Genomic DNA, 140,450 nt, shown 5'->3' on the forward strand with positions numbered 1-140,450 from the left:
CAAAATGTGAAAAGTCAAGGGGTCTGAATACTTTCTGAAGGCACTGTATATGTACAGTACATAGCTATCTCAATTACCTCGTACCCTGCACATCGACTTGGTACTGGCACTCCCAGTATATAGGGCTCCCGAGTAGCGCAGCGGTCTAAGGCACTGCATCTCAGTGCTAAAGATGTCACTACGGACCTTGGTTTGATTCCTGGCTGTATCACAAACGGCTGTGATTGGGAGTCCCATTGGGCGGCACAAAATTAGCCCAGTGTTGTCCGGGTTTGGCAGGGGTAAGCCGTCATTGTAAGTAAGAATTTGTTCTTAACTGACTTGCCTAGTTAAAAAAAAATGTATGCAAGTTTTGTGAAATTAAGGTTAAATAAAAATAAATATTGGCATGTTATTTTGTACTCCGTATATATAGCCTTGTTATTTTCTACTCCCTGTATACAACCATGTTATTTTCTACTCCCTGTATATTGCCATGTTATTTTTACTCGTTATTTTTATTCGTTATTCACTGTGTATTTATTCGTCATGTCACTATTTCATTTAAAAACAAATCTTTGTTATCTTATCTTTAACTCTGCGTTGTTGGAAAGGCCCCGCAAGTAATCATTTCACTGTTAGTCTACACCTGTTGTCTTCGAATCATGTGGCAAATACAATTTTATTTCACATTTCTCTGTCTCTCTGTCTCTCTTGCTCTCTCTCTCTTTTTCTCCTTCTCTCGGAATTCAAGGCTCCTCTGGACTGTACTGGTACCCACTGCGCAAAATTACTCATCTGTAAAAAAAATTGTGTGTATGTGTGTAGAGACTGGGTTGCTTTCAGAGTACAGCTTTTGTTTATGGTTGCATCATTTCTGGTAGTTATAGTCGGCTGAACCAATGAACCACCTTGCTGCAGTGGTCTAAACAGCAGCAGGGGAATAAATAAGGATGCGTTCCAGATACACAAATTTTGCACTGTAAGCATGCAGAAATCAGTGACGTGGTTGCTGAGACGCTTCCCCAGACATTGTAAAGATTTGATATTCTGTGCAAGTCTATTTGCCCAATGTGCGTTAACTGGAACGCACCCACAACCTTCCGCTTATCTCGGCTTCCTTCCCAGAACACAGACCTCTCAACCATCCCCGGGTGAGACGGTGCTTTGGCAATGTAAACATGTTTCCCATGACAATATATCGCCCTTGAATTGAGAGAAGAGAGAGAGAGCGCGATAAAGGCAGCATGTGGAAGATTCAATCCGCCTCTGTGTGGATGGTTAATGGCTGTCATTTATCGGTGAATCTTCAACACAACTGCTTTCTGATTACCAGAGGAGATAGAGAGGGCGAGAGTATGCCAAAATCAATATTTTATTCACTGCACGTCTGGGCAGCTGAATACACACAACAGATTGACTCCCTTTCTTTCTCCATCTCTCTCTTCCTCTTCACCTCTCTCTCTCTGACTGGGGGACATAAACCTATTGCGATTGACAGGTTGGTTGCATAATTTTTGTTCTCCAGCTGAGAGAGAGACAGAGGGGAGGGGGCGTGGCGTGGCGTAGCGTGGTGTGGTTGGCAGATGATTCCGTCTGGCTCCCTTGCACTCGACGTTTACTCCTCAAACCGATCACCGGGAACCCCTAACTTACCAGCCTTCAACCGTGTGTAATTAATGACCCGATTCTACTCAATGAGGTAGCTATGTTTTCATTTTCACAGCCTTTATGTAGGGTATTTGCCTATGTTGTGTATATTGTCATAAGCTCCGGTTAAATTATTTCCTTGATGACGAAGATTAATGTCTAGAAAAAGTTGAGGGAGTATGTCCCACTCCATGGTTAATTTGTATTCGAAATCAAACAAGCAAACAAAATCTTATCCTCCAACCGTAGAAAAACATCTGACTGGTCGACTCCCTTGTCAGATCGAATCAATGGGTATGGTCAGGGTTGGCTAGGTTACCTTCTAAATGTAATCATTTACAGTTACTAGTTACCTGTCCAAAATTGTAATCAGTAAGGTAATTTTTTGGATCAACCAAACTCAGTAACATCATATAAGTGCTTTATGCTACTTTTTTGATTACTTTCCCGTAAGAGGCATTAGAAGAAGACAAGACGTCTTTAAATAGCCCACCGAACTACCTCATCCCCATGTTATTTATTTTTGCTATTTTGCACCCAAGTATCTCTACCTGCACATCATCATCTGCACATCTATCAATCCAGTGTTACTGCTAAATTGTATTTTTTTTGCCTCTATGGCCTATTTATTGCCTACCTCCCTACTCTTCTACATTTGCACACACTGTACATAGATCTTTCTATTTTTCTTTTATTTTGTGTTATTAACTGTACGTTTGTTTATGTGTAACTCTGTTGTTGTTGTGTGTGTCGCACTGCTTTGCTTTATCTTGGCCAGGTCACAGTTGTAAATGAGAACTTGTTCTCAACTGGCCTACCTGGTTAAATAAAGGTGAAATTAAAATAAAGTGCATTTGGTGTGTCATCAAATTGGTCTCTGACCGCTATGATGACACACCATCATAGCAGTCTGGTGGAACAAACTTAAACTTGCTCCTTTCATCAATGCTGAATTGAATGTAATTGAAAAACAGAAAGGTGTCATGTATTTTTTCCACAAAATTCCTTTCTGAATGTAAAAGTAATTCAAGAAGTAACATCTAGTTTTTCAAACGTGTCTGTAATCGGATTACAATATTTTTTTGCTGGTAACATAACTGATTACAGTTAGTGTTTTTGAAATCCAATTACGTATAACTGATTGTGTAGGGGCGACCGGGATGCTGCAATACAGTAGCCCACTGCAGATGGCCAGCTTCTTGTGTGTGTGTTGATTTGAAATCCGGGTCACAGCACCAATGTAGCCAACTGGGTATTGAACCTGGGTTGTCACCCCTGTTTTACTCCACTGATCTAAGGCCAGGTAACGCACTTGAACAAGAATCTGTAGCACACTTAGGCTTTAGCAGAAGTAGTGTTTAGTCATTACCCCACCACTCTGGGGTGGGAGAGAGGAAGTTGCGAAAGAGACAGTCCTGAAAAAGTCTTATTTTACAAAAGAAAAACCTAGCTCCAATTAAGGCACTTGTGGTGATCAGAGAGGATCTGAGGAAATAATATGGCAAATATTACACTTAGCCAACCAAAGGGGGGAAGGAAAGAGAGAGTTGATGAGATGGGGAGAAAGAGAGAGGGATGGAGAGAGTGTCTTGTGGTGTTAACGTATCTCTCTCCTCTCTGGAATGGCATGGTTGAGTGTTCCCTATATGTAATTTAGGGTGAAGATAATTCTCTTGGAACCACTTGTTTTTTCTTATCAGGAAAGACAACCAGGCAAACACTGTATAGGTGTGTTTGGTTGACTTTATGGGTGTAGGCAAAAGACACGCACACACATACACATACACACCTTGTGGCCCAATATTGATTGCAGATACAGTGAGCTCAAGGAGCAGTAAGTGTGGGGGACAGGTCCAACCTTAGAACAACATTATCAGTTATATGTAATGACATGGACACACACACACACACACACACACACACACACACACACACACACACACACACACACACACACACACACACACACACACACACACACACACACACACACACACACACACACACACACACAGTAAGGAAGTGTTGTGTGTTGGTGCCTACAGTTCACTGTTTGTGTCCAATATTGGAGTGTGAGCGAGTTGGTCATGAGATGGGCATCAGGGAACCTAGTCTCCCAACAACCATCAGCGGATCCCATTTCAAACCCCACCTGACAGGATCTGAAATGATGGGCTTACCAATCCTCCCAGATATAGATTGGTTGGTGATGGGCTATAGGGTCTCTCTCTCGATCTGTCCTTCTCTCTTTCCTTCTCTCTCTCTCCACATTGAAAGGGGAAGTGGTGTCTGTCTAGTCAGAAGTGTCATAGGGTTGCAGGAAGTGAAGTGGGGCTTGTGATTCTGCATCACTGTACTATCAGATTGTTTTCTACTCAGATATTATCTAATCTACCAGCTGCAAAAACATAAACACTGTCTATTTAACACACACACACACACACACACACACACACACACACACACACACACGACCCTGTGCAAAGATTGTGTTTGTGTGTGTGTCGTCCCTCTGTTGCAGGACAGGGGAAGTTTTTAATTCCAGGTGCATGTAGCTCAGTCTACCAGAAGATGGCAGCGGTACCACAGACATGCATGTAAACACACACTAATAAAACAATGCTCAGGCAGGAAAATCAATGACCAACCAGATCAGGTGACTAACCTGATCAATGACCAGCCTTGACCACCCATACTCAACTGGCGGATGTTGCCTATATATAAAACAAATAATCTGTTGGGATTTTAACTTACTGCTGTTGAGGGTTGTAGTAGGAGAATGCACACGGTTACATTTTGAAATTTGGTAGGGCATAGTCAGTTTCCTCTTGTTATGTCATTCACTGACAGACCTTGCTTAGAGATATTTATAACCTCTCAGAAATGTCCAGTTGATCAACTACTGGCCATGTTAGCTAGATGGGTAAATTAGGATAACCAGCTATCTACATCTTGTAGTTAGCATTGCCAGATTACTCTACCCCCCAGGGGGCCCACATTGATTTTGTTGAGTCACTCAGGTATCATAACACACGGCCCTGGGCAAAATGTGTAGATTTGCAGAAAATTTGCTTTAAAACTGCAAAAGAACACAGACACTGGACAGAGGAACTCTGCCTAGAAGGCCAGCATCCCGGAGTCGCCTCTTCACTGTTGACATTGAGACTGGTGTTTTGCGGGTACTATTTAATGAAGCTCCTAGTTGAGGACTTGTGAGGTGTCCGTTTCTCAAACTAGACACTCTAATGTACTTGTCCTCTTGCTCAGTTGTGCTCCGGGGCCTCCCAATCCTCTTTCTATTCTGGTTAGAGCCAGTTTGCGCTGTTCTGTGAAGGGAGTAGTACACAGCATTGTATGAGATATTCAGTTTCTTGGCAATTTCTAGCATGGAATAGCCTTCATTTCTCAGAACAAGAATAGACTGACGAGTTCCAGAAGAAAGTTCTTTGTTTCTGGCCATTTTGAGCCTGTAATCGAACCCACAAATGCTGATGCTCCAGATACTCAACTAGTCTAAAGAAGGCCAGTTTTATTGCTTCTTTAATCAGAACAACAGTTTTGAGCTGTGCTAACATAATTGCAAAAGGGTTTTCTAATGATCAATTAGCCTTCTAAAATGATAAACTTGGATTAGCTAACCCAACGTGCCATTGGAACACAGGAGTGATGGTTGCTGATAATGGGCCTCTGTACGCCTATGTAGATATTCCATTAAAAGTCAGCCATTTCCAGCTACAATGTTAATGTTGTAAATGACTAATGTCTACACTGTATTTCTGATGAATTTGATGTTATTTTAATGGACAAAAAATGTGCTCTTCTTTCAAAAAGATCCAAGATGGCGTAGCAGTGCAGCCGTGTTTTGTTCGTCCTCTCGTGTACTTTTGTATTTTTTGTCTTTTTTTTTGTATGTATTTCAATTTTATTTTCAATCTCTTTTCCATTTTAATTCAATTATACCTTCCAGTAACCTGCCTCATCCAATGTGATACAGAACCGCTATTTTTATTTTTTATTTTTTAGACCTTACAGCCAAAACCACCTAGCCATCAGCAGCTAACCAGCTAATTAGCTACAAGCTATTTAGTCATTGTTAGCCACTGCTAGCAGCCTTTACCTTCTGCACAGATACCAGCCCTTTTTTTAGCTTGGATAATACTCTCCAGCCTACCAGTATCGGACTGTTTCTCCACTACAACACTGGATTCCTGCCGTAAACCCTGGACCATTACTCCTGATCTTCACAGCTGCCACCGAGTGACCCAGTACCGAAGCTATCCCTGAGGCCCACCTCCCGGACTACTCAGTTGTTCACCCGGACTCCACCCAAACACGGCTAAAATCCACTACTCCACCGGATCCTTGCCGTAAGCTCTGGACCTTGGCACCGGATCACCGCTGCTGCCGAGTGGCTATAGTGGCTAACCCCCCTGCCCCGAAGCTAGCACCAGTTAGCCGTGAGCCAGGCACATCTCCTGGCTAGCAAACTAAATTACTACAACTACAATACTTCTTTCGCCATCTGGCTTGGATCCTTTGTCGACACTGCGCCCCGCCGCACCACCATGACTGGTCAGCCGACGAATACTCCATCCGCTGTGCCTTCAACCGGCCTCCGTCGGACGTCGGCGCAGACACTTCTATTAGCCCCGGGCTGCTAACTTTAAGCGCCGTGTCTCCCGCGTGCTAGCGTAGTAGCGACTACGCCGCAGCTTCCCTGTTCCATCTATGGCTGTACCCTGGACCCTATGATCACTTGGGTACATAGCTGATGCCTGCTGGACTGTCCATTAATCATGGTACTCCATTCTGTTTATTTTTGTTTATCTGTCGGCCCCAGCCGCGATCTCAGGCTCTGTGTGGAGTTAACTGACCCTCTCTGCCCATTCATTGCCATTTTACCTGTTGTTGTTGTTTTAGCTGATCAGCTGTTGTTGTCTTACCCGTTGTTGTCTTAGCTAGCTCTCCCAATCAACACCTGTGATTGCTTTATGCCTCGCTTTATGTCTCTCTCAAATGTCAATATGCCTTGTATACTGTTGTTTAGGTTAGTTATCATTGTTTTAGTTTACAATGGAGCCCCTAGTTCCACTCATCATACCTCTGATACCTCCTTTCTCCCACCTCCCACACATGCGGTGACCTCACCCATTATAACCAGCATGTCCAGAGATGCAACCTCTCTTATCATCACTCAGTGCCTGGGCTTACCGCCGCTGTACCTGCACCCTACCATACCCTTGTCTGCACATTATGCCCTGAATCTATTCTACCACGCCCAGAAATCTGCTCCTTTTATTCTTTGTCCCCAACGCTCTAGACGACCAGTTTTGAAAGCCTTTAGCCATATCCTCATCCTACTCCTCTGTTCCTCGGGTGATGTGAGGGTAAACCCAGGCCCTGCATGTCCTCAGGCACCCTCATTTGTTGACTTCTGTGATCGAAAAAGCCTTGGTTTCATGCATGTTAACGTCAGAAGCCTCCTCCCTAAGTTTGTTTTACTCACTGCTTTAGCACACTCCGCCAACCCTGATGTCCTTGCCGTGTCTGAATCCTGGTTTAGGAAGGCCACCAAAAATTCTGAGATTTCCATACCCAACTACAACATTTCCCGTCAAGATAGAACTGCCAAAGGGGGAGGAGTTGCAATCTACTGCAGAGAGAGCCTGCAAAGTTCTGTCATACTTTCCAGGTCTGTACCCAAACAGTTCGAACTTCTAATTTTAAAAACTAATCTCTCCAGAAATAAGTCTCTCACTGTTGCCGCCTCTTACCGACCCCCCTCTGCTCCCAGCTGTGCCCTGGACACCATATGTGAATTGATCGCTCCCCATCTAGCTTCAGAGTTCGTTCTGTTAGGTGACCTAAACTGGGATATGCTTACCACCCCGGCAGTCCTACAATCTAAGCTAGATGCCCTCAATCTCACACAAATCATCAAGGAACCCACCAGGTACAACCCTAAATCCGTAAACATGGGCACTATCCTGACATTATCCTGACCAACTTGCCCTCCAAATACACCTCTGCTGTTTTCAATCAGGATCTCAGCGATCACTGCCTCATTGCCTGTATCCGCTATGGGTCCGCGGTCAAACGACCACCCCTCATCACTGTCAAACGCTCCCTAAAACACTTCTGCGAGCAGGCCTTTCTAATCGACCTGGCTCGGGTATCCTGGAACGATATTGACCTCATCCCGTCAGTCAAGGATGACTGGTCGTTCTTTAAAAGTAATTTCCTCACCATCTTAGATAAGCACGCCCCTTTCAAAAAATGCAGAACTAAGAACAGATATAGCCCTTGGTTCACTCCAGACCTGACTGCCCTTGACCAGCCTAAAAACATCCTGTGGCGGACTGCAATAGCATCGAATGTCCCCACGATATGCAACTGTTCAGGGAAGTCAGGAACCAATACACGCAATCAGTCAGGAAAGCAAAGGCTAGCTTTTTCAAGCAGAAATTTGCATCCTGTAGCTCTAACTCCAAAAAGTTTTGGGACACTGTAAAGTCCATGGAGAACAAGAGCATCTCCTCCCAGCTGCCCACTGCACTGAGGCTAGGTAACACGGTCACCACCGATAAATCCATGATCATCGAAAAATTCAATAAGCATTTCTCTACTGCTGGCCATGCCTTCCTCCTGGCTACTCCAACCCCGGCCAACAGCTCCCCGTCCCCCTGCAGCTACTCGCCCGAGCCTCCCCAGCTTCTCCTTCACCCAAATCCAGATAGCAGATGTTCTGAAAGAGCTGCAAAACCTGGACCCGTACAAATCAGCTGGGCTAGACAATCTGGACCCTCTCTTTCTTAAACTCTCCGCCGCCATTGTTGCAACCCCTATTACCAGCCTGTTCAACCTCTCTTTTGTATCGTCCGAGATCCCTAAAGATTGGAAAGCTGCTGCGGTCATCCCCCTTTTCAAAGGGGGTGACACTCTAGACCCAAACTGCTATAGACCTATATCTATCCTGCCCTGCCTCTCTAAAGTCTTTGAAAGCCAAGTTAATAAACAGATCACTGACCATTTCGAATCCCACCGTACCTTCTCCGCTGTGCAATCTGGTTTCCGAGCCGGTCACGGGTGTACCTCAGCCACGCTCAAGGTACTAAACGATATCATAACCGCCATCGATAAAAGACAGTACTGTGCAGCCGTCTTCATCGACCTGGCCAAGGCTTTCGACTCTGTCAATCACCGTATTCTTATCGGCAGACTCAATAGCCTTGGTTTCTCCAATGACTGCCTCGCCTGGTTCACCAACTACTTTTCAGACAGAGTTCAGTGTGTCAAATCGGAGGGCATGTTGTCCGGACCTCTGGCAGTCTCTGTGGGGGTACCACAGGGTTAAATTCTCGGGCCGACTCTTTTCTCTGTATACATCAATGATGTCGCTCTTGCTGCGGGCGATTCCCTGATCCACCTCTATGCAGACGACACCATTCTGTATACTTCTGGCCCTTCCTTGGACACTGTGCTAACTAACCTCCAAACGAGCTTCAATGCCATACAACAAATGCCATACAACACTCCTTCCGTGGCCTCCAACTGCTCTTAAACGCTAGTAAAACCAAATGCATGCTTTTCAACCGTTCGCTGCCCACACCCGCCCGCCCGACTAGCATCACCATCCTGGACGGTTCTGACCTACAATATGTGGACAACTATAAATACCTAGGTGTCTGGCTGGACTGTAAATTCTCTTTCCAGACTCATATTAAACATCTCCAATCCAAAATCAAATCTAGAATCGTCTTTCTATTTCGCAACAAAGCCTCCTTCACTCTCTCCGCCAAACTTACCCTAGTAAAACTGACTATCCTGCTGATCCTCGACTTCGGCGATGTCATCTACAAAATAGCTTCCAATACTCTACTCAGCAAACTGAATGCAGTCTATCACAGTGCCATCCGTTTTGTTACCAAATCACCTTATACCACCCACCGCTTCGACCTGTATGCTCTAGTCGGCTGGCCCTCGCAACATATTCGTCGCCAGACCCACTGGTTCCAGGTCATCTGTAAGTCTATGCTAGGTAAAGCTCCGCCTTATCTCAGTTCACTGGTCACGATAACAACACCCACCCGTAGCACACGTTCCAGCAGGTATATCTCACTGATCATCCCCAAAGCCAACACCTCATTTGGCCGCCTTTCCTTCCAGTTCTCTGCTGCCAGTGACTGGAACGAATTGCAAAAATCGCTGAAGCTAGAGACTTTTATTTCCCTCACCAACTTTAAACATCAGCTATCTGAGCAGCTAACCGATCGCTGCAGCTGTATATAGTCCATCTGTAAATAGCCCACCCAATCTACCTACCTCATCCCCATACTGTTTTCTTTTACTTTTCTGCTCTTTTGCACACCAGTATCTCTACTTGCCATCATCATCTGCTCATTTATCACTCCAGTGTTAATCTGCTAAATTGTAATTCTTCGCTATTATGACCTATTTATTGCCTACCTCCTCATGCCTTTTGCACACACTGTATATAGACTTTCTTTTTTTCTACTGTGTCATTGACTTGTTTATTATGTTATTGGCTTGGTTATTGTTTATTCCATGTGTAACTCTGTGTTGTTGTCTGTGTCACACTGCTTTGCTTTATCTTGGCCAGGTCGCAGTTGTAAATGAGAACTTGTTCTCAAGTAGCCTACCTGGTTAAGTAAAGGTAAAATAAAAACAAGGATATTTCTAAGTGACCCCAAACTTTTGAACGGTAGTGTGTATATATATTTTTTTTCTTTCTTTACAAATTGATACTTGGAGTCAAATATTGCTATAATATCGTCCCCAAAACATATTGCTATAGTAACTGTATTGACCCCCCCCCCCCCCCAATCACTCATCCGGACGTCTTTGGAAAGTCATCAATAAGTCACATGATCTTGTGAACTAAGGCTAGGATGGATTCCATTGTCAATACCAGAAAGGCACATACATGCACTTACACGTGGGTGGTGTGTAGACAGACGGTTCCCAGGGATAGGAGATCCCAGACATGAATCTCACCCCCAGCTCCCCATTGGCCGTCTGTCAGTGATTGACATGTCTTTGTCCAATAGTTCTACCCTAGGCCCCACCTCATCCTCCCTCCCTCTATTCCTTCTCTCACATTCACTCCAACTCGCAGCTAGAGTACAGTTAGATCTTCCAACACAGAGAGAGAGTGTCTGTGTGTTATCTGAAGTGAGAGAATAGGACGGGCTCGGAGAATAGTACGGGCTCGGAGATCATGGGGTTCCCATACCCTGAGTGGGTACAGGTCAGTGAAACACTGTCACTGTGTGTGTCTTACTCTGTCTCTTTCTATTAATCTTTCTCTCTCTCTGTCTGTCTTTTCTTAGCTCAGGAAAAGGTGTGTTTTGTTACTGTTGGCTTTCTTTTATAATTGAAGTTGGTGTGTGTGTGTGTGTGTGTGTGTGTGTGTGTGTGTGTGTGTGTGTGTGTGTGTGTGTGTGTGTGTGTGTGTGTGTGTGTGTGTGTGTGTGTGTGTCTTGCATGACTTTGTCTGAGCGTGTTTGTGAGAGAACTCTGCATGCTGCCACCTGGCTGGTGAGCGTTCCAGAGTGGTTGTTGGTGGGAGGTCATCGCCCTTGGCCTCCCCAATTCGAATGAGTGCTGGCTGTACATCTAGTGTTGTCCCTTCGACTCAAGCATGCAACACAATTTCATAAGAAACTATTCCAGTCAACTCCTATTCACCCACAGACTACTAGCCCTTGTTTCTTTGTCAGAAATATGAACTGATATATGAACTTTATTTAATTTTTTATCTTTAATTTGCCACCCTCCTTTCTCTCCTCCTAATCTTCCTCCTTTCTCAGTGGCTACTCCCTGCAGCACCGGTCTAACCGGACCCATTGTTAAATGTTTGTCACTGTGAATATCGCAGCTGCACACACCTCATACTTCTTTCTCTCTCTCTCTCACTCTCTCAATAGAGAAATAAATACTTTTTTAAAAATTAAGATTTGGGGGAATTTCTCTTCTGCTTTCTAAAACAATTCTGCGAGTTCATAAAGACACACAGACATATGTCCAGAGGTGTGTGTTTGTGTGTGTGTTTAGAAGGTATGGTATTAGTTGTAGGTGGCTTTCCTGCTGTCGTGTCCTTATTTACAGAAAACAACATTTATAGAGGTGTGTGTGTGTGTGTGTGTGTGTGTGTGTGTGTGTGTGTGTGTGTGTGTGTGTGTGTGTGTGTGTGTGTGTGTTTTTAATACCTAAATGAAAGTGTGTGTGTGTAGGGTAATATAGTACGGTACATGCAGGTAACGGAAGCATGAGTATTTGCATGACGTGGGCGTTATTTCCATACGGAGTGAATGAGTGAAAGCAGAGGGAGTGAATGGAAGTGTGTGTAGACTCTCTATTTCTCTAGGAACCATTTTAGGAAATGAATGCCATGATAAAGGGGAGACCTTGCCAGGAGGGCGCACCCACACTCACACACATGCTTGCACATGCAAGCATGCACACACACACACACACACACTGCAGCTCTGTTAGTAGGACACCAGGTTGCTGATCTTGCCATGCTCTTTTTCTGGGTCTGTTTGGAGCAATCTCTCTAACCTCTCACTTGTTTCACCACGTCTGAGCAGCTCACCTGCCTCAATGTTTCTGTCAACACACACTTACTCTCAGATGGTCATAAACGTGTTCAGGAGCGCATGTCTGACCTGTTTTAGATGATTTGAATCTGCTGTTTGGGTTTTATAGAACACACACAAATACACACACACACACACACACACACAAATACACACACATACATAATGCTGGATTAAACATCACACTGCTGTGTCATACCTCCACCTTTGTCCTCTTTCTCTCTGATAATCCTATTGTTTAGTGCTCTGTGACCAGAGAGGGAGAAAGTGATGTAGAGGAGAGATGAGATATAATTAACTTTATCTTTAAATAAATCTGGAATCCGTAGCTGTGAAACTGCTAAGGCCATTTGCAATATTACAACAAAGACATTACTTCAAACCAAGAAGATCGTTTTTTTCCCCATCAGACATCAGTGCATGCGCGATAGAACAACAGAGTATTTTTTTGGACAACGATGCTCCATTAGCTAAACAAAATAAAAACAAATGCACCTGGAGTGACTGTTTCACCTTATGCGGATCTCAAATCAAATTGTATTTGTCAGATGCTTCATAAACAACAGGTGTAGATGTAACCGGTGTGAAATGGCTAACGGGATGCGCGCTAATAGCGTTTCAATCGGTGACGTCACTCGCTCTGAGACCATGAAGTAGTTGTTCCCCTTGCTCTGCAAAGGCTGCGGCTTTTGTGGAGCGATCGGTAACGATGCTTCGAGGGTGGCTGTTGTCGATGTGTGCAGAGGGTCCCTGGTTCGAGCCCAGGTAGGGGCGAGGAGTAGGACGGAAGCTAAACTGTTACATAGACTAACAGTGAAATTCTTACTTATGGGTCCTTCCCATAAGAAAAAATAACAGGAGGAATAAATACACAATAAGTAACGTTAACCTGGCTATATACACTTAGTACCAGTACCAAGTCCATGTGCATGGGTACGAGGTTATTGAGCTCCTTGCGGTCTGATGCCAAACCGTTACCATACCAAGCGGTGTTGTAGCCAGTCAAGATGCTCTCAATGGTGCAGCTGTATACCTTTTTGAGGATCTGGGGGCCCATTTCAAATCTTTTCAGGCTCCTGAGGGGGAAGAGGCGTTGTCGTGTCTTCTTCATGTGGACTATGATAATTCCTTAGTGATGTGGACACTGAGGAACTTGGAGCTCTCGACCTGCTCCTCAACAGCCCTGACGATGTGGATGGGGCCATGCTCTGCCCTCCTTTTCCTGTAGTCCACGTTCAGATCCTTTGTCTTGCTGACGTTGAGGGAGAGGTTGTTGTCCTGGCACCACACTGCCAGGTCTCTGAACTCCTCCCTGTAGGCTGTCTCATCGTTGTCGGTGATCAGGCCTACCACCATCATGTCGTCAGCAAACTTAATGATGGTGTTAGAGTCGTGCACGGCCAAGCGGTCGTGGGTGAACAGGGAGTATAGGAGGGGACTAAGCATGCACCCCTGAGGGGCCCACGTGTAAAATATTGTCCCATGTACATTGTGTAATTTACTGATGGGCCCTAACTAGCCCCATGGGGATATCCCTGGTCATTACGATCGGGTCGTGTACAGCTGCACTCTGAATTGATGATTACTTGGGTGCTGCCAGTTGTGGACAGGATTGAAATAAACGCAATCCAGGGAAAACTGTTCTGTTGCCTTCATTCCGTGACATACCATTTTTTCCTAATCATCTCGCAAATATCCTATTTACACTTTAGTCAATTTTGACACTATAATATTATTTTCAATGCCACATAATGCAATTTTCAAAAGGAGAAGTTTATGTTTTGGTTCGGTTGGACTTTAAGGAGAGTGGAAGCAGCCTTGTTATATTTTAGCATTAAGCTGTGGCTTACAGAGAAGACAGCCTATGGCAACAGTGCGTGATTTCCATTGTGTTTCCTCCTCTCCTCGTTGTCTTTAGCCTGCTACTACAGGCCATTCCTGATGTGCTGCTATTCACCAGTTCCCATTCAAACAGTCTTACCAGCATTTATCTGCATATTTACATACACACAACCTACTGCCATGGGGGGGTAACAGTAACACTAATGTTGTAGTCAGATTCCATAAACTTGTCCTTGACGTCATGTTGTCTACCTGGTCTCTCTGTCTGTCCTTGTCTCTCCCTATCTCCCTCCCCCCTCCCCCTCTACCTGTTCACCAGGTGAGCCCTGGGCACCGAGCGTACTAGCCAATAACCATGCTGCGCCAATCTGAGCCTACCAATAGCACGTTGCACCTGGTTGCTACGGATATGAGTGAAATCATGGAGAATTTGGACACTCGTGAGCTATACCTAGGAGACGGGGAATATGACACTACAGACTTTAAACTCCCAGGTAGGGTGTGTGTGTGCACATGCGAGTGTGTGTGCAAATGTTTTATTCATTGATTGATGGATTAGTTTATAAGAAGACAGTTTTACCTATCTAACTATTTATAACCTATTCATGAGCAACAAAGTGTGTGTAGTGTGGGCAGGTAAATTTTGCTCAAGGTGTTGGCTGACAGTGAGGAATGTTATGTCTTAGAGAAGTGTGTGTGTGTAGTGTAGTTTCTGATGTGTGTGTGTAGTGTAGTTTCTGATGAGTGTGTGTAGTGTAGTTTCTGATGTGTGTGTGTTCCCCCAGAGGAGCGTCGGGGCTTTGCGTCTGTCTACAATACTGTGGGGTTTAAGGAGGCGGAGGCCAAGGTGTTTCTCTCCTCTCCCATCACTGCTAAGATACTAGAAGTGGAGAGATTCACCTCTGCACAGGACCGCTTCAATATCACCTCACAGCGCAGTGTCAACAAGGTACACAGACACATACCTCAGCAAAGCACCACAACACACACACACACACTCACTCAGCCACACCCTTTATATTTTTTCTGTCTGTGTAGAGTCTGCCTGCGGTATTTAAGATTGAAATGAGACATGGTGAGTTCAGCTGGGTGGTCAAGAGAAAGGAGAAACACTTCATGGACCTCCACAGGGAACTGCTCCGATACAAGACTTTCATGAGAATACCACTACCCTCCCGCAGGTACGCAGACACCTGTTTGTTTTACTATCCTTGTGGGGACCAAAACATTTATTCCCATTTAAAATAAAATTTTTACTAACCCCTAAACCTAACCCTTAACCCCTCACCCTAATCCTAACTCTAATTGGAACTCTAAACCTAACCCCTAAGCCTAAAATATACTTTTTCCTTCTGGGGACTGGCGAAATATCCCCACTTGTCCAAGTGTTCCTTCTTTTACTATCCTTGTGAGGACTTCTGGTCCCCACAAGGATAGTAAAACCAAAAATATACACACACACACACAGGTAGTATCAAAGATGTTGAAACTGAAAAGACACTAACAATTTCCTATTGACTCCCTCTCTCCTCTCCTCTTTCTCTCTCCATCCTCACTCTCTCCCCCCTCTCTCTCTCTTCCAGCCACACAGTGAGAAGGCATAGTGTTCGGAGGTCAGAGGTCAGAGCCATGCCCACTCTGCCACGGGGGAGCGGGGATGAGCTGGCCCGGGAGGAACAGGTGTCCAGCAGGAGGGTACGCCATTCGGCAAACACATTTGTCAATCACCTGTTAATCACCTGCTCTGCTCTTCCTAACACGGTATGTCTTTATTGGTAACAGAAAGCATTGGAGGACTACCTGAATAAGCTGCTGAAGATGTCTATGTACAGAAACTACCATGCTACGGTGAGACACATACACACACGTGCACACACTGCTGGAGATGTCCACGCTACGAGGATATGTCCAACTTTCAAATGTTCTTGTTTCTCTCAGATGGAGTTTATAGACGTCAGCCAGCTGTCCTTCATCCATGATCTGGGACCTAAAGGCTTGTGAGTAACTCTACACTACCTACTGTAACTAACGATTCATCACCACCATGATACTTCAGTCAGGAAGAGAAGTCTTCTACTTTTTCTCTTCATTTCCCCAGAGAAGGGATGGTGTACAAGCGGTCAGGCGGTCATCGTATTCCAGGACTTAACTGCTGTGGTCATAGCAAGATGTGCTACCGCTGGTCCAAACGGTCAGTACCCTGAATAATAGATGAAATAGCAAGATGTGCTACCGCTGGTCCAAACGGTCAGTACCCTGAATAATAGATGAAATAGCAAGATATGCTACCGCTGGTCCAAACGGTCAGTACCCTGAATAATAGATGAAATAGCAAGATATGCTACCGCTGGTCCAAACGGTCAGTACCCTGAATAATAGATGAAATAGCAAGATGTGCTACCGCTGGTCCAAACGGTCAGTACCTTGAATAATAGATGAAATAGCAAGATGTGCTACCGCTGGTCCAAACGGTCAGTACCCTGAATAATAGATGAAATAGCAAGATATGCTACCGCTGGTCCAAACGGTCAGTACCCTGAATAATAGATGAAATAGCAAGATGTGCTACCGCTGGTCCAAACGGTCAGTACCCTGAATAATAGATGAAATAGCAAGATGTGCTACCGCTGGTCCAAACGGTCAGTACCCTGAATAATAGATGAAATAGCAAGATGTGCTACCGCTGGTCCAAACGGTCAGTACCCTGAATAATAGATGAAATAGCAAGATGTGCTACCGCTGGTCCAAACGGTCAGTACCCTGAATAATAGATGAAATAGCAAGATGTGCTACCGCTGGTCCAAACGGTCAGTACCCTGAATAATAGATGAAATAGCAAGATATGCTACCGCTGGTCCAAACGGTCAGTACCCTGAATAATAGATGAAATAACAAGATGTGCTACCGCTGGTCCAAACGGTCAGTATCCTGAATAATAGATGAAATAGCAAGATGTGCTACCGCTGGTCCAAACGGTCAGTACCCTGAATAATAGATGAAATAGCAAGATGTGCTACCGCTGATCCAAACGGTCAGTACCCTGAATAATAGATGAAATAGCAAGATGTGCTACCGCTGGTCCAAACGGTCAGTACCCTGAATAATAGATGAAATAGCAAGATGTGCTACCGCTGGTCCAAACGGTCAGTACCCTGAATAATAGATGAAATAGCAAGATGTGCTACCGCTGGTCCAAACGGTCAGTACCCTGAATAATAGATGAAATAGCAAGATGTGCTACCGCTGGTCCAAACGGTCAGTACCCTGAATAATAGATGAAATATCAAGATGTGCTACCGCTGGTCCAAACGGTCAGTATCCTGAATAATAGATGAAATATCAAGATGTGCTACCGCTGATCCAAACGGTCAGTACCCTGAATAATAGATGAAATATCAAGATGTGCTACCGCTGATCCAAACGGTCAGTACCCTGAATAATAGATGAAATATCAAGATGTGCTACCGCTGATCCAAACGGTCAGTACCCTGAATAATAGATGAAATCTCAAAGTCTGAGAATGATTCTATCCTCTGGAGTCCAGATGTTGTCTCATATCTCCTCTTACTGCTCCAGCTGATACTGCTGAGCTGTGCTTTAATAATAAACTCCAGTGTCTGTCTGTCTGTAGCTGGTTGGTGGTGAAGGATTCGTTCCTCCTCTACATGAAGCCAGACTCGGGAGCCATTGCCTTTGTTCTCCTGGTGGATAAAGAGTTCTGCATCAAAATGGACTCCAAAGACACAGAGACCGGACACGGAGTACGGATTGATAGCCTTTCCAGGTGGGTGGGTTTGAGTAAGATGCTGGTTGTAAAATAAAGTAGGTTACTACCTCACCAAGGAGTATTGAAAAAACACAATCTCCAGAAATTATTCGGACAATCATTGAGTAAAAAGGAGTTTCAACAATCAGTGTTTTTTTTGTGTGTGTATATACTGCAGGGCCCTGGTGTTGAAATGCAGCAGCTACAGACATGCTAGGTGGTGGGGTCAGGCCATCGAGGGCTTCGTCCAGAAACATGGCTCTGCCTTCCTGACCGACCACCGCTTCGGTTCCTTCGCCCGACAGGAGCACAACATCCCAGCCAAATGGTATCCACGGCTACACCACAATCATTAAACCACGACACGTTTAATACAGTCAAGAGTTAAACAACACCCCGGTCTGAACATTAAGTGAGAACAATGCAGAATATATATTTAAAATGGGAAATGACTCTGGGAATGTACTTTTTCAAGACACATTTACTGTACACACCAATGTCCCAGTAGAGCATAAAGTCCAGCTAGTGTGGCAGGTGGGTTATCCCAGGTAATCCCAGGTACACTTTGGCCCAGGTACAGTTTGGCCCAGTTACAGCCCTTAAAGGTATCAGTCTCACTGGAGTAACCTGACACAAAGAGAGGGAAAGTGACACTGGGCTTCTCATCACCTGTCACCTGCTGGGGCAACACTATACTGTCTGTGTGAGACATGGAGGGGGTGTGTGCAACAGTGAAAGTGTGTGGGTGGGTGTATGCGTGCGTGCGTGGGAAAGTTTGTGTGTCTGTTTACGAGAGAGAGAGAGAGAGAGAGAGAGAGAGAGAGAGAGAGAGAGAGAGAGAGAGAGAGAGAGAGAGAGAGAGAGAGAGAGAGAGAGAGAGAGAGAGAGAGAGACACTGCACTGTGTTTTAAGTGACTATAATATAACTGTGTTTATAGGTATGTGAATGGGAAGACCTACATGGCCGATGTGGCAGACGCTCTGGAGGGGGCTGAAGAAGAGATCTTCATCACTGACTGGTGGTACGTGTGTGTGTGTGTCCAATGCATATGCAGAGCACATAGCGGTCACACCTCCAAGGCAGACTGTGGTCAAACAGATGGGTTACAATCAGAGACCTGGAATACTGTTACACCCACCCCACACAGCTGCCAGTGTGTGGACATCTCATATTTGTTTACCCTCAGAGCCTGGTTCCTCTCTAGGTTCCTTCCTAGATTCCTGCCTTTCTAGGGAGTTTTTCCTAGCCACTGTGCTTCTACATCTGCATTGCTTGCTGTTTGGGGTTTTAGGCTGGGTTTCTGTACAGCACTTTGTGACATCGGCTGATGTAAAAAGGGCTTTATAAAATACATTTGATTGTATGTGTGTGTTTTCAGGCTGAGCCCTGAGATCTTTATGAAAAGGCCGGTTGTCGAGGGAAATCGCTGGCGCCTTGACTGCATCCTGAGACGCAAAGCAGTGAGCAACCAAATGCTGTCTCATTGGTCCATTCGCACCCCTCAAACTGCCTTAGTGTGGATCTTATCATTGATTAAATGATTTGATTATGTGGTAATTAGTAACGGTGTCTCTGTCTTTCTGTCCCTATAGCAACAGGGAGTGCGTATCTTTGTGATGCTGTATAAGGAGGTGGAGCTAGCTTTGGGCATCAACAGTGAATACAGCAAGAGAACACTAATGCACCTCCACCCAAATGTCAAGGTGTGTGTGTGTGTGTGTGTGTGTGTGTGTGTGTGTGTGTGTGTGTGTGTGTGTGTGTGTGTGTGTGTGTGTGTGTGTGTGTGTGTGTGTGTGTGTGTGTGTGTGTGTGTAAAATGTGTTTACAGTGTGTTTTATAGAGCATAGGAGGTTGGTGGCACCTTAATTGGGGAGGACGGGCTTGTGGTAATGTCTGGAGCGTAATTGATGGAATGGTATCAGATGCATGAAACGCATGGGTTCCATGTGTTTTTGATGCCATTCCATTCACTCCATTCCAGCCATTATTATGAGCCGTCCTCCCCTCAGTAGCCTCCACTGGTATAGAGGTATCCTTTTATGTAGTAAAAGTGTGTGTGTGTGTGTGTGTGTGTGTGTGTGTGTGTGTGTGTGTGTGTGTGTGTGTGTGTGTGTGTGTGTGTGTGTGTGTGTGTGTGTGTGTGTGTTCTGTAGGTGATGCGTCATCCGGACCATGTCTCCTCCTCTGTATACCTGTGGGCGCATCACGAGAAGATCATCATCATCGACCAATCAGTGGCTTTCGTGGGTGGGATCGACCTGGCGTATGGTCGCTGGGATGACAGAGAGCACCGTCTGACGGACGTGGGGAGTGTGACCCGCTCTGTAGCCCTGGAGCAGGTCAGACACACAACCACACACGCAGTCTGAGTGTCACATGATCACTAGCCAACAGAGCATGTGAGGATCAGACATCCACACCAACTTTCCTCTCGCTCTGTCTTTCTGTCTCCTGCCTCCTGTCTCCACAGGCTGAGGGTTCCTCCTTCAAGATGGCCACCGCACCGACCAGTAGTTCTGCCCCTAGCAATGGGAAGGGTGCTGCTGCCCTGGTAGTGGACTCAGGGGACCAGCCCAAGTTGAAGGGGCTGGGGAGAATCAGGAGGACAGGGTTCAGTATGAAGAGACACCTGCAGAAACATGGACTGGCCCACGCCGACTCTGTTAGCAGTGTGGATAGCTCAGAAGAGAGTGAGTCCGTACATGCACATGTCATAAACACATGCAGAAGCTAAACATTGCCCAAATTGTTGTATTTTACTGAGTCATTTGCTGCTTTGTGTATCTAACCGTCGTGTCTAACTGTTTTGAATGTTTAACATCACTAACTCTTCTCTACTAACTACTCAACACAACGCTACATTGATGCTGGTGCTCTGCTTATCACTTGGTAAACAATACCAATGTTAGCATAGCAAACTACTCATTTCACGCTAGCATTATGTAGGTAGAAGAATCAGATCTGAAGCATCCGTTTGGAACTTCCACTCACCACCAAATATGGTGATGAGAGGAAGTCCAGCGGGCTGTGGGAGAAGATGGAGCTAGATGAAACTTGGTGGACATTCTGCTAACTTTCAGATCGATAAATCTCGATGCAGTTATCTGTTCCCAAAACTAGAATGTGTTACAAACAGATTGCACTAACATTTGTAGACTTCACCATTTGCCAAAGTAAAAACAAAAATACGTTGTTTAGAAGGAGTTAAAGGGCAAATTGAGTTATTGCACACACGGAATTCACAGAGAAGGAAAATATGCAACTACATGCTAAAACGCGCCAATAGGATCTCGCTAGCTCATGCTTGGCTCTGCCCACCTCCTTGCTTGTTCTGCCCACTGTGCTTCATTTGCTCCCATTGGAAACAACGCCGATGAGATATCTTTGGTTAGTTACCAGTATCTTTGGTACTACAATACTAGCTCGCTATCCCCATTTTGGTCTGGAGTCCCTCAGAATTAGAAATTCACACACTAGCACGTATTTAGAGACCATATACTTCAAGTGCAGAGAGAGGGACGGGACCATATTCTGCAGAGGTTAAATGGCAGTCTGTGTGTCCAGGTTGGACGAACAGCGTCAACAGTCAACACAATCTGATCCTTACTAGAGGGGTGGAGCTGAGACTGGCCCCTCCCATTGGGTTGGCACCGGCTGGTGAGTGAGTCTCTGATTGGAAGATGCGCTGTGGGGTCGGGGATTTGACTGTCCCGCTGCTAAACTCATCACGCAGTGTGCTTTTCAGTGTTCATCACGTGTGTCTCTCTGAAAGAGTGCAAATATCTCAGGGGCCTCATTTATAACCATTGTGTACATTTTATATGAAATATCTGAAAAGACTGAGCATGCACCAAAATATTGAGATTGATCAACTTGGCGCATGCCTGCCATAAATAGGCATGTTTCCCATTAAATCAGACCTGTTGTGAAACTGCGTCTGTGAACAAGCATTATAACTCCGCCTGAAAACCCCCATCATTCACCTATTATGGTGACAAAGGCACCCTTATTTGCTGTATACTTTGTAATTATTGTAATTAGGCCAAGAGTATCTAAAGGAAATAGCAATGGCGAACTTGATCAATGTCTTTGGAGATTTTGGCAGAATGTATATTTTTTTTTGCGGTGACATTTGCTGTATCTGACTGTGTCTGAAAGACAAACTATTGCACATCGTTGTGGACCTGTAAACAGATCGTTTGAATTCACTAATGTTTTACATTTTACCTTTTCCCAAACCTAAATATGCTGCACTGCCCGCGAATTCTGAAACATTGTCTACTCGGGAAAAAATGTAAACTACAATGGGCCTACTTACAGTGGTAGTTAACACATTTCAATGCTAAATATCAAGTGTCTGTTCACCTGTTAAACTCGGATGCAGAGAGCAATAACCTGAAAGTATAATAGCCTATCTATTAGGCACAATGAGAGATGCACATGTTAATTAAGTTATTGTATGGCTACTTCAGGAATATGAACTCATCATGCCAGAAAAGGTGAGGAATTTATTCTGCAATGACTATGGTATGGAAATATCTATGTATTATGTAGGCTGTTATGTTTATAATTTAAATATTATTTACTCCAAAAATGTTACATTAGGCTATAATATTCAGACGTAGTCTACAAACGTCATTGGAAAAGGTGAGGTGAAGCATCGGTCCGCATAGAGCAAAATACTTAAAAAGCATATCTGTTGATTTACTACTGTGAAGTGGGTCCAATTAAGAGAGATGGGAAGAATGGTGCCTATCCAACCTTGTTGTAGGCCTATAGGCTATTTCGGATGTAGCAAGTATAAAAACATCCCAGTCAGACAAGGTTTTATTCTGCAATGATTGTGGAAATTAAATAAACAATAGGAATAGATGATTATTTGAAATTATTTTAGAATGCAAAGATAAAATAAATATATTTCCGCTCTTCTAACTAATGGCAAATGATTGCATCTTATTATATTTAGCTACTTTTTTTTTGTTGTTGTTCTAAATAAGACTGTCATCGTATATTCCTGCACAAGGCTAGTCTACTGTTGCCTATTTGCAATGCAAACCAATAGAAACTGTGCGTACACATGGTCTGAAGTTTACGGGAGGATAAGCACATTCTAACATAAATTTCAGTTTTTATGAATGCCAACTTTTGCGTGAAAACTGGTGCACACATGTTTTGTGTGTATGGCAATGTTTATAAATGAGGCCCCAGGTCTTTCTGCAGCGTGTGGCGTGGCCTGGCCTGGTGTGGCATGAGAGTGTGTGCTCATGTCAAGACTTTGTTTAAGCAAGGTCAATAAGAATCCCCCATGATGCAGCCTAGGGCCTCTGCAGTGTGTTTTTATGGCAGAAGAATTTCAAGGAATGTGGAGGAGGCAAAGACCCACCCAGACATATTATCCCTCAAAATGGCAGCTTACTGCAGCTTGCACACACACACACACACACACACACACCTTCTGGTTGTGGTTATGCCTGGGAATGTTCAGATGTTTTCCTCAGATCACTATGTTTTTACTACTGTGAATGTTCATCTGGGCACAATAGTACTCAACTGTGTAGCTAGACTCAGACAAGACTGCTGCTGCTGGTAAATGAGCTGACTTATCTGTCTGAAACAGGGTGGACTGTGACTCCGTGTCATGGCTGTCTGGGTGTGGGGCGTGTTGTCTCTGTGTGTGTGTGTGTGTGTGTGTGTGTGTGTGTGTGTGTGTGTGTGTGTGTGTGTGTGTGTGTGTGTGTGTGTGTGTGTGTGTGTGTGTGTGTGTGTGTGTGTGTGTGTGTGTGTGTGTGTGTGTGTGTGTGTGTGTGTGTGTGTGTGTGTGTGTGTGTGTGTCTGTTTGGGGACTATTTTGACTCTCAACTGTCTTTCTGTCCACTGTTAGTTTTATCAGGATTTGTTTCCTCAATGCATAAAACAAATTTAAACCTTGAAACTAACTACTTATAGTAACCAACCTCTCTCTCTTGGAGTCTCTTCTGATTTCAACTGAAATGTGTCTTCCACATTTAACCCAATCCCTCTGAATTAGAGAGGTGCGGGGGGCTGCCTTACGTCTTCGTCGCCCCGGGAAAAGTGGGTTAACTGCCTTGCTCAGGGGCAGAACGACAGATTTTTACCTTGTCAGCTCGGGGATTCGATCTACCAACCTTTTGGTTACTGGCCCAACACTCAAACCACTAGGCTACCTGTTGAAGGCACTCAGTTGTACAACTGACAAGGTATCCCCCTTTCTCCTTCTGATTTCCACTGTCCCCTGCTGCTGGCTTTGGGAGGTGCAGGGAAACATTTTCCTGGTCAGATCAGGGTCAGGAAAACCTCCTGGCCCTATACACTTGATGTTTAACTTCTATGTGTCTGTGTCTGGCCTTTAGAGACGGTGCGTAGCATGCAAACAGGAATAGGAGGAGTAGGAGAGTTGGTTGGAGATACAAGGTTCTGGCACGGGAAAGACTACTGCAACTTCGTATACAAAGACTGGATCCAACTGGACAAGCCCTTTGACGGTAAGCACATCACCTAAACACACAGTTGAACCTGGTCATAAACACACCTACCTGTACATGACTGTATCCCGTCTCGCCAGACTTCATTGACAGACACACCCACCCCAGGATGCCGTGGCATGACATCGCCTCCGTGGTTCATGGGAAGGCTGCCAGGGATGTGGCCAGACACTTCATCCAGCGCTGGAACTTCTGCAAGGTCAGACACAGGTCACAGTGATGTCAATAAGGGTCAGAGGTAACATGTCTGACTCCTTCACAATTTCTGTACAAGAACAGCATTTTGGTATTTGATCATTTCTCTCTCTGTCCTGCATCCCCTCTTTCACTTCCTCTTTGTCTGTCTCTCTATCTGGCTCTAGATAATGAAGCCAAAGTATCGTTCTCTCTCCTACCCGTATCTCCTGCCCAAGTCTCACACTACCGCAGGAGAGATCAGATACCAGGTCCCCAACTGCATCCCTGCAAAAGTACAGGTAAACACACACTAACACACGCACCATCCTACACACACAAGTTTTATGGCTTGAATATCCAACTGCACATTTCCACTCTCTCCCTGTCTGTGTCCCCTGTCAGATCCTGCGCTCAGCATCCGACTGGTCAGCTGGTATAAAGTACCATGAAGAATCCATCCACAACGCCTACGTCCACGCTATCAAGAACAGCCAACACTACATCTACATAGAGGTACTGTTGTACATATACAGTACAATACATAACACTACATAGGCGTTATGTAGTGTAACATGCTTCTATGTCCTGCTGTTTCTCAGAACCAGTTCTTCATCAGCTGTACTGATAACAGACATGTCTTCAACAAGATAGGAGACGCCATCGCTGAACGCATCATCCAAGCATACAAGTAACCCCCCACCCTCTCCACACACACGTACACACACAAACACACATATACACACATGTACAGTACCAGTCAAAAGTTTGGACACAACTACTCATATTTTCTACATTGTAGAATAATAGTGAAGACATCAAAACTATGACATAACACATATGGAATCATGTAGTAACCAAAAAACTGTTAAACAAATCAAAATATATTTGAGATTCTTCAAAGTAGTCACCCTTCGCCTTGATGACAGTTTGCACACTCTTGGCATTCTCCAACCAGCTTCACCTGGCATGCTTTTTTTTTAAGGAGTTCCCACATATGCTGAGCACTTGTTGGCTGCTTTTCCTTCACTCTGCGGTCCAACATCACAAACCATCTCAATTGGGTTGAGGTCGGTTGATTGTGGAGACCAGGTCATCTGATGCAGCACTCCATCACTCTCCTTCTTTGTCAAATATCCCTTACACAGCCTGGATGTGTGTTGGGTCATTGTCCTGTTAAAAAAAACAAATGATAGTCCCACTAAGCGCAAGCCACATGGGATGGCCTACCGCTGCAGAATGCTGTGGTAGCCATGCTGGTTAAGTGTGCCTTGAATTCTAAGCAAAGCACCATCACACCACCTCCTCCTTGCTTCACGGTGGGAACCACACATGTGGAGATCATCCGTTCACCTACTCTGCGTCTCACAAAGATACGGCGTTTGGAACCAAAAATCTCAAATTTGGACTCATCAGACCAAAGGACAAACCGGTCTGATGTCCATTGCTCGTGTTTCTTAGCCCAAGCAAGTCTTTTCTTATTATTGGTGTCCTTTAGTAGTGGTTTCTGTGCAGCAAATCGACCATGAAGGACTGATTCACGCAGTCTCCTCTGAACAGTTGATTGTTGAGATGTGTTTGTTACTTGAACTCTGTGAAGCATTTATTTGGGCTGCAATTTCTGAGGCTGTTAACTCTAATGAACATATCCTCTGCAGCAGAAGTAACTCTGGGACTTCCATTCCTGTAGCAGTCCTCATGAGAGCCAGTTTTATCATAGAGCTTGATGGTTTTTGTGACTGCACTTGAAGAAACGTTCAAAGTTCTTGAAATTTTGCGTATTGACTGACCTTCATGTCTTAAAGTAATGATGGACTGTCGTTTCTCTTTGCTTGTTTCGAGCTGTTCTTGCCATAATATGGACTTGGTCTTTTACCAAATAGGGTTATATTCTGTATACCACCCCTACCTTGTCACAGCACAACTGATTGGCTCAAACGCATTAAGAAAGAAAGAAATTCCACAAATTAACTTTTAAGAAGGCACACCTGTTAATTGAAATGCATTCCAGGTGACTACCTCATGAAGCTGGTTGAGAGAATGCCAAGTGTGTGCAAAGCTGTCATCAGTGAAAAGGGTGGCTACTTTGAAGAATCTCAAATATAAAATATATTTTGATTTGTTTGTTTTTTTGGTTACTATGTGTGTTGTTTCATAGTTTTTATGTCTTCACTATTATGTAGAAAATAGTCAAAATAGAGAAAAACCCTTGAATGAGTTGGTGTGTCCAAACATTTGACTGGTACTGTACACACACACACACACACGATATGACACGTACAGTAGAAACACACTCACTGAGAATAACCAGCTCCACATGGCAACTGTTAGGTTTGGCAACAGCAGCTTTCATGAGGGTGTTCCCACTGTTTAAGGTCACATCTTTCTCCGGGGGGGAAATAAACTGTGTGTCCTTTTAGGGAGGGTAAGAAGTTCCGAGTGTACGTGGTGACCCCCTTGTTGCCCGGCTTTGAAGGAGACATCAACACCGGAGGAGGCAGTGCCATTCAGGCTGTCATGCACTACAACTACAGGTGTGTGAGCGGATTAGACATGTCTGTCTGTGTAATGTATCTCTGCTGTAATATAAGGGGATTCAGAAGGCTGTGGCCAGAGGAGGCTTGGGATGGCACTTGGGAGGCCAGTTAAAGGGTTTATATCTACCTCTGCTTACACAGAGTAGACACTGAGAAGACCTGCCTTCACTTTACAACCACAGCAGTAAAGTGTCTGTGTGTGTACTCCACCCATGGAGATGGACTTTATGGGTCAAATTAGCATCCTTGTGGAACCACTACATCACACACTGGCTAGGCTGTCTACACACCCCTCCCTGTTCCTGTGACTCATCAATCTAGAAGTGGCAGGTCCTGGAGTTAACATTCTCTCACTCTCTGTAGAACCATGAACAGAGGAGATTGTTCCATCATATCTCAGCTGAAGAGAGAAAGTAAGTCATGTGCGGGCGTGTGCGTGTGTGTGTGTGTACAAGGGTAACGGGAAGTTCATGCCAGTTGCCACATTACACAGTTAGGCTACCCTCTTCACCAAAGTGGCATCATACTGACCAATACAAACACCCAACCATAGTTTCACTACAGTCCCTGGTTCGAATCCAGGCTTTATCACACCCGGCCGTGATTGGGACTCCCATAGGGCGGCGCACAATTGGCCCAGCGTCGTCCGGGTTTGGCCGGGGTAGGCCGTCATTGTAAATAAGAATTTGTTCTTAACTGACTTGCCTAGTTAAATAAAGGTTAAATTTTAAAAATAATAATAATAGCACACCCACCTAGCAGAACACAGACCTACTCTTTGATTAACATTAGACTGTCTCCTTATGGTTCTGTTTTTATTTATGGTTCTGTGTGTGTTTCAGTGGACTGGTTCTGTGTGTGTGTGTGTTTCAGTGGACGAGCAGTGGATGAACTACATCTCATTCTGTGGTCTGAGGACCCACGCTGAACTGGAGGGACGCCTGGTCACAGAGCTCGTCTACGTCCACAGCAAGATGCTCATCGCAGATGACAACACCGTCATCATAGGTGGGTAGGTTTGGATTTGTGTGTATTGTTCTGTATTGTTAGTTATAACTGCACTGTTGGAGCTAGAAACATAAGCATTTCGCTACAGTTGCGATAATATCTGCAAAATACAGTTGAAGTCGGAAGTTTACATACACTTATGTTGGAGTCATTAAAACTCGTTTTTCAACCACTCCACAAATTTCTTGTTAACAAACTATAGTTTTGGCAAGTCGGTTAAGACATCTACTTTGTGCATGACACAAGTCATTTTTCCAACAATTGTTTACAGACAGATTATTTCACTTATAATTCACTGTATCACAATTCCAGTGGGTCAGAAGGTTGCATACACTAAGTCGACTGTGCCTTTAAACAGCTTGGAAAATTCCAGAAAATGATGTCATGGCTTTAGAAACTTCTGATGGGCTAATTGACATCATTTGAGTCAATTGGAGGTGTACCTGTGGATGTATTTCAAGGCCTACCTTCAAACTCAGTACCTCTTTGCTTGACATTATGGGGGATTTTTTTTTTTTTAAATCAGCCAAGACCTCAGGAAAGAAATTGTAGACCTCCACAAGTCTGGTTCATCCTTGGGAGCAATTTCCAAACGCCTGAAGGTACCAGGATCATCTGTACAAACAATAGTACGCAAGTGTAAACACCATTGGACCACGCAGCCGTCATTCCGCTCAGGAAGGAGACGTGTTCTGTCTCCTAGAGATGAACGTACTTTGGTGCGAAAAGTGCAAATCAATCCCAGAACAACAGCAAAGGACCTTGTGAAGATGCTGGAGGAAACAAGTACAAAAGTATCTATATCCACAGTAAAACGAGTCCTATATGTACATAACCTGAAAGGCCGCTCTGCAAGGAAGAAGCCACTGGTCCAAAACGCCATAAAAAAGCCAGACTACGGTTTGCAACTGCACATGGGGACAAAGATTGTACTTTTTGGAGAAATGTCCTCTGGTCTGATGAAACAAAAATAGAACTGTTTGGTCATAATGACCATCGTTATGTTTGGATGAAAAGGGGGGAGGCTTGCAAGCCGAAGAACACCATCCCAACCGTGAAGCACGGTGGTGGCAGCATCATGTTGTGTGGGTGCTTTGCTGCAGGAGGGACTGGTGCACTTCACAAAATAGATGGCATCATGAGGAAGTAAAAGTATGTGGATATATTAAAGTAACATCTCAAGACATCAGTCAGGAAGTTAGAGCTTGGTCGCAAATGGCTTAAGGACAACAAAGTCAAGGTATTGGAGTGGCCATCACAAAGCCCTGACCTCGATCCTATAGAATATTTGTGGGCAGAACCGTAAAAGCGTGTGCGAGCAAGGAGGCCTACAAACCTGACTCAGTTACACCAGCTCTGTCAGGAGGAATGGGCCAACATTCACTCAACTGATTGTGGGAAGCTTGTGGAAGGCTACCCGAAACGTTTGACCCAAGTTAAACAATTTAAGGCAATGCTAACAAATACTAATGAGTGTATATAAACTTCTGACCCACTGGGAATGTGATGAAATAAATTAAAGCTGAAATAAATCATTCTCTCTACTATTATTCTGACTTTTCACATTCTCAAAATAAAGTGGTGATCCTAACTGACCTAAGACAGGGAATGTTTACTAGGATTAAATGTCAGGAATTGTGAAAAACTGAGTTTAAATGTATTTGCCTAAGGTGTATGTAAACTTCTGACTTCAACTGTATGTGTATGTGACCAATAAAATTGTATTCGATTTCCGTGTGCAAGTTAGGATTAATGTACGTCTGTAACCTAAGCTTTACATTAGTAAATGTAAAGCCCCATTATTTTTATTTCTACTTTGCATTTTCTTCCACTACAAATCTACCATTCCAGTGTTTTACTTGCTATATTGTATTTACTTTGCCACCATGGCCTTTTTTGCCTTTACCTCCCTTATCTCACCTCATTTGCTCACATTGTATATAGACTTATTTTTCTACTGTATTATTGACTGTATGTTTGTTTTACTCCATGTGTAACTCTGTGTTGTTGTATGTGTCGAACTGCTTTGCTTTATCTTGGCCAGGTCGCAATTATAAATGATTACTTGTTCTCAACTTGCCTACCAGGTTAAATAAAGGTGAAATAAAATAAATACAAATAAATATTACCATCTGCTGGTCAGTGTTATTACTGCATCCATTCATCCATTTACTCATAGTCAAAGAAGAGCTTCAAAAGTCCTAATGACAGACACAAAGGACCCACACACACCTAACGCTTCCTCTGTGTCTGTTGTAGGTTCAGCCAACATCAACGACCGCAGCATGTTGGGGAAGCGTGACAGCGAGGTGGCGGTGATCGTCGAAGACTCGGAGACCGTTACCGCGGTGATGGATGGACAGGAGTACCAGGCTGGTCGCTATGCACTGGAACTACGTCTAGAGTGCTTCAGGTGTGTGTCTGTGTGTGAGCCTTCAAGTGCTTTGACTTACGACCTCACTGAGGAATCAACTCTTCTCTTTAATACTAAGACTTTTTCCCTTCTCTCTCCCGTCACTCCCTCCATCTCTCTCTCCCGCCTTCCATCAGGACTATCCTAGGGGCCCATACTGATCTGTCGATAGACGTGTCTGACCCTCTCAGTGATCACTTCTACAAGGAGATTTGGATGACCACCTGTGCTCGCAACGCCACTATCTATCAGAAGGTAGCTAACAGACACACAAAAACACTCCATCTACCAGAAGGTACACAAACACTAACATGCAACATTAGAACTAACCCAGTCAGTATTATGTCATAATGCTACCTATGCTTTGCTATCACAGAGAGTACAGAGTTGAACTTCTCCCTCTTTCCCCCCAGGTGTTCCGGTGCCTTCCCTCCAGTGATGTCAGGAACATTCTAGAACTGGAAGGCTACCTGGCCAAGCCGGGGTTGGAGAGGGAGGATTCTGCACGCGCTCATGAGGAGCTGAAGAAGATCCGTGGCTTCCTGGTCCAATTTCCGCTCGACTTCCTATCTGAGCAGAATCTACTTCCTCCCATCGGCTCCAAGGAGTCCATGGTCCCCATGGAGGTTTGGACCTGAGACCGAGACCAGAGACTTTACACACACACTCCACATTCTATACCAGAGAACTCTACCACCACTCTGGAGTGTGTGTCTGAAAAGCAGACAGCACCTTCACGTTTACATTAAAAAGAAGAAAACAAAGGAGGAGGAGAGGACAATGGAGTGATTAACTGTGGGACCTTACACATACCCGTCTGTGTAGTTTAAGGGAACATAACGGACTGTGCACTGCTCTGTAACTGTTCTGTACTGTTTACTAACACTATGGAATGCCGTGAGGGCTGGAGAACGCAGCTCAGACTCCTCTGCGTGATGTTTCTATGAAAACATACTAAGGCCTTAGAATAATGTAAGACAAAAAAAAAGACAAGAGGGAGGAAAAAAGGAGAGTGTGATATCGGAGACTGTTAGAAAGAGGGGGAGGGGAGGGGGGTGAGGGGGGGGGGGGGGGTGAGAGGGAGAGCTCTGTGCTCTTGCAGTCAAGAGCATTGTGAAAGTGACATCTTAAAGCCCTGCCATGCATCTAACCTCTAACCCTGACCTGAACACCAAAATGAAATCACATGAACTCAACACAAGTGCCAATTATTGATACGGTAATGTTAATGCAGTATACCTTCTCTTACATTCCTCATATTCATTCTGTGGATTTCAGACTATGACCTTAAGGACCTCTGTTTCTACTAGCGTGCCTTTAGATCTCTAGAGGTCTAGACAATAGTCTAGTACAATAGCAAAACACAAAGGGACATTGTATTCCATCTTGGGATGTTGTATTATGCTGCACGTAGCTGTTAGCATGCTTGCTAGTCACTGCATGTATCCATTAGCATGAAAACAAGTCAGTCTGCTGTGTGTTGCTGGTAACTTGTCATGTTAGCTACCAGTCCATACAACGATAAGCATGCTAGCTAGAGTCAGTCCATTTTTAGCTACACCCGGCATGTAGCTACAGTAGCAAGGTTGGTCTTAATTCTAATTGAAGACAGTCAGTTCAGGAAGTGATTTTGTATTGAGATAAATAGCTGCTTCTTTTCAGTTTGAGAAGTCCTTGAAAATAAATGCTATTTTTTCCCGATAATTGAATTGTCATTTACTTTGAATTGAGCCCAACCCTGGTAGCTAACTGATATGCTTACCGTTTGCTTGCTAGTAAATGGTTGGACTGTGGTCATTATACCAAAAATAAGTGATCTTTTTACTTTACTGACTGTAACAGTTATGTCAGAGATAAGAGGTCTCCACGGGAGGAAGTCCCAACTCATAACTGTCTCATATCAGAATGTATCAACAATGCTCTGTCCTCTGTCCCCCTTTCTCTGTCAATGTCCTTTTCTCTCTTCCTTCTCATTTATTTTCTCTGTCCTGTCTTTGTTCATCTCTTTTGTCCATTTCTCTTTCACTCTACCTTTCATTAGCCTGTTTCTATAAATTGCAATTTTTGCACAGACTGTGTTTTCTAGGAAAACCCAAATACTGAAAATTCACGTATTTAATTATTTGTGCGTTGATGAAATGAATATTAACTATTAAACATTTCTGGTTTTTCTCAGTGTCATGGTGTGTCTTATTTATAATACAACCAAGTTAGTCTGTTGAGAGCCAATTTGCATTTACAAAGATTTTTTATGTAACCTTTAACTAGGCAAGTCAGTTAAGAACAAATTCTTATTTTACAATGACTGCCTACCCCGGCCAAAACTTCCCTTAACCCGGACAACGCTCGGCCAATTGTGCACCGCCCTATGGGACTCCCGAACACGGCTGGGTGTGATACAGCACAGGATCGAACCAAGGTCTGTAGTGACGCCTCCAGCATTGAGATGCAGTGCCTAAGACTGCTGCGCCACTCGGGAGCCCTATGATGATGACCTGGCCAGAGGCAAAACATTGCAATGAAGAGCCCTGCCTGTCTAGAGAATATGATTTGTTGGCTTTATTCTTCACGGGCTAACAATTAAACTTTTAACCTGATAAAGCCTTTATAATCAACCCTCATCTCTTAGAGAATTCCCACTGCCGGTGGCCCTGTCCCTCTGTTATCCCATCTCACACCTCACTCTACCCATAGAGGACGCCTGGTTATTCTTTAAAAGTGACTTCCTCACCATCTTAAATAAGCATGCCCAATTAAAAAAATGTAGAACCAGGAACAGATATAGCCCTGACTGCCTTTGACCAGCAAAAAAACATCCTGTGGTGTACTGCATTAGCATCGAATAGCCCCCGTGATATGCAACTTTTCAGGGAAGTTAGGAACCAATATACACAGGCAGTTAGGAAAGCTAAGGCTAGATTTTTCAAACAGAAATTTGCATCCTGAAACACAAACTCAAAAAAGTTCTGGGACACTGTAAAGTCCGTGGAGAATAAGATCACCTCCTCCCAGCTGCCCACTGCACTGAGGCTAGGAAACATTGTCACCACCGATAAATCCACTATAATTGAGAATTTCAATAAGCATTTTTCTACGACTGGACATGCTTTCCACCTGGCTACCCCTACCCCGGTCAACAGCGCTGCACCCCCACAGCAACTTGCCCAAGCCTCCCCCATTTCTCCTTCACCCAAATCCAGATAGCTGATGTTCTGAAAGAGCTGCAAAATCTGGACACCTACAAATCAGCCGGGCTAGACAATCTGCACCCTCTCTTCCTAAAATGTTCTGCCGAAATTGTTGCAACCCCTATTACTAGCCTGTTCAACCTCTCTTTCATATCGCCTGAGATTCCTAAAGATTGGAAAGCTGCCGCGATCATCCCCCTCTTCAAAGGGGGAGACACTCTAGACCCAAACTGCTACAGACCTATATCTTTCCTACCCTGCCTTTCTAAGGTCGTCGAAAGCCAAGTTAACAAACAGATTACCGACCATTTCGAATCCCACCGACCCTTCTCCGCTATGCAATCTGGTTTCAGAGCTGGTCATGGGTGCACCTCAGCCACGCTCAAGGTCCTAAATGATATCACAACCACCATCGATAAGAGACATTACTGTGCAGCCGTATTCATCGACCTGGCCAAGGCTTTCGACTCTGTCAATCACCACATTCTTATCGGCAGACTCAACAGCCTTGGTTTCTCAAATGACTGCCTCGCCTGGTTCACCAACTACTTCTCTGATAGAGTTCAGTGTGTCAAATTGGAGGGCCTGTTGTCCGGACCTCTGGCAGTCTCTATGGGGGTGCCATAGGGTTCAATTCCCGGGCCGACTCTCTTCTCTGTATACATCAATGATGTCGCTCTTGCTGCTGGTGATTCTCTGATCCACCTCTACGCAGACGACACCATTCTGTATACTTCTGGCCCTTCTTTGGACACTGTGTTAACAAACCTCCAGACGAGCTTCAATGCCATACAACTCTTGTCGTGGACGAATCAGAATTAGTTGGGTAACATAGATAATTAAGATGTTTTATTAGTATAATATGCTTATTTGAGGTACTTGTCATTAGAAAGTGTCCATTGGACTCTGGTGTCTTTTCAGTTGCATGTCTACCTTAGCTGGGGCTCAGACACTTGGGGCCCAGAGAGGGGAGAGGTCAGACTTGTCGTCATGGGAATGTGTCTTTACCTATGCTTAAACCATGTGAAGGGATGGCGTGATTACTGGGGAACCAATGACTTGTCTCCACAATGTCTGTGAGCAAGTCACACCCTCCTTTTCCTTATTGTGGGGAGGTTTATGGCAGTGTCTGGGACCATGGTCTCTTAGATCTCACACTTATCCTGTGATAATATATGGCCTAGAGGCTCACTCCCTCCAGTGAGCCTGTCCAGGAGTGGGGTCAAGAGGGGTTTGCTTGAGATGGGAGTATCTAGAGTTGACAATTGATATATGCCATTGGATGAAATAGTTCTGTTCAATACCGTACCAGGGAGGGACAGTTCTAAGGAGACCAGATACTGGGCTATACCATTAATCCTGTTGACATAGCAGTTACTGTCTGATGTGTTTTATGGATATCTGTCATACAAAACGTAACCTTTGTGAACTGTTACTAAGTATCTGTGGTTTGTCAATGTACGTTGAAGGGGCTGTATCGTTGCTATAAAAGATCCCTGAGCCATTCTGTAAGCACCTCATTAAATGATTCATTTGAGAGAATGCATTGGTGGGGTCAAGAACTTTTGCAAAAGTATCTTAAGTATTAAAGATGTAGTTTTAACTCGGACTGGTGTGTTTGTAAATCCTCATTTGGTAATGCGGAAATTAGCCACCACACTCTCCTTCCGTGGCCTCCAACTGCTCTTAAATGCAAGTAAAACTAAATGCATGCTCTTCAACTGATCGCTGCCCACACCTGCCCGCTCATCCAGCATCACTACTCTGGACGGTTCTGATTTAGAATATGTGGACAGCTACAAATACCTAGGTGTCTGGCTAGACTATAAACTCTCCTTCCAGACTCACATTAAGCATCTCCAATCCAAAATGAAATCTAGAATCGGCTTCCTGTTTCGCAACAAAGCCTCCTTCACTCATGCTGCCAAATATACCCTCCTAAAACTGACCATCCTACCAATCCTCGACTTTGGCGATGTCATCCTCAAAATAGCCTCCAACACTCTACTCAACAAATTGGATGCAGTCTATCCCAGTGCCATCCGTTTTGTCACCAAAGCCCCATATACTACTCAACACTGCGACCTGTACGCTCTCATTGGCTGGCCCTCGCTTCATACTCGTCGCCAAACCCACTGGCTCCAGGTCATCTACAAGTCTTTGCTAGGTAAAGCCCCTCCTTATCTCAGCTCACTGGTCACCATAGCAGCACCCACCCGCAGCACGCACTCCAGCAGGTATATCTCACTGGTCATCCCCAAAGCCAATTCCTCATTTGGCCGCCTTTCCTTCCAGTTCTCTGCTGCCAATGACGGGAACGAACTGCAAAAATCACTGAAGCTGAAGACATATCTCCCTCACTAGCTTTAAGCACCAGCTGTCAGAGCAGCTCACAGATCACTGCACCTGTACATAGCCCATCTGTAAATAGCCCATCCAACTACCTCATCCCCATACTGTATTTATTTATTGATCTTGCTCCTTTCCACCCCAGTATCTCTACTTGCACATTCATCTTCTGCACATCTATCACTCCAGTGTTTAATTGGTATATTGTAATTACTTCGCCACCATGGCCTATTTATTGCCTTACCTCCCTTATCTTACCTCGTTTGCATACACTGTATATAGACTTTTTCTACTGTATTATTGACTGTATGTTTGTTTATTCCTTGTGTAACTCTGTTTTGTTGTTTGTGTCGAACTGCTTTACTTTATCTTGGCCAGGTTGCAGTTGTAAACAAGAACTTGTTCTCAACTAGCCTACCTGGTTAAATAAAGGTGAAATATATATATATATTTTAAATCCCCTGACAGGGCTAGAGAGACTAGTGGGTCATAAACTGTCTCCCCAAACTCCAGTGACCTCTGTGACCAGGCCTTTGATAGGTTGCTGGGGTCAGGTGGTTGGTAGGGGGCTGGACACCTGATAGTCCTCTTGCCTGCTCAGGTCAGATCTGCCTCAGTCCCTCTCCAAGTGGACATGTGTGATGGGGTGAGTGGACAGAAGTGAGTTGGTGCTACTTTTGTAACTTGTGCATTTACTTTGTACAGTTACAATCTCTGTGTTGTTGTTCATAGTCGTTGGCTTTGTCTTATACAGCCCTTTGCTTATGCCACTATCACTTTATACAGTCCATATTATTATTGCTCTTCCACTATCGTATCTGGTTAACCATGCATTGCCATGCTATGTTTTTTATGTAAAGTATTTTCATTCATATCACTCTTTGTAGGTTGGCAGTTATTGTCATGAATCTTGTTCTGGAGGCAGCTCTGCAGAGTGGTCACTAGCTGGCACAGCCAGTCATAAAATCTGATTTTAAACCTAACCTTAACCCTAATCTTAACCACACTGCTAACATTAACCTTACATTTTGACTTTGCAGCTGGCCCAGCTAGCAGAAATCGCCCAGTTCTGCCTCCAGCGCAAGATTCATGACAATAAACGTCAACATGCGAACCACGTCCTTCTCATATGCCCTCTGGAAATAAAGTTCCTTCTTGTGTGTAAATTCTCTGTGAGGTTGCCTTGTTCCTCTGACTGGGAAGGTTGTCGGTGAGTCACAGACCAGCCCAACTGGAGAGCCGCTCTATTTTAGATTAGTTGGCGTTATTCTTCACAGGTACTAATAGACAATCAGCTCTCATCTCTTTCACGGTCCCTCTCCCCCTCTGGGCTAGCTGGCCCAGTTTGACAGATTAAGCATTGGTTTCTGAATTAATGCTCCAGATTACATAACTCTGACTAGAAATGAATATACTGTATAAAGGATGTCACACAGACACATATACCCTTAACAACCACAAATCTAGGGTCAGGTTTTACTGTCATTTCTAATCATGGGAGGTGATCAAATGGACTTCTGATCTGCTGTGTGGGGCGATTGCTAGCCAAGCATGTCTTCAAATCCCATACCCTGTCTCTTTCGCTATTCTTCCCTCTTGTTCTCCTCCTGTCCTTCATCTGTTTCTTGCTCTACTAATTATTTATTGTTTATACCTTTTATTTATTACACAGGTATACAGAACCTAAATAAATAAATAAAAGAACATGATAATGGACTCCAGAGCAAACTGTAACTGTCACAGTCCTGGCCAGTATAAGGGTTAATTGTCATTGTAGTTTGGTTAATTGTGGTTGGGACTCTCAATTGAAGGCAGGTGTTGTCTATTTGCCTTTGATTGAGAGTCCCATATAGTAGGGTGTGTTTGTGTTTGTCTTTTGTGGGAGATTGTTTGTGAGCATTGCTTGTTGAGCCTGCCACACTGTTGTTAGTTGCGAGTATCATTTATTGTTTTGTTTTTTCTGTGGATGCCTTACTCTTTTTGTGAATTAAAAGAATGAGTATCCATATACCCGCTGCATTTTGGTCTTCCCTGCAACACGACGAATTACGTGACAGTAACAATTTACTCTATAGCTGTAGACATTGATACTGTGTACCTGAAACTCCCTTTAAATTTCCTATATACCCCTCCCTCCCTCCCCCTAAATAATATGCCCATATGGATTTCCTGCTAAGCCCTCACTCCAACAAGAATTCAACATGACCCAGCTATGCCCATATTTGCAGTTCCTGCCAGATACAGACACACCTGATACAGTCACTCCTCTGGAATGCTGGAAATATCCCTCTGTGTGTGTGTGTGAGTGTGACTGAAAACTGACAGTGTACTGACTGTTCCTCTTAGGAGGATCTTGTTCAACCTCTCTCTTTAACATCTTATCTCTGCTTTGCATCTAATTCCCAACATGTCTCACTCATCCACTCAACCTCACTCTCTATTTCACCCTTTTACTCTCAGCTCTATTTGTGGCCTCTTCTCTCTCTCGCTGCCTCTTTCTCTCTCTCCTCTCTCTCTCTCGCTCTCCTCTCTCTCTCTGCCTCTCTTTCTCTGCCTCTCTCCCTCTCGCTCCCTCTCTCTCTCCATTCTCTCTTGTCCCACTTTCCTCTCTCTCTCTCGCTCCCTCTCTCTCTCGCTCCCTCTCTCGCTCCATTCTCTCTTGTCCCACTTTCCTCTCCCTCTCGCTCCCTCTCTCCCTTCCTCTCTCGCTCCCTCTCCCTCTCTCTCTCCATTCTCTCTTGTCCCACTTTCCTCTCTTGCTGTTCTTCTCTCCACCAGAGGATGCCAGTGAACATCTATCTAGTTCATGTAGCAGGATATTCTATTCAGTTTATCATCTTTCATAGGAAAGTCATTTTGCATAAAGAAAGACCTGCTCACAGTTAATGCTGCTTCATTCCTGCACAGCAATGAACAAAGTGTTTTTGGCCAAGCATCATTGTGGTTATTTAGGACTAGAATTCGTTTTACAGTCAGGAATTGAGAATACAGACTTCAGCAAACAAGACACAGTTGATTGATGATGATGGTGAAGGTTGTGATGCTGTTACTACTATTTAGGATGATCTTGATGAAGATGGTGGGTGTGATGGTGATGATGATACACAGTGATGATGATGCCCAAGGCTACCGTGGAAGAGATGCAGCAGGTCATTAAGTACTTACAGAACATAAAGACATTCTTCGTTTTATGGCACTTTAGCCTGAAGATACACTAACACTTAACCACACCAAGTGTGCGTGCGCGTGTGTGACATTGTGGGCGTCCCTGTTTCCAGGAGAACCGCCCGCCGCTCGGGCTGCTAGGCCACTCCCGGGGAGCGCGAGACTACACTGTTTCGGGGCGCTTTGCTTGGCTCTCTCAGTGTGTATGCGAATGTGCTTGCTCGTGGAGTGTGTGAGTTTTCATCATTCGCCCGTGCAGGGGGCCGGTATAAAGCATGTAGTACCTGGATCACCTCGGGGTCTCGAGCCGTATTCCCACCGGGATCAAACGGAAAAACGGATTATATTACCCATTGTGGAATAGTATTAATGGACGCCTAACAGGGATCTAACGGGGGATTATAACGGCTGGAGGGGAGAGAGGGTTTCTCTTCTCGGTAAATGATCGGAGAGGAAGCTTCCATTTTGAGAGAGAATCATGGCGAGCGACTCCCCTGCCCGGAGCCTGGATGAGATAGACCTGTCAGCGCTACGGGTAAAGAGAGAGTGTGTGTGTTGATTGAGTGAGTGTTCGTGATAAAATGGAGACTGTATGAATAAGACACGGTGTCTCGAGCTCTTGCCCCATCCCCCGTTAACGACAGCCTCACTTTACCTTACTGACTGTGTGTGTGTGTGTGTGTGTGTGTGTGTGTGTATGTGGTGTTGGCGTCCTCGAGCCATCTTTAACGGCCATGCACGCGACAACAACCGCTGATCAGATATAATTCATTTGGATCAACCGACGTCTGCTATAGCCTACTACAGCGATGCGACATAACAGCGATGCGACATAACAAGGGGAGGGGGGGTACAGGGGTAAAGAAAAGGAGTTGATGATTTGATCCTCGTCTCTCCTCGGTAATGGCAGCTCCCTCCCACGCGCTTTAGAACCTCGGAAAGCTTTTTTCCTCAACAATTGGAACGTGATGTAATGGAGCCCTGGGCCTGTGTGTGTGTGTGTGTACTGTAGTATAGCCCCCTCTGGATTTGGGGCAGATGTTCAACTGTCAGTCGTACAGCCTCACGCTGCCCCTGACACACACACACACACAGCCTACACACACACACGGTTGAATAATATTAGAGATATCAGCAGAAGCAGTTTCCGCCATTTCGTGACATTGTGGGGAGTCGGTGACAGCGGCCTCATAACACTAGTGTCTGTTGACAGCCTTTAGTCTTGCTGGGTGAGATGAGAGGCTCATTACAGGCTGGTCGTTACACAACATGATCTTACCTGCAGTACCCGGATCAAGCCCCAACATGACCATGGCAGTGCTGTGTGTGTCTGTATGTGTGTTTGCTTGCTTGCATTTTCCCTAATATGGCAATGGCTGTGAATGATGCACATACTATGCAAATACATACACATTTGCGGAATCTTTGGACTGTGGAAATCTGGCACATCCATCAGCACACTGACTCATTCATCCTCTCTCTTGAGAAATGTAGCCAAACAATTTTCAGAGCTCTCTCTTTCTCCCAGCCTGTCTCCCTCACTAGTTATCTCTCTATCTCCTCCATCTACCTCTGATAGATGTATGACAGTTATTACACACACACACACACACACACACACACACACACACACACACACACACACACACACACACACACACACACACACACACACACCTGGCCTCTTTCTCTGAGCTCTTGTCCAGAGTCTGCGGCGTGACTGTAAATGAGGTCACAGAGAGGCAGAAAGCTGGGGAGGATTTCAGTGTTGTGCACACTACCCATGATAGATGGGCATTTACTCTTCCTGTTTGCCCTGGTTGGTCTCACTTCCCCTAGACCAGGGATGCCAAGCAAGACCTGATGAGAAGCCCAAGACAACCACGCAAATGCACTATGGAGTTATTTTCCCTGGTTGACACAGACATGCTCAGGAAAGTGATATCACAACTTAAGCCTTCTACCTGCCTTCTCAATCCTATCCCCACCACCTCCTTCAAAATTGTTGTTAATTGCATATCTGAAGAAGTGCCCGCTATTATTATTATCTGACCCTGCTGGTCGTCTATGAACGTTTGAACATCTTGGCCATGTGCTGTTATAATCTCCACCCGACACAGCCAGAAGAGGACTGGCCACCCCTCAGAGCCTGGTTCCTCTCTAGGTTCCTTCCCAGATTCCAGCCTTTCTAGGGAGTTTTTCCTAGCCACTGTGCTTCTACATCTGCATTGCTTGCTGTTTGGGGTTTTAGGCTGGATTTCTGTATATCACTTTGTGACATCGGCTGATGTAAAAAGGGATTTATAAATACATTTGATTGATTGTTAATTAATCCCTTTTCACAGGCACTTTCCCCTCTGCACTAAAAGCGGCTATGGTGAACCCTTTCTGAAGAAAAGTAATCTAGATTCTTCAGATCTTAGCAATTTCCGGCCAATCTCCATCCAACCAGTTCAGTTTATATATATTACCCCTGAGTAGCGTTATCAGAAAGCACAGCATTGGCCTCCTGAGTGGCGCAGCGGTCACTACAGACCCGGGTTTGATACCAGGCTGGTTCACAACTGACCGGGAGTCCCATAGGGCGGTACACAATTGGCCCAGCCTCGTCCGGGTTAGGGGAGGGTTTGGCCGGTGGGGCTTTACTTGGCTCATCGCGCTCTAGCGAGTCCTTTTGGCGGGCTGGGTGCCTGCAGGCTGACTTTGGTCGTCAGTTGAACAGTGTTTCCTTCAACACGTTAATGCAGCTGGCTTCCGGGTTAAGCGGGCGGGTGTTAAAACTTCTTAGGGATAGACCCTTTTTCCCCCAATATTTGCCTAAATGACATACCCAAATCTAACTGCCTGTAGTTCAGGCCCTGAAGCAAGGAAACACTTTAAAGTTTGTGGAAATGTGAATTGAATGTGGAAGAATATAACACAATAGATCTGGTAGAAGAAAATACAAAGAAAAAAACAAACCAGTCTTTTTCAACAACCATCTTTGAAATGCTATCCAGCACTCTGGTTGTTATTCCGATAGTGTCCACAAGATGGCAGCAGTGTATGTGCAACGTTTCAGATGGATCATTTGAAGTATGAGTGAACTACAATATTTTTAGTGTTAAGTCCTCAGGTACATTTGGGCAAATCCTGAAGGAGACAATCATATTACATTTTTCTGCAAGAGTATCGTCAAATCTGTATACTTGGACTTTGATTTAGCTTTCCAAGTATTAGTAGCCATATTATAAGTTCAACATTTGCAAAACAGCCAGTTTTCATAACTTCATAAATCTGAATTAGAGGTCGACCGATTATGATTTTTCAACAACGATACCGATTATTGGAGGACCAAAAAAAGCCGATACCGATTAATCATACGATTTTTTTGTATATATATATTATTATCATTATTACAATATATATATATATATATATATATATATATGTAATAATGACAATTACAACAATACTGAATGAAAAATGAACACTTATTTGAACTTAATATAATACATCAATAAAATCTATTTAGTCTCAAATAAATAATGAAACATGCTCAATTTGGTTTAAATAATGCAAAAACACAGTTTTGGAGAAGAAAGTAAAAGTGCAATATGTGCCATGTAAAAAAGCGTTTAAGTTCCTTTAAATTCCTTGCTCAGAACATGAGAACATATGAAAGCTGGTGGTTCAATATTCCCAGTTAAGAAGTTTTAGGTTGTAGTTATTATAGGAATTATGACATGTCAACTATTTCTCTCTATACCATTTGTATTTCATATACCTTTGACTATTGGATGTTCTGATAGGCACTTTAGTATTGCCAGCCTAATCTCAGGAATTGATAGGTTTGAAATAAAAACAGCGCTGTGAAGCAAGCATTGCTAAGAGCTGCTGGCAAACGCAGTAAAGTTTGAATGAATGCTTACGAGCCTGCTGCCACCTACCACCGCTCAGTCAGACTGCTCTATCAAATATCAAATCATAGACTTAATTATGATATAATAAAGAAAGAAATACGAGCCTTTGGTCATTAATATGGTCAAATCCGGAAACTATCATTTCGAAAACAAAACGTTTATTCTTTCAGTGAAATACAGAACCGTTCCGTATTTTATTGAACGGGCGGCAACCCTAGGTCTAAATATTGCTGTTACATTGCACAACCTTCAATGTTATGTCATAATTATGTAAAATTCTGGCAAATTAGTTCGCAACGAGGCAGGAGGCCCAAACTGTTGCATACATATACCCTGACTCTGCATGCAATGAACGCAAGAGAAGTGACACAATTTCCCTAGATAATATTGCCTGCTAACATTAATTTATTTTAACTAAATATGCAGGTTTAAAAATATATACTTCTGTGTATTGATTTTAAGAAAGGCATTGATGTTTATGGTTAGGTACATTCGTGTAACGATTGTGCTTTTTTCGCAAATATGCTTAAATCATCACCCGTTTGGCGAAGTAGGCTGTGATTTGATGATAAATTAACAGGCACCGCATTGATTATATGCAACGCAGGACAAGCTAGTTAACCTAGTAATATCGTCAACCATGTGTAGTTAACTAGTGATTATGTGAAGATTGATTGTTTTTATAAGATAAGTTTAATGCTAGCTAGCAACTTACCCTGGCTCCTTGCTGCACTCGCGCGTAACAGGTGGTCAGCCTGCCACACAGTTTCCTCGTGGAATGCAATGTAATCGGCCATAATCGTCGTCCAAAAATGCATATTACCTATTGTTATGAAAAATTGAAATCGCCCTAATTAATCGGCCATGCATATTAATTGGTCGACCTCTACTCTGAATATCCTTATTTTTTTTACCAAAATGAAAAGGCATGCTGTCGTACAAGGTTTATAGCTACATTTTACGATATATACATGGTTTCAGGATACTCCTGTAAAGCCCAGCTCATTGGCTATCTAGCTAGCTTTGTTTGACCCCGATTGGTGCTTATTTGACAAAGAAACAGTCGTTCATGTGATAACCGCCCACGTCATCGGCGTGCCATAAAGGTGTTGCTCTCTGACCAAATATGATGTCCTATAGGATAAACAACACCCCTAATGATATAGTGAAGTCTTGATACCTTCTAGGATCTCTGAGGAATACATACGAACATGATTTGACTCGTTAAAACAACGTTTAGGGTGAGATTTTCACAGATTCCTTTCTTAGCAAATTGAACGAGTGGAAATACAAACTCGATCGTGCATGCTATATGGACCTTTTTAGGATATGAAAAATGATTTTATCTAACAAAACGACACTTCATGTTTTCTCTGGGACCCTTTGGATGATAAATCAGAGCAAGAATTCAGAATGTACAGTTGAAGTCGGAAGTTTACATACACCTTAGCCAAATACATTTAAACTCAGTTTTTCACAATTCCTGACATTTAATCCGAGTAAAAATTCCCTGTCTTAGGTCAGTTAGGATCACCACTTTATTTTAAGAATGTAAAATGTCAGAATAATAGTAGAGAGAATTATTTATTTCATATTTTCTTTCTTTCATCACATTCCCAGTGGGTCAGAAGTTTACATACACTCAATGAGTATTTGGTAGCATTGCCTTTAAATTGTTTAACTTGGGGTCAAACGTTTCAGGTAGCCTTCCACAAGCTTCCCACAATAAGTTGGGTGAATGTTGGCCCATTCCTCCTGACAGAGCTGGTGTAACTGAGTCAGGTTTGTAGGCCTCCTTGCTCGCACACACTTTTTCAGTTCTGCCCACAAATTTTCTATAGGATTGAGGTCAGGGCTTTGTGATGGCCACTCCAATACCATGACTTTGTTGTCCTTAAGCCATTTTGCCACAACTTTGGAAGTATGCTTGGGGTCATTGTCCATTTGGAAGACCCATTTGCGACCAAGCTCTAACTTCCTGACTGATGTCTTGAGATGTTGCTTCAATATATCCACATAATTCTACTCCCTCATGATGCCATCTATTTTGTGAAGTGCATCAGTCCCTCCTGCAGCAAAGCACCCCCACAACATGATGCTGCCACCCCCGTGCTTCACAGTTGGGATGATGTTCTTCAGCTTGCAAGCCTCCCCCTTTTTCCTCCAAATATAACGATAGTCATTATGGCCAAACAGTTTTATTTTTGTTTCATCAGACCAGAGGACATTTCTCAAAAAAGTATGATCTTTGTCCCCAAGTGCAGTTGCAAACCGTAGTCTGGCTTTTTTTTAATGGCGGTTTTGGAGCAGTGGCTTCTTCCTTGCTGAGTGGCCTTTCAGGTTATGTAGATATAGGACTCGTTTTACTGTGGATGTAGATACTTTTGTACCTGTTTCCTCCAGCATCTTCACAGGGTCCTTTGCTGTTGTTCTGGGATTGATTTGCACTTTTCACACCAAAGTTCGTTCATCTCTAGGAGACAGAACGCGTCTCCTTCCTGAGCGGTATGACGGCTGCGTGGTCCCATGTTGTTTATACTTGCGTACTATTGTTTGTACAGATGAACGTGATACCTTCACGCGTTTGGAAATTGCTCCCATGGATGAACCAGACTTGTGGAGGTCTACAATTTTTGGCTGATTTCTTTTGATTTTCCCATGATGTCAAGCAAAGAGGCACTGAGTTTTGAAGGTAGGCCTTGAAATACATCCACAGGTACACCTCCAATTGACTCAAATGATGTCAATTAGCCTATCAGCAGCTTCTATAGCCATGAAATAATTTTCTGTAATTTTCCAAGCTGTTTAAAGGCACAGTCAACTTAGTGTATGTAAACTTCTGACCCACTGGATTTGTGATACAGTGAATTATAAGTGAAATAATCTGTCTGTAAACAATTGTTGGAAAAATTACTTGTGTCATGCACAAAGTAGATGTACTAACCGACTTGCAAAAACTATAGTTCGTTAACAAGAAATTTGTGGAGTGGTTGAAAAACGAGTTTTAATGACTCCAACCTAAGTGTATGTAAACTTCCGACTTCAACTGTAAGTAAACATTTCACCTTCAGAGGTGATTTTATCAAACCTATCGTGGTGAAAAAAGTGTTTTGTTGTTAGGAGCTCTCCTCAAACAATAGCATGGAATTTTTCCCCACTAATAGCTACTGTAAATTGGACAGTGCAGTTATATTAACAAGAATGTAAGCTTTCAGTCGATATAAGACACTTACATGTACCGACATTTCTTGTTTCTCTGAAATCTGCGATCTTGACATAACACGCTGCATGATTTACAACTGTCCCGTTAACAGAACACCGATCCTGAAGAAGTTTTAAGAAGCGCGGTTTGGCAGGTCATGTTCTGGAGGAGTTGCAGCGATGAAGCAAGATTGTAATTAGATTGCAATTGGATATCACGAAATTGGGGAGAAAAAAGGGGGTAAAAAAATTAAACTAAACACAGCATTAATTATCACTGCTACGCAGGTGATACACAACTTTACATTTCTGTGTCACCAGAGGATTTTTAGCTCCACGATAATGATTAGACTGTATTAGTGATTTAAATACTTAGCTGGCTCACAACTTCAGCTAAATCAAACCAAGACCGAGATACTTATCGTTGGAGTGAAAGCACAGAGAGACAATCTGGCCACACATTTTAATTTGTGGGCAATAAAGATAAAACACCAAGTTAAAAACCTAGGTGTCATTTTAGATTCTGAACTCAATTTCGAATCACACATTAGGAATGTGACCAAAATACGTGCTCCATGGCCAAGTGTGGTTGCTTTAAGTTGTGTATTTACAGTCTTTTATGTATTGCCTTGGAATCAACTTCAATTCAAAGGTTCGTCCATTATAGTTTGTTAAATGGCTTACAGAAATGAAGTATCAAAATGTAGACCTATCTTTGCTAAATATGTTAACTTGAACCCATTTTCAGTCTATGTAATTGCATGGCTTCAATAGCATTAGCACTGATATAGGGGCTAGGCCTAATGTAAATTACATTATGGCTGAGCATATACATGCCAAACATTGTCAATAAGCAAGATTCAATTCATTGTTAATAAGGCCTAAAAAGAGAACAAATAATTAGAATTAAATTCTAAACAAAACAACTTTTTTTAAAATAGGCTATGTCACACTTACAGGCACCATAATTTCTCCCCGTGGGCATATAATATCAAAACAACGCAGACTATGGAGGGTTTTACGCACATCCAAACTTTCACAGTAGCTGGACAAAGATCCAATATAAATAACATGGGAGAATGTCCACACACCGTTATACTGCTTCCAAATAGGCCTATGTTTATGAACATAATCTGAACCGTATTACAGATCACATCACATTCAAACATCTCCAGAAGTTGCATTGCGAGAGCGCCACGGACGTTGTCACCATAATACCAGAAAGGGGAATCATTCTAATATGTTTGGTTGTAATAAAATTCAACGAAAAACAAGTATTCTATTTAAAATACATTTTACCACAATAAATACATCTAAAATGTAATGATATCATAAAACCGGCAGGATGAAAAAGACAGTCATTGCTGTTGAACCAGCCTTCTTTATTGTAGGTCTAAGGGAGGACTTGGGGGTTTTGAATGTATGAAACAGAAAACAAGCCATTTTTTTCATGTTATAGATCATTTATAAATAAGGTTCTCATCTCTCCTTTCATGATGGGCATGGACACGTAGCCTACATCATGTTTTGGGGGGATTTATGCATATCCGAAACGGGACCTTGCTGGCTAAAATAATGTGGGGCTGCCTATAATCCATAGATAAAAAAGGGAATGTCAGCTCACTGTTTTACTCCTCTCAAACTTTATATTTTAATAAAGCTTTGGTGATGAACAGTTATTTCCAAGCGGTCTCAGGAGCCAAATCCTTTATCAACAGTCTTGACTATACTTTGCGATTGCATTGGGCAGACAAAAAAAAAGCCTTCATTGGGCCTTCAGAGTGGAGCAGGGGTACAAAATAAATCAATCAAATAAAAGCCTTCATTGAGATGAGGGGAGGCTATGCTTGGTTTTGAATCAAAATAATCAAATAAAATACAAAAAAATAAAATACCACGTACATCAGGCTACTATAGTTATATGGGAAGTGTACATCACAGCGGGATAGGCTGCGTTTCCTCTGTCAAAATTCATGCCATAACAAACTGTTACCGCTAAAACCAGATTTTGGTTGGTCTTAAATATCCCCATCAGCGCTGCCTAACATTAGCACTTTGGATCATGTTTTTAAGGACACATTCCAAATATTTCCTCCCCTCCCATCTGAGCGTAAGCGAGCTGATATAAGACAGGTAAATTGACGAACCTGGCGTTAGGGCTAGAAAATGCCAGTGCGGCAGTTTTTACATGATAAAATGTAAACTAACGTGCGTTTGATACTAGAGCCACCTTAACGCCAGCCGAAAATAGCACCCATAATCTCATATTTATGGTTTAATATCTAATGCTCTCATCTAGAGGGGTTAGTAACTAGGGCCTATGGGAAGTGTCTGAGCCTTCACTCCCTGAGAGTTGTTTATGTCAAGGGCCATTTAGAGAGCAAGGATTAAATGAGGAGACTAATACATGAATCAGCTTCCAGACACCCTCATAACTTGAGTGGTATGAAACAAGAACATTTGCACAATATTCATATTGACATTGCTATTAACACACACGTATATGCATACACACTCACGCCAACCCATGACTCCAATGCTTTCCCCTTTCTCTCTCTCACACACACACACACACACACACACACACACACACACACACACACACACACACACACACACACACACACACACACACACACACACACACACACACACGTGTAAGGAGACATCTGTGTGTGGTGGTGCTAGTTTAAAGACAGAGAGGTTGTGTGTAGATGTCAACCTGTCTCTAGAGCAGTGTTCTAGGTTTAGAAGTGCTTCTGTTTGACCTTGAATAAAAAGGAATGTCACTTTTTTTTGCAAATCCCATCTGGGAGTATGTGACTGATTTTCAACTCCACTATTCCCTGCTCTACCCCTGTCTCTCTCTCAATCCCTCTCTCTTGCTCTCTTCACCTCTCTCGCTTTCACATACACACACTCTTTATGAGTCTATGTAGTCACAGTGTAGCGCTATAGATCTCAAGTCCTACTGTGTGTGTGTGTGTGTGTGCGCTCTTACTGTGTACGGGGGGGGGATTCCACAGGGTCTGAATTCTTGGGTAAAGAGTTTCAATGCTTGACTAACTTCTCTCTCTTTTTCTCTTCTCTCTTTCCTCTCCACTCTCTGCTCTCTCTCCTCTCTTCCCTCTCTCCACTCTCTGCTCTCTCCCTCTCTCCACTCTCTGTTCTCTCCAGGACCCTGCTGGTATATTTGAGCTAGTGGAGTTGGTGGGAAATGGAACCTACGGGCAGGTCTACAAGGTAAGACACAACCCTCACCACACTCTCAACCTACAGCGTGCCTGAGGACGCCTCCCACTTGGGCTCTGTCACCAAAGACAGAAGCTAGGAAGATAGGCACAAACTGCTTTCCAATAGAAATCCCTGATCCCACTTGTAGGCGATGTTATGGCAATGTTGGCTAGCTAAGCTCATCCGTAGAAACTAGATGTCGACCGATTATGATTTTTCAAAGCCGATACCGATTATTGGAGGACCCAAAAAAAAGTCGCTACCGATTAATCGGTCGATTTAAAAAATATATATATTTGTAATAATGATAATTACAACAATACTGAATGAACACTTTATTTTAACATAATATAATACATCAATAAAAATCTATTTAGTCTCAAGTAAATAATGAAACATGTTCAATTTGGTTTAAATAATAATGCAGTGTTGGAGAAGAAGGTAAAAGTGCAATATGTGCCATGTAAAAAAGCTAACGTTTAAGTTCCTTGCTCAGAATATGAGAACATATGAACACTGGTGGTTCCTTAACATGAGTCTTCAATATTCCCAGGTAAGATGTTTTAGGTTGTAGTTATTATAGGAATTATAGGACTATTTCTCTCTATACCATTTGTATTTCATATACCTTTGACTATTGGATGTTCTTATAGGCACTATAGTATTGCCAGCCAGATCTCGGGAGTTGATAGGCTTGAAGTCATAAACAGCGCTGTGCTTCAAGCATTGCTAAGAGCTGCTAGCAAACGCAGGAAAGTGCCGTTTGAATGAATGCTTACGAGCCTGCTGCTGCCTACCACCGCTCAGTCAGACTGCTCTATCAAATATCAAATCATAGACTTAATTATAATATAATAAACACACAGAAATGCGAGCCTTAGGTCATTAATTTGGTCAAAAACCCAGAAACTATCATTTCGAAAACAAAACGTTTATTCTTTCAGTGAAATACAGAACCGTTCCGTATTTTATTGAACGGGCGGCAACCCTAGGTCTAAATATTGCTGTTACATTGCACAACCTTCAATGTTATGCCATAATTATGTAAAATTCTGGCAAATGAATTACGGTCTTTGTTAGGAAGAAACAGTTCGCAAACGAGCCAGGCGGCCCAAACTGCTGCATATACCCTGACTCTGCTTGCACTGTACGCAAGAGAAGTGACACAATTTCCCAAGTTAATATTGCCTGCTAACATGATTTTCTTTTCACTAAAGATGCAGGTTTAAAAATATATACTTGTGTATTGATTTTAAGAAAGGCATTGATGTTTATTGTTAAGTACATTGGTGCAACAACAGTGCTTTTTTCGCGAATGCGCTTGTTAAATCATCACCTGTTTGGCGAAGTAGGCTGTGATTCAATGATAAATTAACAGGCAGGTAAGTTTAATGCTAGCTAGGAACTTACCTTGGCTCCTTGCTGCACTCGCATAACAGGTGGTCTCCTCGTGGAGTGCAATGTAATCGGCCATAATCGGCACCCCAAAATGCAGATTAACGATTGTTATGAAAACTTGAAATCGGCCCTAATTCATTGGCCCTAATTAATCGGCCATGCTGACCTCTAGTAGAAACACGTTATCTGGTCTAACGGTCGTCTCACGTCAACATGTTAAGCTGTCTGTCCTGCAGCCTTATGCTGACACACACAGCCTGCACACACACGGTTGAATAATATTAGAGATAACAGCAGAAGCGGGTTCTGCCATTTCGTGTGTGTGTGTTTTGACAGCCTTTAGTCTTGCTGGGTGAGATGAGAGGCTCATTACAGGCTGGTCGTTACACAACATGATCTTACCTGCAGTACCCGGATCAAGCCCCAACATGACCATGGCCGTGCTGTGTGTGTGTCTGTATGTGTGTTTGCTTGCATTTTCCTTATATTCCTCATATCGTGAATGATGCACGTACAATGCAAACACACACACGCATACACTACTGGTCAAAAGTTTTAGAACACCTACTCATTCAAGGGTTTTTCTTTATTTTTGCTATTTTCTCCATTGTAGAATAATAGTGAAGACATCAAAACTATTAAATAACACATATGGAATCATGTATTAACCAAAAAAAGTGTTAAACAAATCAAAATATATTTTATATTTGAGATTCTTCAAATAGCCACCCTTTGCCTTGATGACAGCTTTGCACACTCTTGGCATTCTCTCAACCAGCTTCATGAGGTAGTCAACTGGAATGCACTTCAATAAACAGGTGTGCCTTCTTAAAAGTTAATTTGTGGAATTTCTTTCCTTCTTAATGCGTTTGAGCCAATCAGTTGTGTTGTGACAAGGTAGGGGTGGTATACAGAAGATAGCCCTATTTGGTAAAAGACAAAGTCCATATTATGGCAAGAACAGCTCAAATAAGCAAAGAGAAACAACAGTCCATCATTACTTTAAGACATGAAGGTCAGTCAATACAGAGCATTTCAAGAGATTTGAAAGTTTCTTCAAGTGCAGTTGCAAAAACCATAAAGCGCTATGATGAAACTGGCTCTCATGAGGACCGCCACAGGAAAGGAAGACCCAGAGTTACCTCTGCTGCAGAGGATAAGTTCATTAAAGTTAACAGCCTCAGAAATTGCAGCCAAATAAATGCTTCACAGAGTTCAAGTAACAGACACATCTCAACATCAACTGTTCAGAGGAGACTGCGTGAATCAGGCCTTCATGGTCGAATTGCTGCACAGAAAACACTACTAAAGGACACCAATAAGAAGAAGAGACTTGCTTGGGCCAAGAAACACGAGCAATGGACATTAGATCGGTGGAAATTTGTCCTTTGGTCTGGAGTCCAAATTTGAGATTTTTGGTTCCAACCGCTGTGTCTTTGTGAGACACAGTGTGGGTGAACGGATGATCTCCGAATGTGTATTTCTCACCGTAAGCATGGAGGAGGTGGTGTCATGGTGTGGGGGTGCTTTTCTGGTGACACTGTCAGTGATTTATTTAGAATTCAAGGCACTCTTAATTAGTATGGCTACCACAGAATTCTGCAGCGATACGCTATCCCATCATCCAACACACCTCCAGGCTGTGTAAGGGCTATTTTACCAAGGAAAGAGATGGAGTGCTGCATCAGATGACTTGGCTTCCACAATCCCCCGACCTCAACCCAATTGACATGGTTTGGGATGAGTCGGACCGCAGAGTGAAGGAAAAGCAGCCAACAAGTGCTCAAGCATATGTGGGAACTCCTTCAGGACTGTTGGAAAAGCATTCCAGGTGAAGCTGGTAGAGAGAATGCCAAGAGTGTGCAAAGCTGTCATCAAGGCAAAGGGTGACTACTTTGAAGAATCTCAAATATAAAATATATTTTGATTTGTTTAACACTTTTTTAGTTACTACATGTGTTATTTCATAGTTTTTATGTCTTCACTATTATTCAACAATGTAGAAAATAGTAAAAATAAAGAAACACCCTTGAATGAGTAGATGTTGTAAAACTTTTGACCGGTAGTGTACATACAAATTAGCGGTATCTTTGGAGTGAGGAACTCGAGAAAATGAGTAACTAAGAAATAATTTTTCACTTCTCTCATTGACTTCTCAAACCCCAAACCACTGTTTTGTCTGCTTTGCAAGCGTTCCCGGAAGTATTGCGATGTTGCACCTGTGGGTTTACAAACTTTGTGGTGCCACCTTCCACTGACCTGTTAGAGCTTAACAGTGAGGAGCTGATGAGTTTTATTTGCCAACATGTTTTTCACTTCAGGGCCCAGTTGAGAATCAACTCCTGGCCCCTAAACCCAAGCACTTGTGTAGATCTGAAAACACAAAGTGTAGCTAGTATTTCTTACCTCTTCAATCCCCAAGAAACAATGGGTTTGGTGCTAGGGGTTATTTTTGGACAGGGCCCAGGTATCGATGCACTCGGTTGCACTTAAAAAAATATATACCTTTTTATTTAACTAGGAAAGTCAGTGAAGAACAAATTCTTTTTTACAATGATGGCCTAGGAACAGTGGGTTAACTGCCTTGTTCAGGGGTTTTTACCTGATTTTTACCATGTCAGCTCGGGGATTCGATCTTGCAACGTTTCAGTTACTGGCCCAACGCTCTAACCACAAGGCTACCTGCCGCCCCAAAAGCACTTGCTTTCTCTGCCAGTGACTTTTCACGTCAAATCGCTCTGATGCACTTGTTGTAAGCTAACTTGTGGGATTACAGCCAGGGTTGGCTGTACAGGGAGTCTTTTGCAAACTGTTTGTCAGACAGAGATGGGTAGGTTAGTGTGAAGCTGTAGGCCTATTTGTTTCCATGTTATCTATCTTTTCACTGGAAGACAAATTTATAGGTCTCATAGCCCCTTCAGTCCTTCTCTCTTCCTCTATCTCTCCATGTCTCCATGTCTCCATGTCTGTCTGTCTGTCTGTCTGTCTGTCTGTCTGTCTGTCTGTCTCTCTCTCTCTCTCCCTCTCGTGTGTTGGGTCTAATAAGTAGAGTAAAAGTACTCCAACAGATCAGGAATGCGAGGCGTGTCTGAACCAATGAGTGTTTTTATGCCTCAGGACACCTATAAAGGGAGCATTCTGTCCTTTTCTCTCCACACACACATGTCCCTACACACACATATACCTACACACACACATACACACCCCTACACACACACACACACATTACCGCTCTATCCAGTTCAATTCTGTTTTATCCATTTCGATGTCTATTGATTCAAGTATTATTTTATCTGTGTTATACACTGAGTGTACAAAACATTAGGAACACATGCTCTTTCCTTGACATTGACTGACCAGGTAAATCCAGGTGATCCCTTATTCATTTCACTTGTAATATCCACTACAATCAGTGTAGATGAAGGGGAAGAGACAGGTTAAAGAAGGATTTTTAAGCCTTGAGATTCAGACATGGATTGTGTATGTGTGCCATTCAGAGGGTGAATGGGCAAGACAAAAGACTGTGCCTTTGAACGGGGTATGGAAATAGGTGCTAGGCGCAGCGGTTGCTGGGTTTTTCACACTCTACAGTTTCCCGTGTGTATCAAGATTGGTCCACCACCCAAAGGACATCCAGCCAACTTGACACAGCTGTGGAAGTCAACATGGGTCAGCATCTCTGTGGAACACTTTCAACACCTTGTCGAGAACAGAAGAGTCTGAATTTTAACAGTTTGGTTCAGCTTCTCTGCCTTTCAAATACATTCAGTGTGTCTGATGCAATACTAGGAAACAGATACGGTGTCTGTGTGTGTTGTAACCCCAGCTCACATGTCTGCCTGTCTGGACCACAGTGTAAAAATCCCTGTGACTAAACAACGTGCCAGGCCTGTTGCTAGGCTACCTTGAGGAAGTGTTTCTATGTGTTATGGCAGTGGTGTGGGAATTCTTCCTCACTATAAAGGCAAACACTCTATCCGCATCTTATCTTACGTGATGTTTTTTGTATTATTTAACTTCCCTACTGTAAAGTAGCTGCCTCTGCTGGCAGCTGATATACAGCAGATCTAGATGGAGCCTTGTCAATGCGCATCAGAGGCAGTCGTTTGGGTTGACCTGCTGGCGGTCAGCCATCTTGGTCAGGCTGAGAGCTGGGTGACAGGCTGTGGCTCTGGGACCAAAACACACAGATTACAGGATGGTAATGTTGGCAAAACTGATTTATTTCAGGCTCTCTCGCTCTGTCTTTTTTTCAGGGTCGGCATGTCAAAACAGGCCAGCTTGCGGCCATCAAAGTTATGGACGTCACTGGCGTAAGTCACGTGTGCGCACACACACACATATAAAGAAAACTATCCCAAATTGTTCTCAACTGTGTTTCTATCACTATAAGGTGTGTGTGTGTGTGTGTGTGTGTGTGTGTGTGTGTGTGTGTGTGTGTGTGTGTGTGTGTGTGTGTGTTCCAGGATGAGGAAGAGGAGATTAAAGCAGAGATCAACATGTTGAAGAAGTACAGCCACCATCGGAACATTGCTACCTATTACGGTGCCTTCGTCAAGAAGAACCCACCTGGTATCGACGACCAGCTATGGGTACGTACGTGTTGGCATGACTGTGAGTTCTGTTCAGTTTGGTGTGTGTTCATCTCTCCGTGTCTCTTTCTGTGTCTCTCTGTCTCTCTGTAGTTGGTGATGGAGTTCTGTGGGGCAGGCTCGGTAACAGATCTGATTAAGAACACCAAGGGGAACTCTCTGAAGGAGGAGTGGACTGCCTACATCTGCAGAGAGATCCTCAGGGTACCACCCTCTATCTACAACTAATGCAATCAACACATTTGGAATGAGACCTAATGAAATAATGTCTTCTAATTACCAGCCTCTCTCTCTCTCTCTCTCTCTATTGCTAGGGTCTGACCCATCTCCACCAACACAAGGTCATCCACAGAGACATCAAGGGTCAGAATGTCCTGCTGACAGAGAACGCAGAGGTCAAATTGGGTGAGACAGGCGTGCAGACAGGCGTGCAGACAGGCGTGCAGACAGGCGTGCAGACAGGCGTGCAGACAGGCGTGCATGCAGACAGCAAACTGTTTAAACGTGTGTGTGTGTGTGTGTGTTCCAGTGGACTTCGGTGTGAGTGCTCAGTTGGACCGTACGGTGGGGAGGAGGAACACGTTTATAGGAACGCCCTATTGGATGGCTCCTGAAGTCATCGCCTGCGACGAAAACCCCGAGGCCACCTACGACTTCAAGGTACCTTAGCACACTTTGTTTCAGGGTTTAGTGTGTTTTCCCTTGTCATCTCCTCCATCCCTCCTAACTTCTCTCTCTCTCTCTCTCTCTCTCTCTCTCTCTCTCTCTCTCTCTCAGAGTGATCTGTGGTCTCTGGGTATTACGGCTATAGAGATGGCAGAAGGAGCACCGCGTAAGTACCAGCGCCAACCACAACACAGGCTGGCACAACACCGTGACATTAGACACTATCAGACGTTGTGTGCGTTGGTTGGAGGTGTTGTGGTTTGTTATTGGGGGTATCTTGAGATGGGTAGTGTGTGTGTGTGTGTGTGTGTGTGTGTGTGTGTGTGTGTGTGTGTGTGTGTGTGTGTGTGTGTGTGTGTGTGTGTGTGTGTGTGTGTGTGTTAAGGCTCTGGTGTTATCCCTTTCTTTTTCTCTCTGCAGCACTGTGTGACATGCACCCAATGAGGGCTCTCTTCCTGATCCCCAGGAACCCTGCCCCCAGACTCAAGTCCAAGAAGTGGTGAGTTACCAAAAACATGCACACACACTCACACAAGCATTCACTATGTTGTCACTGTGTGTGTTCAGGTCTAAGAAGTTCCAGTCATTCATTGAGAGTTGCTTGGTGAAGAGTCATGGTCAGAGACCCAACACAGAACAGCTGTTGAAGCACCCCTTCATCAGAGAGCTGCCCAACGAACGACAGGTCCGCATCCAACTGAAGGACCACATCGACAGAACCAAGAAGAAACGCGGAGAGAGGGGTGAGACACACAACAGAGGGCTCAGATCCCACTGTCTGCCATTGACGTGTGTTTGTAACTGCTTAATGTGTGTGTTTCTAACCGTGTGTTACAGATGAGACAGAGTATGAGTACAGTGGCAGTGAGGAAGAGGAGGAGGAACGGGACATGGGGGAGCCAAGGTAGGGGGCCTGTGTTTTTTTTTCTGTGCTTGTGCATGCGTCTTTGCTTCCAAATGAGATTTACGCTCATCAACCTTCCCTCTCCTATCTCTTCTCTCATTGGTCCTTGTCCAGCTCCATCATCAACATCCCTGGGGAGTCGACGTTGAGGCGGGACTTCCTGCGGCTGCAGCTGGCCAATAAGGAGCGTTCTGAGGCTCTGAGGCGGCAGCAGTTAGAGCAACAGCAGAATGAGGAACACAAACGCCTCCTGTTGGCAGAGCGACAGAAACGCATAGAGGAGCAGAAAGAACAGAGGAGGAGACTGGAGGAGGTAGAGCGCTGTTGGGAAGACCAGCATGATCTATGATGCGCACCTGAACTGTACTCTGCTGCCTCAGATCCTTTCTGTTCACGTTGCATTTTCCAGCACAGCTCAGCTTGATAACATATCTGGTGCCAGCTTTGAAAACCTATATAAAAAGACGCTGACCCTATACCATTCATTCTCTCCCTTTTTTTCTGTCTCTCTCCCTCCCTCCATCTCTCTCTTTCTCCAACAGCAACAGCGTAGGGAGCGTGAGATGAGGAAGCAGCAGGAGAGAGAACAGAGGAGACGCTATGAAGAGATGGAACAACTACGGAGAGATGAGGAGAGGAGGCACGCGGAGAGAGAACAGGTACACACACAGGTAACAAACACTCAGGCGCGCACACACCCACACTCTCTCTCTCTCACACATCAACTAGGATTCACCCCATTCTGCCAGAGCTCTTTTGCAGACCAGATATATACTTAACATAGACCAGTCATGAGGCTGACATTTAGGTTGTTATGAGGCCAGGTGTAATAAGGGTCTGGGTCAAGGATCTGGATGGTTCTGCTTCACTAATGTTCCTCTTTCACTCCATGTAATTCTCACTCTCTAAAACATCTTGTTTTTCAATCTTACACACTCGATTCAATACTAAATACTAAGTCTCTTTTTTTGGTAATGCCGTTCTCTTTTCTTACTGCTCTCTCTCTCACCCTCTCTCTCTCTCTCTTTTCTCCCTCTCTTACCACATCTCCTCTCTTCTATGTTGGTTTTAATCTTTACTTCTGGTTCTTTCTCTCTTTCAACAAATCTCCTTAATCTGTCCGTGTACAACCTCTCACTCTTTCTCTTTGTCCCTCCTCTTTTCTCTCCTTTCTCCTCCTCTCTTTACGTCACTCTATTTCTGCCTCCTCCGACTGCTCTGATGACTCACATGGCTGCTCTCCTACTGCTCTGATTGGCTGATATCCTGGCTGTCTGGCCTGTGATTGGTTAGGAGTATATCCGTAGGCAGCTGGAGGAGGAGCAAAGACAGCTGGAGATTCTACAGCAACAACTACTCCAGGAGCAGGCTCTACTGATGGTAACCTCTCACCCTTGATCTCTCATCCCTGAGTCCTCAGCCTATCACTGCTCACTCAGTGGTGTATCCAGAACATTTTAAATGGGGTGGCCAAGGTGGGGCACAGACCCAGTTTAGGGGGGCCATAACATTTTGAACCTTGATCAATGCGAGGTGGATTTCTTCCAATATAATTAGGATGGTTCAACACCAGTGGAGGCTGCTGCCTTGAAATACTGATGAGGACAGACTGCAAAGCTTGTTTGAAAAACTGTCTAAGACAAATCATTTGAACCTAAAACATTTATTAACGGCATTTATAGTAAAATATTATGGGGAATGGGGTAAGGAAAGTTCGTCTAGGGAGTAGCAGTGCAGGACAGGCTCATCATGGACGGTGATGAAGAAGAGCTCAGCTCTTCCACTTATGACAGGGCCGTGGGCCTCCCTCTAGACATGCCACTTCTTCACTATGGCTATCTAGCTCTCTACTACTCCACATCTCCGTGTAGCCTCCACAACAACCCCATAGCTCTCTACTCCTACTCCACATCTCCGTGTAGCCTCCACAACAACCCCATAGCTCTCTACTACTACTCCACATCTCCGTGTAGCCTCCACAACAACCCCATAGCTCTCTACTACTCCACATCTCCGTGTAGCCTCCACAACAACCCCATAGCTCTCTACTACTCCACATCTCCGTGTAGCCTCCACAACAACCCCATAGCTCTCTACTACTCCACATCTCCGTGTAGCCTCCACAACAACCCCATAGCTCTCTACTCCTACTCCACATCTCCGTGTAGCCTCCACAACAACCCCATAGCTCTCTACTACTACTCCACATCTCCGTGTAGCCTCCACAACAACCCCATAGCTCTCTACTACTCCACATCTCCGTGTAGCCTCCACAACAACCCCATAGCTCTCTACTACTCCACATCTCCGTGTAGCCTCCACAACAACCCCATAGCTCTCTACTACTCCACATCTCCGTGTAGCCTCCACAACAACCCCATAGCTCTCTACTCCTACTCCACATCTCCGTGTAGCCTCCACAACAACCCCATAGCTCTCTACTACTCCACATCTCCGTGTAGCCTCCACAACAACCCCATAGCTCTCTACTCCTACTCCACATCTCCGTGTAGCCTCCACAACAACCCCATAGCTCTCTACTCCTACTCCACATCTCCGTGTAGCCTCCACAACAACCCCATAGCTCTCTACTACTCCACATCTCCGTGTAGCCTCCACAACAACCCCATAGCTCTCTACTACTCCACATCTCCGTGTAGCCTCCACAACAACCCCATAGCTCTCTACTACTCCACATCTCCGTGTAGCCTCCACAACAACCCCATAGCTCTCTACTCCTACTCCACATCTCCGTGTAGCCTCCACAACAACCCCATAGCTCTCTACTACTCCACATCTCCGTGTAGCCTCCACAACAACCCCATAGCTCTCTACTCCTACTCCACATCTCCGTGTAGCCTCCACAACAACCCCATAGCTCTCTACTCCTACTCCACATCTCCGTGTAGCCTCCACAACAACCCCATAGCTCTCTACTCCTACTCCACATCTCCGTGTAGCCTCCACAACAACCCCATAGCTCTCTACTACTCCACATCTCCGTGTAGCCTCCACAACAACCCCATAGCTCTCTACTCCTACTCCACATCTCCGTGTAGCCTCCACAACAACCCCATAGCTCTCTACTCCTACTCCACATCTCCGTGTAGCCTCCACAACAACCCCATAGCTCTCTACTACTCCACATCTCCGTGTAGCCTCCACAACAACCCCATAGCTCTCTACTACTCCACATCTCCGTGTAGCCTCCACAACAACCCCATAGCTCTCTACTACTCCACATCTCCGTGTAGCCTCCACAACAACCCCATAGCTCTCTACTCCTACTCCACATCTCCGTGTAGCCTCCACAACAACCCCATAGCTCTCTACTACTCCACATCTCCGTGTAGCCTCCACAACAACCCCATAGCTCTCTACTCCTACTCCACATCTCCGTGTAGCCTCCACAACAACCCCATAGCTCTCTACTCCTACTCCACATCTCCGTGTAGCCTCCACAACAACCCCATAGCTCTCTACTCCTACTCCACATCTCCGTGTAGCCTCCACAACAACCCCATAGCTCTCTACTACTACTCCACATCTCCGTGTAGCCTCCACAACAACCCCATAGCTCTCTACTACTCCACATCTCCGTGTAGCCTCCACAACAACCCCATAGCTCTCTACTACTCCACATCTCCGTGTAGCCTCCACAACAACCCCATAGCTCTCTACTACTCCACATCTCCGTGTAGCCTCCACAACAACCCCATAGCTCTCTACTCCTACTCCACATCTCCGTGTAGCCTCCACAACAACCCCATAGCTCTCTACTACTACTCCACATCTCCGTGTAGCCTCCACAACAACCCCATAGCTCTCTACTACTCCACATCTCCGTGTAGCCTCCACAACAACCCCATAGCTCTCTACTACTCCACATCTCCGTGTAGCCTCCACAACAACCCCATAGCTCTCTACTACTCCACATCTCCGTGTAGCCTCCACAACAACCCCCATAGCTCTCTACTCCTACTCCACATCTCCGTGTAGCCTCCACAACAACCCCATAGCTCTCTACTACTCCACATCTCCGTGTAGCCTCCACAACAACCCCATAGCTCTCTACTCCTACTCCACATCTCCGTGTAGCCTCCACAACAACCCCATAGCTCTCTACTCCTACTCCACATCTCCGTGTAGCCTCCACAACAACCCCATAGCTCTCTACTACTCCACATCTCCGTGTAGCCTCCACAACAACCCCATAGCTCTCTACTACTCCACATCTCCGTGTAGCCTCCACAACAACCCCATAGCTCTCTACTACTCCACATCTCCGTGTAGCCTCCACAACAACCCCATAGCTCTCTACTCCTACTCCACATCTCCGTGTAGCCTCCACAACAACCCCATAGCTCTCTACTCCTACTCCACATCTCCGTGTAGCCTCCACAACAACCCCATAGCTCTCTCACTACTCCACATCTCCGTGTAGCCTCCACAACAACCCCATAGCTCTCTACTCCTACTCCACATCTCCGTGTAGCCTCCACAACAACCCCATAGCTCTCTACTCCTACTCCACATCTCCGTGTAGCCTCCACAACAACCCCATAGCTCTCTACTACTCCACATCTCCGTGTAGCCTCCACAACAACCCCATAGCTCTCTACTCCTACTCCACATCTCCGTGTAGCCTCCACAACAACCCCATAGCTCTCTACTCCTACTCCACATCTCCGTGTAGCCTCCACAACAACCCCATAGCTCTCTACTCCTACTCCACATCTCCGTGTAGCCTCCACAACAACCCCATAGCTCTCTACTCCTACTCCACATCTCCGTGTAGCCTCCACAACAACCCCATAGCTCTCTACTACTCCACATCTCCGTGTAGCCTCCACAACAACCCCATAGCTCTCTACTACTCCACATCTCCGTGTAGCCTCCACAACAACCCCATAGCTCTCTACTCCTACTCCACATCTCCGTGTAGCCTCCACAACAACCCCATAGCTCTCTACTACCTCACATCTCCGTGTAGCCTCCACAACAACCCCATAGCTCTCTACTCCTACTCCACATCTCCGTGTAGCCTCCACAACAACCCCATAGCTCTCTACTCCTACTCCACATCTCCGTGTAGCCTCCACAACAACCCCATAGCTCTCTACTCCTACTCCACATCTCCGTGTAGCCTCCACAACAACCCCATAGCTCTCTACTCCTACTCCACATCTCCGTGTAGCCTCCACAACAACCCCATAGCTCTCTACTCCTACTCCACATCTCCGTGTAGCCTCCACAACAACCCCATAGCTCTCTACTCCTACTCCACATCTCCGTGTAGCCTCCACAACAACCCCATAGCTCTCTACTCCTACTCCACATCTCCGTGTAGCCTCCACAACAACCCCATAGCTCTCTACTCCTACTCCACATCTCCGTGTAGCCTCCACAACAACCCCATAGCTCTCTACTCCTACTCCACATCTCCGTGTAGCCTCCACAACAACCCCATAGCTCTCTACTCCTACTCCACATCTCCGTGTAGCCTCCACAACAACCCCATAGCTCTCTACTCCTACTCCACATCTCCGTGTAGCCTCCACAACAACCCCATAGCTCTCTACTCCTACTCCACATCTCCGTGTAGCCTCCACAACAACCCCATAGCTCTCTACTCCTACTCCACATCTCCGTGTAGCCTCCACAACAACCCCATAGCTCTCTACTCCTACTCCACATCTCCGTGTAGCCTCCACAACAACCCCATAGCTCTCTACTCCTACTCCACATCTCCGTGTAGCCTCCACAACAACCCCATAGCTCTCTACTCCTACTCCACATCTCCGTGTAGCCTCCACAACAACCCCATAGCTCTCTACTCCTACTCCACATCTCCGTGTAGCCTCCACAACAACCCCATAGCTCTCTACTCCTACTCCACATCTCCGTGTAGCCTCCACAACAACCCCATAGCTCTCTACTCCTACTCCACATCTCCGTGTAGCCTCCACAACAACCCCATAGCTCTCTTGTGGCGCCAGCATATACATTGTGTCGTTGCGTTCCTCTCCTTGTAAACCGTGTGTGTGTGTGTATCTACAGGAGTACAAGCGTAAGCAGATGGAGGAGCAGCGGCAGGCTGAGCGTCTCCAGAGACAGCTGCAGCAGGAGAGAGCCTACCTGGTGTCCTTACAGCAGCAGCAGCAGGAGCCACGGCCACAAGACAACAAACAGCTGTACCACTACAAAGACACAGCCCCCAATAACGACAAACCTGCCTGGGCCAAGGAGGTACTGTTGATACACACAGCACTTGTGCACGGGTTCAGTTCATGTGGTTGCACCAGCAGTGTAGTTTGCAACATTGACATCGTCTCCTACGATGATCTCTCTTTCTCGCTTCCAAAAGCAGGATTGATGTTTTCTGAAGAATCGGAGCCCTGTAGCATTGCTATGTCTGAACGTTAAGATATCTGACAACGTCTCTCTCTTACTCAGACACACAGCGTCTCCGTCATGGACAGATCCTCTACTGGTTTATGTGTTTGAAAAGTCTTCTTCGGGTTCTGCCATGGTAATGTGTGTGTGAACTGACAGTATGTCCACCTGTATGTGTGTGTGATGTTCTGTATGGCGCCCCCTGTCTCTAGGTGATGCGTCGAGCCCAGAGTAACTCCCCTCGTATACCTCCCAAGAAGCACCACTCCTTTAACCTGCCTGGAGACACCAGCCTATCACACCTCCTCCTGCTCCCTGGTTACAAACCCCGCTCCCGCCCCCCCTCCTACCCTGCCCAATCAAGTCACTCCAAGGAGAGGCTCCTCCAATTTGAAGGCAATAATGTGACTGTTCCGTGTATACGTGTGTCCTGCGCCTCTGATCCTGCCCCTGACTTCCCTTATCCAATCCTGCATCATCCTGAGGCCAGAAGGAGGAGCCCTGAGGGAAGAGTCCAGGAGTCTAGGGGGAGGAGTCCAGGTCGACTGGTCAGTCAGGGAGACATACCCACTTCCTGTTTGTCTAACACACTTCCTCCCCCTCTCTCTCTCCAGAGGTGGACTAACATTACTCGACTGGTGTGTCTGGGGAAGCTCTCTCTTTTCCTTCCCTCCTTCTTTTCCTTCCCTCCTTTCTTCTGGACGTGACTTTCCTGTCCCTATTAACAATTTTCTCTTCCCTTGCACCAGGAGATGGACTCCTGAAAAAACCTTGCCTGGAATGTTCTATGTTCTAGAATGGTGGCTGGTGTTTTCTAGAACAACTTTTTTACCTCTATGTTCTGGAATGGTGCCTGGCATCTTTTAGAATGGTCATAGATGTACTTTCAGAGACTAACAGACTTGTCATTTCTAGATTATCGTCTGTAACTGTGCTATGAACCCCTTCCTCCCATCTCGCTCTTCCTCTAGTCTTTACACCCGACTGATCGGTCTCCTTCAGAATCTCAGCTCTTCAAACGGAATGTTTTAGTCTGCTTCATGTTCAGGCACCAGGCTTCTCCCAGGGACACACTGCAGCTCCTGATTTAGCCTGATCCAGGCCACACGCCACCAGGCTTGCCCCCTTGTGGCCACACACCACCAGGCTTGCCCCCCAGTGGCCACTGTGGGCTGATGTAGGCCAGCCGTGGCTATATCTGTCTCAACACACATGGGTGTATCTGCTTCCCTATGGACACACATACACCGGCACACACACACACACACACATACACCGGCACGTACACACACACATGCACACTGTAGTCAAGTTTGTCTCTGGGCTTGTCCTCCATGGTAACGGCTCTGAGGGAAACTGGAGGTTTGACACACGTCACACAAGACACACAAACATACATTGATAAATCTGTCACTGACGGCCAATATAAATGATTGTGCTCTAACTTTGTGTGCGCTTGTATGTGCGGGTGTGTGTGTGTGTGTGGCAGGTGGAAGAGCGTTCCAAGCTGAACAGACAGAGTTCTCCAGCGCTGCAACATAAAGTGTCCAACCGTATCTCTGATCCATCCCTGCCCCCCCGCTCAGAGTCGTTCAGCAGCGGGGGCATACAGCAGGCCCGAACACCCCCCATGCACCGCCCCGTAGAACCACAGGTGTGTGTGTGTGGGGGAGTGGGCGTGTGTGGGTGCATGTGTACAGTATATGTAGGTGCACGTTTACCCTTTATGATGTTTGTTTCTCCTCCTTTCATTTTTCCTTTCCCTCCCCCTCTACTTTCCTTACCTCCTTCCCCTCTCCCCTCCCCCTCAACTTTCCTTACCTCCTTCCCCTCTCCCCTCCCCCTCTACTTTCCTCACCTTCTTCCCCTCTACCCTCCCCCTCTACTTTCCTTACCTCCTTCCCCTCTCCCCTCCCCCTCTACTTTCCTCACCTCCTTCCCCTCCCCTCTACTTTCCTCACCTCCTTCCCCTCCCCCTCTACTTTCCTCCCCTCCTTCCCCTCTCCCCTCCCCCTCTACATTCCTTACCTCCTTCCCCTCTACTTTCCTCACCTCCTTCCCCTCCCCCCCTCTACTTTCCTTACCTCCTTCCCCTCTCCCCCTCTACTTTCCTCACCTCCTTCCCCTCTCCCCTCCCCCTCTACTTTCCTCACCTCTTTCCCCTCTCCCCTCCCCCTCTACTTTCCTCCTCTCTTTCCCCTCTCCCCTCCCCCTCTACTTTACTTACCTCCTTCCCCTCTCCCCTCCCCCCAATACTTACCTCCTTCCCCTCTCCTCTCCCCCTCTACTTTCCTCACCTCCTTCCCCTCTCCTCCGGCTCCTCCTCTTTTCCTCCTCTACACCTGCTCCTCTATCTGCCTGGTCCTGATGTATGATCCTGCTCCTCTATCTGCCTGGTCCTGATGTATGATCCTGCTCCTCTATCTGCCTGGTGCTGATGTATGATCCTGCTCCTCTACCTGCCTGGTGCTGATGTATGATCCTGCTCCTCTACCTGCCTGGTGCTGATGTATGATCCTGCTCCTCTACCTGCCTGGTGCTGATGTATGATCCTGCTCCTCTACCTGCCTGGTGCTGATGTATGATCCTGCTCCTCTACCTACCTGGTGCTGATGTATGATCCTGCTCCTCTACCTGCCTGGTGCTGATGTATGATCCTGCTCCTCTACCTACCTGGTGCTGATGTATGATCCTGCTCCTCTACTGCCTGGTGCTGATGTATGATCCTGCTCCTCTACCTGCCTGGTGCTGATCTATGATCCTGCTCCTCTGGTCTTTTATGGTCTGGTCCTGGTCTGGTCTTGTCAGATGGCCCACCTGGTGCAGGTGAAGTCCCATGGTCTGTCTGGGTCCCAGTCTCTCCACGACCCTTCAGGGGTCACAGGCCTGTCCCCCTCCCCATCCTCCGGCCGCCCCCCCATGCCCCGCCAGAACTCTGACCCTACCTCAGACACCCCTCCTTCTATACCTCTCCCCCGCCTCGCTCCCCCCCTTGACAAACTGGACCGCAGCTCCTGGCTACGAACGGACCTAGACCTACCTCCTAAGGTCTGCATGACAATGTCTGTTTGTCTGTGGCTGGAATGCAATGCCTCAGAACTTTTGGGGCCCCTTACGATTGTTAGGACATCTACTTTGTGCATGACACAAGTAATTTTTCCAACAATTGTTTAGACAGATTATTTCACTTTTCACTGTATCACAATTCCAGTGGGTCAGAAGTTTACATACACTAAGTCAACTGTGCCTTTAAACAGCTCGGAAAATTCCAGAAAATGATGTCATAGCTTTAGAAGCTTCTGATAGGCTAATTGACATAATTTGAGTCAATTGGAGGTGTTCCTGTGGATGTATTTCAAGGCCTACCTTCAAACTCAGTGCCTCTTTGCTTGACATCATGGGAAAATCTAAAGAAATCAGCCAAGACCTCAGAAAAAAAAATTGTAGACCTCCACAAGTCTGGTTCATCCTTGGAAGCAATTTCCAAATGGCTGAAGGTATCACGTTCATCTGTACAAACAATAGTATGCAAGTATTTAACACCATGGGACCACGCAGCCATCATACCGCTCAGGAAGGAGACGCGTTCTGTCTCCTAGAGATGAACGTACTTTGGTGTGAAAAGTGCAAATCAATCCCAGAACAACAGCGAAGGGCCTTGTGAAGATGCTGGAGGAAACGGGTACAAAAGTATCTATATCCACAGTAAAACGAGTCCTATATCGACGTAACCTGAAAGGCCTCTCAGCAAGGAAGAAGCCACTGCTCCAATACCGCCATAAAAAAGCCAGACTACGGTTTGCAACTGCACATGGGGACAAAGATCATACTTTTTGGAGAAATGTCCTCTGGTCTGATGAAACAAAAATAGAACTGTTTGGCCATAATGACCATCGTTATATTTGAAGGAAAAAGTGGGAGGCTTGCAAGCCGAGGAACACCATCCCTACCGTGAAGTACGGGGGTGGCAGCATCATGTTGTGGGGGTGCTTTGCTGCAAGTGCTTTGGTGCACTTCACAAAATAGATGGCATCATGAGGGAGTAGAATTATATGGATATATTGAAGCAACATTTCAAGACATCAGTCAGGAAGTTAGAGCTTGGTTGCAAATGGACAATGACCCCAAGCATACTTCCAAATTTGTGGCAAAATGGCTTAAGGACAACAAAGTCATGGTATTGGAGTGGCCATCACAAAGCCCTGACCTCAATCCCATAGAACATTTGTGGGCAGAACTGAAAAAGCGTGTGCAAGCAAGCAGGCCAACAAACCTGACTCAGTTACACCAGCTCTGTCAGGAGGAATGGGCCAACATTCACCCAACTTATTGTGGGAAGCTTGTGGAAGGCTACCTGATACGCTTTACCCCAAGTTAAACAACTTAAGGCAATGCTACCAAATACTATTTGAGTGTATGTAAACTTCTGACCCACTGGGAATGTGATGAAAGATATGAAAAGCTGAAATAAATCATTCTCTCTACTATTATTCTGACATTTCACATTCTTCAAATAAAGTGGTGATCCTAACTGACCTAAGACAGGGAATTTTTACTCTGATTAAATGTCAGGAATTGTGAAAAACTGAGTTTAAATGTATTTGGCTAAGGTGTATGTAAACTTCTGACTTCAACTGTACATACAGTTTAGCAAACTTAGTGTGCGATTGAGAATACAGTATATGATCTACTCAGACACTCTGTGTCCCACTTAGACCTTTTCTAACTGATTTTTATTGGTTGTCTCTGTGTGTGTTTAAAAAAAAAAAAATTACTATCGTTGTGGGGACTAGAAGTCCTCACAAGGATAGTAAAACAAGTAAAATTCAGACAAATTTTGCCGGTCCCCACAAGAAAAAGGCTATTTCAGGATTAGAATTAGGGTTAGGGGTTAGAGAAAATAGGGTTTTGAAGGAGAATCAATTGTTTGGTCCTCACAAGGATAGTAAAACAAATGTGTGTGTGTGTGTGTGTGTGTGTGTGTGTGTGTGTGTGTGTGTGTGTGTGTGTGTGTGTGTGTGTGTGTGTGTAGGTGCCCCAGAGGACCACGTCTATCTCTCCAGCCCTGGTCAGGAAGAACTCTCCTGGGAACGGACCTGGGGGCCTTGCTCCTAAAGCTGGAGCACACCTGATACGGGCCAGGTACACAGACATATATACTATACACACACTCCATGTTCCTTTGTGAATCAGGCAGTTTAATGTTGTTTGTGTGTGTTGCTGTAGTAACCCAGACCTGCGGAGGACTGATGTCCCAATGGAAACTCCCCTGAAGAGGAAGAGCAGTGGCAGCTCCTCCAGCTCCTCTACCCCTTCCTCCAAGGGGGGCAGCAACGAAAGAGGTACACACACACACACACCACCACACACAGATTCCCATGTGTGTTACTATAAATATTTCAACCCTTAACACTATACAGTCAGAGAGAAGATGTGATTTGTTGACTATTTAGTGAGCAGAATGTGATCGGTTGACAGGTGCAAATCAAGCGGAGGGTTCTGGGGCACCGGCCCAGGAGACCAAAGAAGAAAACAGAGATGTGACGCTGACACGACCTAGCAGGCCCGCGGTAAGTGCAGACACACAGAGAAAAAACACAACCCATTCTCTTCTCTGAACTAACCAATACGTGTCTCATCTCTCTCATCTTCTCTCGTCTCTGTCCCTCCCACATTCCTTTTTTATTCTCTCCCTCCTCTTTCCTCTCTCTGCATTTCTCTCCAACCTCTTTAGAGCTATAAGAGAGCTGTAGATGAGGTTAGTGGCATTTCTCCTCACCCTTTCTCCATCTCTCTCACCCATTCACTTCCTAGCTCTTTCACTCATTCACTCACTCAGGTATTTACTCACTCTCCACCCCCCCATCTAGGGCTGTTGCGGTGACCGTATTACCACCATACCGGCAGTCATGAGTCATGACTGCAGTAAAATTGAGTCACGGTAATCTCCTCTTTTGCACTCAGGACATGCGTTGTTAGTACCCAACTCACTAATGACCGTCAGGTCCTAATGGTCCGGTCGCAGTGCTTGAGGCGTCACTACAGACCTGGGTTCGATCCCAGACTGTGTCACAACCGGCCGTGACCGGAAGTCCCATAGGGCGGCGCACAATTGGCCCAGTGACGTCTGGGCTAGGGGAGGGTTTGGCCGTGGGGGGCTTTACTTGGCTCATCGCGTTCTAGCGACTCCTTGTGACGGGGCGGGCGCCTGCAGGCTGACTTCGGTCGTCAGTTGAACAGCACATTGTTGCAGCGGGCTTCCGGGTTAAGCGGGCTGGTGTTAAGAAGCACTGTTTGGTGGGTCATGTATCGGAGGACGGATGACTCGACCTTCGCCTTTCCCAAACCCATTGGGGAGTTGCAGCGATGAGACAAGATCGTAATTCGATCGCAATTGGATATCACGAAATTGTTGAGAAAAAGGGGGTAAGAAATATACATACATACATACATACATACATACATACATACATACATACATACATACATACATACATACAGTACCAATCAAAAGTTTGGACACCTACTCATTCCAGGGTTTTTCTTTATTTTTACTATTTTCTACATTGTAGAATAGTAGTGAAGACGTCAAAACTATGAAATAACACATATGGAATCATGTAGTAACCAAAAAAGTGTTAAACAAATTAAAATATATTTGAGATTCTTCAAATAGCCACCCTTTGCCTTGATGACAGCTTTGCACACTCTTGGCATTCTCTCAACCAGCTTCATGAGGTAGTCACCTGGAATGCATTTCAATTAACAGGTGTGCCTTCTTAAAAGTTAATTTGTGGAATTTCTTTCCTTAATGCGTTTGAGCCAATCAGTTGTGTTGTGACAAGGTAGGGTTGGTATACAGAAGATAGCCCTATTGCACTTGCAAAAACCATCAAGTGCTATGATGAAACTGGCTCTCATGAGGACCATCACAGGAATGGAAGTCCCAGAGTTACTTCTGCTGCAGAGGGTAAGTTCATTAGAGTTACCAGACTCAGAAATTGCAGCCCAAATAAATGCTTCACAGAGTTCAAGTTCAGACACATCTCAACAATCAACTGTTCAGAGGAGACTGTGTGAATCAGACCTTCATGGTCGAATTTCTGCAAAGAAACCACTACTGAAGGACACCAATAAGAAGAAGAGACTTGCTTGTGCCAAGAAACACGAGCAATGGACATTAGACCGGTGGAAATCTGTCCTTTGGTCTGATGAGTCCAAATTGGAGATTTTTGGTTCCAACCGTTGTGTCTTTGTGAGATGCAGAGTAGGTGAACAGATGATCTCAGCATTTGTGTTTCCCACCGTGAAGCATGGAGGAGGAGGTGTGATGGTGTGCTTTGCTGGTAACACTCTCAGTGATTTTATTTAGAATTCAAGGCACACTTAAACAACATGGCTACTACAGCATTATGCACCGATATACCATCCCTTCTGATTTGCGCTTAGTGGGACTATAATTTGTTTTTGAACAGGACAATGACCCAACACACCTCCAGGCTGTGTAAGGGCTATTTTACCAAGAAGGAGAGTGATGGAGTGCTGCATCAGATGACCTGGCCTCCGCCATCACCCGACCTCAACCTAATTGAGATGGTTTGGGATGAGTTGGACTGGAAAAGCAGCCAACAAGTGATCAGCATATGTTGAAACTCATTCAAGACTGTTGGAAAATCATTCCAGTTGTAGCTGGTTGAGATGATGCCAAGCGTGTGTAAAGTTGTCATCATGTCAACTTTGAAGAATCTCAAATATAAAATATATTTTGATTTGTTTAACACTTTTTTGGTTACTACATGATTCCATATGTGTTATTTCATAGTTGTGATGTCTTCACTATTATTCTACAATGTAGAAAATAGTAAAAATAAAGAAAAACCCTTGAATGAGTAGGTGTGTCCAAACATTTGACTGGTACTGTACATAAAAAAAACCTCTCCTACTGTGATTGATCAATCTGAATAAATGACTTCAAACTGGTTGAAACTGAGTGAAAAACATGGTCTTTGTGGATGTTGTTTAAAAGCATAACAACGAAATGGACAGCGCTTTCAAAGGTGATGATTAATTCAAAACACCCATACGCATATTAGAGCTGATGCATAGGCCTATATGTGAGCCCAAGCCCATTAAAATGATGATTGTTCCATTATACAAGACATAGTCTTACAAGACATAGCCCCTGTCTGTCTGTGTGGTGCGAGTGTTTGTCTATCGCTCTGTATGTAGCCAGTTGATTTGATAACCTTCTTGTGGTTTGACAGAAATACTTTCCCCAAAACCTTCTCAATTAAAGGTTAACTGTAAAGTAGGCTTAATTGGCAGGAGTATATCATAATTATATAATTTGTATATTATATGTTATTTGCAGACTTTACCATGAAATGAGCAGCAGCAGTACAGAACCATCACTAGACCAGCACATTAGATGGCACATTCCTCACTCGCTAGATGTGCAATTAAAGAGGAATTACACTCAATCTAAATCTGTTATTTCAGACCCCCAATAAATTGTCTTCTGATGTGATTCAAGCGCTGTTATGGACTCAGAACATCCAATTTCGTTGTTTCTCTGTGAGCAATTGTAATTTTGAGAGTAAAATAAAAATCTAAAACCAGGAAAATTAAAACCGAAAACATAATTTGGGAAAATATGACAGAGATTATATAGGGCCCCCCCTTAGAGTTGTTTATTAACCAATATTTTACCAGGTGTATTGACAGAAAACAGTGTACAAGACAAAGTAGTGCACTAAGGAGCTGAGGAAGATTTGCAGGGGAGAAGAGTGTGCCTATTTGAAAGCTAGAAAACAATAAGTAGCTCGCGACATGTTTAATTTTTTAAAAGTAGCTCTCGTGCTAGAAAAGGTTGGAGAACCCTGGTCTATCGCATATTACGCACGGCAGAAAAACATTGAAAAAATTGCTGAATTAAGTTGTCTTTGGTGCATAATTGGTCTAGCTTATACTCATAAATTGAACATATTCTAGTTATCGCCTTTCAGTGTGGAATCTATTAGTGTGCTTACTGGATGGACTGGTTACCTTGTGCTATGCTCCAAACTTTATATCCATGAGTCTGGGAGAGAACGTATAGGCCTAGGCAATGCTTTTAGTTCATTGATTGTACAGGGCAGCTTACAGAATGTTAGCCTATAGTCAATATGTATTTCATTTTAAATAGCCTAGTAATAAGGTATTTTCATAATAGATTGACCCATTACCTTTTAACTACGGAATATCTCACCGTGCGTTTCCATCTCCTTCCCTCTCACCTTCATTCTGTTCTCGAGTGTGCAGAGAGAGGAGCTGTTAACAGTTTAATAAAATATTTTTTGTGAAAACATGCTACTATTGATGTTCCCCAACATATTTCACGTGGTTTCCCAAAATAAGCACTAGATGGCTGCAGGAACAGGGTTGGAGAGCCCATGGCATACAGAGCACTAGATGGCTGCAGGAACAGGGTTGGAGAGCCCATGCCATACAGAGCACTAGATGGCTGCAGGAACAGGGTTGGAGAGCCCATGCCATACAGAGCACTAGATGGCTGCAGGAACAGGGTTGGAGAGCCCATGCCATACAGAGCACTAGATGGCTGCAGGAACAGGGTTGAAGAGCCCATGCCATATAGAGCACTAGATCAAATTTATTTATAAAGCCCTTCTTACATCAGCTGATATCTCAAAGTGCTGTACAGAAACCCAGCCTAAAACCCCAAACAGCAAGCAATGCAGGTGTAGAAGCACAGTGGCTAGGAAAAACTCCCTAGAAAGGCCAGAACCTAGGAAGAAACCTAGAGACGAACCAGGCTATGAGGGGTGGCCAGTCCTCTTCTGGCTGTGCCGGGTGGAGATTATAACAGCACATGGCCAAGATGTTCATAGATGACCAGCAGGGTCAGATAATAGTAATCACAGTGGTTGTCGAGAGTGCAACAGGTCAGCACCTCAGGAGTAAAGGTCAGTTGGATTTTCGTAGCCGATAACCCTAGATAGCTGCAGGAACAGGGTTGGAGAGCCCATGGCATACAGTTTGGGAGGAATATCACTTGTCGCCCAGCGAGAGGCTGCATGGTCCTCCAACAGTGGTTGATGCCTGGAGTGAAATAACCAGAATAGCCTGCATGATTGAAAAACGAACAGGCCATAAAATCGGCCTCCATTTGCTATTCGAGTGCATACTGCTGTCGTCTTTTTGCCCCCTGTCCTTGTTCCTGCCCATTTCATAATGGGCCATTCTAAATCGAAACCAATTTTACATATTAGTAAAGACAATATTTAATTGAGAATAGTCTGATGGGTGAAAATATGATCACTTGGTGAGAGAACAGCGTGAGCAGCCGGAGGCAAAGAATGGAAGGCAAGCTTTTTTTTGTGACTTTCTCAAATCATCAATAGCCAGACGCATCATGCAGCCCATATGTATTTTGATTTCTAAGATATTCTAAGGTTTGTATCATTCACAAATAAAGTTGGCAAATAAGTCTATATAACGTATAGGACCTGTTTCAAATTATCACTTATACGCTCAACAAAGCCACTTCATATGCACACTCGCTCCGGAATGGGAAATTATACTTTCTATTTTATTCAGCTAAGTTATTATATTACTTACTATAAAATCATATAATATATAATAATGGCACAGGACTTATAAGCATATCTTGTCAGCTAAATGAACAAGTCTACAGCCTATGGCATAACGCACAGCCAGATAACATACAGTAGACCAACTCATATTCTGTTCTTCTGAAATACACTGAACAAAAATAGAAACGCAACATGTAAAAGTGTTGGTCTGATGTTTCATGAGCTGAAATAAAAGATTCCCGAAATTGTCCATGTTGACCCCCCCCCCCTTTGTTTAGGGACACATTATTCAATTTCTGTTAGTCACATGTCTGTGGAACTTGTTCAGTTTATGTCTCAGTTGTTGAATCTTATGTTCATACAAATATTTACCCCATGTTAAGTTTGCTGAAAATAAACGCAGTTGACAGTGAGAGGATGTTTCTTTTTTTGCTGAGTTTATCTGTATTCCCAGTCAAGGTGCACCTGTGTAATGATCGTGCTGTTTAATCAGCTTCTTGATATGCATCACCTGTCAGGTGGATGGATTATCTTGGCAAAGGAGAAATGCTCACTAATAGGGATATAAACAAATTTGTGCATTTATTAGACTTTTCTTTTAATGTAGATGTTCCAAAGGCACACATCGGCGGCTTGTATGCGTGAAGGAATGGAAATGCTAAACATGTTTTTTAAATAACGGTCAATTAACGTAAGACTGGCAGTCTTTTGCATGACAAACGGCTGACAAAATGTCATAACCGCCACAGCCTTATCTCTCTCTCTCTCTCTCTCTCTCAAAATCTTTCTCTTAGAGTACAAAGGTTTGTGTATCCCTGCAGTAGTTATAGCTTCATTCTTACATCTCTCTCTCTCTCCCCTTTTCTCTCTCTTATTGCCTCTCTTTCTCACTCTCTCTCTTTCTATATTTTCTCTCCCCCTCTATCATCCAGGAGGAGTTGGTAAGATATCTATTGATCCCCATGTGCACGCTCATATCCACACTGTCCCCTCTTTTCACATGCACGCCCAGGGCCGGATTAAGAAATCATAGGCCCCGAGGCTTATTTTTTTTTTTTTATAGCCCCCCCCCTTTACCCCTTCCCGGCACACAAATCATTTGGTGTAAACAAGTCTGTGCACCAAGATGCAATTCGATGCGTGGTAAATTTACTGTTGAAGAGTAATACCCTTTATAAATAAAGCCATACTAACGTTTGCCATGTGGCATAGGCTATTAATTGAGCAGAGGTGTTTTTAGGATTTCCTAACGAGATTACAGAAGACATTGACTGAACATTTTTTAATACCACACAAATGACAGAAATGAGTGGCTACTCTGACACTGACAAACTGAGATCAATCTGGTCTTTAATTTAAACAAACAATAGCCCAGGTCAATGAAGTGACACAGATTGTACAATATTAGGAGGCAATATACATTACCAGTCAAAAGTTTGGGCACACCTACTCATTCAAGGGTTTTTCTTAATTTTTACTATTTTCTACATTGTAGAATAATAGTGAAGACATCAAAACTATGAAATAACACATATGGAATCGGGTAGTAACCAAAAAAGTGTTAAACAAATCAAAATATATTTTATATTTGAGATTCTTCAAATTAGCCACCCTTTGCCTTGATGACAGCTTTGCATACTCTTGGCATTCTCTCAACCAGCTTCATGAGGTAGTCACCTGGAATGCATTTCAATTAACAGGTGTGCTTTGTTAAAAGTGAATTTGTGGAATTTCTTTTCTTAACCTTTCTGGCGCAGGCGTTCCGCTAGCGAACCACCTCGACAACATCCGGTGAAATTGCAGTGCGCCAAATTCAAAATACAGAAATAGTCATAATAAACATTCATAAAAAAATACAAGTGTTATACATTGGCTTAAAGATTAACTTCTTGTTAGTCCAGCCGCTTTCTCAGATTTCAAAAAGGCTTTATGGCGAAAGCATACCAGGCGATTATCTGGGGACAGCGCCCCGCTTACAAAAGCATACAAACATTTTACAACCAAGTAAAGGAATTACAAAAGTCAGAAATAGCAATAAAATTAATCACTTAGCTTTAAAGATCTTCACATGGTTGCAGTCACGAGTCCCAGCTACACAATAAATGTTCATTTTGTTCGATAAAGTCCCTCTTTATATCCCAAAAACTCTGTTTTGTTGGCGCGTTTTGTTCAGTAATCCACTGGCTCAAAGGCGGTCAAAACATGCAGACGAATACATCCTAATAATACCGGTAAAGTTCATTGAAACATGTCAAACGATGTTTATAATTATTCCTCAGGTTGTCAATTGTCTAAATAAACGATAATATTTCAACCGGACAATGGCGTATTCAATAGAAAGGAAAAACAACAAGGGCGTGCACTCGGTCACGCGCACAAACCAGCACTGCATGATTCTACTGTCCACTGACAGAAAGGTCTCATTCTTCTTCATTTTTCAGAAAACAAGCCTGAAACAATGTCTAAAGACTGTTGACATCTAGTGGAAGCCATAGGAACGGCAATCTGGGTCCTAACCCATTAGATACTCTATAGGCATTCAATTGAAAATACCCACATCAAAAAAATCCCACTTCCTGGATGGATTTTCCTCAGGTTTTTGCCTGCCATATCAGTTATGTTATACTCACAGACATTAGTTTAACATCTATGGGCTAGGTGGGACGTTAGCGTCCCACTCTATTCAACAGCCAGTGGAATCACGTGGCGCGAAATACAAATACCTCAAAAATAAAATTATTTCAATATTTCAATCATACGACTATTTTACACCATTTCAAAGATAAGACTCTCGTTAATCTAACCACATTGTCCGATTTCAAAAAGGCTTTACAGCGAAAGCAAAACATTAGATTATGTTATGAGAGTACATGGACACAAATAACCACACAGCCATTTTTCAAGCAAGCATATGTCACAAAAACCCAAAACACAGCTAAATGCAGCACTAACCTTTTGATGATCTTCATCAGATGACACTCCTAGGACATTATGTTATACAATACATGCATGTTTTGTTCAATCAAGTTCATATTTATATCAAACAGCTTTTTACATTGGCGTGTGATGTTCAGAAATTGTATTCCCACCGAAAACTTCCGGTGAATTTACTAAATTACTCATGATAAACGTTGACAAAATACATAACAATTATTTTAAGAATTATAGATACAGAACTCCTTTATGCAATCGCTATGTCAGATTTTAAAATAGCTTTTCGGCGAAAGCACATTTTGCAATATTCTGAGTAGATAGCCCAGACATCACAGGCTAGCTATTTTGACACCCACCAAGTTTGGTACTCACCAAACTCAGATTTACTTTAAGAAATATTGGATTACCTTTGCTGTTCTTCGTCAGAATGCACTCCCAGGACTTCTACTTCAACAACAAATGTTGGTTTGGTTCCAAATAATCCATAGTTATATCCAAATAGCGGCGTTTTGTTCGTGCGTTCGTGACAAAAAAATTCAAAATATTCCATTACCGTACTTCGAAGCATGTCAAACACTGTTTAAAATCAATTTTTATGCGATTTTTCTCGTAAAATAGCGATAATATTCCGACCGGGAGTCGTTGTTTTCGTTCAAAGACTGAAAATGTAAAATGGACTCCCATGTGCACGTGCGCACCCGTCTCATTGTTCTCAGATCGACCACTTACCAAATGCGCTACTGTTTTTCAGCCATGGACTGCAAAGTCATCATTCAACGTTCTGGCGCCTTCTGGGAGCCTATGGGAGCCTTAGAAAGTGTCACGTTACAGCAGAGATCCTCTGTTTTCAATAAAGAGGCTAAAGAAGGCCAAGAAATGGTCAGAGAGGGCACTTCCTGTTTGGAATCTTCTCAGGTTTTGTCCTGCCATATGAGTTCTGTTATACTCACAGACACCATTCAAACAGTTTTAGAAACTTTAGGGTGTTTTCTATCCAAATCAAACAATTATATGCATATTCTAGTTTCTGGGCAGGAGTAATAAACAGATTAAATCAGGTACGTTTTTTTATCCGGCCGTGAAAATACTGCCCCCTATCCATAACAGGTTAAGACACTTCATGTTAATACACTTTATGTTGGTGTTTCTTTCATTTTGACCAATACCTGTATGTGCTTGTGATAAAGTTAACCACCATTATTAAAAAAACAATAAAAAATCCTCTGTGGCTAAATTATTCTTTCTGATGCATTTTGAACATTTAGAGCGGACTTATTTGGTTGGATAAAATTATAATAATAAAAACAATAACGTAATTTCCCTCTTGGGCCCCCATGGGCCTGGGCCCAGGGGCTTCAGCCCCGGTAAGCCCCTACATTAATCCGGCCCTGTGCACGCCTCTCTCTCCTCTAGCTCACCTGTTTTGCTCTACCTGTGCCGTGTGACAGAGGCAGACTGGGGAGCATTGGAGCTGTTTCCCCTTAAACAGATATAACCACTGACCATAAGGGTTGAGTTCCCAGAACCCTAACCCTTCTGTTAGTGACCTTTCCTGACTGCGTCCTGACTGAATCCTCATTGTTCCTCACACTCTGAGGAAGGAGTTAGCTGCTGAAAAATGTATGTTTAAAATGTTGTGCCAATAAACTGTTCCCCATAAATCAAAGCAACTGTTACTGCACCCATGACTTGAGTGCTGACCTTTTATAATATCCTCTACTGACCTTTGACCTCCTCACCTACAGGACCTGACGGCTCTTGCCAAGGAGCTGAGGGACCTGCGTCAGGGGGAGGAGCCTAATCGCCCACCCGTCAAGGTGACGGACTACTCCTCATCAAGTGACGAGTCACAGAGTGACGAGGAGGGAGAGGGAGGAAGTAACGACGGCTCAGTGTCTGTCAGCGACATCCCACGCATCATGTGAGTGTGTGTGTGTGTGTGTGTGTGTGTGTGTGTGTGTGTGTGTGTGTGTGTGTTAGAAAGGGTGAGTGTGTATCTGCATTTTAGCTATGCATTTATTTTATTGTAGCTATGTATTTTAAATCTGTAATATGTAACTTTTTGGCAACCCGACCAAATCCACATAGAAAAGTGAGTTATAGATCTGTAATTCCATTGAAAGCAAGTCTAAAAAGCGGTCGATCTGTTCTACAGTATGTGCACTATTTGCTTCTTTTACTTTGGGTTTTGTACACCAGTTTCAAACAGTTGAAAATACAATATTGTTGGTTCTGGAAACCATATTTCAGTGGTTTAAATGGGACAATGATTCTCTACACTATACTTGCTTGTTTTGCCACATACACTTAAATTACTATTAGAATTTTAGCAACCAGGAAATGGCAGAGCGATGTCTGCATAGGGCATCTTTTAGTATTTTAAACGTGTGTGTGTGTGTATGTGTGTGTTGCGTGTCAGGCCGGCCGCGGGGCAGAGTAGTGGTGAGGTGTACGGTGTGATGGGAGGACATAATGATTCCTACGGCAACAGTTCCCAAGACAGCACCCTGATGATGAGAGAGGTCAGTCACCTTTCACTTTTAACCCCTGACCCCTGGGCGCCGCTCGGCTTGCTTAATACACAACTCAGCATCCTGGCATGCACTCGGCTCTGCGTGTGTCTGTGTCTGTCTGTGTAGAATGAGTCTCTGCATTGTCACCAGCCGTCGCTCAGCTTCTTCAATCCTTTGGGTTTACCCACCTTCCACATCAGCGGCAGAACGTACCCCTTAACCACAGATCCAGATGAACCTCCAAACCCTAAACCTAACCTTAACCATTAGATTCCAACCTTAACCTTACCTTAACCACAAATCTAGAATCATCTTACCTTTCCCAAATCCTACCCATCACAAGGAAATACATTAATCTGAACTTAGATCAGTGTGTAGAGTGGCCCTCACTCTCTCTCTGTTCCAGACCTATGGGGACAGGAGGCGGAACTCCGCTCTCGCCGACAGCAACGGTTTCCCCGGAAACGCCAATCTGCCCGATCTGGTGCAGCAAAGCCCCTCCCCCATGGTCTCCCCTGGTGATGGCTCTGGGCGCAGCCACCCCAAAGTAGGTTCACTAGACCCCTACACCCTAACTGCTTATGCCCTTGCACCCTACACCCTTACTTGCTAGCCCTCTACACACAAACCCCCTACATGCTAGCCCTGTACACACAACCTCCCTACTCCCTAGCCAGCAGATCCGACCCTCTTCCTTACAGCTGCATTAAGGTCGGACAGGCTTCCTGTGTAGATTTAGACACCATGGAGCCAGTGCGAGATATGGCTCTGAAACGTAAATGTCAAAAATGTTATAAATTGATTTGCATTTTAATGAGGGAAATAAGTATTTGACCCCTCTGCAAAACATGACTTAGTACTTGGTGGCAAAACCCTTGTTGGCAATCACAGAGGTCAGACGTTTCTTGTAGTTGGCCACCAGGTTTGCACACATCTCAGGAGGGATTTTGTCCCACTCCTCTTTGCAGATCTTCTCCAAGTCATTAAAGTTTCGAGGCTGACGTTTGGCAACTCGAACCTTCAGCTCCCTCCACAGATTTTCTATGGGATTAAGGTCTGGAGACTGGCTAGGCCACTCCAGGACCTTAATGTGCTTCTTCTTGAGCCACTCCTTTGTTGCCTTGGCCGTGTGTTTTGGGTCATTGTCGTGCTGGTATACCCATCCCCGACCCATTTTCAATGCCCTGGCTGAGGGAAGGCGGTTCTCACCCAAGATTTGACGGTACATGGCCCCGTCCATCGTCCCTTTGATGCGGTGAAGTTGTCCTGTCCCCTTAGCAGAAAAACACCCCCCAAAGCATAATGTTTCCACCTCCATGTTTGACGGTGGGGATGGTGTTCTTGGGGTCATATGCAGCATTCCTCCTCCTCCAAACACGGCAAGTTGAGTTGATGCCAAAGAGCTCCATTTTGGTCTCATCTGACACAACACTTTCACCCAGTTGTCCTCTGAATCATTCAGATGTTCATTGGCAAACTTTAGACGGGCATGTATATGTGCTTTCTTGAGCAGGGGAACCTTGCGGGCGCTGCAGGATTTCAGTCCTTCACGGCGTAGTGTGTTACCAATAGTTTTCTTGGTGACTATGGTCCCAGCAGCCTTGATCATTGACAAGACCCTCCCGTGTAGTTCTGGGCTGACCCTCCCGTGTAGTCCTCACCATTCTCATGATCATTGCAACTCCACGAGGTGAGATCTTGCATGGAGCCCCAGGCCGAGGGAGATTGACAGTTATTTTGTGTTTCTTCCATTTGCGAATAATCGCACCAACTGTTGTCACCTTCTCACCAAGCTGCTTGGCGATGGTCTTGTAGCCCATTCCAGCCTTGTGTAGGTCTACAATCTTGTCCCTGACATCTTTGGAGAGCTCTTTGGTCTTGGCCATGGTGGAGAGTTTGGAATCTGATTGATTGATTGCTTCTGTGGACAGGCGTCTTTTATACAGGTAACAAACTGAGATTAGGAGCACTCCCTTTAAAAGTGTGCTCCTAATCTCAGCTCGTTACCTGTATAAAAGACACCTGGGAGCCAGAAATCTTTCTGATTGAGAGGGGGTCAAATACTTATTTCCCTCATTAAAATGCAAATCAATTTATAACATTTTTGACATGTGTTTTTCTGGATTTTTTTGTTGTTATTCTGTCTCTCACTGTTCAAATAAACCTACCATTAAAATGATAGACTGATCATTTCTTTGTCAGTGAGCAAACATACAAAATCAGCAGGGGATCAAATACTTTTTTCCCTCACTGTATCTACAGAAGTAAGACAGATCCTGCTTCTGTTGTCTGTTTGAGTGTGTGTTTAATAGCCTATTGATTCCGTGAGCACCAAGCTTCACACAGCAATTTCACAAATTCATCTGATTTTAATTTTCGCTCTAGTAAAGGCTTTACTTTTTTTCTTTCTTTGTTAGAACAGCCTCTCTGGTATTATTTCTAATTTATTTCGTGTTTACACTTTCAAATTGTTAGAAAAATAATATTTATAATAATAATAACGCATATTTTTCTTGATCTCCTTGAATAATTAGCTTAAACAATAAATAAACCGTTCCATTTCGGAAATTGCATTCAGGAATGAATGCTACTGTTTAGTCTTTGCTGTAATAAAGACTTAACAAAACAAAAACAAAAAAAATGTTTTAACAGACTCTGGTACGCTTATACTTTATTTAGTGTTGTTTACATTGTTCCAAATGGTCAGAAAAATGATATTGTAATCTATACAACACCTGTTAGTCACACATAATATGCATGCAGCGCTTGCTCCTTGTCTTCTTTTTCTTGATCTCCAGTATATTCCACAACTAGTCACATTTATTCCACACATTGGACTTCCCCTTTACCTCCTGAGCAACCTGGAAAATATTCCCCCGTTTCGAGTTTATTTGTCACGTCCTCTGCATCCATTTTGAGTTCGTATGTGATACGTTGTTCAGAGTTTGTTATAACCAATTTATTGATGTGATTGGGATATGTTATAGGCACGGCCTGCCCGCCCATTAGGCAGCAACAACACATCCAACAACAACACAAAACGTCACATAATTCTGCCCAAAAACAATGACAATTTCTCTCAACCAGTGACATATGGGCTCTTTTGGTGAGGGCTGATGCCGATCTTTGATAAGCATTGCCCACTTTGTCAAGGGCAGGGACTCAAAATATTTTGCTTGTTCATTCACAGCGTGCCTCTCCAGGGTGCTGTTGGAGAGACACATCTCTGCAGCGCTGCACCAACGTTCAGTAAAAAAAATGATCCAACATAAATCATGTAGCAGATACAGGATATGGAAGAAAGAGTATCAAATTGTATTTGTCATATACACATGTTTAGCGCCTTTTCCTAGACCGTGTTGCTATGTGCATAATAGCAAGGTGGTTTCAAGTTTGTATCCGTCAATTTTATGACAAGCTGATCATAGTGAAAAAGAAAATACTTCTGCATTTCCCGCTGTGTAAACATATTGGAAATAGGCAATAACTCCTGATAAAGTTGGGTAGCTGATATTCAGAGCTTAAATAGCCATTGATTGATTAGTTACAGAAATCAGGACTAATAAAGCCAATGCTATGGACTGTTTTACAAACGGTGGGCCTGCCACGTTGATGGGCATTCATAAAATTCCATTGAGGGCCGACATGGTAGGCTACACTCTAGTAAGCACGAGCAGACGTCTTTTGGATGTCTTTTTTTTTGTCCTGTCCGGACGTCGTTTTTTGGTGTTTTACCAACAGTAGGCTTACCACAGACGGGTATTCATAAAATTGAATTTCAGGCAAGACTGTAGGCTACACCTCCGTAAGCACAGACCAACTCTGTTGCCTTTTTGGACGTCTTTTTTTGGCGCAGTTCCGGACCGGCCTTGATTTCCACATCCACAGACATTGGTTTTTGGTCTGGTCTGGCCCAACTCTAAGGATTTTCAACTTTCATTCGGAACCAATAATGAAACTGATTTCAACGTCCAGAAAAGATTCCTTTTCAGCATCCTGGAAAATATATATTTTAAACATACAGAAAATACCTTTTCACCTTTCATTCAGAACCTAAATTGAACCTAAGTTCAAAGTCTGGGAAATACTTATTTTAGTCTTTTCAACTTCATTTTGCTTACTGGGACGAGTCTAGTTTTGCAAGGGGTGGCATCTTTTGGTCTCGCCTATGTCGGCAGAACGGCAAAGACCGGCCCTGGCTATAGGTCAGGCTCTATTGAGCCATGTTCAGATGGAATTAGTTTTACTGGCGGGGTCGAGTTATGTAATTATGTGCACGAGCACAAAACACCACATCCCGTCCTAGTCTGCCGTGGCAGTAATTTTTACATGGCAGGAGAGTAACATTTCCAACCAGAATAACCTATTGTTTTTTGGCGAACTCCAAGATTCTCTGATTATACTAGTCCGGTGCGAACACGGACAGCGCGATAAACACTTTGATGTTCTGTGGTGGTCGCTGCAGCATGGAGGAGAGAGAGACAACGGGTGCTAGTTACAGCTACCTAGCCCTGTGGCTCTGTGCCCTTGTGCTCTCTCTGCATCCTGTACTAAAACAAACAAAAAAAACTCACCCTCTGTCAAGTCTGACTTGGATCTAGATGCTGAGTCTGTCTGGCTCGCAATTAAACCCACTCTAACCTAGTTTAACCCAGTACATAACCATTTCTTCCATACATTATCTACCTTTTTTGCTGGTCACATTCTCTGCTCTCTCTCCTCTGCATGCTGTGTGTTTGCATGGCAAACCAAGCCTAATGTTGCTCAACACACTTTCCGCTCTGGCAACCCGTAAGTGTATTCTGAAAACTCTCACCACCTGGCAACCTGTTACCTCAGGACAGAAATCGGGGTCTGGAGTTTTTCTTGTTTAGATGGTCAGAGAAAACTCTGAACCCACCTATAATACTCCGAGGTCCCGATCTCACCCCCTCTCTCTGATTTGCAGTACGGCATGGGCAGTGGGAGTGGCTCCAAGTCCTCCTCCTTCACGCCATTCGTTGATCCACGAGTCTACGGAACCTCCCCCACCGATGATGATGATGAAAACTCTGCCTCTGGTGAGTGAGTCAGTTATCTTGTCAATCTTCTGTCATCTTTGCTCTAGCTCTTGTTGCCAGTAAATTGCTTAGGAAGGAGGAGGTTGCATGAATGTTGCTCTAAAGTTGTAATGTTGTGTGAACATACTGTACAGGGTGTCCTGTTGTAAGTTTGAAAGGTTGTGTGAACATTAGTATAATGTTATCCTGTGGTTGCAGCTCTCTTTGCAAATGAGCTGCTGCTTCAGGAGCAGGAGCAGGCCAGACTGAACGAGGCCAGAAAGATCAGTGTGGTCAATGTGAACCCGACGAACATACGACCTCATAGTGACACGCCTGAAATACGCAAATACAAGAAGCGCTTCAACTCTGAGATACTGTGTGCTGCTCTCTGGGGTAAGACACTTCAAAGATACATTATATATGTATGCACACGCGTGTGTGTAGGTGCTTTCTGTGTCCATATATCCATGACTTTTGTATCTAGAAGTGTCCATATATCCATGACTTTTGTATCTAGAAGTGTCCATATATCCATGACTTTTGTATCTAGAAGTGTCCATATATCCATGACCTATGAAATCTTTGAATCGTTGTTGACTGTAATGTGATTTGTGGATTGAAATAAAGTATTTAAAATGTGTGTTTGTGTGTGTGTGTGTGTGTCTAGGTGTGAACCTGCTGGTGGGGACAGAGAATGGTCTTATGTTGCTGGACCGCAGTGGTCAGGGGAAGGTGTATAACCTGATCAACCGCCGACGCTTCCAACAGATGGACGTTCTGGAGGGCCTCAACGTCCTGGTCACCATATCTGGTAGGACTGATTGCAGCAAGACAGCTACTTGAACACAGTTAGACTTTAACAAAGGGTTCTGTGGCCCCATCGAGGAAGATGTATGGTGTGTTTCTGTTTTTGACTGGTTTTAACTGTCTGGCCCCAAAAGGCAGACTTGTGTTTCCTAAAGAGCTGGAGGCAGTGGCGGTTCTAGACCATTTCAACTGGGAGGGCCAAGCTGGGGCCAGTTGTACTGTTAGAGGGGCCAGTTACATTAATAACGGATGTAAAAAAAGAACGATAGCAAAAATTTGTTATGTAAAAATTATTTCATACTCCACATTTAGGGGGGACACAATGGGGTCCAAAATTGTTGTCACAGGGGCACTGCCCCCCCCCTCCCCAGAACCGCTAATGGCTGAAGGCCTGTAGCATTGCTTTGTTCAGATTCTACGATCACTCTCAAATAGTCAACAGGCTTAAGACCTTTCCCTCCCTTTCCTCTCCCCTCCCCTCTCTCTCTCCCTTCTCCTTTCCCCTCTCTCTCCCTTCTCCTTTCCCCTCCCCTCTCTCTCTCCCTTCTCCTTTCCCCTCTCTCTCCCTTCTCCTTTCCCCTCTCTCTCCCTTCTCCTTTCTCCTCTCCCCTCCCTCTCTCTCTCCTTCTCCATTCACCTCTCTCTCCCTTCTCCTCTCCCCTCTCTCTCCCTTCTCCTTTCTCCTCTCCCCTCCCCTCTCTCTCTCCCTTCTCCATTCACCTCTCTCTCCCTTCTCCTTTCCCCTCTCTCTCCCTTCTCCTTTCTCCTCTCCCCTCCCCTCTCTCTCTCCCTTCTCCTTTCCCCTCTCTCTCCCTTCTCCTTTCTCCTCTCCCCTCCCTCTCTCTCTCCCTTCTCCTTTCCCCTCTCTCCCTTCTCCTTTCCCCTCTCTCTCCCTTCTCCTTTCCCCTCTCTCTCCCTTCTCCTTTCCCCTCTCTCTCCCTTCTCCTTTCCCCTCTCTCTCTCCCTTCTCCTTTCCCCTCTCTCTCCCTTCTCCTTTCTCCTCTCCCCTCCCCTCTCTCTCTCCCTTCTCCTTTCCCCTCTCTCCCTTCTCCTTTCCCCTCTCTCTCCCTTCTCCTTTCCCCTCTCTCTCCCTTCTCCTTTCCCCTCTCTCTCCCTTCTCCTTTCCCCTCTCTCCCTTCTCCTTTCCCCTCTCTCTCTCCCTTCTCCTTTCCCCTCTCTCTCCCTTCTCCTTTCTCCTCTCCCCTCCCCTCTCTCTCTCCCTTCTCCATTCACCTCTCTCTCCCTTCTCCTTTCCCCTCTCTCTCCCTTCTCCTTTCCCCTCTCTCTCCCTTCTCCTTTCCCCTCTCTCTCCCTTCTCCTTTCCCCTCTCTCCCTTCTCCTTTCCCCTCTCTCTCCCTTCTCCTTTCCCCTCTCTCTCCCTTCTCCTTTCCCCTCTCTCCCTTCTCCTTTCCCCTCTCTCCCTTCTCCTTTCCCTCTCTCTCCCTTCTCCTTTCTCCTCTCCTCTCCCCTCCCCTCTCTCTCTCCTTCTCCTTTCCCCTCTCTCTCCCTTCTCCTTTCCCCTCTCTCTCCCTTCTCCTTTCCCCTCTCTCTCCCTTCTCCTTTCTCCCCTCCCCTCTCTCTCTCCCTTCTCCTTTCCCCTCTCTCTCCCTTCTCCTTTCTCCTCTCCCCTCCCCTCTCTCTCTCCCTTCTCCTTTCCCCTCTCTCTCCCTTCTCCTTTCTCCTCTCCCCTCACCTCTCTCTCTCCCTTCTCCTTTCCCCTCTCTCTCCCTTCTCCTTTCTCCTCTCCCCTCCCCTCTCTCTCTCCCTTCTCCATTCCCCTCTCTCTCCCTTCTCCTTTCTCCTCTCCCCTCCCCTCTTTCTCTCCCTTCTCCTTTCTCCTCTCTCTCCCTTCTCCTTTCCCCTCTCTCTCTCCCTTCTCCTTTCCCCTCCCTCTCTCTCTCCCTTCTCCTTTCCCCTCTCTCTCCCTTCTCCTTTCCCCTCTCTCTCCCTTCTCCTTTCCCCTCTCTCTCCCTTCTCCTTTCTCCTCTCCCCTCCCCTCTCTCTCTCCCTTCTCCTTTCCCCTCTCTCTCCCTTCTCCTTTCTCCTCTCCCCTCCCCTCTTTCTCTCCCTTCTCCATTCACCTCTCTCTCCCTTCTCCTTTCCCCTCTCTCTCTCCCTTCTCCTTTCCCCTCTCTCTCTCCCTTCTCCTTTCCCCTCTCTCTCTCCCTTCTCCTTTCCCCTCTCTCTCTCCCTTCTCCATTCACCTCTCTCTCCCTTCTCCTTTCCCCTCTCTCTCTCCCTTCTCCTTTCCCCTCTCTCTCTCTCTCTTGTCCTTTCCCCTCTCTCCCTCCTCCAGGGAAGAAGAATAAGTTGCGTGTGTACTACCTATCCTGGCTGAGGAACAGGATATTACACAACGACCCTGAGGTGGAGAAGAAGCAGGGCTGGGTCACTGTAGGAGAGCTGGAGGGCTGTGTGCACTACAAAGTCGGTACGTGTGTGGACTGGGGTCATGACGTTTAAGCCTGGGTGTCTGTGTGTTGCATTAGCCCATTAAGCTAAAGCCAAGGCATTATCACGGGGCACTAACACAAGTGATTGACTCTCCTCTGTGTGTGTGTGTGTGTGTGTGTGTGTGTGTGTGTGTGTGTGTGTGTGTGTGTGTGTGTGTGTGTGTGTGTGTGTGTGTGTGTGTGTGTGTGTGTGTGTGTTTCCAGTGAAGTATGAGAGGATCAAGTTTCTGGTGATCGCTCTGAAGAACTCAGTGGAGATCTACGCCTGGGCACCCAAACCCTACCACAAGTTCATGGCCTTTAAGGTAACACACACACATATTATCTTATTTCCTCCCCTACCCGTGTGTAGCTCCCACCTACTCTCACCTGGGTGATGCCACAGCAGCCATTTTGTAGCTGAATGTTCTCCACAATATCTCTCTCAATAATGTCTATCTTTCTCTCTATTCTCCACGGTCTCTCTCTCTGTCTGTCAGTCGTTCACTGACCTACAGCACCGCCCCCAGCTGGTTGACCTGACAGTGGAGGAAGGTCAGAGGTTAAAGGTCATCTATGGCTCCAGCGTTGGGTTTCATGTAATCGATGTCGACTCTGGCAACCCGTATGACATCTACATCCCCTCCCACGTAAGGCTGCGTGTGCATGCGTGTGTATGTGTGCGTGTGCGTGGTCAGAGAAGGACTACTGAACCAGGTAACATCTGATTTCTGCACTCTGCTGGTGAGAAGTTGGTTTCCCTCTGAACTACTACCTTTTAAAAGGTAACCGTACCTACCGTGTGGCGGTTCTGGTTTCAGGGCTGAAATACCATGACAGTTACCATTTATGTTGTTGAAACCATGACAAGGCTGTTTTGTTTACCTTGTGTGTTACCATGGTGATTGTGTGACTGATGGAGCGGGAGATTCCATTGTTGCAGCAGTTTCTCATCGCACAGGGGGGTGGGGAGCTGGCCACAAGACAAGGAGGGAGGGAAAGAAGGGCGAGAAAGAGAGATTTGGAGGTAGAGGAGTTGCGGGGGTCGTGCTCTGTGCCCGCCAGGCTGACACCAGCCCCCCACCCCTCCACTGTGTGGTATCTATCGCCCCCGGCAGATTCAGAGTCAGGTGACGCCCCATGCCATCGTGGTGCTGCCGCGGACCGATGGGATGGAGATGCTGCTGTGTTACGAGGACGAGGGCGTCTACGTCAACACCTACGGACGCATCACTAAAGACGTGGTGCTGCAGTGGGGAGAGATGCCTACATCTGTTGGTAGGTCACACACACACTATATACACAACTCTCACTGCCACCCTCACAAACACCTCTATGCCTCTTACACCCCTCAATACCTCTCACTAGTCCCTCTCTAACCTTGGCTACCCCTCTCCCTCACTATTCCGCACAACCATGCACTACCCCTCTATACTCCCTCTCTATCCCCCTCTGATCCACTAGTAAGGCTAGGACTCCTAGTCTTTTCAGCTTCCAACCCCAGACTCAGCTCCAGCCCCTGCTCCCCAGCTCCAGCCCCTGCTCCCCAGCTCCAGCCCCTACTCCCCAGCTCCAGCCCTTCCTCCCCAGCCCCTGCTCCCCAGCTCCAGCCCCTCCTCCCCAGCCCCTGCTCCCCAGCTCCAGCCCATCCTCCCCAGCCCCTGCTCCCCAGCTCCTGCTCCCCAGCTCCAGCCCATCCTCTCCAGCCCATCCTCCCCAGCTCCAGCCCCTGCTCCTCCTCTCCAGCCCCTGCTCCCCAACCAGGGCCAGCTCCAGAATGAATCAGTTTCTAAAGGCGGGCACATTTCTTCACTGGACCTCCTATATGTGCATGCGCTTTTATATTCACCATTTTCTTTAGGAGTGTTATAGTGAAGACTATAGGCAGCTTGTGAGTTTCAAGGTTGGGGAAGCACAGTTTATCCTACCATCTCTACCGATCTGCATGCCAGTTATAATTATTTTTATATGCGCATTTTCGTGTAACAGTTTCATTTCACTAATAACGTTTTTGTTTATCAAAATCAGTGTTACATGGTTAATCATGAATCTGAAGTAAAACAATAAAAATCTAAAAGTTCAAATTCAACTAAAGCGAGAGCATCAGCCTCTGCCATATGGACACATTAATACACTGTGATCCATTGGCGGCTAAAGAAATGAGAGCATAGAACTCAGAGATAGCCTTCAGGCCAATACAGTAAGCCTATCACTTAATCGTCAACTAAGTAAAATACATTGGCCTAAAGTCGACAATTAAACATTTTCGAAAATACTTCACATTCATCTCTCTACTCCACCTCTCTGCCTCCCTTTTTATCTGTCTTGACTTGAGCTATTGCTGGTGAAGCGCAACATTGTATCAAATCATCACTAGGTACAGGGAAGCTGTCTCTAGGGAACTTGAAACATTATATCAACTAACCTATTCCAGGTCTTCAGAGTTTCCTGTGCCAGTGAGCTCAGGACAGACAGCTGTTTTTTTTATGACATTTTCACTGGATATATTATTATTATTATTTGTTTTATTATTTAACCTTTATTTAACTAGGCAAGTCAGTTAAGAACAAATTCTTATTTACAATGACGGCCTACCCCGGCCAAACCCGGACGACGCTGGGCCAATTGTGTGCCGCCCTATGGGACTCCCAATCACGGCCGGATGTGATACAACCTGGAATCGAACCAAGGACTGTAGTGACGCCTCTTGCACTGAGTTGCAGTGCCTTAGACCGCTGGGCCACTCGGGAGCCTATGGATAATATGGAATAATCAGATCAAGATATTCTGTTCTTTTACACCGAGGCATGATTATAAAGGCCGGGAGTGTTGGAAAGATTTTTCAAATACTGAGGAACTGTCATTCACAAAAACAGACTTTGTTGACTTACTGTGTGAGGTGAAGAAAAAATGACTGAGAAGCTCAGTTTATTAGTGGTGGATGTGGTGAGTTATAACAATCAAAAATCAGACATTGCCAAATGGGTACTTAACTACTTTTGCACGCAGCAGGCCAGGTAGGCCTACCTCTGTGTGTGCTCAGGCGCGTGCACTCCCTCAACTTTATCAGGAAATAGAAACCAGACACATGCTCATTGCTCACGTGGAGCACTCCAAACAAAAGACAATGAAACAATTGACAAATCTCGTAATTGTTATTAAATAAACCAAAACTTGTTTCTCACCTGTGTAGCAGGTTGTGAACTCCGCAAACAACGTTTCCAGTCTGATAATAAGTATGGTAAATCACTGTAATTAATACATTAACAGAAATTCATGTAACCAAATGACAGGGGATTAACGGTACGTCTACTAGACCTGCTGGTGATGTGTTATGGAGAATTACTCAAAAGAATAATAAAATCTGCCTCCCGAGTGGCACAGCGGTCTAAGGCACTTCAGTGCTTGAGGCGTCAGTACATATCCAGGTTCGATTCCGTGTTGTGTCGCAGCCGGCCTTGACTTGGAGACCCATGAGGTGATGCACAATTGGCCCAGCGTCGTCCGGTTTAGGGGAGGGTTTGGCCGGCCGGGATGTCCTTGTCCCATCGCGCTCCTGTGGCAAACAATTCATACAATAAAACTATGAATCCACAAGAATTGGTGGGAGACAGCTGAGCGCTTTCTGGAGAGCTGAGTGCATGAATTCTGGAGAGAGACGTGCCATATCGTTGCCACACCCCTCCCCTTGTTGCAACATGTAAATATTATACTCAAGACACATCTAGAATCTAGATGCTTTTCACTGACAGCCGCAACTCAATCAGCTAGACCCATTGCCAGAGGCGTTAGCCAAATCGCAGGCTTCCCAAATAGACCTAGGTCAACACACACGCGATATAAACAATCCACAGCTTGTTATTTTTTTAAGAAGCTAATGATCCTCTGTGGCTAAGTCATGCTCTCTGGTAAAGTATTTTGAATTATTTTATTTAGACTGGAATAATTATAGCCTATAATTTTAGTGAAACATCCAGCATCCTAACAGTGCACTGTGCACCTGCCAACGTTCCTTCCCAATTTGCAAGAGGCTGAAACCAGAGATCTGTATACAATGATGAGGTGCTCATGTCTCCGCCCTAACAATGGGAGTCTTTGTCCCAAAGGTGCGAAGGAAGGCGACAAGCTTAAGGCTGCATATTATGCCCATAGAAACGCATTGTGCTTATTCAGGACAGATTTTGGTGAGAGTAAACCCTCTCGCATCGCCTCTTCCTCTCTGCTGAAACTATATCACCGGAGAAAGCATCAGAGCGAGCGAAACAGCACTCCTCTATATGTTGCCCAAGTATCTGATGCTGTCTGGACAGAAATATTATGACATGCCACACTCTTAGTCCAGACAGCATCAGATACATGGTCTACACATACTGAGACAGAGGAGTGCTGTTTCACTGTCCAGACAGCGTCAGATACATGTCTACACATACTGAGACAGAGGAGTGCTGTTTCACTGTCCAGACAGCATCAGATACATGTCTACACATACTGAGACAGAGGAGTGCTGTTTCACTGTCCAGACAGCATCAGATACATGTCTACACATACTGAGACAGAGGGGCGCTGTTTCACTGTCCAGGCAGCATCAGATACATGTCTACACATACTGAGACAGAGGGGTGCTGTTTCACTGTCCAGACAGCATCAGATACATGTCTACACATACTGAGACAGAGGGGTGCTGTTTCACTGTCCAGACAGCATCAGATACATGTCTACACATACTGAGACAGAGGGGGCGCTGTTTCACTGTCCAGACAGCATCAGATACATGGTCTACACATACTGAGACAGAGGGGTGCTGTTTCACTGTCCAGACAGCATCAGATACATGGTCTACACATACTGAGACAGAGGGGCGCTGTTTCACTGTCCAGGCAGCATCAGATACATGTCTACACATACTGAGACAGAGGAGTGCTGTTTCACTGTCCAGACAGCATCAGATACATGTCTACACATACTGAGACAGAGGGGTGCTGTTTCACTGTCCAGACAGCATCAGATACATGGTCTACACATACTGAGACAGAGGGGTGCTGTTTCACTGTCCAGACAGCATCAGATACATGTCTACACATACTGAGACAGAGGGGTGCTGTTTCACTGTCCAGACAGCATCAGATACATGTCTACACATACTGAGACAGAGGGGTGCTGTTTCACTGTCCAGGCAGCATCAGATACATGTCTACACATACTGAGACAGAGGGGTGCTGTTTCACTGTCCAGACAGCATCAGATACATGTCTACACATACTGAGACAGAGGGGTGCTGTTTCACTGTCCAGACAGCATCAGATACATGTCTACACATACTGAGACAGAGGGGTGCTGTTTCACTGTCCAGGCAGCATCAGATACATGTCTACACATACTGAGACAGAGGGGTGCTGTTTCACTGTCCAGGCAGCATCAGATACATGTCTACACATACTGAGACAGAGGGGTGCTGTTTCACTGTCCAGACAGCATCAGATACATGGTCTACACATACTGAGACAGAGGGGTGCTGTTTCACTGTCCAGACAGCATCAGATACATGGTCTACACATACTGAGACAGAGGGGTGCTGTTTCACTGTCCAGACAACATCAGATACATGTCTACACATACTGAGACAGAGGGGTGCTGTTTCACTGTCCAGACAGCATCAGATACATGGTCTACACATACTGAGACAGAGGGGTGCTGTTTCACTGTCCAGACAACATCAGATACATGGTCTACACATACTGAGACAGAGGAGTGCTGTTTCACTGTCCAGACAGCATCAGATACATGGTCTACACATACTGAGACAGAGGAGTGCTGTTTCACTGTCCAGACAGCATCAGATACATGGTCTACACATACTGAGACAGAGGAGTGCTGTTTCACTGTCCAGACAGCATCAGATACATGGTCTACACATACTGAGACAGAGGAGTGCTGTTTCACTGTCCAGACAGCATCAGATACATGGTCTACACATACTGAGACAGAGGAGTGCTGTTTCACTGTCCAGACAGCATCAGATACATGGTCTACACATACTGAGACAGAGGAGTGCTGTTTCACTGTCCAGACAGCATCAGATACATGGTCTACACATACTGAGACAGAGGGGTGCTGTTTCACTGTCCAGACAGCATCAGATACATGTCTACACATACTGAGACAGAGGGGTGCTGTTTCACTGTCCAGACAGCATCAGATACATGGTCTACACATACTGAGACAGAGGAGTGCTGTTTCACTGTCCAGACAACATCAGATACATGTCTACACATACTGAGACAGAGGGGTGCTGTTTCACTGTCCAGACAACATCAGATACATGTCTACACATACTGAGACAGAGGGGTGCTGTTTCACTGTCCAGACAGCATCAGATACATGTCTACACATACTGAGACAGAGGGGTGCTGTTTCACTGTCCAGACAACATCAGATACATGTCTACACATACTGAGACAGAGTGGTGCTGTTTCACTGTCCAGACAACATCAGATACATGTCTACACATACTGAGACAGAGGGGTGCTGTTTCACTATCCAGGCAGCATCAGATACATGTCTACACATACTGAGACAGAGGGGTGCTGTTTCACTGTCCAGACAGCATCAGATACATGGTCTACACATACTGAGACAGAGGGGCGCTGTTTCACTCGCTTGGATGCTTTAACTGGATTCATGTCTTTCTGTCGGTGCGCGTCTCTGTGAAATAAATTATTAATATTAAAATGTGTTATTTGGACGGGCAAGGAGGTGCAGTAGGGTGGGCCAGGCCCCCTAAGGCCCGCCCATAACGCCAGACCTGTCTCCAACCCCTGCACACCAACCCCTGCACACCAACCCCTGCACACCAACCCCTGCACTCCAACCCCTGCACTCCAACCCCTGCACTCCAACCCCTGCACTCCAACCCCTGCACTCCAACCCCTGCACTCCAACCCCTGCACACCAACCCCTGCACACCAACCCCTGCACACCAACCCCTGCACTCCAACCCCTGCACTCCAACCCCCACCAAATACCTCATAGTAGTTTTACATGTAGCATTCCCCTTCCAAATGCAATATAATAACACACACACTTGCAACCCATAGATTGACAGTTACAGACACTCTGCATGCTCCTACAAGTGATGCCCCTCGACCTGGACTTCTCACACTCCTTACCCCTAGAGTACTGCCCACCCTCAGCACAGGGAGGAATGTTTGTGTGTCTGTTCGTCTGCTACTTTATGTTATACATGTTATTTTTGTGTTGTTTGATTGACAACCAGATGATACTGAAATCTAATGGATATCTACCTGTACATGAATCTATCTACCTGCCTACCCAGGTCTAGGATCTGTTTGTCTCCCCAGGTCTAGGATCTGTCTCTCTGGGTCTAGGATCTGTCTACCTGTCTCTCCAGGTCAAGGATCTGTCTACTTGTCTCTCCAGGTCTAGGATCTGTCTACCTGTCTCCCTAGGTCTAAGATCTACCTGTCTCTCCAGGTCTAGGATCTGTCTGTCTCTCCAGGTCTAGGATCTGTCTACCTGTCTATCCAGGTCTAGGATCTGTCTACCTGTCTCCCTAGGTCTAAGATCTACCTGTCTCTCCAGGTCTAGGATCTGTCTACTTGTCTCTCCAGGTCTAGGATCTGTCTACCTGTCTCTCCAGGTCTAGGATCTGTCTACCTGTCTCTCCAGGTCTAGGATCTGTCTACTTGTCTCTCCAGGTCTAGGATCTGTCTACCTGTCTCTCCAGGTCTAGGATCTGTCTACCTGTCTCTCCAGGTCTAGGATCTGTCTACCTGTCTCTCCAGGTCTAGGATCTGTCTACTTGTCTCTCCAGGTCTAGGATCTGTCTACCTGTCTCTCCAGGTCTAGGATCTGTCTACCTGTCTCTCCAGGTCTAGGATCTGTCTACCTGTCTCTCCAGGTCTAGGATCTGTCTACCTGTCTCTCCAGGTCTAGGATCTGTCTACCTGTCTCTCCAGGTCTAGGATCTGTCTACCTGTCTCTCCAGGTCTAGGATCTGTCTACCTGTCTCTCCAGGTCTAGGATCTGTCTACCTGTCTCTCCAGGTCTAGGATCTGTCTACTTGTCTCCCTAGGTCTAAGATCTACCTGTCTATCCAGGTCTAGGATCTGTCTACCTGTCTATCCAGGTCTAGGATCTGTCTGTCTCTCCAGGTCTAGGATCTGTCTACCTGTCTATCCAGGTCTAGGATCTGTCTACCTGTCTATCCAGGTCTAGGATCTGTCTGTCTATCCAGGTCTAGGATCTGTCTGTCTATCCAGGTCTAGGATCTGTCTGTCTCTCCAGGTCTAGGATCTGTCTACCTGTCTCCCTAGGTCTAGGATCTGTCTACCTGTCTCTCCAGGTCTAAGATCTACCTGTCTATCCAGGTCTAGGATCTGTCTGTCTCTCCAGGTCTAGGATCTGTCTACCTGTCTCTCCAGGTCTAAGATCTACCTGTCTATCCAGGTCTAGGGTCTGTCTGTCTACCCAGGTCTAGGATCTGTCTACCTGTCTCTCCAGGTCTAGGATCTGTCTGTCTCTCCAGGTCTAGGATCTGTTTACCTGTCTATCCAGGTCTAGGATCTACAGTTGAAGTCGGAAGTTTACATACACTTAAGTTGGAGTCATTAAAACTCATTTTTCAACCACTCCACATATTTCTTGTTAACAAACTATAGTTTTGGCAAGTTGGTTAGGACATCTACTTTGTGCATGACACAAGTCATTTTTACATCAATTGTTTACAGACAGATTATTTCACTTATAATTCACTGTATCACAATTCCAGTGGGTCAGAAGTTTACATACACTAAGTTGACTGTGCCTTTAAACAGCTTGGAAAATGCCAGAAAATAATGTCATGGCTTTCAAAGCTTCTCATAGGCTAATTGACATCATTTCAGTCAATTGGAGGTGTACCTGTGGATATATTTCAATGCCTACCTTCAAACTCAGTGCCTCTTTACTTGACATCATGGGAAAATCAAAAGAAATCAGCCAAGACCACAGAAAACAATTGTAGACCTCCACAAGTCTGGTTCAACCTTGGGAGCAATTTCCAAACGCCTGAAGGTACCACGTTCATCTGTACAAACAATAGTATGCAATTATAAACACCATGGGACCACGTAGCCGTCATACAGCTCAGGAATGAGACGCGTTCTGTCTCCTAGAGATGAACGTACTTTGGTGCGAAAAGTGCAAATCAATCCCAGAACAACAGCAAAGGACCTTGTGAAGATGCTGGAGGAAACAGGTACAAAAGTATCTATAGCCACAGTAAAATGAGTCCGATATCGACATAACCTGAAAGGCGCTCAGCAAGGAAGAAGCCACTTTTCCAAAACCGCCATAAAAAAGCCGGACTACGGTTTGCAACTGCACATGGGGACAAAGATTGTACTTTTTGGAGAAATGTCCTCTGGTCTGGTGAAACAAAAATAGAACTGTTTGGCCATAATGACCATTGTTATGTTTGGAGGAAAAAGGGGGAGGCTTGCAAGCCGAGGAACACCATCCCAACCGTGAAGCACGGGGTGGCAGCATTATGTTGTGGGGGTGCCTTGCTGCAGGAGGTTCTGGTGCACTTCACAAAATTGATGACATCATGAGGAAGGAAAATTATGTGGATATATTGAAGCAACATCTCAAGACATCAGTCAGGAAGTTAAAGCTTAGTCACAAATGGGTCTTCCAAATTGACTTGTGTCCTCCTCCCAGAGTGCTAAGAGCCTTGGCGTGACCCTGGACAACACCCTGTCGTTCTCCACCAACATCAAGGCGGTGACCCGATCCTGTAGGTTCATGCTCTACAACATTCGCAGAGTACGACCCTGCCTCACACAGGAAGCGGCGCAGGTCCTAATCCAGGCACTTGTCATCTCCCGTCTGGATTATTGCAACTCGCTGTTGGCTGGGCTCCCTGCCTGTGCCATTAAACCCCTACAACTCATCCAGAACGCCGCAGCCCGTCTGGTGTTCAACCTTCCCAAGTTCTCTCACGTCACCCCGCTCCTCCGCTCTCTCCACTGGCTTCCAGTCGAAGCTCGCATCCGCTACAAGACCATGGTGCTTGCCTACGGAGCTGTGAGGGGAACGGCACCTCCGTACCTTCAGGCTCTGATCAGGCCCTACACCCAAACAAGGGCACTCCGTTCATCCACCTCTGGCCTGCTCGCCTCCCTACCTCTGAGGAAGCACAGTTCCCGCTCAGCCCAGTCAAAACTGTTCGCTGCTCTGGCACCCCAATGGTGGAACAAGCTCCCTCACGACGCCAGGACAGCGGAGTCAATCACCACCTTCCAGAGACACCTGAAACCCCACCTCTTCAAGGAATACCTGGGATAGGATAAAGTAATCCTTCTAACCCCCCCCCTTAAAAGATTTAGATGCACTATTGTAAAGTGGTTGTTCCACTGGATATTATAAGGTGAATGCACCAATTTGTAAGTCGCTCTGGATAAGAGCGTCTGCTAAATGACTTAAATGTAAATGACAATGACCCCAAGCATACTTCCAAAGTTGTGGCAAAATGGCTTAAGGACAACAAAGTCAAGGTATTGGAGTGGCCATCACAAAGCCCTGACCTCAATCCCATAGAACATTTGTGGCCAGAACTGAAAAAGCGTGTGCGAGCAAGGAGGCCTTCAAACCTGACTCAGTTACACCAGCTCTGTCAGGAGGAATGGGCCAAAATTCACCCAACTTATTGTGGGAAGCTTGTGGAAGGCTACCCAAAACATTTGACCCAAGTTAAACAATTTAAAGGGAATGCTACCAGATACTAATTGAGTGTATGTAAACTTCTGACCCACTGGGAATGTGATGAAAGAAATGAAAGCTGAAATAAATCCTTCTCTCTACTATTATTCTGACATTTCACATTCTTAAAATAAAGTGGTGATCCTAACTGACCTAAGACTGGGAATTTTTACTAGGATTAAATGTCAGGAATTTTGAAAAACTGAGTATAAATGTATTTGGCTAAGGTGTATGTAAACTTCTGACTTCAACTGTATCTACCTGTCTATCCAGGTCTAGGATCTATCTATCTGTCTCTCTGGGTCTAGGATACGTCTACCTGCCGCTCTTTAGGATGGAGACACTTTCTGTTTGTCTTTATGTACGTATATTAAAAACATTGTCTTTATTTACTGAGTGTACAAAACATTAGGAACACCTGCTCTTTCCATGACAGACTGACCAGGTGAATCCAGGTGAAAGCTATGATCCTTTACTGATGTCTCTTGTTAAATCCACTTCAATCAGTGTAGATGAAGGCGAGGAGACAGGTTAAAGAATTATTATTTTTTTAAATTTGCCTTGAGACATTTGTGTATGTGTGTCATTCAGAGGGTGAATGGGCAAGACAAAATATTTAATAGCTTATGCTAGTAGGTGCCAAGCGCACCGGTTTGTGTCAATAACTGCAACGCTGCTGAGTTTTTCACGCTCAACAGTTTCCCATGTGTATCAAGAATGGTCCACCACCCATAGGAAATCCAGCCAACTTGACACAACTGTGGGAAGCATTGGAGTTAACATGGGTCAGCATCCATGTGGAATGCATTCAACACCTTGTAGAGTCCATTCCGACGAATTGAGGCTGTTCTGTGGGAAATGGGGGGGGGTGCTACTCAATATTAGTAAGGTGTCTTTAATATTTTTTGTACGCTCAGTGTACATACGTCAAATACTTTCAAGTACATGAGTTGTGCTTGATTAAATTTCCTCTGTGCCATGGACTAGCTCCAACGGCGTCAGGTCCAAGCTAAATCAAGCTCACCTCATGTATTTGACCCAGGTCTATTAACGACGTCCATCACATCTTTAACTAATTAACAAAGCGCAGGGTCAGTAACAAGGATCTTATTGCTTTAATCCCACTAGATCTAGAATGGGTATTGATAGATCTCTCTGATCCCTTTAGATCAGCTCGGCTTCTCTTCTGTCTCTCCACTCTTAATACCAAGCCTCAGTTTATCATGTCTGTCTGGTTCACTAGTTCTGTTTTCATTTGGCTCGTTCTGTCTTTGTCTGAAACACTGTGTTTGTGTTGTTGTATTTTGAGACTGCCTTAGTCCTAGGAGCTTCTACCCCTGAGTTTATGTCTCGTTCTTTTAAAGGTATCTCCACCCCGGCCCAAACACATACAGCCCCAAGCCACCCAATACAAAACCAGTACACACACACACGTTCACACACGGACTGGCACACACACCCACACGCTCACACTCCAGTCGGTTGGCCAGCTCACTCCCTGAGCACAAAGGAGCTGGATGACAGAACTGGGAGGTAAAATCACCCAATCATCATCATGCTGCTACTACTGTAACCATCCTCACAGCATAGTCATCAGTCACCTGCTCTGCTACAGTTCAACCACCCAGGGGTAAACCCAGGGCAGGGTTACCGTCCACGTCAAACCACTATACCAGAGTCATCACAGTAGACCCTCAGATAGCCTTCTCTCCCAGTAGCGCTCTACGGTTGACTTTGACTATGCCCCCCGTAAATCTGGGCATCTCTCTTATTAGCGTTATCCCTGGGTCTGTATGAAACTGCCCTCCCCATCCCCCGTCGGGTGGACAGCTCAGGTGTTTGAGTTTTTTCCTTCGTTCAGAATCAGATACAGAAACTGCTGCAATGATTTCCTCCCGGAGGCGTGGCCTAAGGGTGTGATCTGTGACTGGCTTGAGTGAGTGCTCTCCTGTCCAATCCCCTGTCTGTGTGTCCCTGTCCGTCCCCCAGCCTACATCCACTCCAACCAGATCATGGGCTGGGGAGAGAAGGCCATTGAGATCCGCTCCGTGGAGACGGGACACCTCGACGGAGTTTTCATGCACAAGCGAGCTCAGCGACTGAAGTTCCTGTCGGAGAGGAACGACAAGGTGTGTGTTAGCACGAACACATGTACATGTATACAAGCACAAGAGCGCACACACATGCTGCAAAGCCTAAATTTATAAGCCAACACACATGCTTACTCTCCTCACTTCCCATGATGCTTTGTGCTGTGTGCAGGTGTTTTTCGCCTCTGTGCGTTCCGGCGGCAGCAGCCAAGTCTTCTTCATGACCCTGAACCGGAGCTCTATGATGAACTGGTAACCCTGGCAACCCCTTCTTACATCCTCCCTCCATACTGTACATGCCTAACCAGAGGACAGGATGGAGGGATGAAAAGAGAGAACTGAGACAGATGAGTGAACACAGAGCGGCTGCGGCTCAGTGGAGACGGGAGGAAGAGAAAAACCGTCTTCCATCCAACTCTCATCGCCAGCCAGCCAGACGTCTGCAGTACTAACCTCCCTCCACCAGAGGAATAGAGAGGAGCTCTCCATCAACTCTCCAGATTACGCTCAGACAACACTCTGTGGTGCGTTTAGTTTCTCTCAGGCACCGTCCAAGATGACCTGTATTCCCTATACAGTGCAATACTTTTGGCCAGAGTAGGGAATAGCGTGCCGTTTTGGACGTAGCCTCAGTGTTTTGTTTTTGGGAGGTGGTGACAAGAGGTGCTGATGTCGTCTCCCTCATGGGGTCAGGGGTCAGTGACTGAGGGTGTTGTCATGACCCCTGACCTGTGTGCGTATATACGCGGTGGGGCTGAGTGTATATTCTTGACTGCAGGAACACTTGAAAAAATACAAATATTGTCACCGGTGGTCACAAAAAATATATATACTCTTGCCATTCTTGTTCTAGTTCACCTGTGCTCCCCTCTTTCTCTGTGACTTCTATTTTACATTCAATCTATTTGCCATATTTATATTCTGTGTGTTTCACATCTGTAAATACACATTCTATGATCTGAAACGGAGCGGCTTCCCCATCAGACACTCTTACACTGAGACGGAACAACAGAGGACAGAGAAAAGGAGGAGATAGAATGAGAGCAGTCTGAGTTTGTTTGGTTCATCTTCGTCCTGTAGAAATTTCATTAAAAAATGTGTCATGCTTCTTCATATTAAGGACTGCGAGAGAGGGAGAAGTGATGGAGAGACAGACGCTTGGGTTGGTTAATTGCCAGGCTTCCTCCTACACCACCTCTTCTCATCTCTTCCCCCCTCTCATTAGTTTACCTGCTCCTCTACATTTGCATAGTGACACCTATTCCACTTATCGTCATCACTTTTGACTTCTAAACTAAGGCAATACACAGGTGTGGTCTGACATGACAAATGCGTGGTTGGAAAGATTTCACTTTCCAAAATGAGACCCACCATGTTATAGTCAGTCAATACCTTAAACTGGGGGTGGGGGTGTAAATGTACTCAAAATAGCTTTAGATGGCCAGGTGAATGACCACATTATGAATCTCAACCGTTAAGTTTAATCACATTTAGTCTTCTAGGATGCTGTGTCTGACACTACCTACAAAGGTAGTAGAAGGTTGAGGAGGGTGTCTGTGTTTACTGAACCAATGATGATAGACTACTGATGTGGGTTGTATGTAATAGAAATGAGCCTACTCCATCCACTAATCCGTTACCTCTTCAGTCATTATAGATCTGGAATGACTGGTTAAATATAAGTGTGACCTGCTGGTGTTTGAACCTGGGTCTAGTCCTGTTAGATCTTTGAACACTGCAGGGGTATAGGTTAGAGGAAAAGGGGGTTGTTTCCAAGAAACCGTAGGGTAAATATGATAAAGCATTTGATTATGATATCTAATGGATCATTTAGAGAAAGACCACCATCATGTTCATACTATAAGGCTTTCTACAGAATAGAGAAAATGGTTTCTACAATATGTTTTTATCGTGTTTTTGTTGTTATAAGTATCAGACATTGAACATGTGTGCAAGAATGAAAGTGTGCGCGTGCATGTGTGACTTGTCTTCCCTGCTAACAGTACAGAATTAAACTGCCACTGTTAGGTGTGTGTGTGTGTGTGTGTGTGTGTGTGTGTGTGTGTGTGTGTGTGTGTGTGTGTGTGTGTGTGTGTGTTTTCACTTCGTCTGAATCACTGGAATCAATAACCCCCCACCCCCAGACTGGTACTCCAGTCAACTGTGTTGTTGAAGCCTAACTGTCCTTGTACAGAGACATGATTATGATTACAGAGACGTCCTCCGCTGCTTTACTTCTCACTCTGTGTCTGGATGTGTGTGTCTGACATGTAAAGTACACGGCAGCCCTATCTCACACTGTTGGCCACATGGTTTCCCCTGCCCCTTTGTCCCCCATGTTCAGCTCCATAACACACACACACACACACACACACAAAGAAACAAGCACCTGTGTGACATACTAAACATTGGGATGATGTCCTGCTCTGCTGAGGGTCCATATGATTTAATTGTTTGAGAGATAATCTCAGTTGTGATTTTCATGTTCTTTTCTTGAATTAGAACCAATGTCAATACTGCTGTACGTAGATCTGGAGTCATAGAGGGCTCTGTCTTTGGCTCCATGGGATTAGCTGTGTGGTCTGCTGTGTATGGTAAACTACCCAAGGTGCTTCACCTCCATGATCTGTGTTTTTGTGACAAAGTGCTTGAAGTGGAATGAAATAGGTACCAGTACTTATTTAAATTCTACAGTACAGGTAATCTCGACACCCAGAACCAAATCTCAGCTGTTAAGGCTGTCACAAGAGACTATAGTACATGGGTTCATATTTTAGAGCCAATATTCTGTAAGAGGTGCCAGTACTCAAGCAGTAGCATATCAGAGGAGGCTGTTCTCCGTACCGATCAGGACCGGCCCACTGGTCTGAGAGCACTTCTCTAGCGTTCTTTTCTGTCTGTCTGCATGTGGAGGTGTGGGGAGAGAGAAGCAGGGCAGACTGCAATAGGCCTACTTACAGCTTCTTTAGACTTTGGGCCTCCAAGTTTGGCACATCACAAATATGTATGTTTTAAATATAAGTGAGTAGAATTGGATTAAACATTGATTATAAGGGAACAATGTTGGGATGGTATCTGTACACTGGATCCTAGCTTCCTTAGAGTGTTTAGCAATAAAGAGCACTAGCTACTGACTTTAGTCTTCTGCTGTTACTTCTCTGTGTCACCATGACAGACACAGAGTTGCAGAGGGAGGTAGGGTGTATGGGTGATGAGCATGGATACATGTGATTATTGATGGTGATTAATTCATGTGACTGGAGGTATTTTGTTTAGGACTTTTCCATGTAACCTATTCACACACTTCATGTTTCCAAATGACATGCATTAAAAATGTGCTGTTTTTTTCTTAAATAAAATAAGTTAAACATGAGCTATGTGTGAAATATCTTGTCTGTACTCCTCTCTCTCTTATCATAAAATGATTTTGTTATTATGAGCCTACCAGGGCTGTGGTCAATTCAGAAAGTACTCTAAAATTCCAATTCTCTTCAATTAGTATTTAAAAAAATGTAATTGGAGTTTGGTTCACTTTCTGAATTGACTGGAATTGAAATGGAATTAACCCCAACCCTGGAGCCTATATTCCCTTTCATCTAGTGTCATGCAGTGCCTTCAGAAAGTATTCCCCTTGACTTTTACCAAATTTTGTTGTGTTACAAAGTGGGATTACAATGGATGTAATTGTCATTTTTTACATTTTAGTCATTTAGCAGATGCTCTTATCCAGAGCGACTTACAGTAGTGAATACATTCATTTCATTTCATGCATATTATTATTTTTTATTTTTTTTGTACTGGCCCCCCGTGGGAATCGAACCCACAACCCTGGCGTTGCACACACCATGCTGGCGTTGCAAACACCATGCTCTACCAACTGATCTACAATGATCTACACAAAATACTCTGTAATTTCAAAGTGGATGAAAAATGTCAACATTTGTAAAACAAAATATATGTATATTTAATAAAAATATATATCTTGATTTGATAAGTATTCAACCCACTGAGTCAATGCATGTTAGAATCCCCTTTGGCAGTGATTACAGCTGTGCCTTTCTGGGTAGGTTTCTAAGAGCTTTGCACACCTGGATTGTACAATATTCTTTAAAAAATTATTCAAGCTCTGTCAAGTTAGTTGTTGAACATTGGCTATCAAGCATTCTCAAGTTTTGCCATAGATGTTCAAGCCTATTTAAGTCAAAACTGTAACTAGGCCAGTCAGGAACATCTTCAGCAAACAGTTATCATCCTAGTTAGTAGGTACTTTGCTGTTTTATTTTCATTAACCCCACATTACTGAACCAAATATGTTGTAGTATTAGCTGAACACTACATTAGGACCATAGCAGTATATTTTATTACAGGGGTATGTTGGGAGAACACAGAAGAAAATCTTTGGACTACCGCTTTAAGGAAACCATTTAAACGTTCCTCCGTCTACGTATGCCGCAGTTAAATTGGGCGCGCTTGCGCAGTCCTATTCTTCTTTTTCTTGGAAGGTAAGTGGTGCATGCAGCGTGCTTCTGTTCACGGGGGAAAATTGACAACTTTTAGTAGTTTTATGTCAGTTTATTTTTGACTGGACATATTCTTTTTAGGTTTTGGTAGTGGAAAGCAAAGGTCAAATTTAAGTTTGCTTCACGAGTGTAGGTGCATTCGGCGAGAGGGTGTGGGTCCCATGTTTCACGTTTCTGGATCCACCGATCTAACGCTAATGGAAAAACAGGCTTGAGGCCTTCTGCGCGCTTGTTGGAAGTTGCTAGTCATGTCTTGCTAGCCTAGCCTGCTAAACTAGCCGAATGTTGATAACTAACTGCACTAGGAAAACTAACAATGTCGTAATGTACGTTAAATTGACATGAGACAATTTAACAAAGATGCCAACTTTTTTATTTTTATAAATGGTTATCACTTCTGAATTAAAATGTTTGGTTAGATAAAGTATTGTGATGCGGTTGCTAATTGCTACGTTAGCTAGCTAACATTAGCTAATTGGCTAGGTAATGCAATGTGTTCGTAATACAAATCTGGGAGGTTGTGGGGATTTAAAATTACCCCGAACGTTTCTACAATTAACTTCTCGCTAATGGCATGGAGTTGTCGTCAAACTAGTAACGCTAGCTAACTATCGCGTCTTTCAATATAATGTAGCCATCTGGTTAGCTGGCAATACGTTATCGCTTCTATTTATAATTCAATGAGTCTCTTGATAATCAATACTATTTGGTATGGTAGTTAACGTTGGCTTTTATATTCCGTAGTCAGTGTTTTTATTTATTTTTTATCCCAATGTTAATTCTCAAAGCTAGTTACAATAGATACACAGCGTGTAGGCCGGGCCAGTAGCTAACTAGCTTATTGTTAGCCTCTTTTTGCTAACCTAGCCAAACTTGTGTGAAGTTGGCTGAACGGTATCACTGGTGCTTGTGTGAATAACATTAGCAATCTGACGTTAGCGCAGAGGAAGTTGTCTAGCCAACAATGGTAATAAATGTTGTCGGCTACGAGCGTCCCGGGCCAGGCTCCCGTTATTTACCGGGGCACTATAATGCGGCAGGTTAGTCGTGACGTGAGGCAAACTCCCGTTCTGCCTCCCTAGCAAAGGCGCAGGCCAAACTGGGACACGTGGACAGGGCGTGGGGATGATCGTTAACATGACCAGCTCGGGCCCTGATCCAGTCTTTTGGGCTGATTTGTGAAATAGATTAGCAGTCGCCTGTTAAATTTGACTGAGGTCCACGTGTGCTGAGACGTCCATTATTCCCACGTTGTCACCCACCGCATGATGTTTATAATAATGGGCATGAGTACGGGAACTGATGTCAACGATCTTTAACCAGACTAGTGAAACTGTTTCGTGGAATAGCTTTGTGGTTGCATGACCACGAAGTACAATTTTGACCCCGAATTATTTACATTGAGTTGACTAGTGTTTTCGTGATGCACACCGAAAAAGCCAAGCTTTTCCCCGTCTCACGCCTCATGTCCACCAAATGTGTCAACTCTTTGCGTTCTGACGGAAGTCAATCGTTTTCTATGGAGCAGTCCGCAATGCGAGGCATTCCGAGTACCGCATGCATTCAGTATTTTCAACTCCGTTTTATTTGTTGTTCAATGGTACAGAAGTACAGACTCCAACTAGCAAGGTTAAAAGTTATTCACATGTGCGTCAAGTACGAAAATGCAGGCTGGTCATCCTGTAAAACAAAACGCATATGGTGTCACTCGCTCCATTGCAACTGTTCCTATTAGGCCTACAGATACGGATAAAATACCCAAGCTACATCCTGTGCCAAATTCAAAATCGGCTGGTTGAAGTAGGGAAATGTTCCAACTAGCTGCAGTTCTGGAATAAATACTTCCTGTCTATTCCACTAAGGTTACTTGTGAAATGTTAGTGGCATTTAGAATTGGCTAGTCTATAACCCCAACACACTGAAAATATATATTTTTTTAACATTAATTATGTTAATTATGAACAAATACTTATTTACAATGATGGCTGAACCCTAACCTGCACTACGCTGGGCCAATTGTGAAATCTAACCAGGGTCTGTAGTGACACCTCTAGCACTGAGATGCAGTGCCTTAGACCGCTGCGCCACTCAGGAGCCCTGGGCCTACTCACCAAATGGATGTTGTGGCTCTAAATCATCACCATGTGGAATTGTCAATCCTTTTGCAAAATACCAAATGGGCAGGATAAACTAAATTTAACATCTGTGTATCGGGGGTGTTTTTGTTTAACCCTGAATTCTTTCAACTTGCTAAATTGAGCCCTGTTTTTGAAGGATCACTAAATAACTGTTCCAGGCGTGAGATGCGTATCACTTCACACTGGCAACTTTTTTTCTTCATTTGGATAATATTCTATTGTAAAATTGCTTTCTTGACTTTGATAAGGGGTTGGGAAATAAGACTTGTCTGCTAAATTAACAAAACAAGGCTATGCCATATGCTTCTACAAGCAAGCACCACTGCTGAGGCTACTGTCTTCTGTAATATAACAAATTGATATTACGGTTTTAATAAATTATAAATGGTTATTTTTTTAATGTATTTATTTCCTACTTAGCAATTAGGATCTATCTGTAATGTGCACTGTTGGCATAGATAAATGTGCTCTGCCATCTCCTCATTGCCAAAGTTATGGTAGTTTGCCTAATTTCTGTTTGAAGTATAGTGTAGAGAATATTTTTTTATTTAACTAGGCAAGTCAGTTAACCTCTCCAGGGGAGGTGGGACGAAATCGTCCCACACTATTCAACAGCCAGTGACAAATCAGAGCGGGCAATTTTAAAACCACAAAATGTCATAATTCAAAGTTCTCAAACATAGGACTATTTTACACCATTTTTATAGATACACTTCTCCTGAATCGAACCACGTTGTCCGATTTCCAGAAGGCTTTACAGCGAAAGCAAAACATTAGATTATGTTAGGAGAGTACATAGACACAAATAATCACACAGCCATTTTCCAAGCAAGCATATATGTCACATAAACCCAAACCACAGCTAAATGCAGCACTAACCTTTGATCTTCATCAGATGACACTCCTAGGACATTATGTTATACAATACATGCATGTTTTGTTCAATCAAGTTCATATTTGTATCAAAAACCAAGTTTTTACATTAGCATGTGATGTTCAGAACTAGCATACCCACTGAAAACTTCCGGTGAATTTACTAAATTACTCACGATAAATGTTGACAGAATACATAACAATTATTTTAAGAATTATAGATACAGACCTCCTTTAAGCAATCGCTATGTCCGATTTTAAAATAGCTTTTCGGCGAAAGCACATTTTGCAATATTCTGAGTACATAGATCGGCCATCATGGCTAGCTATTTTGACATCCGCTAACTTCGGGGTCACCTAAACTCAGAATTACTATTAGAAAAATTGGATTACCTTTGTTGTTCTTCGTCAGAATACACTTCCAGGACTTCTACTTCAACACCAATTTTGTTTTGGTTCCAAATAATCCATCGTTATATCCAAATACCGCCGTTTTGTTCATACGTTCAGGTAACTATCCGGCAGAATGGTGAACTTACTAAATGAAATGAGAGTTTGACTGTGTGATAATAGGTTGCTTCTTGTGTAAATATTTTCTGTCTGGATTTTAATGATTTGCGAGCGCATTTCGTGACAAAACATTTCCAAATATTCCATTACCGTACTTAGAAGCATGTCAAACGCTGTTTAAAATCAATTTTTATGCTACTTTTCTCGTAAAATAGCGATAATATTCCAACCGGGCAATGTTGTGTTATTTTAAAGGCCGAAAGAAAAAAATGGAGAAGTCTCGTGAATGCGCATCTCAGTCTCACTGTCCTCAGGCTGACCACTCACAAACTGAGCTGTTGTACTTTGCCCAGAGACGGCAGACACCCCATTCCACTTTCTGGTGGCTTTAGAGAGCCAATGGAAGCCTTAAAGTGTCACGTTACAGCACAGATGCTGTATTTTCGATAGAGATGCAACAGAAGGAAAACAAATTGTCAGACAGGGCACTTCCTGTATGGAATCTTCTCAGGTTTTGGCCTGCCATGAGTTCTGTTATACTCAGACACCATTCAAACCGTTTTAGAAACTTGAGTGTTTTCTATCCAAATCTACTAATTATATGCATATTCTAGGTTCTGGGCAGGAGTAGTAACCAGATTAAATCGAGTACGTTTTTTTATCCGGCCGTGAAAATGCTGTCCCCTATACCACAACAGGTTAAGAAAAAAATCTTATTTACAATGACTGCCTACCGGGGAACAGTGGGTTAACTGCCTTATTCGGGGGCAGAACGACAGATTTTTACCATGTCTGCTCTGGGATTCAATCCAGCAATCTTTCGGTTACTGGCCCAACGCTCTAACCACTAGGCTACCTGCCGCCTACACAGCTGTGAATTCTTTACCATTACCAAAAATATTTTATTTTCATCTGTTTGAAGCTGGTGTACTAAACTGATCTACCGCATCTTAGACTTGCTTTCAATGAGTGACATCGATAACGAATTTCTGTGAATTTGTTCGGGTTGCCCATGAAGTTACATATTTCACCTTTTTAAACATGTCCAACAATCTTATGAATTTCACAAAAGACGATAACAGAGCAGACGGGTCTAATTCTAGCCTAGGCTACGTATCGTGTTCTTTATCAAGAACTAGTCACAAGCTGCTACTGCTAGAATTGGGAAATTTGCTTATCTTTTGACCTGAACTACAACAAACAGTAGTTTAAATGCAATGGCTAATGTTTCTAATTAAAATTATTGCGGGGAGTTACTGTAAATTGATACCCTAGCAATATTGCCGGCAACTGAGTTGGGTAGGAGACTGGAGCATTGAGCAACATGAATAGATTTCATGACTCCTAACTTAATTTCCAAATTTCTTTACTCATCTCCTATAGCTTGACTACCACATCGGTACTAGAATATATCAGCTAACAAACAAGCAACTGAGGCGTTGCCCCTGCCTTGTTCATCCGCTCGACCTACTGCCAGTCAAGTCATTGGCAAGGCGAACATAAGAATAACTAAATTTAGCCAGTGTTTTACTAAACAATTCTAAGCAAACCATCTCGTTAAACATACCAAAAGCTATTTAAATTGGTCCGTTTGTCCCATTGACATGGCATGGATATCAGTTGGCCTGCTAAACATGACAAACTGAACACAGTAAGGTATCATGATCAAATATTGTAATGAAGCAACATATGATATGCGAATGGCCAACATTTCTCCATAATGGATGTGAGCCAGAGCTCACTACATAACAGCAGCTACTGCACACTTGCGCAAGATGCTCCCTGCGGAAGGATGTGCGCTTAAAGTGTCCGTACATTGAAGAAATGGAGATGCGCTTAACGGTGTCCAAAAAATGAATGCTGTTAATGTTTTACTCATTGACTTTGACAGCCCTAGTATTCATACAGGGAGTTAATTTGGCAGTGCTGTTGCTGTAATTGCCTGATCTAACCGATACATGTGTTCCTCTGCAGTACCCCCTAATCCATCGCACCATGGCAGATCCCGAACTTGACTTCACCACCGGAGAGTCTGGTGCCTCCGCAACCATTCCTATGCAGTGCTCTGCCCTGCGAAAGAATGGTCACGTGGTGTTAAAGGGACGCCCATGTAAGATTGTTGAAATGTCCACCTCCAAGACCGGAAAGCACGGACACGCCAAGGTAGGGGGTTGCCTAGACAAGCTTACAAATACTACATGCCCTAGGGATGCCTCTGCTAGATAGTGGCAATGTCCAGCAGCATCAGTATTAGGGAATTTGCGGGGCCAGACTTGGTGTACATGCGTTGTCCACGTCTGAAGTAATTGACCCAAAAATGCTTTGTCGGATTTCTCCAAGCATAACTTGACTGGTCAAATTAGGTTTTACTTAACTTGTTATGACTGTTATTAGTGGTGTGGCTAAACTCTGTTCTCTAAGTTGATGTTTATACCTCTTTTAGGTTAACATGGTGGGTATTGACATCTTCACCAACAAGAAGTATGAGGACATGTGCCCCTCTACCCACAACATGGACGTGCCCCACATCAAGAGGAATGAGTTCCAGGTCAGTGTGACCAGGGTGGGAAATGAACACCTGCCAAATGCGGGTAGATTTTTGGCAATGTCGTGGTGCCTATTTCACGAGCCACATTGGCAACTGGTCATTTTATTAAAAGCCTAAATGTAGAAATTGCTCGACTTGCCCTGAAAGAGTATTACTGGAACTTTATCCTTGTGTTTCTTGGCTAGTTGCATCGTTTTGTACACATGCTAGGTTGTTCAATTAGTTTGAGTTGGCTGCAATGGTCTGCTGATGAGATACTCAACTCTGATGGACACCGTGTGTTACCATTGTAATGGCCCTCCGCTCAAAAGGGAGAAGCTGAACATTTGTCTTACCTTGTGACTCAAATGTTTGGGGGATACATTGTGCTTGTTTGAGAATGGAACACAAATGCTTTGATTAGCTTTCAGTCATTTCTTATTAAAACACTCAAATTGAGGTCACCAACATTTTTTTGTTTTAAATATCAACTTAAGTACTTGTAATAAATGTTATTGTTAGAGCCCTGAACTAATAAATCTATCACTCTCAGTATTTTGTGACGGGGCATGCACTTGGATGGTCAGTTGTAGAACATTCAACTTCTTACTATTTTCTCTAAATTCTTTATTTTAGCATTGTTTAAGACTGGGGTCAAAATGAAATTGACTTGGGCAATATACCGCATTACTACTTTTGTTTTATGGCTAAAATATTTCAGCTGGTAAATTGGCATGGCTTGTAGATTTTACAGCTATCTACCTGCCACAGTTGCTGGTGGACCAAAGAGTTAATTTCCTGCCCAGAGTGTGACCTCACTTCCTGTCAGTGCACATTCCCTTATGCCAGGGTTTCCCAAACGTGTTGGGTGCACATTTTGGTTTTTGACCTAGACAGCTGACTCAAATAACCTCATCAAGCTTGGGTTTTTAAGCGGCTGTGTAGTGCTATGGCGGAAGGTGCACCGAGGTGCCCAGGACAGATTTTGGGAAACATGCCCTATGTCACAAGGGTTCTCTTATCCAACTTGTTCCCACAGTTGGAATGATACCAGTTGACTGTAGTAATTCATGATGTGAATTGGACATTACTATCAGGACACTACTTTCCAAGAGACTAGTAAATCCATTCAACACTGTTCAGTCACTGGCTGTCAATCCAACCACTGTCAAGACTAGGCACTTTCCTAGAGGGCTCCCTGGGCAGTCCTGTAGTTGGTCAGTTTTCAGTGTGTGGAGTAGTGAGAATGGCTCTACGTGCTCCCAGTCTGGCCCGCTTTCACCTGTGAGGTGGCGCAACGTGATTCTCCAGTCCCCCCCCCCCAAAAGGTCATATGGTCTTGATCTCCCAGGCATGTTATCCTTGTCCAGGGAGCATGTTTTCATTGAGCTTCACTGCTCTGATAGTTGCTGTTAAGGAATTGAAGTTACTTTCCACAACCCTTTGTTTACTGACGTGTTGACAATGTTTACGCACTTTGCTACATTTCCTGGGCGTAGACTTAGGCCTCAAAGCAGGATCAAATGTGCTTGTATGTGTTGGGGCTTAAGCCTGGTCAATTGGGTGACCTCATAGTTTCTCGGTACATAATTCAACTGCCTTGGGAGTAACGCTGTTGTGCTGATCACAATGGCTTTCTCTTTCTGGGAACCATGTGTGCACAGCTTGTTCCTCTGCTGTCAGCACTGGGCCCTGATTGGGTCACAGTAATATTCCCCTTTGCAATGTCACCTTTTCGTTCTTTTTAAACACTTTGATGACATTTAACTGAATTTGGTGTTGGAGTGTTCCCCTGTGTTAATGCATGACGATCACCCAGCACTGTGCCAATACCCGTGGCGTGAGTGTGAAGGGTTCATGCTACAGAGATCTCCTTGGAGATGGCTGTTACACCAGAGTGATCAGATCACAAACCTCTGATGCGATTGCTAACAAAACAAATGCACATTTTCTCTAACATACTCATCTCACACATCGTCATGCAGTTTTCTGCTTATTTCCTTCTCATCTGTACAGCCTGACTGACATTAAGACCACCTGGAGCGTGCCTTTGTCTCACTAACCTGTTTGTTTTCAGCTGTTGAATATCACTGATGGGTTCATGTCCCTCATGGGTGACAATGGTGATGTGAGGGAGGACCTCCGTGTGCCTGATTCAGACCTGGGCAAGGAGATCGAGCAGAAGTTTGCTGCCGGTGAAGATATCCTGGTGAGTGGCTGGCACAGTGTTGGCTGGGGTGTTGTGACGTTTGACAGTTTATTTTGAGTGGTGCCTACGAAGAATATTAACCATCTCTCTGCCTGCAGGTCTCTGTGCTGGCCGCTATGGGGGAGGAGTGTGCTGTGGCCGTTAAGCAGATGACCGGTGGCAAATAGAAAGACCAGACTGGGCTGCCCAGGCAACAAACTCCACCCACAACCAGTCTAGCATTCTTATTGGTTCTTCTGTCACTAAAGCGACGGCCTTCAGACAACTTCAATCATTCTGTTATTCCTTTTTTTTTTTTTTTTTTGGTTTTCTCTCTCCGACGCTGTCGGACTGTCCCACCATTACAGCGGCTTGCTCGCTGTTGGGTGGCATTCTGCCGGATCACTGAGGTTTAGTTATACATAATCTACTATATAAAGAAAAATACTTTAAAAAATATAGATTTTCTTTTTTGACTTCCTCATTCCTGTTTATTTTTGCCTTTGAGATGTTTTGGTCTTGCCACATACATTCCAGAATGTTTAAAATAATGATGGGATCCAGCTTTTTGTATGATTATTTTTTTATATTACTTAGATTGAATAGAACAGGTCTGATGCCTTTTAGGGGGGTTGGGGGGCTTTTTGACTGGTCGGAGGAGGGGGCTGGAGGCCCATTTTACTGACCAACTCTGTTGGGTTGTCCCTCTCTGGCCGCCTTACTGCTGCTTCCCAGCATGGCCTCTCTGCTCTGGCAGATCAGACAACTCCGATGCTTTTCTCCCAAGCCACGGGAACGATGGTGGCTAGTGCTTAACGAGCAGTCTTAACAGTCCCACCCCAGCATTTAAATAAACCTTCGATATCAAGAAAAAGAGAACATTAGTGAAGATGCTAAATATGAAACCAAACTTCAGTGATTTCTCTTGTCAATGCCGCTCTGTCTGTTTAGGAAGCTGAGGGCCCTGTGCGCTTACCTCTATTGTCACCACGGCAACCTGGCCCCACCCCGGCTGCCCTGGGCATCCCATAATAGTCGATTCTGAGGTGTTGGTGTGGCAGCGTGGGCTTCCGGAATGTTCTGGAAGGCAGTTTGCAGTGAGGTGTGTATGAGGGCAGGGGGGGTGGAGTTGCAAACTTATTTTGTTCACTCGAGGCCTTTGTCACCTGACTGGAGATGGCAAAAAATAAAGTTAAAACAAATAGAAAAAAGTTTTCTTAGTTGTGGTGGTTTGTTTTCTCGCTATGTTCCACTGTCCAATGCCTGACTGAAGTAAAATAATGATACAGGAATGGATAGGTTTGAGCTTTGGTTGGGAACTCTGCACTCCAAGTTGCCTGGAACCATATGGTATGCTACTCTGTATATGCATAGTACACTGAACAAAAATGTAAAGTGTTGGTTTCATGAGCTGAAATAAAATATCCCAGAAATGTTCCCTATGCACAAAGCTTACTTCTCTAAAATGTTGTGGGCATTTCTCCTTTGCCAAGATAATGCATCCATCTGACAGGCGACATCTCAAGGGTACCTTGTGCGGGGAACAAAGGCCACTAAAATGTGCAGTTTAGTCACATGCTACAGAAATTGCAAATGACATGCTGATAAGGAATATCCACCAGAGACTTGATTGTCCAGTTCTCTACCATAAGCGAAGTCAATGACTTGAGAATTTGTCAGTATGGTGTACCGGCCTCACAACTGCAGAATACGCGGAGCCAGCCCAGTACCTCCACGTCCAGCTTCACCTGCATTGTCTGAGACCAACCACCCGCACCGCTGAAACTGGGTTTGCATAACCTGAGAATTTCAGCACAAAATGTCAAACGGTCTCGAGGAAGCTCATCTGTGTGCTTTCCCTAACTTGCGTTGTAACTAACTAAAGTAGGTAGTTGGCCACTGACATGCTGAAAAATTGTGCTCTTCACGGGTGATTCCATGTTTCACCTGTACCAGGCAGGTGGCATGGACGAGCGGTTTGCCCCGTGGCAGTGTTATGGTATGGGCAGGCATAAGATTCCACAAAATTGCATTTTATCGATGGTAGTTTGATTGCACAGAGAATGTGACGAGATCCTGAGGCCCATTGTCGTGCCATTCATCCACCATGTTTCAGCATGATAACGCACAGCCCCATGTCGCAATGATCTGTAGGCAATTCCTGGAAGCTGAAAATGTCCTAGTTTTTCCATGGCCTACATACTCACCAGACGTCACCCATTGAGCATGTTTGGGATTCTCTGGATTCGACGGAAGATAGCATGTTTCCATCAATATCCAGCAACTTCACACAGCCATTGAAGAGTGGGAAACATTATACCCCTACTTTTAAGGTATCTGACCATGTGAAATCCATAAATGAAGGCCTACTGGTTTTATTTTAATTGGTTTTCCTTATGAACGAACTAAGTAAAGTCTTTGTTAGACTGCGTTTATCTTTGTTCAGTGTGTATCAATTTAATCCCTGGCAACTGGCACATCCAGTAATGTGGATTTGTCTTATTTTCTGGGTCTGGTAAGCAGAATGGTGTAGTCTTTGATAGAGGAAGCCTCACTGTTGAACGCTTGATCTTCATCCTTTAGGGCAGTTTGCTATAGCTGTTTTGAGGCACTTGTACAGCCTGGGTTTGATACCTGATGCCCAGTGACGTACTCGCTCCGCTGCTTCCTCTGCCCTTCTGGCCCATTGCCCAGACTAGAGTACGCTGAAACAGAGGCAAAGCACTGCATATGCCAGTGTTCAGGACTCAGCTAAGACTCAATGACTGAGTGGAAGTGACTGGGTTTGAGCCAGGATGAAGCCCTGTCCCTACTAGGCCTGTATGGCTGCTAGAGCCACACCCTGCCTGAATGCCTGCCACTGCAGTGTGAAGATGACATATTCTTCTCACACACAGCATTCTCACGCATACAATTGTACACAACCCATCTGCATGCTCTCAGAAACCTGGACAATGAGTCGGATCAGTCTAACACTAGACTAATACATATAGAATTAGGTAAAGGAAAGAACTGTAAGGTTGGTGTGTTCAGGTCACTCAGTAAGCATATTGGCAACAATACAGACCCATTACATCAGTAAAGCCACGACCTTGCTGTTGTAGTTGTCAGTCAGATTAATGCAGGTGCTTAACAGGGCTCAAGCCTGTGAGGGGCCAATAGGAAGCTAAAAAGGATATATATATCGTATATATTATACATTATAAACTGGGTGGTTCGAGCCTTGAATACTGATTGGTTGACAGCTGTAGTATATCAGACCGTATACCACGGGTATGACAGAACGTTTTTATTCTAATTACATTGGTAACCAGTTTATAATACCAGTAATGTACCTGAGGGGTTTGTGATATATGGCCAATATACCACAGCAAATGGCTGTAACCAGGCACTCTGCATTGCGGTGTAAGAACAACCCTTACCCGTAGTATATTGGCCAAAAAAAACTAACCTTGCCTTATTGCTTAACTTTTGACTGGTAGTGTATATAGTTTACACCTACTCATTCAAGGGTTTTTATTTTTTACTATTTTCTACATTGTGCAATAATAGTGAAGACATCAAAACTATGAAATAACACACCTGGAATAATGTAGTAACCAGAAAAGTGTTAAACAAATCAAAATATATTTTGTTTGAGATCCTTCAAATAGTTACTTTGACTTGATGACAGCTTTGCACACACTTTGCATTCTCTCAACCAGCTTCACCTGGAATGCTTTTCCAAGTCTTGAAGGAGTTCCCACATATGCTGAGCACTTTTTGGCTGCTTTTCCGTCACTCTGTCTCATCCCAAGCCATGTCAATTTTGTTGAGGTTGGGAGATTGTGGAGGCCAGGTCATCTGATGCATCACTCCTTGGTCAAATAGCCCTTACACAGCCTGGAGGTGTGTTGGGTCATTGTCCTGTTGAAAAACAAATGATAGTCCCACTAAGCCCAAACCAGATGGGATGGTGTATCGCTGCGGAGTGCTGTGCTAGCCATGCTGGTTAACTGTACCTTGAATTCTAAATATATCAGTGTCACCAGCAAAGCACACCATAACACCACCTCAATGCTTTATGGTGGGAAATACACATGCGGTGATCATCCATTCACCCACACTGCATCTCACAAAGACACTGGTTGGAACCATAAATCTCCAATTTGGACTCATCAGACCAAAGGACAAATTTCCACTGGTCTAATGTCCATTGCTCGTGTTTCTTGGCCTAAGCAAGTCTCTTTTTATTATTGGTGTCCTTTAGTAGAGGTTTCTTCGCAGAAATTCAACCATGAAGGCCTGATTCATGTAGTCTCCTCTGAACAGTGGATGCTGAGATTTGTGAAGCATTTATTTGGGCTGCAATTTCTGAGGCTGGTAACTCAACTTATCCTCTGGGTCTTCCATTCCTGTGGGGGTCCTCATGAGAGCCAGTTTCATCATAGCGTTTGATGGTTTTTGCGATTGTACTTGAAGAAACTTTCAAAGTTTTTGAAATTTTCCATATTGACTGACCATGTCTTAAAGTATTGATGGACTGTTGTTTCCCTTTGCTTATTTGAGCTGTTCTTGCCATAATATGGACTTAGGTCTATGGTCTATCTGGTAAAAGACCATCTTCTGTATACTACCCTACTTTGTCACAACAGATTGACTCAAATGCATTAAGATGGAAAGAAATTCCACAAATTAACTTTTAACAAGGCACACCTGTTAATTGAAATGCATTCCAGGTGACTACCTCATGAAGCTGGTTGAGAAAATGCCAAGAGTGTGCAAAGCTGTCATCAAGGCAAAGGGTGGCTACTTTGAAGATTCTCAAATATAAAATACATTATGATTTGTTTAACACTTTTTTTTGGTTACTACATGATTCCATGTGTTATTTCGTATTTTTGATGTCTTAACTATTATTCTACAATTTAGAAAATAGTAAAAAAAAAAAAAAATGGAGATAAACCCTGGAATGAGTAGGTGTTCTAAAACTTTTGACCGGTAGTGTATAGACGCACGTATGTGGACACCCTTTCAAATTAGTGGAATCTGCTATTTCAGCCATACCTGTTGCTGACAGGTGTATAAAATTGAGCACACAGCCATGCAATATCATTAGACAAACATTGGCAGGAGAGTGGCCTTACTGAAGAGCTCAGTGACTTTCGACGTGGCACCGTCATAGGATCCGACCTTTCTGAGAAGTCAGTTTGCCAAATTTCAGCCCTGCTAGAGCTGCGCCGGTCAACTGTAAGTGCTGTTATTGTAAAGTGGAAACGTCTAGGAGCAACAACAGCTCAGCCGTGAAGTGGTAGACCACACAAGCTCACAGAACGGGACCGCTGAAGGGCGTAGCGCATAAAAATACGATTTCTCAGTTGCAACACTGACTACCGAGTTCCAAACTGCCTCTGGAAGAAAGATCAGCAGAAAATCTTGTTTGTCTGGAGTTTTTTGAAAGGGGTTTCCATGGCCGAGCAGCTGCACACAAGCCTAAGATCACCATGTGCAAGGCCAAGCGTCGTCTGGAGTGGTGTAAAGCTCACCGCCATTGGACTCTGGAGCAGTGGAAATGTGTTCTCTGGAGTGACGAATCGCGCTTCACCATCTGGCAGTCTGACGGACGAATTTGGGTTTGGCTGATGCCAGGAGAACGCTACCTACCCCAATGCATACTGCCAAATGTAAAGTTTGGTGGAAGAGGAATAATGGTCTGGTGCTGTTTTTTATGGTTCGGGCTCGGCCCCTGAGTTCCAGTGAAGGGAAATCTTTATGCTTCAGCATACAATGACGTTCTAGACAATTCTGTGCTTCCAACTCAGTAATAGTTTGAGGAAGGCCCTTTCCTGTTTCAGCATGACAATGCCCCCGTGCACAAAGCGAGGACCATGCAGAAATGCTTTGTCCAATCGGTGTGGAAGAACTTGATTGGCCTGCAAAGAGCCCTGACCTCAACCCCATCAAACAGCTTCGGGATGAATTGGAACACAGACTGCAAGCCAGGCCTAATCACCCAACATCAGTGCCCGACCTAACTAATGCTCTTGTGGCTGAATGGAAGCAAATCTCTGCAGTAATGTTCAAATATCTAGTGGAAAGCCTTCCCAGAAGAGTGGCGGCTATATTCTAGCAGCAAAGGGGGGGACCAACTCCATATTAATATCTGTGATTTTGGAATGAGATGTTCGAGCAGGTGACCACATGGTTGTCGGGGGGGGAAATATAAAATGTATACAATTGACTGAGTACACTACATGACCAAAAGTATGTGGACACCTGCTTGTTGAACATCTCATTCCAAAATCATGGGATGAAACAATGAATGCACAAGAATTGGCAGGAGACAGCTGAGCGCATGCATTCTGGAGAGAGACGTGCCATATCGTTGCCACACCCCTCCCCTTGTTGCAACATGTAAATATTATACTCAAGACACATCTAGAATCTAGATGCTTTTCACTGACAGCCGCAACTCAATCAGCTAGTCCCATTGCCAGAGGCAGTTTGGAACTCGGTAGTGAGTGTTGCAACCGAGGACAGACGATTTTTACATGCTACGCGCTTTAGCGGTCCCGTTCTGTGAGTTTGTGTAGCCTACCACTTTGCGGCTGAGACATTGTTTCTCCTAGACGTTTCCACATCACAATAACAGCACTTACAGTTGACCGGGGCAGCTCTAGCAGGGCTGAAATTTGGCAAACTGACTTCTCGGAAAGGTTGGATCTTATGACGGTGCCACGTTGAAAGTCCCTGAGCTCTTCAGTAAGGCCATCCTACTGTCACTGTTTGTCTATGGAGATTGCATGGCACTGCTCGATTTTTATACACCTGTCAGCAACGGGTGTGGCTGAAATTGCCGAATCCACTCATTTGAAGGGGTGTCAACAGACTTGTGTACAGTCGTGGCCAAAAGTTTTGAGAATGACACAAATATTAATTTCCACAAAGTTTGCTGCTTCAGTGTCTTTAGATATTTTTGTCAGATGTTATTATGGAATGCTGAATTATAATTACAAGCATTTCATAAGTGTCAAAGGCTTTTATTGACAATTACATGAAGTTGATGCAAAGAGTCAATATTTGCAGTGTTGACCCTTCTTTTTCAAGACCTCTGCAATCTGCCCTGGCATGCTGTCAATTAACTTCTGGACCACATCCTGACTGATGGCAGCCCATTCTTGCATAATCAATGCTTGGAGTTTGTTTAGAATTTTTTTTTTTTTTTTTTGTCCACCTGCCTCTTGAGGATTGACCAAGTTCTCAATGGGATTAAGGTCTGGGGATTTTCCTGGCCATGGACCCAAAATATCGATGTTTTGTTCCCCGAGCCACTTAGTTATCACTTTTGCCTAATGGCAAGGTGCTCCATCATGCTGGAAAAGGCATTGTTCGTCACCAAACTGTTCCTGGATGGTTGGGAGAAGTTGCTCTCGGAGGACGTGTTGGTACCATTCTTTATTCATGGCTGTGTTCTTAGGCAAACATGTGAGTGAGCCTACTCCCTTGGCTGAGAAGCAACCCCGCACATGAATGGTCTCAGGATGCTTTACTGTTGGCATGACACAGGACTGATGGTAGCGCTCACCTTGTCTTCTCTGGACAAGCTTTTTTCCGGATGCCCCAAACAATCGGAAAGGGGATTCATCAGAGAAAATGACTTTACCCCAGTCCTCAGCAGTCCATTCCCTGTACCTTTTGCAGAATATCAGGTGTGTCCCTGATGTTTTTCCTGGAGAGAAGTGGCTGCTATGCTGCCCTTCTTGACACCAGGCCTTCCTCCAAAAGTCTTTGCCTCACTGTGCGTGCAGATGCACTCTCACCTGCCTGCTGCCATTCCTGCGCAAGCTCTGTACTGGTGGTTCCCTGATCCCGCAGCTGATTCAACTTTAGGAGACGGTCCTGGCACTTGCTGGACTTTCTTGGGTGCCCTGAAGCATTCTAGACAACAATTGAATCGCTCTCCTTGAAGTTCTTGATGATCCGATTAATGGTTGATTTAGATGCGATCTTACTGGCAGCAATATCCTTGCCTGTGAAGCCCTTTTTGTGCAAAGCAATGATGACGGCACGTGTTTCCTTGCATGTAACCATGGGTGACAGAGGAAGAACAATGATTCCAAGCACCACCCTCCTTTTGAAGCTTCCAGTCTGTTATTTGAACTCAATCAGCATGACAGTGATCTCCAGCCTTGTCCTCGTCAACACTCACACGTGTGTTAATGAGAGAATTACTGACATGTCAGCTGGTCCTTTTGTGGCAGGGCTGAAATGCAGTGGAAATGTTATTTTGGGATTCAGTTCATTTGCATGGCAAAAAGGGACTTTGCAATTCATCTGATCAGTCTTCATAACATTCTGGAGTATATGCGAATTGCCATCATACAACCTGAGGCAGCGACTGTGAAAATTAATATTTGTAATTCTCAACTTTTGGCCACGACTGTATGTATTTATACTGTATCTGCCAAAATAAAGGAAACACCAACATAAAGTGGTGTTGGGTCACCACGAGCTGCCAGAACAGCTTGAATGCGCCTTGGCATAGATTCTACATGTGGGCCTAAACCATGCCAGGAAAATGTACCCCACACATAATATATACTTTGTTTTTTCTTTATTTTGGCAGTTGTCGGTATGCCTACAGTTGTGTTGTGGCCATAGGCATAATCCATAGAAGGGTTTTGTAACCTCTTATCCTGGTAATTTGACTATTATACTCGAGGGGTACAGTAGCAATGGATGACAGTCCTGACTTGAATCGGAATTGGCATCTATGGGTTATATTTCTATGGTTGGTTGCAGCTGTCTGTATTTTGCATATTTCAAAATACAAAAAAAAAGTCCTGGGGCCTATGATTTCTTAATCTGGCCCTGCTGTCAATGATTTATTCTCTCCAGTTTGGGTGGGTGCTGTCTGGCTGCTCTTTGGACCCAACTTGGCCTTTGGAGTGGATTAAAAAAAGACAACAAAAAAAAGAAAAGGCAACGCCATGATAACCAGTGAAAGCCTCCCTTTTCTAACTAATAATACATTAGTAGATTTATCACAATAGATGCAAAGTTAAAATATAGTACCTCATTCATGGTAAATGATAATGGTGAATTTCACAACTATACAACACCAGTGATCTATGAATAAAAATTGAAATGTATGGCATAGTATTTCATCCATTATATAAGTGTACTGCAGAATACTGAAAATGGAACTGTAGAACAGGGTCCCCCAACTGACGGCCAGCGGGATAGTTTTGTTTGCACCCGCAAGCTTCCTGAGAAAAATAATATTCCGATTTATTTGGTTGGACATAAAACTTTTAAAAAAAAACACCAGGAAATCAGCTCCAAGTGATTTTAGTCCAAGAAATCTGTTACTAAGTATTGTTCACACCTAATAGAGAGAGACACGTGATCATACTCAAACGTAAGCAATGTTTTAAAAGATTATGTTTCAGTCAAACATATATGTTTTGGCGTCTTGCGGTCAATTTGCAGTCTACAAATTATTTGTAATTTTGTTCCGGTCCCCTGATCATCTGGTCAAGAAAAAATCGGCTGGCGGCTGAATCTAGTTGACGATCCCTGCTGTGGAATATCCCACATTCCAATTTGGAATGCCATTCACTGAACCATGACCATATTATGTAAGGAGCCTGCGCAACTTCCTTTATACTCGGATCACTCAACATGGCACCGGTATGTGAAAAGAGCTTTTTTTAATCGTTACTTTTACTAAACAAAATGTGTTAATTACTTTACATTATGCTGTATAATACATTTCATTGTGATTTCTGGGTTTATATTATTAAATAAAGTATAAAACTACTCCCCATTCATTTGAAGTCGAGGTTTAGCTAGTGGCTTGTTAACGTTACACATGTTCAGTTTCAAAGATGGCAATTACTGTAAAGTAAGTTCAAAGCATAGATTCAAGATGGCTATTTGTTTTCACAATTGATACCACTTTTTATATAAGTATGCAATTTGCAGCCTCTTCACTAGCAATGACATAAATACGTTTGACCTAATTTTGGATAGTCGATCAGAAAGGGGGAATTTGCTATTACAGTACTCAAGTCTGGGGACAGCAGAATCATGTAAACTAGATCCCTATTCTAATCTCTGAGAGACGTGGTTCAGGAGAAACATTACGTTGAGGAAAGCTTGTCATGGCTCTCTGACCCATAGTAGCTCAAATTGAATTTGTCACATGCTTCAGTAAACAACAGGTGTAGACGAACAGTGAAATGCTTACTTACGGGCCCTTCTCAACATTGCGGAGAGAAAACAAATATAGCAATAATAAAGTAATAATTAGTAATGATTACTTGGCGAAATACACGGGGTACCAGTTCAGAGTCTGTGTTTTTTATTTTTTTATGTAACCTTTATTTAACTAGGCAAGTCAGTTAAACTTCTTCAGGATCGGTGGGTCCCCTGGGGGACGGTTGAGCTAACGTCGGCTAATGCGATTAGCATGAGTTTGTAAGTAACAAGAACATTTCCCAGGACATAGACATATCTGAATTTGGCAGAATGCTTAAATTCTTGTTAATCTAACTGCACTGTCCAATTTACAGTATATATATTACAGTGAAATAATACCATGCTATTGTTTGAGGAGAGTGCACACTTTTGAACATGAAAAGTTATTATGAAAAATTGTTATTTACAATGACGGCCTACCCCGGCCAAACCCGGACGACGCTGGGCCAATTGTGCGCTGCCCTATGGGACTCCCAATTACGGCCGGATGTGATACAGCCTGGATTCAAGCCAAGGACTGTTTTTGAATCCACCTCTTACACTGAGATGCAGTGCCTCAGACCGCTGCACCACTCAGGAGCCCATACGAGGTAATTGAGGTAGATATGTACATATCACTAGGAATAAAGTGACTTGGCAACAAGATGGATAATAAACAGTAGCTGCGGCGTATGTGTCAGGGCCGTCATCATAATATATATTAGGGAGGGCACCCCCCCCCCCAATATTCAAATATGCTCAAATTGTCACCCCCAATATATTGATATAAAAACTTTGCTACGGTACGATAGGGAACCACGCACCGTCGTCCGGAATAATCATTAGCAAATGTAATCATAACTAAACTTAACAAATTGCCCTTATTATTACTACTGGTTCTAATATTACGGTGTACTGCAGTTCTGTGTGTGGTTTGTCCAAGTAGTTTTGCCTTACCCAAGCAGAAGCTGTTGCTCGACTGCTGTGGATAGGTACAGTCAATGTCAAACACTACTGTCTCTCTATTTCATTACTTTCAAATGTATTAAACATTTGAAAACAATAATGTAATATGAGTGTTATGTAGGCTATATCACTCTGGATTGTGATAGTTTTAATGTCAACACGACGTTTTGCGCTGGAACGGTAATTGTGGAAATAAATAATATTTTGCAAAAAAGTGTCTATTTGCATGGAGTGAAAACAAACGTTTTTGGTGAAAACGGGCCGATTTGCGAGTGCTAATCAATCAACCATCACTAACGTTAGCTATCATAGCTCTTTTACCTGGACAATTAATTAGCCGCACATTCACCCAGGGACCAACAATGGTGCTCACGGGCGTATTCAACTAACGTTAATGTCTTTTATTACGTTATATTTGTCAGAAAGCCCAAGTGAAGTCTGAGTAAAGTGTCAATCATTTATGTTGCGCTGTATGTGTAATTTATGTAAACAGTAGTAGCTTTAATGTATTGCATATTCGTATAGCTGTACTTGCTTATGATAAATATAATTAGTGTTTGTTTGATTTAAAGTATAAGCGGTTTTATTACAGTCAGCTTTCATTCACAGTGAGTGTCATCTGAGCAAGAGGAAGGGTGGCAGTGACATTCATCAGTTTTTTTGGGCAGTCTCAGAATTTGTAATTATTTTATTTAACCTTTATTTAACCAAGTAGGCCAGTTGAGAACAAATTCTCATTTACAACTGTGACCTGGCCAAGAGTGCGACAGAAACAACAACACAGAGTTACACATAAACAAACGTACAGTCAATAACACAATAGAAAAATCTATGTACAGTGTGTGCAAATGTAGAAGATTAGGGAGGTAAGGCAATAAATAGGCCCTAGAGGTGAAAATAATTACAATTTAGCATTAACACTGGAGTGATAGATGTGCAGATGATGATGTGCAAGTGGAGATACTGGGGTGCAAAAGAGCAAGAGGATAAGTAATAATATCAGGATGAGGTAGTTGGGTGTGCCATTTACAGATTGGCTGTGTACAGGTGCAGTGATCGGTAAGCTGCTCTGACAGCTGATGCTTAAAGTTAGAGAGGGAGATATAAGACTCCAGCTTCAGAGATTTTTGCAATTCGTTCCAGTCATTGGGGATGACCAGGGAGATATACCTGCTGGAGCGGTGCTACGGGTGGGCGTTGCTATGGTGACCAGTGAGCTGAGATAAGGTGGGGCTTTACCTAGCATAGACTTATAGATGACCTGGAGCCAGTGGGTTTTGCAACGAATATGTAGTGAGGGCCAGGCAACGAGAGCATACGGGTCGCAGTGGTGGGTAGTATATGGGGCTTTGGTGGCAAAACGGATGGCATTGTGATAGACTATTTTATTTTTATTTCACCTTTATTTAACCAGGTAGGCCAGTTGAGAACAAGTTCTCATTTACAACTGCGACCTGGCCAAGATAAAGCAACGCAATGTGACACAAACAACACAGAGTTACACATGGAATAAACAAATGTGCAGTCAATAACACAATAGAAAAGTCTATATACAGTGTGTGCAAATTAAGTAAGATTAGGGAGGTAAGGCAATAAATAGGCCATAGTGGCGAAATAATTATAATTTAGCAATTAAACACTGGAGTGATAGATTAGCAGGAGATGAATGTGCAAGTAGAGATACTGGGTTGCAAATGAGCAAAAAATAAATAACAATATGGGGATAAGGTAGTTGGGTGGGCTATTTACAGATGGGCTATGTGCAGAGTGCAATGATCTGTAAGCTGATGCTTAAAGTTAGTGAGGGAGATATGAGTCTCCAGCTTCAGTATTTTTGCAATTCTTTCCAGTCATTGACAGCAGAGAACTGGAAGGAAAGGCGGCCAAAGGAGGAGTTGGCTTTGGGGGTGACCAGTGAAATATACCTGCTGGAGCGCGTGCTACGGGTGGGTGCTGCTATGGTGACCAGTGAGCTGAGATAAGGCGGGGCTTTACCTAGCAAAGACTTATAGATGACCTGGAGCCAGTGGGTTTGGTGACGAATATGAAGCGAGTGCCAGCCAACGAGAGCAAACAGGTCGTAGTGGTAGGTAGTATATGGGGCTTTGGTGACAAAATGGATGGCACTGTGTTGGAGGCTATTTTGTAAATGACATCGCTGAAGTCGAGGATCGGTAGGATAGTCAGTTTTACGAAAGAAGAATAAGTTGAGAGCAGTGAGGAAATGAGTACCAGTCAGATGATAGAAGTATACAGTAGTACAAGAGATGAGTCAATGTTTCTTGATATAATAATCATTGCCATTCAGATCAGAAATGGTTAGTAATCCATTCCTGAACATCATGGCAAGAAACACCACTTGTTTTCTGATAATATTTATTTAATGTTCACTCTGGTGTGTTCAGAGTAAGGAGAGAGCATGAGGATGCCAACAGGGCAAGGAGAGCAGGTGACATGGAGGTGAGTGAGAGAAGGAGTAAATATTGATGACAGATCTGATATCGCTGTGTTGGTGTTGTTCCTACGACGTCATAATTAATATTGGCACAACTGAGGTTAGGTTTAGGCACAGGTGTCATTGAGGTTAGGGTTAGGTCAAAGGGTGGGGGGCAGATGAATATTCTGTCTTTGGACTGGGGTAACCAACTAACTACAGGTCAGTTGCAATGATGGTCCTGGAGCAACATTAATTATGATGTCGTAGGAACAGCACCAACACGATGATATTAAGACTCTTAACCAAAAAGGACATCACAACAGTCTAACCCTAATGTATAGAATCCTGTTGGCCTCCATATGTGTATCAACATTGTTTCTAGTCATTAGTTTACTGATAATATTTCTTTCATGTTCACTGGTGCGTTCAGAGTAAAGAGAGAGAGCACGAGGATGCCGACAGGACAGGGAGAGCAGGTGACATGGAGGTGAGTGAGAAAAGAAGCAAATATTGACGGTTAAGACCGAATAAGGACATAACAGCAGTCTAATCCTAATGTTAATTTAAACTGAGATATTCCTCTAATTATGGCTTCTTATGTGTATTTCAGATAATACAATCAAGCAATCTTATGAAGATTGTTGGGGGTGTGAAGTACTTGGTGCGGCAAGGTCAGGCTTTTCGAGGCGTTGATAAGGAAAGTGGGAATTTCAGCCAGCTTCTAAAGTACAAGGCAGAGCTGACCACCTGGCTGAAAGGTCACTTTGATTTCACCAGTCCCCAAATGCAAAACGACATTTTGAAGCTGGTGGGCAATACAATCGTCAAAGAAATTCTGTCGGAAATAACATCAATGCCAGTGGTCCAATTCACACTTATCATTGATTGCACCCAGGATATATCAGGAGTCAATATGTTTGAATGCACCCAGGATATATCAGGAGTTGATCAGGAGTCAATATGTTTGAATGCACCCAGGATATATCAGGAGTTGATCAGGAGTCAATATGTTTGAATGCACCCAGGATATATCAGGAGTTGATCACGAGTCAATATGTTTTAATGCACCCAGGATATGTCAGGAGTTGCTCAGGAGTCGCTCAGGAGTCAGTATGTTTTAATGCACCCAGGATATGTCAGGAGTTGATCAGGAGTCAATATTAGAGGTCGACCGATTTATGATTTTTCAACGCCGATACCGATTATTGGATGACCCAAAAAAAAGCCTATACCGATTAATCGGCTGATTTTTATGTGTGATAATGACAATTACAACAATACTGAATGAACAATGAATACTTATTTTAACTTAATATAATACATAAATAAAATATTTAGTCTCAAATAAATAATGAAACATGCTCAATTTGGTTTAAATAATGCAAAAACACATTGTTGGAGAAGAAAGTAAAAGTGCAATATGTGCCATGTAAAAAAAGCTAACGTTTAAGTTCCTTGCTCAGAACATATGAAAGCTGGTGGTTCAATATTCCCAGTTAAGAAGTTTTAGGTTGTAGTTATTATAGGAATTATGACGCGTCAACTATTTTTCTCTATACCATTTGTATTTCATATACCTTTGATTATTTAATGTTCTAATAGGCACTTTAGTATTGCCAGCCTAATCTCAGAATTGATAGGCTTGAAGTCAAAAATAGCGCTGTGACTGAAGCATTGCTAAGAGCTGCTGGCAAACGCAGTAAAGTTTGAATTAATGTTTACGAGCCTGCTGCTGCTACCACCGCTCAGTCAGGATGCTCTATCAAATATCAAATCATAGACTTAATTATAATATAATAATCACAGAAATATGAGCCTTTGGTCATTAATATGGTCAAATCCGGAAACTATCATTTCGAAAACAAAACATTTATTCTTTCAGTGAAATACGGAACCGTTCCGTATTTTATCGAACGAGTGACAACCCTAAGTCTAAATATTGCTGTTACATTGCACAACCATCAATATTATGTCATCGTTATGTAAAATTATGGTAAATTAGTTTGCAACGAGCCAGGCAGCCAAAACTGTTGCGTATACCCTGTCTCTGTGTGCAATAAACGCAAGAGAAGTGACACAATTTCCCTAGTTAATATTGCCTGCTAACATGAATAAATATGCAGGTTTAAAAAAATATACTTCTGTGTATTGATTTTAAGAAAGGCATTGATGTTTATGGTTAGGTACATTCGTGCAACGATTGTGCTTTTTTTGCGAATGCGCTTTTGTTAAAACATCACCCGTTTGGCGAAGTAGGCTGTGATTCGATGATAAATTAACAGCCACCGCATCGATTATATGCAACGCAGGACAAGCTAGTTAACCTAGTAATATCATCAACCATGTGTAGTTAACTAGTGATTATGTGAAGGTTGATTGTTTTTTAGAAGGTAAGTTTAATGCTAGCTAGCAACTTACCTTGGCTTTTTGCTGCACTCGCATAACAGGTAGTCAGCCTGCCACGCAGTTTCCTCGTGGAACGCAATGTAATCGGCCATAATCGGCGTCCAAAAATGCAGATTACCGGTTGTTCATCGGCCATGCCGATTAATCGGTCGACCTCTAGTCAATATGTTTGAATGCACCCAGGATATATCAGGAGTTGATCAGGAGTCAATATGTTTGTGCTTTGTATATGCATATCTACAACCAAAGGATCATTCCTGGGACTCTACGAAGTGTCATCAACGGCAGGGCAAAATATAGCCAAGATGGCATGTGATGTGATGATGCGTATAGGCCTTCCTCCTTCCCAACTTCGAGGACAAACCTATGACGGTGCCGCAAACATGGCTGGACGATTGCAGGGGGTGCAAGCCATTTTAAGGAAAGAACAACCCCCAGACCCCCCTACAGATTTGGTCCCCCCCCAATGTTGACTCCATGGCTATGGCCTTATGTGATAAGTCAAAGTTAGTGCAAAAAGTGTCAATGCAGATACTCTGATATCTATTTGGTTAACTATCAAACTAACAATTTAGCAGTCTTATGGCTTGGGGGTAGAAGCTGTTCAAGGTCCTGTTGCTTTCAGACTTGGTGCATTGGTACTGCTAGCCGTGCGGTAGCAGAGAGAACAGTTCAGGGCTCTAAATTCTTAACATTTTACTCGCATATTCGCCTAAATATTTTGCTGTGCAACCAGGCCCCAAAAAATTAAGGATTCTAGCTTTATTACCTCAAATATTTGTCATTGTGCGCCTAAATTACTTTGTGTGCGCTTTCATTTTTCAATTTAGGCGCACACGTGCTCCTTTGAAAAAAAAGGTCAGCATAGAGCCCTGCAGTCTAGGACTTGGTGGCTGGAGTCTGACCATTTTTAGGGCCTTCCTCTGACACACCGACTGGTATAGAGGTTCTGGATGGCTGGAAGCTTAGCCCCAGTGATGTACTGGGACATACGCACTACCATCTGTAGGACCTTGCGGTCGGATGCCAAGCAGTTGCCATACCAACCGGTGATGCAGTAGGGCTGAGCGATATGCCTGAAACTCATAGCTCACCTTTTATTTATTTTTCTTATGAGCGATTCTTGATAACATCTTGATTTAAATATATACACTGCTCAAAAAAATTAATGGAACACTTAAACAACACAATGTAACTCCAAGTCAATCACACTTCTGTGAAATCAAACTGTCCACTTAGGAAGCAACACTGATTGACAATACATTTCACATGCTGTTGTGCAAATGGAATAGACAACAGGTGGAAATTATTGGCAATTAGCAAGACACCCCCAATAAAGGAGTGGTTCGGCAGGTGGTGACCACAGACCACTTCTCAGTTCTTATGCTTCCTGGCTGATGTTTTGGTCACTTTTGAATGCTGGCGGTGCTTTCACTCTAGTGGTAGCATGAGGCGGAGTCTACAACCCACACAAGTGGCTCAGGTAGTGCATCTCATCCAGGATGGCACATCAATGCGAGCTGTGGCAAGAAGGTTTGCTGTGTCTGTCAGCGTAGTGTCCAGAGCATGGAGGCATACCAGGAGACAGGCCAGTACATCAGGAGACATGGAGGAGGCCGTAGGAGGGCAACAACCCAGCAGCAGGACCGCTACCTCCGCCTTTGTGCAAGGAGGAGCAGGAGGAGCACTGCCAGAGCCCTGCAAAATGACCTCCAGCAGGCCACAAATGTGCATGTGTCTGCTCAAACGGTCAGAATCAGACTCCATGAGGGTGGTATGAGGGCCTGACGTCCACAGGTGGGGGTTGTGCTTACAGCCCAACACCGTGCAGGACATTTGGCATTTGCCAGAGAACACCAAGATTGGCAAATTCGCCACTGGCGCCCTGTGCTCTTCACAGATGAAAGCAGGTTCACACTGAGCACATGTGACAGGCGTGACAGAGTCTGGAGACGCCGTGGAGAACGTTCTGCTGCCTGCAACATCCTCCAGCACGACCGGTTTGGCGGTGGGTCAGTCATGGTGTGGGGTGGCATTTCTTTGGGGGGCCGCACAGCCCTCCATGTGCTCGCCAGAGGTAGCCTGACTGCCATTAGGTACCGAGATGAGATCCTCAGACCCCTTGTGAGACCATTTGCTGGTGTGGTTGGCCCTGGGTTCCTCCTAATGCAAGACAATGCTAGACCTCATGTGGCTGGAGTGTGTCAGGGGTTCCTGCAAGAGGAAGGCATTGATGCTATGGACTGGCCCGCCCGTTCCCCAGACCTGAATCCAATTGAGCACATCTGGGACATCATGTCTCGCTCCATCCACCAACGCCACGTTGCACCACAGACTGTCCAGGAGTTGGCGGATACTTTAGTCCCGGTCTGGGAGGAGATCCCTCAGGAGACCATCCGCCACCTCATCAGGAGCATGCCCAGGCGTTGTAGGGAGGTCATACAGGCACGTGGAGGCCACACACACTACTGAGTCTCATTTTGACTTGTTTTAAGGACATTACATCAAAGTTGGATCAGCCTGTAGTGTGGTTTTCCACTTTAATTTTGAGTGTGACTCCAAATCCAGACGTCCATGGGTTGATAAATTGGATTTCCATTGATTATTTTTGTGTGATTTTTGTTGTCAGCACATTCAACTATGTAAAGAAAAAAGTATTTAATAAGATTATTTCATTCATTCAGATCTAGGATGTGTTATTTTAGTGTTCCCTTTATTTTTTTGAGCAGTATATATGTGTGTGTTGTCTCTAATCTTTGTTGTACAATTTAAAGGTCAAATCCACTGTATTTTAAACAGTCAACAATAATTGAATGAATTCAGAGCTTGTGTAATTATACCGAGGCTGAATATATATACCTTCCACAACTGTAAGACCCACTAATAAGTTAATCAAAATAGTTGTACCTGCTTTTTTTTGCAATAATCACTGATCTGGCTTTCAGGATTGTCTATAAAAATTAAATTTTTGTTACAAATTTAACCAGAACCATTCATAATGCACATTCACTAATAATGTAGCAGGCATTATAGAAAATGAACACCGGTCTCATAAACAATCTCTCAAACACAAGCCCACGCGCTGGTGAGTAGCCAGCTAATATTTAGATTTCAAGTTTAGCCAACTTGGATCTAGGTATAATTTCACAAGCTCTGAATTCAGCTAGCAAGGCAAAACAGTTGAATTGTTATGAACACAACCTTCTGTCTGTCTCCAACTCTTTGAACAGCATGCTAGCCTGTCCACTATATTCAATGTTTAAATCAAGTGGCTTACCTTATTTCTCAGAATGAGAACGAGTTGCCAATTCCTTTATAATTGTTTTATGCTTATTTCACTTATTGCACATTAAGACTTAACAGCTAGTATAACAATCTTTATTTGACTAAAATGCTGCTAGAGATATGTGGTACCATAATGCGTGTGACAAACTGAGCATTTTCCAGAATTGGTTCATTGGTACATCTGTTTTAGTATAGTCTGCTCTGCTTGAATTTTGAGGAGTTGAAACATAAACAGGGTATGGTTCGAAAGGTCAACTTCTCCTCTATTACAGTAAAATAATGTCTACATTATTAGTGAATGTGCATTATGAATGGCTCTCGACCTGCTCCACTACAGCTTGTCGATGTGAATGAGGGCGTGCTCGGCCCTCCGTTTTCTGTAGTCCATGATTAGCTCCTTTGTCTTGCTGACGTTGAGAGAATCATTACACTCCTTTATATTTCTATGATCTGAATGTGTCCCCTAGCTGAAGCACAAGAAACAGACTGTGGTCAAGAGCGCCAAGAAGGGGGTTCACCCTTGACCTGACCCACCCTGTGGAGGACAGCATCCTGCACTCTGCCAACTTTGTATGTTACCGGCCCCGCTTCACCGGACACCATAGGGCTACTGCCCATGGTCTTCATCATTAAACAGGCTAGGGATATTATGCTTCATCATTGTGTAATGTTTGTCTAACTCTGTGTGTGGACTATGGTAACATTCCCTAGCTGACTAGGGTTCTCTTCCCTAGTCACTGCTCTTTCCAACAGGAAACCTTTCTCAAAGAGAGGGTAAAAGTCAATGGCAAGACAGGAAATCTGGCAAATGCAGTCGAGATCGACCTTCTGAAAAAAACAAGATCCACGTCACAGAACCAGCTTTCCAAGAGGTAAGCTATTGGTGTCGATAGTCTACTACTAATAACTCCATTGAGTGTGCCTTTTTTTTTTAACTAGGAGTAGGTTTGAGGAACTCTCTGGCCTCAACCCTTTAGGACAGGTCTGAGGTGTACTCCTCCCCTTCTTAGACATCAAACTCCTCCTCTCCCATTGGTCCACAGTTACCTGAAGAAGAACAACCTCCGTGATTGGTTGAGAGTCGTGTTGTCGGACAAGGAGACCTACGAGCTGAGATACTTCCAGATCAGCCAGGAAGAGGAGTCGTCGGACAATGATGAATAGAGCCAAGCTCCGCCCACCTGCCCCAGCATGCAGGACTGGAGACTGGCCAGTCCCTCACATTTGTCACTTGTTTGTGAGAGGGAAAGTCTTCTGTGAGAGACATTTGTATTTGTCAGTGGATAGACTGTACACTTCAGTGTGTCATCATGTCTAGTTTTGATGGGAGAATAAATTAGATCAACAAAACAGCCCTGGTGTGTTCTGCTTGAATATTTTGTGGGTGCATGACTGTTTCAATGAGTATGAAGTTCAGTGAGAAATGATTGTCACAGAACTTCTAAGATCATTGGTGTAATTCCCAGTATGTCCACCTGATGTCACCAGACGCTGTGTTACTGCGTCCTGCCCTGCTGTTATATTGTTATAGTCTGCAAATCAGGACCGGTAATGGCAATGCTGGCTAAACTGGAAGGTTTACAATGGAAAATAAATAACCTCACTGCTGCATTACTCTATGAAGCTGGAGTACGTGATTATCATACTATAAGCAGAGCACAAACCCTACCATACCATCTTTGCTTTACCCGACCCCAGTGTAGATACCCCAGTCTCCGCAGCCTTCAGTTCACTATAACCTAAACAAATCTTTCTAACCAGCAAACTGTTTGTAGCAGCACTCTGTATAAGGTATGTTGAACTGAGTCCGAACTGAGTCCGATTCAGGTGGTTTTCCTGTTGTCCCATTGTGCTGCCAAGATACTTTTGTATATATAGTGTATGTAGACACCCCTTCAAATTAGCACACAGCCATACAGTCAACATAGACAAACATTGGCAGTAGAATGGCCTTACTGAAGAGCTCAGTGACTTTCAACGTGGCACCGTCACCTCTCCGAGAAGTCAGTTCGCCAAATTTAAGCCCTGCTAGAGCTGCCCCGGTCAACTCTTAGTGCTGTTATTGTGAAGTGGAAACGTATAAGAGTAGCAACGGCTCAGCCGCTAAGTGGTAGGCAACACAAGCTCACAGAACGGGACCACTGAGTGCTGAAGGGCGAAGCGCATAAAAATAAGACTGTTCTCAGTTCTAACACTGACTACCGAGTTCCAAACTGCCTCTGGAAGAAAGATCAGCAGAAAAACTGTTTGTCCAGAGTTTTTTAAAATGGGTTTCCATGGCCAAGCAGCTGCACACAAGCTGAAGATCACCATGCGCAATGCCAAGCGTCGGCTGGAGTGGTGTAAAGCTCGCCTGGAGCTTGGACTCTGGAGCAGTGGAAATGCATTCTCCTGAGTGATGAATCACACTTCACCATCTGGCAGTCCAATGGACGAATCTGGGTTTGGTGAATGCCAGAAGAACGCTATCTGCCCCAATGCATAGTGCCAACTGTAAAATTTAGAGTAGTAAGAATGGTCTGGGACAGTTTATGGTTCGGGCTAAGCCCCTTCGTTCCAGTGTAGGGAAATCTTAACTCTACAGCACAATGATATTCTAGAAGATTCTGTGCTTCCAACTTTGTGGCACCTGTTTGGGGAAGGTCCTTTCCTGTTTCAGCATGACAATGTCTCTGTCCACAAAGCGAGGTCCATACAGAAATGGTTTGTTGAGATCGGTGTGGAAGAACTTGATTGGCCTGCACAGAGCCCTGAACTCAACCCCATCAAACACCTTCGGGATGAATTGGAACGCCGACTGCGAGCCATGCCTAATCGCCCAACATCATTGCCCGACCTCAGTAATGCTCTTGTGGTTGAATGGAAGCAAGTCCCCACAGCAACGTTCCAACATCTAGTGGAAAGCCTTCCCAGAATAGTGGAGGCTGTTATAGCAGCAAAGGGGCGACCAATTAATGCCCATGATTTGGTAATGTAGTTCATGTTCTGGACAAAACGGTGAGAAGCTCTCCTTCTCCGCTCCTCTTCACTATGTGGTAGCAGTTGGCTCCTCTATCCTTTATAGTGTTTGTGTTAGATTGGCAGTGAATTTTCTAAAGCTGTTATGTAATATAATCGTCTACCTTGGCTGTAAATGTCAGTAAATGTTTTATATTCCCAGGAGCAGAGCAACATTTTCTTGGGACTGTTCCCACCCTTTCATCTGTGGGAGTGTGTATATTTCCATGTGTAAATGTGTTAGTGATCTTTGTCGTGTTGGAGACTAGTGTGTGGAACCGTTCACAGTAACGGCTTGTTTGGAGGCGACCTGGGTTCAACACCTGGTTAGTTATGTGTGTCTGAGTGTGTGTGTGGCTGCATGGGTGTATCTGGTCCTGCTTCCCACTCTCTGATCTGCTCTCTAATCTGCTGTGGATAAAACGCACTGCCTCAGGAATGCCCATTTCACCCTGCAACATCTCACTAGTGTGTCCATCTGTAATACCTGGTGAAAGTCTACACACCCCTTGTGTAACAGAGTAAGAACTTATATCCTGTTGTATTTGTGGAAGTTTGCCCAAATTAGTTAGTTTCACAAATTCAATTCATGTTATTGAGTTCCTGTAAAATATATCTATAGTTTCATTTATTTATATTGACATGTTTAATTAATGCGTAATTGACTGACATCCTGTGGTTGGTTGACGATATTGCACCCCATCTTCTATTATTTTTGTGCACCATTTTCTGGAATTAATGGTAGATCGGAAATCCTTCGCCACTCCTTGCCCAGTTAAAAGCACTTTTTAAAAATATATAATTCCGTCCAAACTGTCACAGGATTTGTATTAACTAATGTACAAAGTATTAACATGTAGTTTGTCATAACGGGAAGTGTATTTTGGTTTTAACCGTATTTTCATGCTAATTTGTTAGCTATGCTAGCGCTCGTCCTGTTAGCTATGTCAGAGATATTAGAGAAAGGAGGAGTTATAAATCCCAGTTGCAATAAATGGAGGAACGTATAATGTCCACCCAGCAGACTGTCGACCAATTGCGTTCACGTAGTCATTCGGCGTTACACAATCCATTTTCAAAGTCAAGGTACGAGTTGATTAACTTGCCTATTCTACTCGAATGTACGTAATATCACGATTCCAAAGACATACAATATTATAGATAGAAAGTTAATTATGTGACATTTTTGGAAAAGATTTGTAATGCTGTACTTATTGTCGACGAAATTCATAATAATGTTGGGTTTTTGATCTAGCGCCCTCCTTGTCCCAGAATCGCCCAGAATGCACCGCATGGCCCATTGAGGTAACATGGGCAACGTACACAATGGGCGTTAATACGATTCCAGTGGAGTTTCCCATCTCTTCAAAAGTATTTCGGGCCATGTACATGTAACAGTCTAGCCTCTGTCCCTCTCCTCGCCCCTACCTGGGCTCGAACCAGGGACCCTCTGCACACATCAACAACTGACACCCCACGAAGCATCGTTACCCATCGCGCCACAAAAGCCCCGGCCCTTCCACGCAGATACACACGCCCAGGCTGGCTCCTTGTTGATGAATAATATATATGTTTCTGATCATATGAACCGGCTTCTGAATACCGTAATTTCCGGACTATTAAGCGCACCTGAATATAAGCCGCACCCACTGAATTTATGTTTTTTTTTTTTTTTTTTAACATAAATAAGCCATACATGTCTATAAGCTGCAGGTGCCTACCGGTACATTGAAACAAATGAACTTTACACAGGCTTTAACGAAACACGGCTTGTAAGAAAAATAAATAGGCTTTAACGAAACACGGCTTGTAACAAAAATAAATAGGCTTTAACGAAACACGGCTTGTAACAAAAATAAATAGGCTTTAACGAAACACGGCTTGTAACAAAAAAAAAATGAGCAGTAAGCTTTAGTTGTCTTTTTGCACTGAGTCAATTCCTCACGCTGCTGTTTCCAACATCTTATCATCGACCAGGGGCGGAAATCGGGGGGGGGACGGGGGGGACACGACCCCCCCATCCTGGGAAAAATATGATTTGTCCCCCCCAATATATCACTGAAACATAACTATGTAATTTAAATAATATTAATAATACGCAATGAAAGCAATTGTGCTGATTGTAGACACTTAATAGCGCATTTTTAAGTTTCAAAAGATTGCGACCCCCCCACCCTTTTCCTCACAATGGTTTGATCCACTGGCAAGGTAACAGAGGGGTCGTAGCCACTGTCTGAAAGGCACTCAATGAACGTAACTGACGTGAGGTTAATCCAGTCAATCGCGCACACACACTAGCTGAATATGCAGAGCTAGCGCGCAAATATGAACTATTAAGCTAGCTAGTACCTATTCCATTTATGTGGCCTCGTCAAAGATGGAATCTTTGCTATCGTCAATTTATTCCGAGATCAGCATGCAGATGATGTAAGTTAGTGCTTCAAAGTCCCTGTGATAAGGTTAGCGATAAACTGAAGTCCAAACTGAACAGAACTACACTCTCTTCTACCATTGTCTTAAATATATTTAATGGTCTCGTTGCAAAAGCTAAATTGTCGCAAGGGAACTTTTATTTATTTATTTTATTTAACCCGGGTAGCAAAGATTATAGCAAACACCACTGAAACTGAATTGGTGCTCGCTAGCTTTGCAAATTCAGCTATTGTTGGAAGCCAGCCAATATGAAACAAACTATTAAAATTACAAAAGGTTGCAGCATATGTTGTGTAAATGGTGAACTCATACAGCTGTCAACTCTTGTCATTTTAATCCGTTTCACATTTGCTAGCTACCTTTTAGATCGAAGCCCAAATAGAATGATAAAAGATAAGATGATAGAAGCCCATCTCCTACTGTAAATAACCTACACACTGTGTGTGTGTGTAGCCAGCCAGCCAGGTAGAAAAATGGCAGAAAAATAAAAGACGGACATCAGAGTATTTTTCAGTACACCAAAACGCAAAGTAAGAACCCTAGTAGCCTAATATCTCAAAGACTAGTTGATAAAATGTTCATAAGAAAGAAATGAAATTCTAATGGAAATGTTTCACAATGATGTCATTAGGCAGAGCAGGCAACAGATGGCACACAGACAGCAGAGTTGGGGACAGATATGCAGGGACAGACTGGCAGAGACAGGGAGTCTCAGGTAAGTTTGTTGAGTCTTTGTTTGGCAACATTATGAAAGGTTCTCCATTTTTTTACTTGTAAAATAGGAACATTATTGGAAAATGCCATGGATACCCCCACTCTCAACTTAAACTGGTGACTGAACTAAGATTTGTTAAAGGCAATGGTATTGCTGTTGTGAGTAGTTGTGTAGTTTTGGGTACCGGTAGTTAGGAGTACGGCAAACACCTTATTTCTTTGGTTCCTCAATATACATTTACCATATTACAATGTAGGATATGTGTTACAGCACTACTTTTGGTGTCCCCCTCAGGAATTGCTCTTGAGAAAATTTCATGTAATTGTCCCCCCCAAAGTTGATATCAGATTTTCGCCCCTGTCATCGACTCATTAAGACCAAGCTCCCGTGCAGCAGCTCTATTTGCCTTTTCCAACAGCCAGATCAATCGCCTTCAATTTGAAAGCTGCATCATATGCATTTCTCCGTGTCTTTGCCATGATGAGGGTGACAAAATGACTACCGTAATCAGAATGATGGGAAGTTTGAGAGCGCTCGATTTAATCTAAACAGTAAACAAAAAAGTTGTTTGACCTTAACCCGTTTGGCAATTTCATTGGTCTAATGAAAGCTTCATGCTGCCAAAAAACTGAGTACGTCACAGAATGTTTTTTTTTTTTTTTTAATTGAAAGCAGGAAAAATCCATATATTAGCCGCGTCATTGTTTAAGCCGCGAGGTTCAAAGCCTGGGAAAAAAGCTGCGGCTTATAGTCCGGAAGTTACGATAACTTCCAGTCTGTCCTTGGCTGCTCTCTACAGAGGACAGGGATCCAGTGGCGATTTTAGCATGGGACAAACAAAAAAAACAGAAATTCATGCCAGAAAAGCAACTACACAACACTAAACAATACATTAATTGAACTATAATGGTGACAAACTGTACCCACCAACTGTTAGGGCCTACATAAAGCTGTCCCAACAGCAGTCCCAACACCTTACCACTGCTACACCTGGCTTTCAGCGGAGCCTTGTCTGGCAGCAAAACAGTTCATTCAGTGTCATTTACTGCCTTTAAAAAAAACATAGCTGATATGGCTGACTTGCTTAAACAAATGTGGTTTCCACTAACAATTGAGATGTACAAACTATGGCGTAAAGGGACGACAAGCGGATAAGTCAATCCGTAATTTCTATTAAGACATTAGTGAGCGAGCTAGGACAGATGTAGTCAATATAACTATTTGTTCAGCACTTTTGAAATGTATGGCGACAGAATTCAGAACCTGGGACGTTCTTACAGTGTTGTACCTATACACCAAGTCAGAACCGTAGGATAAATAAATCGAACATATAAGCAGACAATGATAGCGCTTACAAAATTCAATGATTACATTTCTCTAAAACAGGTTATAGGCTACATGTGCACCAGCAAGTCAAAACAGTAGGCGAAATTAAGAGGGGTAAATGGACCAAATTATTAGGGAGAGGCACATGGGCTACTAACATCTTACTACACAACATACACTTAGTATTACTTTCTTAGCTACAGCATACATATTTCCCTGGCATATTACATAATTTATGCAGAAGCATACA

The 140,450-nt window shown here is 44.1% G+C and overlaps 3 protein-coding genes and 1 pseudogene across 21 annotated transcripts; all 4 read left to right on the plus strand.

Moving 5' to 3' along the window:
- The first annotated feature begins 1,460 nt into the window (after positions 1-1,460).
- Positions 1,461-32,663, plus strand: LOC106578373 (phospholipase D1). Of its 4 annotated transcripts, none has more exons than XR_006760670.1 (27): positions 1,461-1,681; positions 14,410-14,584; positions 14,876-15,039; positions 15,129-15,271; positions 15,674-15,785; positions 15,873-15,938; positions 16,029-16,087; positions 16,189-16,281; positions 17,722-17,874; positions 18,035-18,184; positions 18,795-18,878; positions 19,236-19,317; positions 19,450-19,560; positions 20,011-20,196; positions 20,328-20,547; positions 21,422-21,514; positions 24,229-24,360; positions 24,441-24,559; positions 24,723-24,836; positions 24,940-25,050; positions 25,137-25,225; positions 26,955-27,068; positions 27,435-27,484; positions 27,945-28,083; positions 30,339-30,492; positions 30,630-30,747; positions 30,906-31,074. XR_006760670.1 is itself a non-coding variant. In XM_045702033.1 (27 exons), the coding sequence occupies exons 2-27, from the start codon at positions 14,446-14,448 to the stop codon at positions 31,128-31,130; spliced, it is 3,216 nt and encodes a 1,071-aa protein (XP_045557989.1). In that variant the 5' UTR covers positions 1,461-1,681; positions 14,410-14,445; the 3' UTR covers positions 31,131-32,663. The 4 variants fall into 4 exon arrangements, 3 of the variants coding, with proteins under 3 accessions (XP_045557989.1, XP_014012572.1, XP_045557990.1); XM_045702033.1 differs by having other exon boundaries at positions 27,945-28,079; positions 30,906-32,663; XM_045702034.1 differs by lacking the exon at positions 1,461-1,681 and adding an exon at positions 10,738-10,897 and having other exon boundaries at positions 27,945-28,079; positions 30,906-32,663.
- Positions 32,664-39,328: 6,665 nt separating this feature from the next.
- Positions 39,329-104,031, plus strand: LOC106578374 (TRAF2 and NCK-interacting protein kinase). 16 transcript variants are annotated; one of them, XM_014157099.2, is made up of 34 exons: positions 39,331-39,729; positions 49,475-49,540; positions 55,186-55,242; positions 55,396-55,521; positions 55,615-55,725; positions 55,836-55,926; positions 56,051-56,181; positions 56,299-56,353; positions 56,608-56,686; positions 56,755-56,930; positions 57,025-57,091; positions 57,206-57,404; positions 57,634-57,762; positions 58,385-58,471; positions 63,152-63,340; positions 63,700-64,035; positions 64,977-65,141; positions 66,296-66,535; positions 68,520-68,629; positions 68,714-68,829; positions 68,966-69,057; positions 69,222-69,245; positions 78,759-78,934; positions 79,433-79,535; positions 79,933-80,073; positions 84,475-84,586; positions 84,785-84,961; positions 85,236-85,379; positions 87,672-87,806; positions 88,033-88,133; positions 88,308-88,457; positions 88,926-89,085; positions 100,558-100,697; positions 100,831-104,031. In XM_014157099.2, exons 1-34 carry the CDS (start codon positions 39,673-39,675, stop codon positions 100,912-100,914), a joined length of 4,326 nt encoding a protein of 1,441 aa, XP_014012574.1. In that variant the 5' UTR covers positions 39,331-39,672; the 3' UTR covers positions 100,915-104,031. The 16 variants fall into 16 exon arrangements, with proteins under 16 accessions (XP_045557984.1, XP_014012574.1, XP_045557977.1 ...); XM_045702021.1 differs by having other exon boundaries at positions 57,634-57,750; XM_045702026.1 differs by having other exon boundaries at positions 39,332-39,729; positions 66,296-66,313.
- Positions 104,032-110,678: 6,647 nt separating this feature from the next.
- Positions 110,679-113,977, plus strand: LOC101448018 (eukaryotic translation initiation factor 5A -1). The gene is given in 4 exon segments (NM_001279042.1): positions 110,679-110,862; positions 111,143-111,247; positions 113,304-113,435; positions 113,534-113,977. Coding segments are annotated over 4 exon segments (474 nt in total). The 5' UTR covers positions 110,679-110,694; the 3' UTR covers positions 113,603-113,977.
- Positions 113,978-121,207: 7,230 nt separating this feature from the next.
- On the plus strand, positions 121,208-134,081 carry LOC106578375 (60S ribosomal protein L22-like 1; annotated as a pseudogene).
- The last annotated feature ends 6,369 nt before the right edge of the window (positions 134,082-140,450 follow it).

The sequence above is a fragment of the Salmo salar genome, chromosome ssa19 (genome assembly GCF_905237065.1).
Source record: "Salmo salar chromosome ssa19, Ssal_v3.1, whole genome shotgun sequence".
Taxonomy (NCBI): domain Eukaryota; kingdom Metazoa; phylum Chordata; class Actinopteri; order Salmoniformes; family Salmonidae; genus Salmo; species Salmo salar.

Excerpts from the sequence above, each read along its gene's own strand:
- LOC106578373 (XM_045702033.1), top strand. The coding sequence starts at position 14,446 with ATGCTGCGCCAATCTGAGCCTACCAATAGCACGTTGCACCTGGTTGCT. Across the intron at positions 18,185-18,794 it reads CACAACATCCCAGCCAAATG|GTATGTGAATGGGAAGACCT; the intron begins GTATCCACGGCT and ends CTGTGTTTATAG. Across the intron at positions 21,515-24,228 it reads CATTGGGTTGGCACCGGCTG|AGACGGTGCGTAGCATGCAA; the intron begins GTGAGTGAGTCT and ends TCTGGCCTTTAG.
- LOC106578374 (XM_014157099.2), top strand. The coding sequence starts at position 39,673 with ATGGCGAGCGACTCCCCTGCCCGGAGCCTGGATGAGATAGACCTGTCA. Across the intron at positions 63,341-63,699 it reads AACCTGCCTGGGCCAAGGAG|GTGATGCGTCGAGCCCAGAG; the intron begins GTACTGTTGATA and ends CCCTGTCTCTAG. Across the intron at positions 84,962-85,235 it reads ACTGTGTGCTGCTCTCTGGG|GTGTGAACCTGCTGGTGGGG; the intron begins GTAAGACACTTC and ends GTGTGTGTCTAG.